Source organism: Lolium perenne, chromosome 4, assembly GCF_019359855.2.
Source record: "Lolium perenne isolate Kyuss_39 chromosome 4, Kyuss_2.0, whole genome shotgun sequence".
In the NCBI taxonomy this organism is placed as follows: domain Eukaryota; kingdom Viridiplantae; phylum Streptophyta; class Magnoliopsida; order Poales; family Poaceae; genus Lolium; species Lolium perenne.
Window position 1 is genome coordinate 8,777,960 of NC_067247.2, and position 144,179 is coordinate 8,922,138.

Genomic DNA, 144,179 nt, shown 5'->3' on the forward strand with positions numbered 1-144,179 from the left:
AGACTTCAGGTTTTGGAACTTTTTCTCCGCCATGTTGATTATTCCCTTTATATTGGACGAGAATCCTGACGGGACCTTCATACTGCTCAGGCATTCAAAAAAGATGACCTTCTCTTCTTTGGTCGAGCGTAGGCCGGCACGACCTTGAAACCGTTCCGGATGCCGGTCATCAGGGTCTTTCAAACTTTGCTGGTCCTGCCGTGCTTCCTTTGTATCATTTGACTTCCCATACACGCCCAAGAAGCTTAGGATGTTCACGCAAATATTCTTCGTAACGTGCATCACGTCGATTGCAGAGCGGACTTCTAGGACTTTCCAATATTCTAGCTCCCAGAATATAGATTTCTTCTTCCACATGGCTACGTGCCCGTCGGCTCCCTTCGAACCGATTGTCCGCCAGACCCTTTCCAAAGATGACTCTCAAATCCTTGACCATATCAAATACCTCAGCACCGGTGTGTTCCGCAGTTTCGGTCGGTGATCTGCCTTGCCGTTGTAATGCTTGCCTTTCTTTCTTCTTGGATGACCTTTCGGAAGAAATCGACGATGCCCAAGGTACACGTTCTTCTTACAATTTGGCAAATGTACACTTTCAGTCTCATGTAAGCAGTGCGTGCATGCATTGTATCCCTTATTTGACAGTCCCGAAAGGTTACTAAGAGCAGGCCAATCGTTGATGGTTACGAAAAGCAACGCTCGTAGGTCAAATTCCTCTTCTTTGTGCTCATCCCACACACGGACACCTAGTCTGCCCCACAGCTGTAAAAGTTCATCAACTAATGGCCTTAGGTACACATCGATGTCGTTGCCGGGTTGCTTCGGACCTTGGATGAGCACGGCATCATAATGAACTTCCGCTTCATGCACAACCAAGGAGGAAGGTTGTAGATGCATAGAGTCACGGGCCAGTGCTATGGCTGGAGCTCTGCTCGCCAAAAGGATTCATGCCATCCGTACTTAGACCAAATCTTATGTTCCTTGCGTCAGCTGCAAAATCTTTGAACTCTCTGTCGATCTTTCTCCATTGCGTTCCATCTGCGGGGTGTCTCAACTCCCCGTCCGACTTACGGTCCTCTTTGTGCCATCGCAACAACTTGGCATGCTCTTTGTTCCCGAACGGACGTTTCAACCGTGGTATTATAGGAGCATACCACATCACCTTGGCGGGAACCCTCTTCCTGGGTTTCGGCCCTCAACATCGTCACCGGGGTCATCGCCTCGATCTTATAACGCAATGCGGTGCATACCGGCATTCATTCAAATTCTCGTATTCACCGCGGTAGAGGATGCGGTCGTTGATGCATGCATGTATCTTCGTAACCTCTAAACCTAGAGGGCAGACAACCTTCTTTGCTTCGTACGTAGTGGCGGGCAACTCGTTATTCTTTGGAAACATATTCTTCAACATTTTCAGCAAGTTTTCAAATGCCGAGTCAGCTACACCTGCTGTGCCTTCCATCTCAGCAAATCCAGTGTGCAGCCCAGCTTTTTCAGACCATCATCGCATCCGGGGTACGGCGCCTTCCTGTGATCCTCTAACATGCGATCCAAATTCTCCCTCTCTTTTTCAGTTTCGCAGGCGTCTCCGTGCATCGGCAATGGTCCGACCAAGATCATCAACGGGATCATCACGTGCCTCTTCTTCACCTTCCCCTTCACCTTCCCCTTCACCTTCGATCCTCCATGAAAGTATCACCGAAATGAGCAAGATAGCTTTCATCGATGAAATCATCCCCTTCTTCATCTTCTTCCATTATAACCCCTCTTTCTCCATGCTTGGTCCAACAATTATAGCTTGGCATGAAACCGTGCCGAAGCTGGTGCATGTGAACATCTCTTGAGGAAGAGTAACCCTTCTGATTCTTACATTTAACACATGGACAGATAACAAAACCCCCCTGCTTGTTCGCATTAGCCACTACGAGGAAATCTTTCAAACCCGCACTGAACTCGCCGGAGAGTCGGTTACCGTACATCCATTGTCGATTCATCTGCATTATTATAATATAAAATATATAATTAACCATCATGCATTTGTTAAACTAACTAGCTACAAACAATATAAATTAAACAATGAACTACACACACATGCACATTTTATCAACGACACATCAAAGGTTCAAGTTGCTAACCGCGATCGAGGAGGAAAAAATAAATGAGAAAGCTCAAGTGTGGCTCCAACACTTCATATCATGTTTGTTTCATGCTCTTGGGGCATTTCATCAAACACCTTATGTGCATAAGAGGAACCAAAAGCAAACCTAACACCCACTTGTGAAGCTTGTGAAGAGAATGGCACCAAATGGCTAAGTGTTGGCTGCTGGATGGGTATATATAGGGGAGGGGCTTTAGTCCCGGTTGGCCTGGCCAACCGCGACTAAAGGCCTTCGGGCACCTTTAGTCGCGGTTGGCCTGGCCAACCGCGACTAAAGACCCCCCACGTGCACCGGCTGGCCACCGAGCGCCCTGGGCCCAGGCCTTTGGTCGCGGTTCTCCTCCCGAACCGCGACTAAAGGTACCATTAGTCGCGGTTCCTGCAGCATCGCGACTTATGGGGCTCACCCGAAGCCTGTTTTTCCACCAGTGTATTAAACTGAGAATTTTACGGATTTTACGAAATATTTTTGGGTTAATATGAAGGTTTGGAACTAATTCACTAATTAATAACCATAGTAGACTGAAAAGAAAAAAAAAATCACCGGCCAGGCCAACTCGAACGAGTCAGTCCAGCCATGCAAGGCACGCACATGCTCGCGGCGCGAGCATCGCAGCAAGCCGGCCAGGGGACGCGCCTCAGTTCATTCTTCCTTTCTTTTTTCCTTCTGACGCATGGGCCCCACAGCACACCTACCTCCAGCGGGAGACCATCCCTTTGACGAGTTCGTTACAGAACTCGAACTGGCCCAGAAAATCGCCGATTCGGCACAGATTTATGCCCCCTCGCCAAGAAAAATTATCCTATAAATACCCCATATTCTTCTCTGTTTTTGCCCCTTAAAAACCCTAGATTTCCAGCCGCCAGGCCGCCAAAATTTTCTCGCCGGAGTTCCGCCGAAGCATCGCCGGAGTTGAGCACGACCAGCCACTCATCGCTGTCCTTCGGGGAAGGAAACACGGTCTCCAACGATACAGCCGGGACCATCGTGACGCGCTGCTTCTCGTCGACCATCCCGCGGTAACTGCTGACCATCGCCCTCGAAACATTAGCAGCGTGTTTGGCAGCTTGAGGGAAGGGGCATGGGAATTCACAGATGAGAGTTAATCGAGGGATTAGGTTTGGGAAATTGATTAGCAGTCTCATTCCCACGTTTGGTATGCTGTGAGATGTGCTACTGGGAATTTCCCTGCCTTACGTGCGCATCTAGCGGAAGCAGTTCCGATTCTCTTTCGCGGGCCCACTACCTTCGATGGATGTTACAGAGTTACACAATGAACGGAAGATTTCTTGTTTCAATTCCCTTTCCCTACTCTAATTCCCAGGCCCCCCATGGGAAGAGATTCGTGGGAGTTAACCTCATTAATTCCCTGTCCCATTACCTAATCAAGTCCCATTCCCTCCAGCCAAACGTGGGAGGGCAAGTCACCGACCCCTGAAACTCCCATTCCCTGCGACCCATTCCCATGAAACAAACACGCTGTAGAGGCTGTTGTCATCGTCTTCCTACAGCCGCCGGTACGAGCCTTAAGACACCCTCACTTTGTTTGGCTCCATTAGTAACATACAGCCATCAGTACTGAATCTCCTTCACCGCGTCGGGCTGTACCTCGTCGACCACCTCAGGGTCGCCGGTGATCATCGGAGCAGCCAGCACCACGACGATCTACGCCCGTGGCAACTTGCTGAGAGCTATACTCGGTACCTGACTACAACTCCCACGCCTTTAGCGTTAGACTATCATCCTGTGGTCCAGATTATTAACATTCTTACGCGCATGGTCTGTGACTGATCGAACCAATTCAGTTCGTGAATGTGCTAGCTGATACTAACTTTAAAATTTTCATATCTTGTGATCTATAACTCCGTTTTGGATAATTTTTCTGATGTTGAATTCATAATTAAATTTTCTACAACTTCCATGTACAAAGTTTTTCCATTCGGAGCAACTTTTTCTGACAACTTTTCGGACGAACTTATTAAAAGATCGCGAAATGTTTAATCTTTTAAAAATATTAGAAACATAAGTACACCTCCAAAAGTAGGAAATAATACACCCCTGCATTCCTAAAAATGAGAAGAACACCATGGTACTGTTAGGTTGTATTTTTACGAAAGTTGCAGATTTTAAATTTATAACTAGTACTATAGTATTTTCAATGTATTATAAATTTGGTAAACGCTTTTATTTTGATTCCAACGCCAAATTAAAGATAAGGAGATTTCCTATAAATTAGTACATGTTTATAAACTTTGTGAAACTTTTTATATAGAAGGATATTGTCCGTGTTCAAATGCCTATTTGAAATTCCTATTGAATAAACAACTTTGTTATAAAGTGTTTTCGAATCTAAATTATTCCTAGAGCATGCATTCATTACTTTGTTATGTAAACTAGCAATGACCGGCGCGGCGGCACGCCGCGCCCGGAATGTGGCTTTGAGTTGAAGAATAAACGATGGTATTTTTTAAGAATGCATTGCATAGTTTTGCAAAACAGCTAATTTGTCACTTTCACTAATATTCAGAAGGGTCATGAGAGAAATCAACCATAGAGCAGACATATAGATGCACACCGTACACACAATACATGATGGATGTATTAATGTGCAGATTAGCTGATATGTTTGTATATCGTCATAATTTTCATTACACCATTGAGCATAGATGGAACAATACAATTAAATATAAAACATGACACACATTTGATAATAGCCAGAGCCTAAAAACACAGTAGAACACCATGCCGGGATGATTATTTGATTCTTTCTACTTGCAAAACCATGAGTACTTGTCAAGTTGTCCTTGCAATCAAGGGATAGGACGATGATTTCCATGCATTTGCCTATTATGTTAAGGAACATCACCACATGTGACCTCCTTGAGGAAGGCTCGGCTTCGGCATCATTTGGGCAGCTGACATCTATCCAGTCGAGACGACGCTCTCCTTCCTTCCGTGTCTACTTCTTTCTGGTAGGAAGCATAGACGGCTTGCATGGCTTTGGTATCTAAGTTTAAACTGGACCGACTCCTCAGGGGTATGCCTGATATGTGCTTTTTTTCTTTGGTCTCTAGCATGAGCTCGCCTATTCAAATCAAGGCCCCAACCATTTCATGGAAATAGGGTATCTAGAAACAATGTAGAAATACAATTCGGAAGTGTAGTGCGGAGGCATATGACGTTATTAACTTGGCCTCTGTTTGGACATGGATAGAGCGTTGCATGCCTATAATAAAATGAGGATAAAGTTAGCTTATTTTATTATGATAGCATGGCACAGAAAGTAGGATGCATAAAGCTGAATTATTATAAATAACCAAGTGAAGATGTAGATGGTTACATATTGTTTTTGACAGTAAACAAGCCAAGTGTCTAGTTTTCAGAAGATGCCTCTTGGTCATCGACAATAATATCTAGCTCGTATGGCTGTTGTTGAGTTGTTTGAACCATGTATTCATGCAAACAACACATTATTGGTATCATGGAGCTGAGAAATCTTTCAGCATGGACGTTTGCATGATTATTCTTCCAACAGTTTTAGCATCGATACTCATAAATCAAAATCACAAGCTAGACAATGCGGTGAGAAGATGTATCTTGCTTAATCTAAATGAAAGTCAAGAACTGAAACAACTTGATTTGATAAATAAATAGAGAAGAGGAAAAGTATGAAGAAAGGAGAAACAAAAGAGAAAATATACATAACCAAGGTGATAAAGGATCAAGTCGTGCAATGCCTCACCTACAACTGAAACAATGACATTCACACTATTGTTTTACCGTTAGGGAAAGAAGTGTCTTGTACCATGCCAAATCATGTTAGAAAATGATAATGCATGAAAACAATTCAGTGGCATCCAGCAGGAGATTGTATAGACGCAATGCATAACTTATATGTGATATAATGATGCACAAAGGGAACCCTCCACTGGAATTAATACCCACGGTGACTGAATCATTTTCGTGGAAACCTAAGCTAGCTAGATGTGCTTCCAAGCTCTCTAATTGCTTAAGAGAACAAAATAGGCCAGATTGGGTTACCATCAGTACTAAAACTTTTGCAAACTGGCATGTACAAAATTTACTGCATGTGTTTCCTTTATACTTTTGCAAACCGGCATGTACAAAATTTACTTTATGTGTTTAGTACTAAGCTCAACTGATGCATGATTCGTTTGCAAATCGGCATGATTCTTTTCTTCCTGATTGGGTTACCTCTCTCTACCTGTTGGTGCTTAGTACCAAGGTCAACTGATGCATGATTCTTTTCTTCCGCATACTGCATTGGTCCTTGGATTTGATATAACACAGTTAGATTTCAAATTTCATAGCATGTAAGAATAATTAATTGTGAAATCTGATCAAGACTATGAACTACAAACATCCAACGCTACACATATAATAAACCACACATAGATTGCAGTCTGCTCTAATTCTGGATCCACTTACATGCCAGACTAAAACATAAGAATAGCATACGGGCACTATATATACCTACTAATTTTTTTGAGAGGATCTTCACTTGAACATATATGGATTTTTTGAGAGCAACTGCACTTAAACATATATGGCGCTCCCTGCCAACGCTAAATGATGATGCCTTACCGGTAGGTAATGTTGAAGTCTGGTACCTGAATGGAGTGTGGCCTGGAGTAATCAATAGTTGACACAACAATACCTAGAGTGCAATATATCTTCAAGCAATCATTTTTAAGGAAGTAAGATGTCCCGAGAGCAGTTCGCTGAATGATCTGTTTGTAACCCCTGAAATGAGGAACTAATATTAGAATCCAGAGTGTATTACAAAACTTAACTAAAGAATGAACACCTCACTTCAGTTTAAAATATTATGGTTTGGTAGTTGCATCATAAGTAAGTTTAATATTCTATCTTGAAAATAAGAAACTGTAGTACACTTTTTTCTCCAACACCGCTGTCAACCTGACTGGTCGGAAAGTTTCATCCAAATCTTGACTCAAAATTAGATTTTGGGGGTGGATAAACTGAAAAGCTACAAATTATTGCAGTTGTTACTTAAGAGCATTCAAACCATACCTGTAGCCTTCCTAGGGCGGTACCTTATCACGCCTAGAAGTTCAGCTTTGTGGTGAAATCATGACCATTGCTCGGCAGGGAAATCTAGGAAGAGAAGCACTCTTCACTGGACTCTAAAAATATATGAGTTGCTTAGATATCAGTTCTATCCTTCTACAAAAGGGCTCTCTGAAATACATTATCACCAAAATCTATATTAAAAAGGCTATGCTATCACAAATATTAAAAAATCTATATTAAAAAGGCTATGCTGTCACAAATATTAAGAGACTGCCTACTAAGCTCTACCCACAGATCATACTGCATGCTAGGATTGAAATAGTAAAATTCTGCAACAAAATGGTTGACATAACATGTAGATCTGTTTGGCACATGGTTTTTGAGTGGCGACTCAAAAGTGAGTTGCCCGAGGCTGCGACTCATGTATAGTCGACCAGAAAAGTTGTATAGTTGCCATAAGTCGATGTATAGTCGCGAGACGCCGTGATTTTTGGAAAACGACTCGGCGACTATTCAGCGACTATACAATCTCCTGCTGGGGTCACAATTCCGGAGGCACATGAGTCTATATGAGCAATATGTGCATTGGAAAATATTGATGTTAATATTATACCTATATGAGCAATATCCATGAGGAAATAAGGTAAAAAAAATTCAAATAATGTCCTCTTGGATAATCTATTGCTGCCAATTCAGAAAATTGGTGTAGAACAGATAATGCATAGGAATTTTTGGTGATCTCATATTTTAGTCAAAATGGTCTTTATAGGGATGATTAATGGCTTTTTACAGGGAAATACTGCTATGGTTTTGGTGGTCTCATCTCTCAATCTGACGGACCTCTATAGAGATGATTAAGTAACTTTGTCACACAGTAAAATCTATGGTAATTAGCAGTTCTAGTACACAAATATATGAATAAGAATATGGCGGTGCCACAGAAGCAATTCGTTAGCATCTCCAGCTTTGGTGCACGGACCTACAGGAACGAAATCTCCTCATATGGATTTTTTTTTTGGAGCAATTCACTTCAACAACTATGTCCTATGCTAGAAGAGGTGTGCTATAGAAGCGAAGAAAAACATACACATATACTACTTTTGATGACTGTGAAAAGATATCTTCAGTGATATAATCTTTCGCTGTTGGGAGATTGCAGAACCTATCATATGATCTATCATCAGAAGCTCCATCTGTGATAATCAATACAGAAATAGATAACAGACCCGACAAAAAATGGGGAAAAGCCTCTTATAGTGAAGATGGTTGCAACGCTTCCAACATCGGAATCAGGAATAGAGAGCACAACTTGAAAGCATTAGAACAAATCTCTGTTCTCCAAAATTATTATGAACCAATCTACAACATGGATAGTTGTACATAGTCAATCTGCACTGTCAGATGATTATCTGACCATTACCATGTACTAACATCAGGAATATGTTCTAGGTTGAATCTCAACACAATAGATGCATACACAACGACTGCAAGACTAAATCATGAGAAATTCATGGACCATAGGAAAAATGGAAAGGCCTAACGCAGGTACCTTTCTTGTCTCCAGCTTGTTGAAGACATCCTAGAGAACCTTGTAGTTACGGACCATATTGTTCTCTGTCTTTGCATCAAGACCACGTACAGAACACCCCAGAAATAGGCATCATGGTGATCTAAGGCACTGAACTCTAAACCCAACGTGAGACATCAAAACTCTCTTAATAACCTGTGTATCTGCACCACTCGAGGGTGAACCATATCCAGCAGCTGGAACTACATGGCAGCACCTACAGCGAGATAAAAGTCACCAAATCGAAATCAAAATAAAATCTTGAACCAGATGTACTTGCAGTGTCCTGTCAATTTTGTATTGTTGTAGCTCTCAAAATCACACAAAGAAACTTGAAGAAATTAGTTCTTAGTTCTTATGAGCATAACATCAAACATGTAGATGCAATAAACTCACAAAGAAGTAGCCACAAAAATTTGAGAATCTGTACGGGCTCATCCAGTAACAGAGAGAGAAAGGACCAAGACATTGGTAGGGAGGAGTAATAGTAGAGAGAGTAGCTAGTAGCAGGGGATGCTCAAGACAACAGCTAGTAGTAGGCAACTTACAATTTTTTGCATGGACGCGGAGGTAGAGCCCGGAGACGGCGGCGGTGCATCCGCGCGCAGATGGCGTCAAACGAGTGGAGAAGGGGCTGAGCGGTGTGCTGGTGAGGCTCCCGCCTGCGAGAAGTGGCCGGAGACAGGAGCAAGGCATACTCGTACTTGGGGAGCCGCGCCGGCCAGAGGCGGCGGGGAGCATGGCGGCAGCTGTTCGTCGGAAGGATGAGTTGCTGCATCGAGGAGGGAACTCGAGCATGGAGCGGGAGGGGCGGCCAAGTCCGGGATGAACATGGCTGGACGACTCATCGCCGGCGACCTCCACTCAAGTTCTAGAAATTGTGTGGAGATATTCATTGGAAGATACAAGACATGGTGGAGATTGGGGAGAGAAGAATAGGATGGGCCATCTCGATTATTCCACGGGAGGAGCCACCGTTTTGACCAATTCTCATGGAACCGACAGCTACTGCCCACGGTTGGCCCAGCACCGCTCCACCCATCTTTTGGCTACCTCCACCCAAGTGATTTACCAGCACAGCCGACCACCAAAGCACCGGAAAGAAAAACACATTAGTCTAAATAGCTACGCAGCGCCCTGCTGCACACGGAAGAACCACCGCGGGAACCAGACCATATAAAAGGTGTACGTGTTACCACCACAGTAATTCGAAAGAAGCCTCAAAATTATGAGAGAAATGATGTTGGTTCCCCTATAATATAGTAGTTATTCTCTGTTTGTGCTCTCTCGATATTTATTGTGATTATTGTATCATCTAGATCGTGCGGAGTGTAATACATGTTGTTGCAAGAAGAGTGTGAACGCCAACGACAAATAAGGCAAGTTGAACTTTTGATCATAACATATCCATTGTTTTCTATACGTGTAGCATGATTTTTAGTACAAGTACATGTGTAGGATTGTTATTGATGAGTTGTGTGATATTGCTATGAAACCTAGCGTAGGATACCCATATGTTTATTATGATTGGATTCATTTGTAGTCAACCTATGTTTGATTGCTTGGATATGCTTACTTTATAAGTGTGTAGAATATCATATCATGGGTATGTATTAGTGGAAATGTTAGTTTTGAGTTGACAAAACAATAATTGGATAAATTGGGGCGGATATGAATATTACTTGAGAAGGTTGTAGGTCGACCGACATGGTAAGGGCTTTGATCCTGACTTACTAACATGTATAGGTCGAGTGGCATGGTAAGGGCATGGAGCTTAACTTACTGATATGTACACTAGTTGAAGGGAGAGTGGCATGGTAAGGGCATGGAGCTTGACTTACTGACATGTACACTAGTTGAAGGGAGGGTGGCATGGTAAGGGCGTTGAGCCTGACTTACTGACATGTACACTGGTAGTGAGTGGCATGGTAAGGGCGTTGAGCCTGACTTACTGACATGTACACTGGTGGTGGCATGATAAGGGTATTGAGCCTGACTTACTGACATGTGTAATGGAGAAAAGGAGATTAGCATGGTAGGGGCCCTGAGCTTGACCTACTCGCATGTGCACTATAGGAGTTCGGAGATTAAAATTGCTGGAATAAAACTAGTACGAGACTATGATTGCTTTGTGCAAAACAAAAGTTTGAACCCTCACCTTGAAAATTTACTTGATAGGTTTGTTATAAGTCTCTAGTGATACTCGCCAATACATTCAATGTATTGACCCTGCGTGGCTGCAACGTTTCATGTTGCAGGTAACTTTGAGGACAGAGTGAAATTCCATATTTAGGTCGCGAGCTTCCACTCAGCATGTTCGCCTGTGGCGTGATGGACCTCTTTGCTTTTATTTGTTTTCCGCTTTGAACTCTTTTATTTGAGCTAGCCATGAGCTATGCAAGTTGTAATAAATACATTCTGGATCATACGTTGTAATAATGACGCATTTGCTATTCTGCTTATTCATCGAACTGTGTGTGCTAGCGAGTCGATCCAGGGACTAGCACAATATGCACAGAGATCCAATCCTTACCGGGTTGAATCGCTTCAGATGGTATCAGAGATAAGCTTAGCTGAACCCAAGACTTAAGACTACCTACAAAATTTTCTTTTAAGGGTGGTAGCCCACCCCAACATATCCCAAACTCATCTTTCTTGCTAGCTTTTCTCGAATCTCGAAGACGAGATTCCTTTTAAGGGTGGTAGTCTGCAACATCCCAAAATTTTCAAAATTTTGGAATGTAAAAATAAATAAATTTAGTGATTGAATTGTTTGTCTTTGTTGAAATTTCACATGGAATTAAAACTTTTTGAGTTTTATCTAAAAGCCTTTTTCCAAAATAAGTTTTCACAAAGTATTGTTTTCAAAGTATTTTCAAACCAAACCTATTTTTATTTTATGGTTTTGAAATCGTATAAGATTTTATTTTGAGACGAAAGATCCAAACCTTATTTTGAAATATCAATGCCCAAGTAGCCATATAAAGTGTTATATGCATAATAACATTTTTGTCAATTGGTTTTGACCAAAATTAATTTTATAAAGTCAATTTAGACATTTTGACTTCAATATCAAAATCCATGTTGAAATAAAACCTACGAAAGGTTTCATTTTCGGGACATATTTTAGTTACCCGATTTAATAAAATCCAAAGTATGTTTCCAGTTTTCCTAATATGTCATTAGGCCAAATGCATAAAAATATATCTCTGTATTTTTTTATTTTGGACTGAAAGAGTAATCCTTTGTGTTCCAAAATCATACTGGCACATTATAAATTTTACAAGGTTTATGTGAGTTATTTTGCTGACCTAAATCGATTTATACAAAAGATACCAGAGAAGAATTAAGAAGGAAAAGAAAACAGAACGACCGGCCGGGCCGGCCAAGCCGGAACCGCGCACGCGCGTACGCGCAAAGCTGAGCGGCCGACCGGCCAGGCAATAGCAGCTCCACTTCTATTCTCGTTCTTTTTTTTTTCTGCTGACGGTGGGACCCATCAAGCATCTTCAACCTCTGGCCGGGTTCCATCTCGCGTACGGAAACCATAGTGAACCAAAATCCACGAAAATCGCAACGAATTCGTGCCCCTTTTCCACGCATAATCGCCCTATAAATAACAATACATATCCTCTATATTTTGCCCTTAAAAAACCCTAATTTTAGCGCCGTCAGGCTGCCAAATTTGCTCGCCGGAGTTCCAAGCCGCCGCCACCATTGGAGCTCGATTCTGAGGCCTCCAAGAGTTCCTGCCTCCTCCTATTTCTTCTAATATGCACATCCTGCTTCGACGCCTCGTCTTGACGCTTTCCCCTCGACTGCAGACCACCGGAGATGCCACCCAACACCACCGGAGTTCGCCGGAGTTCCGACACCGTCCGCCGCCTTCAGCCGCCCATAACCACCACGTGGAACCTGGCTGAACTACGCCGAGAATTCGAACGTGACGGAAAGCGTCTGCTGCTTCACGTCCACGCCTTGACTGTGCCGGAGAACCACCAGAACGTCGTCGTCGTCCACCGCCCGAGCACACCACCACCAGCGCGATCGACATCCTCGAATGCTGCCACCGCTGTAAGGCCAGTATATACACTTTATTAGATTAGATTCAGTTTCATCCTAGGCTGTTAGACTAAATCTGGTGGTCCATGTTAAACTAATTCACTTAACCGGTTCACGCAGTACGATCAATCAGTTCGTGTTATCATCGTGAATGTACTAGCTCATCTCTAACTTTAAAATTCCATATTAAATGATCCATAACTTGGTTTTAGATGATTCTTCTTGCATTGAGTTTATAATTAAATTCTCTATGACTTTCCTGTAGAGAGATTTTCCATCCAATAAACTTTTCCGGACAACTTTTCGTACAACATCAAAATTTAATCGCGACATGTTTAATCTTGTAAAATTCATAACTAATGTTTGGAAACTCGGATTCTAACAAATAATATGTCGTTGAACTCACAAAAATGAGGATAACACAGTGGTGCAATAAAATTTGACTTTTAAACTGTTCTCGAATATTCAAATTTAAATATGTAAGTTTGAGTATTTTCTGCATGGTTCAAATTCTACAAATTTAAATCAAATGATTCCTCTTGCAAATGAAACTTATTGATGTCCCCTGTCCATTAACATCAGTGCCTAAAACTTGTAAAACAATTTGCAAGTATTCAAGTCTAAATATGAGAACTTGAGTAGTTTCGACATAACTTAAATTCTATAAATCCCTTTAAGATGATTCCTTTTGCAAACGAATTATATTAAAACTCTTCATCCAGTAGCACACATGCTTAGTTTGGTTGATTGTATTCACTTCACATGGTTTTAGATTTGAAGTCATATCCTTCTATGTGTCATACGACACAATCCATAAACCCTACTTGATCATATCCTTTCTTTTGAATATGTGTTACTCATCAATATCCATGGAAACCATTATCATAATTTATTTTTGTAAACATTGGTTTGAAGCTTAAACTCATAATTCATTTTTGCCAAAGTGAACCATATGATCATACCCATCTACCAAAATCTTTTAGATATTTTCATCATGTCCGAGATCATATCTATCCTAATTATATTTTGTAGTTCACCATATTCAAACTACACATGAGTTATTTGAGTAAATTGTGAAAAATCTTATTTATAGATTTTCCGTGTGCAAATGTTGTGGAGACACTCTACACATGTGTTCAAACCTTGACATCCTTTAGAATCTTTGATCCACAACTTAAATACCATTCATGTCTATCCAATCTTATACCATTCTATCATATTTATTAAGCTTGGGCTATTCAAATTACAAGTGAGTCATTTGAATAATTAAATATACCATTAGTTCATACCCAAGTCTATGTGTGAATTTGTGCTACTTTGATAAGTGTTTTCGCACTATGTCAAGTTGCATTTTGAATTGCACTTGCGATGCTTGTGAGAGTTTCTAAAACACAAGCATCATTATAATTATCCATCCTTGAGTAGCAAACAACCATTGACCATAGGTTCTTATCAATCATTTTCCTTCTGAGAACTTGACTTAGATAATGATTTCCTTTTTAAGTGTTTGACTCATCCATTCAATGTCTCAAGTTCATATCTTGCAAGCCATACCCTGCCATACCTTCAATTTCCTAATTAACCATAAATTTAATGAAAACTAAAATACAATGAATGACAAATCTTTCTAATTTGTTGCCTTGCTTGATTTTGTTGTTGTTTGAATGTGTGTTTATGTTCTGTTACTTTTATGTAGAGTTGTACGGAGAGATACACGTTTGATTGAGAGAAGAGCAGAATTCTTCAGATACCAACAAGGCAAGTGTCACACACCGTTCTGTCCTATTATTTTTCTATGCACTTTGTAGTTATTTTCAGTAGCTATGTATGTGTAGGAGTTGTTTCAAAAAAAATATATTGCAATACCAATAAACCTATCTAGGATATCCATATGATTCCATGCCTTATTCCTTGTCGCCACCGTACTGTAGTATGCTTAGCGTTGCTATTGTAGATGTGTGGTTGGGATTTCATGATGTGATATGTAGTATTAGGAAAGTATGGTTTTATGTAATAAAACAACCTAAAATAATGAATCATCTGGGTGGAAGTGGTAATGCTTGGTTTATGTTGAGTGGTTGCACCGGGGTCATTTCTATGGCAGCACCATGTGCATCACACTTGAGATTGGCCACCCAGGAACAAAGAGATTAGCCCGGTTCTCCTGTTTTAGTAGCTTCCAGTACAACCACATGCTATATGGGCTCTGGCTAGATTGAGTAGGTTGCGAGAACTCGACCCAATGTACAGAGGGTGGTAGGTGTTGGTAGGACGGAGCGCGTCCATTGTGGTTGAGGTATTGCTTCTGAAAGGTCTTGTCCTAGTCGATATCTGTCCATTGAGCAAATTGCGCATCATGGAAGAAGAATAGACTAGGTCATGTGGGGAATGTGTACAGCCTCTCGAGAGTGTCAAACTAAGTACTTAGCCGTGTCCCCGGTTATGGACATTATGAGCAACTAGAGTCTGGAACTGTTTGGAGGATCTCATCATTCCAATTTCTTAATAAAACTTGATGGGACAAACAATGGGTTAGGAGCATGCAGAGCTAGGTTGTCTTGTGTTTACATGGGCCTATGCTAGCATGTCCTTAGATCTTTAGGAGCATATGAAGCTAACTGTCTTGCGACGGCATGGGTTATGCTAATATGTTCCTAGACGATGATTTTTAAAGAATAAAATTGTTTATAAAAGATAGGGAAACTATTGCTTTTCGTAAAAAATGCTAAACTCCACCTGCCAAATGAGCTCGTAGTTGATAGGCGCCATTTATATATCCACCAAATAGTGACATTTGCCAATACAATTCCAAATGTATTGACCCTGCGTGGCTGCAACGTTTTTATGTTGCAGATATTTTGATGAACGAGTGAGGTTCGATGGTTAGGGTTACGAGTCTATACTCGACATGCTCGCCTGTGGCACATGAAGACGAAGGACTCCATGCTATTATGGTTCGTTGTGAACTCTGATATTGAGCTAGCTTTGTGCTATGCAATTTGTAAGTTATTATGTAATTTTGGATCATGTGATGTAATAAAGACCTTTGTTTCTTGGTATTACATCTTAAACTGTGTGTGCTAGCGATTGATCCAGGGACTAGCACTATTAAGCACAGAGATTCAACCCGTACCGGGTCGGATCGTTACAGGTTTACCGGGTACCACCGGAAAAAAATTAATACGTGACGACATTTGCCGATATTCACATAATTAGCTCAATTTTTAAGAAAATATCAAATTTTGGATGTATTCATAAATTAGTTTGACAAATACTGGGCTAAAATTTGGCTGGTATTTCCGGTATTTTTCGAAAAGCGGATTTATCGTAAGGTTTTCCGAATAAATTGTACCAATTTATTAATTTCTTTGACAAATATCGGATGGTATTTCCAAAATCCGGATTTACCCATGCCCGCTTGTATTTTTTTGCTACCGAGAAAGAAATATGATGCATATGTATCACAAACTTTTTTCCCACGGATGGTGAGAATACTTCCATACTTGGATGTTAATAAACCTTCAAGCAAAAAAAAAAATCTCGAGCTCATTTATTATAGACCCATATAATATTCATGGGTTCCTTACATTATCGTTGCAAGGATGGACTACCGGACTTTCTAAGAGGCAAAATATTATGCGGTTGGAAAGAAAAGTCAAATTTCAATTGTTACCTTAGTGCGTGAACAATCGAGGGAGCTGAGCCTCCAGCGTGGCGACGCCTCAATGTTTCTTTGCATATTCACTATCGTAACGTATTTAGATTCTCTAGGGTCGCGTTTGTAGTTGTCACCTATCGTGCACTGCACGGGCTCTATAGGTGCGTGCGCATCTTTCTTATATAATTGTTACGGAAATATGGCCTAGTAGGGCAGTTTTGTTTCATAATTAATCGTGTCAACTCAACTGCTTTTCAGTTACGTAATTATTAATATTTCATTAAATCCTGACCACAAGTTTTAGATCTAACTATTAAAAATAATTTAAATGATGTGGATTGACGTGGTGTCTCTATTTAAGTTCCGTATTTTGCTTTTAGTATATAATATAATATAATAGATAGACTTGTACTAGTTTGCTTAGACTAGTTCCAATGGAAGTATCATAAGTAGTATTGTCATGCATGGTATATTGGCAAAAATCTGATGTGTCACAATTAATGAGGTGAGAGATGAGAGTAGTATCATAATATGATACCGTATCATGACACATAAACCTAAAAAGCTTCATTACAGTACATACATTTGCATTGAGATTATACAAAACATTAAATATGGCATAAATATGATACCATGATACTATGCATTGTCAAAGTGGTATCACAATCTAATATCATGTACATGATACTAGTATATGATACTTCTCATTATGACTAGTGTTACAGAAAAAGTAGCCCCTCGTGCACATGTCATCCATCGTTAGGTGAGGCAAAGAAAAGGTTGAAACTAGCGAGCACCTAGCCCGCAGTTGCCTGGTGCTTTCCCACTACAAGCCAACAAACACAAACGTACAAGAGATGTTGTTTTTAATTCTCTTAACACATTGTTCCACTTTGCTTACTAGGTATTCTAACCAACTGCTCCTCTAGAATAACATTACTGAGCCTCTTGATGAGTCAGCAACGGCTTTCAGCTTGCTCGTACCCACTTACCCAATTGAATACTTGGTCATCTTCCTCCACTGCTCTTGACTCCCCAACACACAAACGCAGACACAAACAAAAAATCCATCGAGAGAGAAGACACAGAACAGGGAGGCTGATGGAGTGATTGATGGCGCCAACGGTGGTGAGCGCCTCAATTGGTGTGCTGGGTCCGCTGGTGGTGAAGCTCGGCAGTCTGCTCAACGGCCAATATGGTCGCCTCAAAGGGGTACGAAAAGAGATTCTTGCCCTCAACCTTGAGCTATCCACCATAAACGCAGCCGTACAGAAGTATGCGATGCTAGAAGATCCGGATATCCAAGTGAAGCAATGGATTTCCATGGTCAGGGAGTTGGCCTATGATATTGAGGATCACATTGACAAGTTCATTCGCCGGCTCGGCAACAGTGGGCGTCACGGCGGCTTCAAAGAGTCCTTCCGTAGGATTGCTCGTAGCCTGAAGACGCTTGGATCTCGGCATGGGATCTCCGGGCAGATCGAAGAATTAAAGGCTCGAATCAAGCATGTGAAAGATCTCAAGAACAGCTACAGGTTGGATGATGTTAGTTGTAGCACATCTAACCATAAATCTGTTGATCCACGGTTGTCTGCTCTTTTTGCCGAGAAGGCACACCTTGTGGGAATTGATGGTCCAAGAGATGATCTTGTCAAATGGATGGTGGAAGAAGGAAAAAACACTACCAGGAAGCATCGCTGTGTGTTGTCTATTGTGGGGTTCGGTGGATTGGGAAAGACAACATTGGCTAACCAGGTCTATCAAAAGATTGAAGGGGATTTTGATTGCCGAGCTTTTGTATCCGTCTCACAGAAGCCAGATATAAAGAGAATTATGAAGGATGTGATATCTCAAATGTCATGCAAAGATGGATGCATAGAAGGTACAACCGACAATTGGGATGAAAGGAGATCTATTACAAAGCTGAGAGAATTGCTAAAAGATAAAAGGTACATCGCATTAACACTTATCGTATCATTGTTAGTTAAAACATACCACATGAATATACGATTTGCATTGTTTCAATTACTGTGATATTATTTGTAGAATACTATTTTGTTTAACGCCAAAAGGTTGTGCTTTACCTAGGCTGGTTAGCGTAATTCAAAGCTTTTGACAACCCATTGAACATTATGTACCTGGGCAACATGGAACGTTTGTTACTATACATGAGTGAAAACATTTGTAGACATGCTACACAATATTGGCATGATTGATCCCAAGATGAGAAATCAACTGGATAGTGTTGTTTATAAACATTCTACAAATATCTATATAGATTATTGAGATAGTTAAACTGCTCAAAATAAGTGTTCTCCTCATTGTTGAAGAGCACATGTTTTTTCGATGAAAGAGCATAGCCCCAGCCTCTGCATCCAAAGGATGCACACAATTTTCTTCTTATTAAATTATTCGCAATGCCTTACAAGGGGATTACAAAGATCAATCTCGAAGCCTCCTTCCTAGCGACAACTCGCTATACCTACGATGAAGGGGGGACCATGAACAAGACCATACTCCCTGACGGTACACCAACACACATCATCCAAAAAGCAAAATCCTGAGGGTGTGTCATTGCACACGTCGCAGAGTTCGCAACCGCCATCTATCTCGAACCCATCTCCAAGCCAGATCAACGTATTAACCGTGCCAGGCCTGCCGTCGATGTCACCATAACACCAAACAGCTCCACCATCATGCCCGCGTCCAGCAATCCTCGCCCGTCTTCGATACCCCGCAGCTTCACGCCGCTGAGAATCATCGACGACAACGTGGTAGATGAACACCACTCCACCAAAAACCACCTCCATCCATCCGCTGCTCAAAAAACGATGCCCCAAGAGGTAAGACGATGCAGGAAGCGCCATCATCGTCTGATCCTGGCTAGATCTAGGGTTTCCCCCCCGAGCAGCACGAGTGAGTTCCCGCGGACTGCGACGACGATGCCTTCAAGAAGAAAGGGACGCTTAACGCCGCCATCTCCCGCCAATCTTGACACGGTTTTCACCGACAGCCGCGAGTCCCCAACTCGGTGAGAGCAAACGGAGAGGCCAGCAAAGATGATGTCGTCGCAGGGGAACGACGCCAAAAGCCGCCGCCATCATCCGCCAAGAACGAAGTCAAGGCTCGGTGTTCACCGGTGGCCCCTTCGCCGCTCGCTCGTCGTCGACTAGATCTTCATCGCCGGGGTAGAGGTATCTCGTGATCCGCCACCACAGCAACCAGCCGACCTCCTCCGGCGAAGAAGAAGGTCGCGTCCACCGTCGAACCCAAGGCCGCTGCCCCGAGTGACATGGGTATACCCTTCGGGTACCCATTATTGGTATACCTGGATCGGCTCGGCCCAATATGGAGAGAAGGCCCAACAAGGCAACCCGAAGAAGTAGTCGACTAGGACTCTTGTAAAACCCTAGGCTGGTTGCATATATAAAGCTAGCCAGGGCACCCAAAATAAGGAGGCCAACAGATAGACAAAATATAGACAACATAGCTCCGCTACGGCGGCACCCTGTAAAGATACTTGTGTTCATATACTAGATTGCCAGCAGCACGTAGGTATCCTCCACCGAGGGGACCCGAAGCTGGGTACGTCGTGTGCCTAATCTCGTCCCCGGAATCTCCATCGTCGCTCTCCCGAAACCCTAGCCTACAATACGTAGGCATTGCTGAGGTGTTCCCTCGTCATCGGGCGACCTCGTACCGCGGGAGAAGCCCAAGATCATCGCCCCTCACCGGCGAGAGGCAGGGGGAATGGCGCTGTCCGCCACCACCAGCCACCACTGGCGTGCCGCCGATGGGAGGCAAGGACGCCGCAGCACAGTCTCTGGCCAGCGTCCCCGTCCATCCATGCGGGAGGCGCGAGGGCCGCCGTCGCCCCTCCATCCTCGTCAGACCGCCGCCGCCGCGCGTGAGAAACCTCATGGCCACCGTCCCCGTCGCGTCACGAGGGAAGGCCCCCGCCACGCCCCGAGGTCTTTGCCCTGGCGGCGGCGGGAGGCGGCTAGGGTTGGGGGTGCGGGAGGGTTGGGGGTGATGCTGTTGAAGAGCACATGTAACGAATGCAATATGAGTATATCATTTCAACACATTTTCTATCCCTTAGTCGTTTGTGTAAAATGGTTGGTCAATGTTATATATGACTACATACAACTCAGTTAGCTTCAAGACCAATTCAGCTTGGTGATTGTTCTATCTGAATATGTATTGTCTACGTAGCCTTTCGGGTGAACTCATTGGTGCATGTAACAAAATTGTAACACTACAATTACTATATGTACTGTTTTTTATAATAAAATAATCATTGTAAATAGTATCCCCATTTCATAGAGAAAACTGAGAAAGAGTAAATATGTTTGAGTTATAGGTAGAGTTAAAATTCCACTGAATTTGATATGTTGTGTATGTATATTGAACTACACATGGAACAAATGTAATAAAGGTTATATAAACTTAGTTAAGTTAAATATGAAAACGTTGGAATATCATATTTCTATTGTTAATTTTATATATACTCAAATAAACGTTGTGAAAGAGTGTCCTAGTCGACATGAAGAAAATCTAATCAACTAACTAGTAGAGTTGACTTGCATTTATAGTTTAATTCTCCATTAATTAGGCATGATAGAATGTACAATAAATCAGATGTGGAAACAAAATCAAGAATTGTCATAAACCTGTGACTTTCTAGTTGACTAAATGAAGGACATATTGTTATGTGGCTGCTAGGGTTTGGGAGGGAGAGAGAGGGCTGCGAGGGCGCGAGGAGGCCAGCCGGGGGCCTTTTGCCCACAGCCGGGCAAGAGGAAAGGGATTTCCTTCTTAATTGTTGCTGCTGCAGCGTCCCGGTGGGGAAGAAGGCGGCCGGCTGCTGGAGAAGAGGGACCCCCGGCGCCGAGGTAGGGCCCGGACCGAAGATGGTGGACAGCGGCAGTGGGGACTGCAGCAGCCCGGCGTCGGGTGGCGGCGACGACAGCAGCAGCGTCGGCTGCAGCTGTCCGGCGATCGCGACGGAGGCCGCCTGGTGCGTCGGCTGCCACGGCAGCAGCGCCGCCGGCGGCGGTGGCCCGTAGGGACCGGCCAGGAAGAGGCGGATCTCCTGGACAGCAGTGGTGAGATCGCGGATTGCTCCGGCGATCTCCTCCGGGGTGAGGGCGACGGGAAGCGGCGGCGCGGTGGAGGCCATCAGGCCAGTGGTGATGGGAAGGCTGGACATGATCGAACCCGGAAAGCTGATACCAAGTGTTATGGTGCCCACGGCCGGGCAAGAGGGAAGGGATTTCCTTCTTAATTCTTGCTTGATTAGATTGATACGTCTCCTCTCCTTATATATAGAGGTTTACTTGACCCCTAAGCAAGCGACCCTTATCTCTAATTAACCCTAAGACTAATGGGCTATAGCGCCAGCCCAAGCCCATTACGTACTCTAACACATATATTGTTGGAGTTTCACGGTATGTCAATGACATTTTGTTGAATTTTTAATCATATAAGCTGACATCATATACAATATGTTAGGTACCTCATCATAATTGATGATATATGGTCTACCCAAGCATGGAACAATGTCCAGTGTGCATTTCCAGAGAACAATTATTCCAGCAGAATTATAATTACTACACGCATCAGTGATGTAGCAAAGTCATGTTGTTCATGTACTACTGACCGCACATATAATATTAAAGCCCTGTCTGATCTTCATGCTAGAGAGTTATTTTTCAAAAGAATATTTGGCTCCGCTGATGGCTGCCCTGATATGCTGAAAGAAGTTTCAGATAAAATTCTAAATAAGTGTGGAGGCCTACCATTGGCAATTATTAGTATATCTGCTTTGTTGGCAAACAAATGTACTGTCAAGGAGGAATGGGAGAAGGTAAAAAGGTCAATCGGTCATGCACTAGAAAAACACCAGACTCTAGAGGGAGTGAGTACCATACTATCCCTTAGCTATAATGATCTTCCGCCTAATCTGAAGACATGTTTGTTGTATTTAAGTGTATTCCCTGAGGATTGTGTGATTTCGAGGAATAGTTTATTGCGGAGATGGATAGCAGAAGGGTTTGTTTCTGAAGAGCGTGGGCGAAGCCAATATGAGGTTGCTGAGAGCTACTTTTACGAGCTTATCAACAAAAGTATGGTACAACCAGTGGGCGAGGTTAGCTATGATGGTAAGGTTCGTGCATGTAAGGTCCATGACATGATGCTTGAAATTATTATTTCAAAATCTGCTGAAGATAATTTTGTTACCGTGGTAGGCGAAGGTCGAACAAGTTTGTCAAATCGTCATCGTGTTATTCGGCGATTGTCAGTCCAATACAGTGACAACGAGCTTGCGTTGGCTTTAGAAAATGAGGATCTAAGCCATGTCCGATCTCTAATAGTAACCGCACCAGGTTGCATCAAACATTTGCCTAACCTTGCTAAATTTGAAGCTTTGCGTGTACTAGATTTTCAAGGTCTTGACGGTTTGGAGCAGTATGATATGAACAGTGTGGAGAAGTTATTCCAACTAAAGTACCTCAGCCTAATGAACACAAACATATCAAGGCTACCGTTGGGTATTGTGATGCTAAGTGACTTGGAGACCCTAGATTTTCGGGGTACGTTTGTGGAAGAGTTGCCAGCTGGATTTGGCCAGCTAACTAAACTACAACACTTATTGGCTGAAAAGAGAACAAAGATACCAAGTGGGATTGGGAATATGAGCAACTTACGGGTAATCTCTAATATTAATGCTACCATGAGTCCAGCTGATGCTTTGGAGGATCTCGGGAACCTAACCTATTTAAGTGAACTCAGTGTATATTTGAATTATGGAGGATATGATTTTGGATCCAAATGTGGAGGACTGGACGCATATAGGATGCATGAGGAGAAGCTATTATCCTCACTACACAAGCTAATTGGCAGCTGCAAACTCCGTTCTTTATCGATATATAGTTCTGATAGTTATTCCCTCAAGTTCTTGGAATCTTGGTCTATGCCATCTGCCCTTCAAATGTTTCATATGAGCACTGACTACTATTTCCCGAATATTCCAAAGTGGATTTCACCAGCACTCACCAGCCTTTCTAGCCTGAACATCAACTTAATTGAATTAACAGAGGATGGTCTGCGCACTCTTGGGGAGCTCCCAGCCTTACTTGATCTGATCCTGACGTTAGAAACAGGAGCAAATAAGTTTACAGTCCAAGGCATTGGTTTCCCAAGTCTGAAGCATTTGAAAATCTGTTCAGGCCAAGGGACATATTTTGTGAAAGGGGCTATGCCCAAGCTTGAGTACCTTGGGCTAGTTTTCCTGCCAGTGGGAAGAAATTGCGGCTTTTATATAGGCCTTGCGCATCTCCCATGCCTCAAAGTAGTAAAGATAGGGTTTCCACCTGGGTGCGGTACAAAGCCTGAATTCATCTCCGCAACGGCTGCAATCAAGGAAGAAGTACATGCCCATACCAACCATCCCAGATTTGGTATATTTTATAACTGGTTTAATGATATGGAAATGAGCAAGAGAGCAACAAGGTAATATGGACCTTATCACCAACTTCAAGGTGGTAATAATACTATTCAGTAATCCTGTAACCTTTTGAAGCAGTGCTTGCTTGGACTCAGTGTGGTATTGGAAGAGAAGATGACAAAGTGAAGGTGAAACAGGGTCACCTCCTAGAAGAGTGGTCACATTTATTACACACATTGTGTTTGGGATATTTTCCATTGTTTACTTTTGATGATTCAGACGTACCTAAGATATGCTTCCATTTGGGATTGTGGATGATTGTTTGTGTTGAACCCTTGTATTATGTTTCGGTTGTTACTTTTGTGATTAGGACCTATGCTCAGTTTGTGCATTTTGAGGGTGAATAAAATATGTATTTTCAGATGGAAGATGATGCTGATTCCAGGTTGGTTAATTGCGTTGTCTGTTATGTGTCTCTAGAGGTTAATTATAGGCCGCCGTTCCTTGTGTTTTTATACAATATATATGAATGAAAAGTGGTGCTCAGTTTCTCTATTTTGTCACAGGAAGAATGTTAGTATGCACAATTTTTATGCTGGAACTGGCAGTGCCAAAAGCATCGCGTTGCCTTGCTGCCGAATCAAATATGATGGATCGATCCACATCCTACGTACGGTCGTTGGCAAGTCAGAGACACCACCTGGCATCCAATGAGAATCTCGGCCGATGGCCGCGGTGGTGGATACGGTAGAGTAACCTCTAAGAAGTGTTGTGTGAGTTGCTACTCGGTACATGACACTTTTACATTGTCTCTGCTGCTTACCTTCGACGATTCCAACTTCAGCTCTGTTTACATTCGATCGGTTGTTCATTTTGTAAGATCTGGTCACCTTAGGGACTTAGGGATTATCGATTTGTGCTGAATATATATTTAGTGGTGCCTGGTGGAAATGTAAAATTATTCTCGATCGGTTGGTAACCTGTGTGGCACTTTTTTTTTCTTTCGAAAGAAATGGTGGATGGCATATACCCGGGACCTGTGTGGCATTCCAGGTCCCGTGCCTGAGCAAGCACATCACCGTCTAATGGGCCTCATAGCATGATCGCCTTCTGCATCGTCCTCTCCGTCCACCTCGACCCTCCACCGGCGATGAAATTCCGACGGAACAAACCGGCCACCTCTCCCCTTCCACCGGCGATGAACCTCCGGCTAAACGGCGGAATCTCCCGTGGGGGCACAGCTCCACCCCCACCCCATCGCTCGCGACGCGCCACCGGGGACGCGCCCTCTGCCCCCCGCCGGTCTCCCCCTTCTGCCGCCTCCACGGTGCGGCGGCGGGACACGGCGCCTCCGATCATGGCCGCAGCAAGGAATCAGGTATGGCGTGGTAAATTCCCTCTCACATTCTTTGCTAGCCCTAGGACGCGGAGTGGATCTCTGCTTTTTGCTCTCTGAAACTCTAGTATTGCTGAATGGTAGCAGTGAATAGCAACAGAATCTGCCCTAAGCGGAACATAACACAACATTTTTTTTCATTTCAGTTAAAATACAGCCAGGATTTTTTTTAAAGCTATGTATGTATTCAGCAAAGCACATGGAACTCATGCACACCCATAAATTGATGGAGCTTAACTGAACATTTCCAGTTCAATGAAAATGTTCAAACATCAGCTGCTTCCCATCATCCCATGGTCTACCATAGGGTAAGACAGAGAAGAACTTTTATTCTGGTTTCCCATCATTTATAGATAACTCCAGTTTTCCTTTCTACAACTACAGACCCCCCAACAAAAAAATGCAGTAGGAATTTTCTACTTTTTTTTTCCTAAAAAAACGAATCCAAAAATACCATACATGGTGAACCAGGACACAAAGTTCCTGTCTCCTTCGAAGGGAGCAACATGCATACATAGTTTTTTTTTTTGAGGTAACATGCATACATAGTTGTCATTACTAACGCAATGTCACACTCTGTCACTCGTGGTTGTAGTGTATAATGAAATGTCAAAACATTGTCTAGACTTAGCAGTTCAGACAATACAACTTGTGCAGAATACAGAGCAGTTTCATAAAACACAGTATATGCTAATATAACGGGCTCAGGAGCAGCCCATCTCTCACATGAAAATACTGTACAACCTTACTTATCACCTTGCTCCAGAAAGACCTGGTTGTGGCTGCTTCCACAGATGGGCTTGACATGATATGTTGATCAAAACCTTCATCCCTATTGTTAAGGCTAGAAAACCGTGGCAGTGAATCTCTCACATGAACTGCATGCATGGCCTAGCACTGCGCACAGCAGGCCAAGCTTTAGTACCAGCTCACCTCCTCGCTGATGTAATATTCCGATTTTGGGTCTGCTGTTGAGAGCAGTGAGCCACATTCCCATGCATGGAGTGCCCAAATCTGTCAGCAGTGCTGGCTCACCAAAATCTATTGGACGCCTCCCACAAGCAACCTCCAACAATGACACACCGAGTGCAAATACATCAATCTTCTTTTTTTAGAGGTAAGGCTGTAGCTCTGCGTTAAATTAATAACGCCTTAACGACAAAGTTACACAGTGCTGAAAGACAGCTTACAGACATCGAAAACAAGAAAAGATGAAAAGAAGCACAGCTTGTTCATCAAGGCCTTCGTCCAGCGCCGCGATCCGACCGGAGAAGCAGAGTCGGTGAAGAAGCACGCCAATGAGGAACTAGCTAGCAAGCCTAGCTAGCACAGGAGCAATTTTAACTCCGCATTACCCTTTTTTTAAATACACGGATATACGTTGTAGAGAAACCTATTGTACGGCTTCAAAATGATAGAAGACATCAACAAGGAAAACTGGTCAGCGTGTTGTGCTATGTGATGTCGTTGCTGGCTGTTTGGTATACTCATCTTTTATTTTTGTCAATGTCACAACCACATCGCACATTGTCATCCTCTCGTTAGGCGAGTCATTGGAGCAGAGCAAGCCTACTTCAAGCACTGACGCAAGGAAGCCATTATCCAAGCTACCCGTAGAAAGAGAGGAGCCATGCAATAGTTTGCCATCAACGACTTGGGCAAGTTCTGTAGGAAATGCCCGATGAACCCACTGTCTCAGGGTTAATTGTGCACCAAATAAAGCATCAGTTGGTCTCCTTCCAGTGAAGACTTCAAGGAGCATGATCCCGTAACTGAACACATCGCTCTTCCGCGATGCTTTTCCAAGTGATCCGTACTCTATTTCACATAAACCATAAACAAAAATCAACGCGTTGTTTCTCAACCATAATGTAGCCATTGATTATATAAAATAACATGAGCTAGCTGATTAAGTACCTGGTGCCATGTAGCCAACTGTACCAGGCACGCTCCTACATACCATGGAGTTGTCATTCGTAAGCAACCATGCAATACCAAAGTCCGCCACATGCGCCGTCATCTCATCATCAAACAACACGTTGCTAGGCTTCAAGTCACAGTGCAAGATCAGCTCGTAGTTCTCATGGTGCAGATACTTCATTGCCATCGATATGTCGAGCATGATACTCAGTCTCTTAAGGAAACCCAAGTTTCTTGTACTCTGAGTACGGTGTAGAAGCGTCTCTAGACTGCCGTTTGGCATGTACTCGAGCACTAGTGCTCTGAAGTCAAGGTTGGAACATGTGTTGAGTATCTTTATCAAATTCCGGTGTCGCACCATGCGAAGCACTCGACATTCGACATCGAAGCTTTGGACTGCTTGCTCCAATTGCATGTCAAGAACTTTTATTGCGACCACCAAACCACTACTCATTTGGCCTCGGAAGACTTTTCCAAAGCTTCCGGATCCCAAGATGTTATCTTCACTGAAGTTATTGGTGGCACGAATGAGCTCATAATAGGAAACTCTCCCATAGCCTATGGCATTGATTGGATCAGCATAAGCTTTGGGCTCACCCTTCTTAAATTTGTTCCCGATCCATCGGTATATGCAAAAGGCAATGGCGGCAAAAGCTAATGTAAGTGTTGGGAGTAGAAATTTTAGTAATTTTCTATTGCTTGAGCGATGTCTTTCAAGGCATGGCGTAAGATGTAGGCGCGGATCGCCGCATAGCCCAATATTCCCAATCAGAGATTGCAATGTGATGTTTGAGAAAACACCTCCCTCAGGTATTTGGCCTTCTAGACTATTGAATGACAGGTTCAAGGTAGTCAAGTGGCTGAAGTTAGCAAAGAACATAGGAATGGTACCAGAGAGATTGTTAGATGAGAGGTCTAATGATTCTAAGCTTTTTAATTCTTTGAGTCCACCTGCAATTGAGCCTTTGAAGGAGTTATGTGACAGGTTTAGGTAGGTTAGCATATTGAATTGCCCAAATGATATTGGGATGCTTCCTTTCAAGAAGTTGGATGAAAGGTCCAATCGATTTGTTTGTCGTAGACCTGAGCCTTCGATTGGTAGTGCCCCAACAATGGAATTATGAGAAATATCTAGGTTGACAATTTTATCGAGGTTGAAAAGACTAGCTGGTACTATTGAACTTAATTGGTTCTTGGACAAATCTATTGCTTCTAACAAACTAAGGTTACCAATGCTGCTTGGTATAGAGCCTGACAAACTGTTTTCTTGGAGAAACAAACGTTCTAGATTCCCAAGCGTACCCATTTGTGTTGGGATAGGACCTAAAATGGCATTGCTTGAGATATCAAGCCACGTGAGTTTTTTCATTGTAGCAATGGATTCTGGGATTGGACCGGTGAGTAGGTTATGTAAAATACTTAACCGTTCAAGGCTGCTTATGTTTGAAATTGCCGCTGGAACTCCACCTATTAAGTTGTTGTAACCCACAGCGAAAGTAATCAGTTGCGAAGAGAGGTTTCCTAAATGGCTAGGCAGGACGCCTGTGAAATAATTAGCCTCTAGCCCAAGGATTTGGAGATGCCTGCACTTTGAAAGAGCTGACAAGAAGTCTAGATTCCCCTCTAAATTGTTAACTCTCAAATCAAGCCAGTACAAGGCTTCATTGTTTCCTAGTGTCGTTGGTACTTGTCCAGACATCTGATTATACTGCAATGCTAGGTAAGATAATTTGGATAAGTTGCCGAGGGAAGCTGGAATCTTACCAGTCAATTGATTGGTTCCAAGGTACATATGTGAGAGTTCCGACATAAGACCTAATTCTGGTGGGATCTCCCCAGTGAGGTTGCCGTAGGCGAGTTCTAGTGTATTAAGACTGGTCAGATTGCTAAGAGAAGCTGGGATCGAGCCAATAAGGTTATTAAAACCTAAGAAAAGTTTTTTAAGGTGTGACAATTTGGATAACCATGTTGGCACAACATCTACGAAATAATTGCCGGACAAAGAGAGTACTTGTAGGTACTGGCATGATGCAAGCCCCGTCGGAAACTGACCAGAAAAATGGTTATCACCTAGGTTGAACTCTTGCAACATTGGGAGGCTGGTACTTTGATTGCTTGGCACTGTTCCAGAAAGGGTATTGCTTCCAATGTACATGAATTGCACCCTAGACATGTTGAACATGGCTTCTAGCACTGGTCCAGAGAGTTCATTCATCTCTAGGTTCAAGTACTCAAGCATGGATAGAGATGCAATGGAGTGTGGTATAAGACCTGACAATTTGTTATTTCCAAATATGATTTTTGTCAAGGAAGGCGTGTTGTTGAATAAATCTGATGGCATTTGCCCACTCAAGTCGTTCCCGTACAAACTAATTTTCCTAAGGTTGGGCATACCTAGCAGCATCTCAGGTGGGATATGGCCTGAGATTTGGTTCAAAGCTAGATCAAGGGTATCGAGCCTCGTAAGATTCCCCAGGGAAATAGGCAAAACGTTTGACAACCTATTTCCTCTAAGACCGAGATACCTAAGACGGTGTAGTCTACCAAGTTCAGTGGGAATGGAGCCCGTGAGATTGGTGTTGGTGAGGTTGAGTACGGAGAGGAAAGAGAGGTTACCGACTTGAGATGCCATGGATCCAATGAGAGGCATGCCTGCCAACGAAAGAGTAGTGACACGTCTGCGCCGGCTGCACGACACACCAACCCAGTGGCAGAAAGACATGCCGGTGGTCCAGTTGTCAGCAAGGATGCCGAGAGGGTCGGCAAGCTGGGCTTTGAAAGCCAACAAGGCGGCGAGATCCGTATCATTGCTGTTACCGTTGGTTGGACTAGAGGAAGCCACAAGAAAGAGTAGTATGAGTATGAAGATGGGAATACAGCTAGGCGACGACGGAGCGGCCATTGAGTTGGGCGGCTAGTTGTTTGCAGTAGATGGATCAGCTTCTCTATTGCTGGAGCGGAGGTGGAGACAATGGATGTTACGAGCTTTTATAGCAAACTGATTGAGAATAATGTACTGCTTCAGAACACGATCGAGTTCAAACATGGAGTGAGACCTAGCTCTAGCATGTTCCTGCTCCGGTCCTTAAATTAAGAATGTTGAGCCATCGTGATTAGGTGAGTCATCAGCATCCTTAACTAATAACTCCTCGTAAACTAAGATTGTTGAGCCATCTTGATTAGGCGAGTCATGAAACAGAAAAAGTTTTCAGTGATGGGCCAAAGTAGTCATGGAATCGTCAGTGATGCAACCATTACCACTAACCGCCACTGGCTACCTACACTTTATTTGATATTTAAGGCTTAAGCTTTGTTGATTGATGGGCTGCTGCAGATTATTGAACAGTGTATATATTTTATATATCTTACTGTATTCTTTAGAAAATGATCGAATTCAAAGTTTCGAACATGGAGGGACCTAGCTCCAGCTGCTCAATTAAATGCATCTTGCCAGCAAGTTGTGACTTGTACATTTAGTCAGTTAATTATTAGACATGTACAAACAGAAGCAACAACAGTTAGCCATCCACTTACTTTCTCCGAAGCACACAAATGTGCAAGAGATGGGGCCAAAAGTCTGTAATGTGTTGTGCTTAATTCTGTTATTGGGACGTGTCTCAGTTTGCTTAATTAACTACGTACTCCTCTTAAATAACAGTAGTTACCGAGCCATCGTCATTACGTGAGACAACGAAAGCTTTCAACTAGTTAGAGTAGCCTCATACACACACACATATCTTTCGGCACAACACCCAGTACCATTCCGGCTTCAGGCTGTAGTGCGTGCGTTAGTCAGCGCTGTCATATTTGCAAGAAATTCAAACGCAACACGTAAGTATGGACAAGTCTAATTAAATGCATAAGTTTTCTTGGCTCCCTACACCCACTTGTTCTTTGATCCACACCATTTAATCTGAAACTTGTTCTTATTATGTGACAGGTGAATTGGATTCCCATACCTGGAGAAGTTTGACCTCTTCTGTATGGAGAACAGAGCATATGTAATGTTCACGAAAGGGGTTACACCGAAGTTTGTGCTGTCATTTGATGTTCCACTTGCAAAAACTTATCGTTTCTATTTTGGCATCAAGCATCTGCCTTGTCTCAAGGTAATACAGGGAATGAACTGGAACAGGCGTGCCACACCTTCGCAGGTCAAGAACGAAGCAGGTGCCCATCCCAACTGTCTTGATGTTCTTCTTAGTATATAAAGTACCGCATGGAGGAGTGAAATTAAAATGGTCAACCTTTGTGGATGAAAAGGTCCTCAACTGCAAAAGGCACTATAAACATAAACCTGTTGAATGTTTGTCAAATTCGCATGTATAACCATTGCTGTTTTACCAATCCAATAGATATAGCTTCGTAGGAATTGGTATCATACCAAAAGAGGCTGAAGATGCTTGCTTCTTGCACTTCCTCTCAAGATGGAAAACGGAAGCTGAACCAGGGCACCTCAAGGCAGAGTGTGCCTTCAGTTGCTACATACATTGTGTTTGCTTGTCTCCGTTGTGTAATTACCTTTGGTCACTCGCACTCAAGCTTTTTTTGCAGTGTGAATGTGTGATACAGTGGATGATAGTTTCGTTAAAAAACATGTGCTGTCTTTTAATAGTTTACTCTTGCAATATATGTTTCCGTCTCAGATTATTTCTGCTGAATATTTCCTGATGGCATTGTTGCTTCTACTTGTACATATGAAATTGGAGTTGGGGTTCCCTCTTTTTTTTTTAAGAAAAACTGTCTGAGTAGTCATACTGCAATCAGCGATATCTGTCGTGTAAGAGTTAGGGACAAAAGCATGTTGCTGCTGCTGCATCATCATACAGTATACGAAACTGAAGATGGAACTTCTATTTTGTTGACGGCCTCCATAGCGCAGCAGGTGTCGCCTGCAGCGCTGCCGGATGACCTTTCACTGGCCATGCATCCCCGGCGATGGCATAAATGTCCAGCTGCACGGTGCTGTCGGCATCTTAGATTGTCTATCTTTGAATGCCTGTACTAGGAGGCAGTGGCGCGGCGACACGCCGCGCCTGTGGCTGTCAGCTGTCGATTTTCATAAGTGTTATTAAGTTTGAATTAGCGCAAGATTTTCAGAAATGTTATTAAGTTTGAATTAGCGTAATTCGTTGAGCAGAAGTTAGGTGGGCTGCAGAGCATGCCCGACCCACATGGAGTAGTTGATTCGGCAGCAGTATCTATCTAGATGATTTGGGAACATAAACGTGTTAAAAAAAATAGTGGATCTAGGAACACTGAGCAGAAGAGCGGTGTGAGCTCTCCGTGCGGCAGCTCAAAAAAAAAGGAGGGGTGCGGAGGCGATAGGGACGGCGGCGAACAGCATGCTCTCTCCCTGCCCCCGCCTGCTGCTGGACGATTCGGTCGCCGGGATATCTAGCTCGCAAGCGCGGAGGTCAATTGCTGTGAGCACGGACAGCTTGCATCGTTGGGTCCGACGGTGGAGTGGAGGAAGCTTCGTGTGATGGGACGCCAAAGGCCGGCCGCTTGCGTCGGCGAGCCCCCCTTCCACCTCGCATGTAGGTCTCAGCGCGGGTCGAGATGGCCCACTTGGGCTCCGTGCTAGCGTGGGGCATGGCGGCTTCGGTGGCAGTGTGGAGGCTTCCTGGCGCGTCCGTGGTGGCGGCGGCCAAGGCACGGAGGCCGCGCGGATGGGCCGGAGACCTCCTCCGGTTGGCGTCGGGTCTGTGACCCGTACGACTGCTCCGTGCTGGTGGTGGCGAGGACGGAGCTGGCGTGCTCCTTGGACGACGACGGATGGAGCTGGCCAGGACAGCAGGGGCGCCGTATTTCCCACGGGAGCGCGCGGCGAGGAGGGAGGAGTGGGGGAACGCATGCGACTGGCAGTGAGCTTGAGCAACTATATGGGTTAAGGCATCAATAATCGGTATGTCACTTTTCTCATTACTGGCTCAATAGGGGCAATTTTATTTGTTACAGCAGCTGCGTGCGCCTGAAAGGAAATCTTTATGAGAAAAAGGCTTAAATGAAAGAACAAAGAGTATGAATTGCTCACAACGTAGATTGTTGTCAGAAAGAGATAATAAAAACACAATACACTTTAGTTCAGTTCTCCATTGAATCGGATGCCAGCATAAGAAAAGGGAGCACAAAAGCTTCAGTGTCTTGTGCATCTGTTTATGTCAGACACGCACTAACATATACCATAGAGTAAATAGTGGGTAAAGGCAATTGATAACAAAACTGAGCTCTAGCCATACGCCCTTGTTATGCAGATTAAGCGAGTACATGGCGGGGATTTGAGGGTGTTGTACATGTAAAGTCAGAAATCACCTCCATTAGCTTCAGTGTCTTTACACTAAACACGGTTATACCTGCTGAACCTGCAATTAGTACCATGCAGAGAGAGTTGAACCCTTAGACTGTAACATAAATAGACAAATAAAGAAAACTGAGAAATCACCATGTATATCGAAAGGGAGTACAACAATACGGAAGAGAACAGAGATAACCTGACACATGATCTATCAACGATGAGAGAGTTGCGGCAGCTGCAAAAAATCGATGGTTGTCCACTCTAAACCCATACCACATACCACAACACCAAAAGGAACAGAAGATTCAGTAATCCTGCCAAGAAGTAGCTGGGAAGAAGACACAATGAGCAAGAATATCGATCACGCAAAACTATGGAAAATAAATTAGGTATATGCAAACAAATTATATAGCATGTAGGAAGGAACACTTATAGATAGCCAAGGACCTCCCGGTACACTATGTTTGTTAGTTGCCTTGCCAGATTCATCAAGCGCTAGCACAAGCCCTTTCCCTTGATATTACCCTTGAGAGCGCAACATAAACCTCGACCTTCTGAAGTGTCTGACCTTCTAAAGTGTCTGACCCCGACCTTCTGAAGTGTCTGACCCCGACCTTCTGAAGTGTCTGACATTCTAAAGTGTCTGACCCCGACCTTCTGCAGTTCTGGCCTTCTAAAGTGTCTGACCCCGACCTTCTGAAGTGTCTGACCCCGACCTTCTGCAGTGTCTGACCTTCTAAAGTGTCTGACCCCGACCTTCTGAAGTGTCTGACCCCAACCTTCTGAAGTGTCTGACCTTCTAAAGTGTCTGACCCCAACCTTCTGAAGTGTCTGACCCCGACCTTCTGAAGTGTCTGACCTTGGCACTTGTTGATAGTCGTTGCATAGCATATCCCAACTGTATACTAACGGCGCTGCAACGTGAAAGGCCACTTGGTGGCTGGTGCATGCAAAACAGTTATTGGTATGCACACGGGTTCGCCAATTTTGGTCCCCTGGCTTCCAGAACCCACTCGCTAACACGTGTGCCCATTAAATGGGCACTCTAGAACCAGGCATTTCAAATTTACCGGCTCGAGAAACTTAACATATAGCAGCTGCGTGTAGTAGTAGAATAGGTAGAAGCTTCATTGTCTTGCGTATAGAGCTGATTCTGAGAACTGATCCTAGAAAGCAGAACAGCAAAAGACCATATTAATCAACAGGTATGCATTGCAGGTACATAGTCTCAATAGACATTATACTCAGAAAAATGAAGCGATGGAAGGCAATGTGCAAACAAAAGAAATTGCAGGAGAGCTCAGCAAGGATGATCGGCAGTATTTGCACTTCAGTATCAGATATCGGAAGGTTGGCACTTGGCACTATATGGTGAGTGGTGAGCATAGTACCCTGCCCTTCAAAACGAATCATTTCCTTCTATCCTATTAAGTTCACATGCACAATTACTTAATTCGAAATTCTTCAGTGCTCTTTTGAGTATCACTGAGCTTATCTTCGGCGAATGATTTCAAGCTGGACTCCCATGGAACTCCAGAACTTGACATATTCCTATGAGGAAGGGTGGTATGAATCACTCTAAGTGTCGGCCCAGTTACAAACCTGGCATAGCAGACAAATTGGATAAGCGAACACAAGACCAAACATGGGAAAGATTAATCGCCATGTTCCACCCTTTCTCTCTGCATGTAAGACATACCATAATCAGGAGAATCATAATTTAGATTTTCGATTAATGTCTGATACACAGTATCAGGAAAAGCAAGAGAAAATTACTAAACTGTAATTCATCATCTTGAATATATGTATGCTCCGCACAATCTTAGCATAATAACAAAATCGTTTATTTGAAGGCAAATAGTTTATAAGGTTTGAACTCTTTCATCTCTCGGTCAAATTGTAACAGTGTAGTTTAGTCTCTCGGTCAAATTGTAATAGTTTCACATATCCTGTAAAACCGCTGCTTGAGCAACACAGTGATAATAGTTGAATATTGAACAATTTGAAAATTGCAGCCATGAAGGTAGTCGAGGAAAAGAAAGTCATAAGAGGCATTGTACACTAATACTTCTAATTGTCTCATGTTGGACAGATCAAATATAATATATTGTAATTAAAGGGGAGAAAATAGGATACCACCAAAAGAAAAAAGCATGTTAATATGCCAAGGAATAAATCCTCGCCACATACAGTCCACCAATTGATATTTAGAAGTATGGGCATTATGTTGCTGCAAGCTTGTTGAGAATAAAAGAGGAACCCAACTCACCAGGTAATAATTATAATCATGCACCCTTTGCTTGGCTGTCTATGGACCAACCAAGATAGTCTCACTTTTAATCCGAACTATAGTGTAGGCCTCCGAACAACATATATGATCATGCTCCCAATCATTTACTATAAGACACCTTGGGAAACCATATAAAATTTGCAATACCAATAAAAATCCCCAAATCTAACAATTACAACAAAAATGAAGCCAATCTCTCTCACCACCAATGTCATCTGATGTATCAAGCCCTCTGGATATATACATCTGAAAACCTGATAGTTGTGTAGTGTCAATTGAAGAAAGATCTAACCAGTAGATTAAATTGCAAATTGGCAAGTCACTGCACATCTTATCCATCTACATATTTTGTAGCAATGCCTGAAAAAAATAGGGAGAATACAGACTTAATCAGAAGTATTCGAAGTAGAGTCTATATGACTTTTAACTGAGACTTAACTAAAACATATACATTGACAATCAGTAGAAGAAAGCAGAAACTATATGCATTCAACCAATAATTAACATTGGTCTGACGGATGCTCCTCAATACAGAAATTCATGTCTACGCCCATCTTTTGTGAAATACAACTGGATCAACCATGGATATTTCTCATTGTATCTCCAACCACTGCTTGGTTTAGATTACTGAAAGAACTTTAATAGTTCATATTCGCTCCTCCATGCACAGAAAGAAACAAAGAGTAGTCTTACCATCTTGTGCAGATGCAAAATGCCCTAGACGTCACAGCGTCCTGCAGAGAGAGATACAGGTTCCCGACGTGACCGGCGATGCACCTGTCCGTAGATGCATCCGGAAGGGAGCATATGCACCTGTCCGTAGATGCAACCGGAAGGGAGCATCGGCTGCGTCGTATCCTCCGACGACCATGTTGCATCAGGAGGGAGAGGAGGGCGCTCATATCCTCCGCACAAATAATCACCTTGGGAAGGAGAAGGGGCACCGAACTCCTCCCATCGGCTCCCCCATGGCCCTGCGTGCTGCTCGGGAGGGAGAGGAGGGCGCCGAATCGGGATGGAGAGAAAGGCGCAAGCGCAACGCCTCAGAAGGGGAGGAGGGCGCCTGATGGCTGCTTGCCAGGGGAGAGTGGTGGCATGATGGCCGCCTCTGCCTCGTCGGCCGGCCAGGCAGGGAGAGGAAGATGCTCTCCACCGGGGGTGGGGATATGGGCAGTTCCTGTGTTTGTTTGGTAGAGCAAATCCTGGAGCTGCTGGATCGTTCGGTGGTGGGGCCGTACCGCTTTGACCGCTGATTGTGGGAGGCAAACTGAAAGTCACCTATTCACGTGGATATGAAGGAAATGAACGCTCAGCCGGTAACCGGTCACCCCACCCTCCGAAAAAAAAGGAAACAAAATTAACAGTGGAAGGTAGAGAAAAATAAGGATGTACGTGTCACTCAATGGATGGAAGTAAACGATCAGAAATTGCCCATCTACAGTAGCCAAAGAATGTAAACTGAACAACTTTTATATAGGGTATATATAAGATAGAGGAGCTAATGCTGAAAGCCTACTAGTTCAGCTCAGCTGTAAGTTTTTTTTTTTTTTGGCAATCAGCTAAACTTTATTGATCAATAAAAGCGTTTACAGGAATTGTTACAGAGTATGGGACTTCCAGCCACAAATGGCGCCCTATTCCATGTGATAACATATGTCTAGCTAGATTGTGTGCTTCATAGTTTGAAACTCTAGTTTCGAAACTGAAACTACACTCCTAGAATTGTGTAGCCCGGGATCTGATCTCAGCTATAATCGATCCATACCTTAGTTTACTACCGACCCGTCCTTGATCTCTGAAACCATCGTTTTACAGTTAGAAACGATGAACACACGAGCCAAGTCAAGATCCTCGGATAATGCTAAAGCTTCACGGCATGCTAGAGCCTCCAGAATCACAGAGTAATACCCGCAAAGATCATAGCCGATGCACCTAGATACACTTCATTGCTATCTCGACAAAAAGCAGCTGCTACTCTTCTTCCTACCGTTTTGCTAACAGCTGCATCAACATTGAGTAACAGTAAAATGGAACCATCAGGCCCTCCTCACAGCGATTTGACATCCGTAGCCGTCCGATCGAAGAATCTAATGGTCCAAATCTAATCACCGTTCCGAACGGGCGTTATCTGCGCGTTAACTGCATACGTCGCGAAAAGAAACGCCCTTCTCATTCTAGGGCTGCTACTCCCTCGGTTGAGTAAGCCCGCACGACATTACCTGGGCCCCGAAACAGTAAATTGGGCCTGTATTTTTGCTTGGGCTTACTCGACTCAGCCAGCGTCGCCGATTCAATTGACAGAAAAGAAAATACAGAATTAGGGATTAGGGTCGGGAGGAGAAGGGGCAGGGAGGCGATGCGGCGAGCGGCATGGGAGTGGCATGGCGCAGCCATTCCCTCGCCTGTGCTCATCCAGAAGGTGCCTCCCGCAGATACATTGTTTGGCGGTTTAGTCAGTAAACTCAACTCCTCAACATATGAATTCAGAAAGCCATGCGTGGACAATATACTTTGAAAAATATTTTCATGTATAGACTTATACCTTGCTGTCTAGATAGCCCATAATGTGACCGTTACTCGCCAAAACTGAGCATGTGACAAGGTCTTCATTTTTTTTTTTGCGGGGAAAGATATTTTATTAAATAGAGACATGGTTACATTCAGATACAATCTCAGCTATTTCTGGCAGGGGTGCACCCAGACACACCTCTGTTTTACCCAACTTTGCAAGTTCATGACTCGCATTGTTTGCATCCCTAGTTCCCTACTAATTTTAACTAGCTTACTGTCTCTTTCCCGTAACCAGGACTGGAACTTAGCCTTCCCAAACTCCTCCCTCATGTCGCACCCCGCCCCACAACCGATCACTTCCCCCTTGTTGTCACCGCCGCCACCTCCATCCCCTCGCCCGTCGTCTTTCGTTTTGAAAACTTGTTGTGGGTATACTTCATGGGTGTACCATCGACAGTGCCTAGATCCGGCAAGCCCGGGTGGCCCACAGACGGTGATGAGGCATGTGGCCCATCGGGCGGCCCAGTTGCTGTTGATCATGAAGGAAGAAGTCCAGCCCAGGATCAGCAGGCCGGATCCGTACCGACCTTAGGAGTAACCCGGATCCATGGAGGCCCATGAGGAACCCGGATCCAGTACGACGTGTATGGAAGGCGGATCCGTGACGTGCACGGCAAGATATTGTACCGTAGCTAGGCTATCTGTAATCCGGCTAGGACTCTCCATGTAAACCCTAGATCCGTGCGTCTTTATAAGCCGGATCCCGGGACCCCTAGAGGGACAACCACAACTCATTGTAACAACGCGAAAGCGCCCAGATAATTCCAGACAAGCAGCAGTAGGCCCTGTCTTCGTGCAGGTGTTCCGAAGCTGGGTAACTCGCGTACCACCGTCCCGTGTGCACTCCGCCCTATGGCCCCTACTTCTTCTCCCCCTCGTGAGGATCCCTCCTCCGAGGTACCGTCGATTAGACAACGACAGTTGGCGCCCACCGTGGGGCCTGTGGCGTCTGGAGGCCGGAACCGGGAGGGTTCCGCCATGGGAAGCTACGACGACACCATCGCTGTGGGACGCGTCCTTTACGCCGGGAATCTGCCGATCGTCCCTCCGGATGAGTGCTGGATTCCGGCTAGGACAAACCCCGTCAAGCTCTCCATCGTCCCAATTGGCGGCATACACATCTTCATCGGGGAAACCGTCGATTCCGACGGAAACCCACTGGTGAGTAACGCAGACGCGACCGCCGCAGAGCTGGACGCTGTCGCGAAGATCCGATCTAAGACGCAGGAGCTTCCCAAGGAAGATTCCGCCTTGGATCTGGAAATTTCAAAGCCCACCCAATCCGCCCCTGAGCAGGAAACAAAGGTGGAAGACCAATGCAGATCCGCCTGGGTCTCCCAGGTGTTAGAAAAGCAGAGGTGCCACTTCGTACACTTCTTGGCCCATACCGCCGGAACCGCCCCTCAAGGAGACGGAGCTGGTCCTGAGCAGGAAGAGGCACCGGAACACAACGCGGATCCGGATCAGGCTGAGCTTGTCGGAGAGAGCGAGACTCCGGTTGAAGAGTCGATTTTGGGCAACCTGAGCCCAATTTCCGGAGATACCCCCTCCATGGAGTCTGATGACTTCGTTCGCAAGATAAGGGAATACGGATACAGTGATCAGCCTGAAGTCGACTCCGCCCAGCCTAAGCAGGTTCTCGCAACGATAGCAGCGCGAGGGACAAACCGGATCTCAAGAACCAACCAGCCAATCGACCCTCAACCATCCCAACAAGGATCTCCAATGTCTCGGTACGACCCCAAAGGGATTCTTCCTCGGAGGAAGTCCCGTCGGCGAGAGGAGGTGGCCGCGCGAGCAGTTCTTAACACACCTATAACCCCGGCGACGCCGCAGATCCGGGAGGCTCTAGAAACCACCGAAAGGAGATGCTAGCCACAGCCAAGAAGCTCGCCGATACCGAAGCTGCGTTAAAGGTAGGGAGGGCAGATCATGCGGCACTGGGCGGAAAACTTCGACGAGACAGACCGCGAGATTGCTGCCACACTCGAGCAAGTCAAGAGCATGAGGGCTGAGTGGGAAGTAAAGATGATCTATGCGCAGCGGAGGCCGATCGAATCGTTAGAGAAGCAATTCCGCCTCGCAGATACCCTTCAACACGCCCGCAGAGCACCAGGCCGGAAACCCCAAAGGACAACATGCTAAAAGCTGCGGAACTACTGCAGAAGAAGGACGAAGAGGTCGATATCAACTATCTTCGCACACTCGTCGCTTCAAAGCAATGCAAGAAGAAAGCAAGGCGGATACTTCGCGCAGGTTGGAATCCAATCCGGATATCTCGTATATCTACCGCGCGAAGGACGCCCGCGCTGATCGGCGACCCGATGACGAATCACACACCGGATCCTCGGAGCGCGAAGGAAAGCCAGGGAACACCCAAATCCAATCCCCGTACCATCAAAGACGCCACCGTCGATCCAAGAAAGGGAAAGGATGCGATGTACTGACGAGACAAATACCGCAACCCCTCTCCTCCGCCCAACGGTTACCCGCGACCCCCTCGCCGCCGTAGTCCAGCCGGAAACACCAGGCCCCCGGGGCATGGTGGGGTTGTTATCCGCGACAACGTGCTGCCAAGAAACAGAACAGGGAGCGCTCGCCGGAACCTCGCCGGAACCGTAACATTGTTCATGAGCCCGAGCCAGTGAGGAGTCGGAATGAGGACCGCGGTCCGTAACCTCGCCGGAGCCGGGACCCGCAGCCTCGCCGGAGCCGTGATCCGAGCCTCGCCGGAACGACCGGGGCAGCCAGCGCCAAGGCGAAGGCAGCCACAGAGCCGGAGCCAGCACCGGGAAGGCCGAGGAGATTCGGATGGCGGAAGCAAGAGGTCGACCGCCCACCTCGCAGGTCTCCCTCACCACCACCTAGCGGTGGCGGCGGAGGTGGAGGCGGAGGCAATGGCCGGAGATCTCGCTCTCGCTCAAAATCTCCTCGCCACGGCTCGCGCGACGCGCGGGACCGCCTTAACGAGTACAGAACCGACTACATTGGTCCGAAGTGCTTTGGCAGGATGATTCGAGAGGAACCAAAGCCAAGGATGAACCTCAAGCTACCCGGAAATCTGAAGCATTATGATGGCACCGAAAGGCCGGATACCTGGATTGAGGATTACTATAATGTCAGTAACCTTCACGGAGGAACCCCTAACATCGCCCGCCGCATGCTTCGCTTGTACCTTGTAGGTCCAGCCCGGATCCGGCTCGGCGACCTTGAGAAGAACTCCATCTTTTGCCGGTTCGACACGAAGAACGCTTTTGAGAAACACTTCAGGGGCACCTACAAGAGACCTGCCACAACAAGCGACCTGCAGGCATGCATCCAGAAGAAGGGCGAAACATCGAGGAACTTCCTCACCCGATGGTTGGCATGCAGAAACGAGTGCGAGAACGTCGACAACCGCACAGCAATGCACGTTTTCATTGGGGGCTTGCAGCGAGGAGGATTGCTGCGACACAAGCTAACTTGCATGGTCAATGCAAATCAACTAACGTTGGACGACATGATCACCATCGCCAGCGACCACACTGCCGCCGATGACGACGCAGGCGGTGACCTCGCAGCCCACAAAGAATCCCCCTGCATCAACAAAAGAAGAACCGTGACAACGGCGGCAGCAGCAGCCATAAGCGCAAGAACCCTGATGACCAGAAGAGTGGCGGATCCGAGATGGTCGCCATGGCGTTTCAACGTGGAGGTCCAGGAGGCGGAAGAGGGCGCGGACGCGGAGGCGGAGCCGGCAGGGGTCAGCAGCATACCTCCGAGGTCACTGCTGCCGGATCCCGCGCCCCGCAAACCTATGAGGAGTACAGAGACATGCCCTGCCTGGCCCATCTGGATCCGGTTACAGGGAAGTCCACTCATACCAACCGCAACTGCAAGTGGGTCAATGATCTAAAGAACGACCCGGAGGCCGGATACAAGCGCGCCCGGAAGCACCGCCCTCGCGGAAAAGGTGGCAAGGGCAAGAACAAAGACAAGGAGGACGATAGTTCCGAGGTGATGGATGAGGATGATAACTCGCCGGATCCCAAGGCAGGAGCCGCAGGTAAATCCAATCCATTCGACAAAAAGAGCGTGGGGGCTTACCACACTTTCCTCGGAACCCCAACAGTACGCACCTCCAAGTCAGCTACCCGGATCCTTAACGCCATAGTTCCGGCTGTGCCGCAGTACGTTAGGTGGTCGGAAATTCCGTGCACATTTGATCGGAAGGATCATCCCGCAATTGTGCCAAAGGAATACTACGCCTTGGTTGTAAGTCCCCGCATAGACGGGTATGACTTCTCCAAGTGCCTCATGGATGGCGGAGCCAGCTTGAACATCATGTACCTGGAGACTCTAGAGCGGATGAACCTCACCAAGGAACAGCTCAAACACAGACCACCGAGTTTCATGGTGTGGTTCCGGGTAAGAAGGCAAACTCCCTCGGCAGCATCACACTTCCCGTGGCTTTTGGCGATGTTCATAATTTCCGCGAAGAGAAGATCACGTTTGAAGTTGTGCCCTTCAAGAGCTCCTACCACGTCATCTTCGGCAGGCCCACCTACCACAAGTTCCACGCAAGAGCGTGCTACATCTACAACAAGCTCAAGATTCCGGGTCCTAAAGGTATGATTACCGTATCCGGAGACTACAAAAAGGCTCATGAGTGCGAGTTAGGCGAAGCCGCCTTCGCAGAGTCTGTGATATCCGGAGAAGAGCTGAAAGGCTACAGAGCCGCGGTGGATCCGATCGAGATGCGAGACCACCAAGAAGCAGATCTCCGAGCGTAAAACCTCCTTCAAGCCCGCGATAGAAACCAAGAAGCATGACCTCATTCCAGGTGACTCTTCCAAGCAGGTTTCGATCGGAGCCAACATGGACCCCAAATAGGAAAGCGCTCGTCGAGTTCCTCCGCGCTAACATGGATATCTTCGCATGGCAACCTTCGACATGTCCGAGTACCTAGGGAACTCGCCGAGCACTACCTCAACATAAATCCGGGGCCAAACCAGTGAAGCAAGCTATGCGACGCTTTGGAGATAAGAAGCGCCGCGCCATAGGAATGGAACTAGCAAAGTTACTAGAAGCAGGTTTTGTAATGGAAGTTATCCATACCGATTGGGTCGCGAATCCCGTCCTTGTACCCAAAAAGAACACCGAAATACTAAGAATGTGCATCGATTACTGGCTTGAACAAACATTGCCCGAAGGATCCGTTCCCCTTGCCGCGCATTGACCAAGTCATTGATTCGACGGCGGGGCGGAACTTCTGTGTTTTCTTGATGCGTATTCCGGTATCATCGTATCCGATGAAGGAATCCGACCAAAAGGCGACTTCATTCATTACCCCGTTCGGTACTTACTGCTATGTTACTATGCCCTTTGGTTTGAAAAATGCAGGTGCTACCTACCAACGTACGATGCGGCGGTGCTGAAGGACCAAATTGGCCGAACGTGCACGCTTACGTCGACGACATCGCGGTCATGACCCGGAAAGGATCCGACTTGATCAGCGACCTCACGTAAAACCTTTGACAACCTCCGTAGGTACAAGATGATGTTGAATCCGCTGAAGTGCGTCTTTGGCGTGCCAGGAAAACTCCTTGGCTTCATAGCCTCTCACAGAGCCAAGGAGGTGACCCCCGAAAAGCTCCACCCAATCCTGTGCATCACAAGGCCAACTTGTCTCAACGATGTGCAACGACTAACGGGTTGTGGTGCAGCAATCGCAGGTTTGTTAGCCGTCTTGGCGAGAAGGCGCTACCTCTCGTACAAGTTGCTGAAGAAAACAGACAAATTTGTCCTGGGACGACGCAGCCGACGCAGCTCTTCGAGGGTTGAAGGAAATTCTCACCTCCCCACCTATCTTGGCAGCTCCAGCAGAGTCGAGCCAATGCTCCTTTATCCGGCAGCTACCAACAAAGTCATCACCTCGTCATCGTGGTGGAGCGAAAGGAAGAAGGTCATGAATATGACGTCCAAAGACCTGTCTACTACATTAGCGAGGTGCTGACGGAGTCAAAACAAAGGTACCCTCACTTTCAGAAGCTAGCCTATGGAGTGTTCCTGGGTAGCCGGAAGTTGAGGCACTACTTCCAAGAGCATCCAGTAACAGTCGTGAGCAAGGCTCCGCAGTCTACAATTCTCAACAACGCCGACGCAACAGACGTACGGCTAAATGGGGCATCGAATTATCCGCCTTCGACATCGCTTACAAGCCCAGATCGCGGTTAAATCCCAAGTCTTGGCAGATTTCGTCGCAGATTGGACAGAAGCTCCGGATGCAAGTCCTGGAGCCGGAACCGTAAACATGGGTCATGCACTTCGACGGATCCAAGCAAGATCAAGGCTCGGGAGCCGGAGTCACCCCGAAGTCCCCTACCGGAGAAGAACTGCAGTATGTTCTGCGAGATCCACTTCGAAGCTACTAACAACATGGCGGAATATGAGGCTCTACTACACGGTCTGCGCATCGCTAAGGAAATTGGGATCAAGCACATCATATGTCGTGGAGATTCCGACCTGGTGGCACAACAAGTAGCCGGAACACTGAACGCCAGAAATTCCGTCATGGCGGCCTACAGAGACGAAGTTGATGAGCTCGCCAAGTGCTTCCTCGGATACAAAGTCAAGTACGTCAGAAGAGACGACAACACAGCGGCAGACATGCTATCCAAACTCGGATCCGGCAGGAAACAAATTCCGCCTGGCATTTTCCTGGAGCATCTCCGGATACCCTCAGTTAAGGGCGCTAACCCGGAAAACCCGTAGGTGGCGGTGTCTCCGGCTAGGGAAGTGATGGCTATCATTCCGGCTTGGACACAGCCTTTCCTGGACTACCTCATCGATCAAAAGTTGCCGGAGGACGAGGTCCTCGCACGACGAATCGTCGACGAGCAAGAACCTACACAATAGTTGATGGACAGCTCTACAAACGAAGTGCGCAGCGAGGTATTTCTTAAATGCGTCTCCAATCAAGATGGCATTGAAATCCTCGGAGAGATCCACGCGAGGGATTGCGGGCATCATGCCGCTCCCGGATCACTCGTTGCAAAAGCTTTTCGGTTAGGTTTCTATTGGCTTACGGCTAAAGAAGACGCCGATAAAATAGTCAAGACCTGCCGAGGTTGTCGGTACTACGCTACTCAACCAAACGCTCCAGCCCAAGAGCTGAAGACCATACCTATCACCTGGCCGTTTGCGGTCCGGGGCTCGATATGGTTGGTAAGTTAAAAAGATCATCTCCTGGCGATTTTGAGTACCTCCTGGTCGCCGTTGACAAGTTCGACAAATGGATCGAGGCTAAGCCGGTGAGAAAAGCGGACGGTGCTACGGCACGCCCATTCGTCTGCAGCCTCGTGAGGCGATTCGGCCTCCCACACGGCATAATCACGTATAATGGCACAAACTTCGCTCGGGGAGAGTTAAGGGATTATTGTGACACAATGGGGATCCGATCGGACCTTGCATCGGTGGCTCATCCACAATCTAACGGTCAGGTTGAACGGGCTAACGGTCTAATATTATCAGGAATTAAGCCGCGCCTTGAAGAACCGTCGCGACGAGCAAATGAGCTTGGGCTGACGAGTTGGAAGCTGTTTTGTGGAGTTTACGAACTACCCCTAACAGATCAACAGGGTTTACCCCATTTTTCCTGGTATACGGATCCGAAGCCGTGCTTCCCTCCGATATCATCCACGACTCACCGCGAGTTTCCGCCTACAATGAAGAAACAGCTGACGAGGCCAGACAGCTATCTGTGGACCTGATCGAGGAAGCTCGGAACTTAGCTGACCAGCGTTCCGCCATCTACCAGCAGAAGCTCCGACGCTATCACAGTCGTCGAGTTCGGAAACGCTCCTTTATGGCAGAGACACGGTCCTCCGCCTTCGACAGGTGAAAGACCATAAGCTGCAATCTCCATGGGAAGGACCCTTCGTCGTTAGCAAAGTGCTTCATAACGGGTCGTACTACCTTGTTGATTTCCGCGAGCTAAGAGATAGACCTGCTAACTGGCACCGGAAACGCAAGCGTGAGGATCCGGATGACATCTACGATGAAACAGATCGCCCTTGGAATATCGCACAGCTACGTCCTTTCTACACTTAGCATATTTTTTCCGAGTTATAAACTCTGTAATATTTCCGCCTTATGGTTCACTCTTTGAGTCTTTTACCTCTTTCATTTTAGATCGTGTATGTTTTTCCGACTAAAACCGCAGAGCTGGATATTTCCGCCTAGGCGTGTATGAAAGTTGTGATTTTCAAAATCGTCCTTTAGGACGTAAGCTTAAGTTTTCTGATTAAGTTGTTATCTGTTGCGAACTCGTGGATTCCTAGTAGCGATTTCCGGCACCTATGCTTGGGGGCTTGTTTCCGCGGTTATGGACGGACTGCCATTGGGCTTCGTCGCCGCTGGCGAGCGTTTCCGGCTAAGGTTTTCCGGCTCGTGGAAGGTCAAGCGGGCAAGCCGGAAAATAACGAAGTCAGCACTTGCTTTCCGACATAAAACGAAACATGCACATAATATTTAACGGATAGCAGGATAAGTGTTTCCGCCCCATGCATAATCGTTTCGTTCCTAGCTACTTAAGAATTTAAAGTCTTATTACAAACCCTCGCTGGGGCCAAAAATGATGCATTGTTTTTCCCGCAGGAATAAAAGTTTTCACTCCCCCTTAGCCGGAGAAGTCTTGCCCTCTGGATCCTGTTCCTTGGCGCCTTCGGCCGGAGAAGACACGTCTTCTTCACTTTCTTTCTCTTCAGAAGCAGCGGTGCTGGTCTTGGGTTCCTCTTGGGGAGCATCCTTGGAGCTGGTCCAGGTAAACTGGGTTCCGGATTCCGCAGGTCGCGCCTTGGCCTCGAGTTCCTCTTGAAGTTCCGCTTCTAAGGGCTCGTCCGCAGGGAGGACGACCTTGTCGTAGAATTCCTCGTGCCGGATCCTGCGCGTGATACGGGTGTCGTAGCCGCTCACTGCATCAAGCAGCGCGCCGACATCCGCATCCGGAGGAACGCCCGTGGTCACTTCATCAAGTTCAAGACCCGGAATATGTGCTAGGCACATGGTCAAGGCCATTGCAGCTGCGCCTCGGGCTGAAGATGCTTGCAGATCTGTCACTAGCTCTGGCAGAACATCCATCTTACCAATAAGCTTGCGCACGTCGCAAGTGCGGCTCCTCTTGATGTTCAAGTTATAGCATATCTTGCGGGAGGCGGAGATGAGATCTTTGCAGTCATCGCCCGCGAGTTGCAGAAGGTCGTTCCGCGGGAACAAATTCCGGCGCTGCTCCGGGTACCCAAGCGGCTCTGCATAAAAGATAATCAGGATATAAGCATGCAATTTGAGCGCAAAGTAAAAAAAAATCGGAGCAAATATCTTGACAAGGTTCCGATATCATACCCAAGATGTTCTCATTGAGCAAGTCCCAGTCTTTGCTCCGCCGTCTCCATATATTTCCGGAGTCCATTGAGCTCTTTTTGCTGCCTCCCGATGGTCTCGCTATCAGCATTCTTTTTCAGCTCTAGCTCGCCCTTTTCCCTGATATGCTCGGAGTTTCTCTCCGCCAGCTGCTTTTCGGCCTGCTCCCTTTTAAGTTCCGCCTCCTTTAGTTTCGTCTCCAGCTCTTGGTACGAGGAGCGCAGGTTCTCAAGTTCAGACGAAGCTGTTGCAAGGGAGGAGGATGCGCCTATAATAACATAAGTTAGCAGCAAATCTAAAGTCGGAATTTGGTTAATGACGAAGAAGACGGAAACCAACCTTGGGCGTCCGCGCTTGTTTAGCCGATTCTGCATTTTCATCCTTCGTGGTCCGGATATTTTCCGCCCGACTCGTAGTAACGCGGCGCTGAGGCAATGTTCTTGTGCAGCTCGTAGTGTAGCGCCCGCTGTTCTGTAAAATTTAAACAAAGGCAGAGTAAAAATTCCGCCTGTAGCAGTGGTTTCTTTTAAAGCATCATTGCCGGAAATTTTCCGCCATAATGCTTGGGGGCTACTGGTCCATTCTAAAAAACTTTCCCGGAAGTAATTTTTCTCTAAGCATCTAAGCGCTAACTACTTTTTGAGTTTCCGCCTACATGCTTGGGGGCTACTGGGGAGTACCTTTTGCTTGCAGATAAGTTGATCGCAGAACTGGCCAACGTTTTTCTTGAAGTCCTGGATTTCCGATGTCCTGGAATCGAGGCTTCCCCGTGCGTTGTTCAGCATGGCGTTGAGCAGGTCTTGTTCAAGCTCCCACTTCTCCGCTTCATCGGCTTGTTGAAAAACTTAGTGGCATACGCCTTGGGGGTGGAAGTGGTGTCACCGGATCTCCAAAGTTCTTCGGAAAAATGACCATGTCGCCGCCGCCTCTCCAGCTTTCTCGGAAGAAGTTACTTCAACCTCTCCTTGGCCTTGTTTTTCCGCCTCTTCTTGGGCAGGGCCTTTGGCCTTAGGATCTTCTTCGCCCGCATGCCCGCTGCTAACCGGAATTATTTCCGGTGGAGTGTTTGCGGCAGGTGGGGGAGATGGATCAGCCTGAGGGGGCGACGGTTGGGGAGTTGGGTGGGAGACGCTTGGTGGAACTGGAGTAGAGGGACCAACAGCCGGAGATTTCTTCATGTATTTTGTGATGGGCTCCTGGCTGGTGGTCCGCGTGGCAGCGGTTTTCGGATTCCTGCAAACAAGTGAAAGGGTTTAGACAAGAGATAATTTCGCTAAGTTAAAATTGCATCATGCTCGAAAACTTACGGGCGCCGGGGATGATGGGCGTGTGCCCTGGCCAGTGTCGAGAGCATTCTTAGATCGCGCACGCTCCGCTTTCCTTGAGTCTAGCGGAGGTGGTTTTGTCGTCTTCGGCTTCTTGGCGAGGCCTCGCCGCTAGCTCCGGCTTCAGAGCCGGAAGCTTTGGCGCGGGGACGCTTTGTAGGTCGAGGGCCGCCTTGCGGGGTGCCCGGTCCTCTTCCTCCTCGTCGTCTTCCGGAGCCTCCTCCGCCGTGTCGCCGGTGACGGGGACGCGAATGATGGTGCGGAAGTTTTCCTCCGCCAAAGTGTTGAGCTGGAAGGAAAATGAACAAGAGTTAGAGTTAAACATCAAAAAACTTGGGAAGTTTGAAGCAACGGAAAGAACAAAGCTTACCGGAGGACACTGATCGTTCGTGTAAATATCCTTGAACAGTTCCGGGACCTGTTGGCCCCTCGGAATCTTCACCAGCATCTTGAACCTTCTCTTCAGAGAGTCGGCCGGAAGATCGTGGCGGGTAACCCGGAGAAGATCATCCGCCCCAGTCTAAGCGCACATCGTGCGCGCGTTGTAGCGTAGAGGCTGGATTCTCCGGGAAAACCAGCTAAGTGTGAGCTGGGCTCCGGTCGGTCCGTCGTGGACTAGCCAGGAGATTCTCCGCGCGGCCTTTTCCAAGATCGGAGTCGTGGCGAGTGAAGGGACGAAGCTCCAGCTTGCAAGTTCTTCCGGAGGTTCGTTGACGAACCGAGGCAGGCCTTCGTGGACTTCCGGATCAAGCATTCTTCTCATAGAACCATCCGGCATTCCAAGACGGGACGGATTCATGCGAGTCGTGGGGAGGATACATGCGGTTAGGGCGGAGCATAAATGTCATGCTTCCGCAGTTCACCATTGCTTTGTCCTTGGTTTCTTTCTTCACCCGGAAAAAGAATTGCCACAACTTGACATCTGGCCGGATCCCAAGATGTCCTTCACAGAGAGTCACGAAGTTGGACAAGAGAAGGTATGAATTTGGGCAAATGTTGTGGGGCTGGAGCCCGTAGGTGTTGAGGATGGAGAGAAAAAATTCCGAACAAGGGAGTGAAAGTCCGCGTTCCACCCAAGCCTTGGTCATGACAATTTCTCCGGCTTCTGGTTTGGGGACGTCGGAGTCACGAGTGAAACTCCAGTGTGTGGAGATCATGCCCTCGTTACGGAGCTCTCTAAGCTCCACGTCGGTGGTCGCGCAAGGCCACCATTGACCCCGTTCTCCTTCGCGGATCCGGGCCTTGGACGCCCTCTTGTTTTCCGCCTCCTGCACCTTTGCTGCCATCCGAGCTTGTCCCTCGAGTTCTTCTTGGAGCTCTTGGAGGGTAGGGATCCGGCCTGGAGCGGTGCTGGAAGATGCGGAAAAAGGTTGAGCTAGTCTGATGTCGGAAACATACGGTGGCAGGAATGATATGGGATCCGGGCATATGGGTTCTATTTGGTTGGGATCCGGGCTACTCGAAGAGCTACCAGTACAAAGTGACGATTCGAGTGGCATGCTTCCGGCTGCACCCATACAAAGTGTTTGAGTACCCGGATCACTAAGTCTATCTTCTACACTAGGTTGTCTTCTACAAGGCCGGCGTACTTACCGCTAATGGCGCGGTGGCTCGACGGAACTCCGGCGAAGATGAGGTCGCCGAACTTGAAGGAAATCGTCCCGCGTGACCACGAATCGGCGGCGGAGCGAATTTCTCGTTCAAACGTGGGAATCTTGGCGCGAGGGGAGCCTTGGTTCGGCGGCGCGCGAAGTTCACCGTGGCGAAGCTCGCCGGAATCGAGATCTGGCGGGCGGAGCGGCGCGAGGAGGAAGACGATGTGGTGAGAGGGGGTGAAAAGAATGGATTTTTACCGGGCCGCGGAGTATTTATAGGCCGCGCTGGAGATTCGAGATCCGGATCCAACGGTGGAAACTGAACGGTCACGCCGTTGGATGGATGACACGTGTTTAGGTCAACTGCGGTAAAACGACGTGGAGGTAACTTAACCTGCACTCCCGAAAATTCCGGTGAAGATTTGCATCTGCGAAAATTTAGCGCGGGACATGAGGAAGTTGTGCGCGGGAAATGTGGAACTTCCGTTGTGAAGTATGATCTGAAGATGAAGGATTTCCGGAACCGTTTGAGTCTTTTAAGATTCCGGGTAATTCCGTGAAGATAAGTTGTCTCTCATTCGAGCAGGGAGTAACCCGGAAATGTTCTTTGGAACGTCGATGGATGAAGTCCCGCGGGATGGGAGCATTTTCCGGCTATAAGTTGGAAAAAGAAGAAAATGCAAAATTGGAGCTCTTCAAGTTTCTCCGCGTTACCAACGTTTGCCGAAGATCATGATGGACCAGCAAGGCGGAAACTGCAGGCGAAACTCGGAGAACTCTGGGGGCCTCTTGTTGTGGGTATACTTCATGGGTGTACCATCGACAAGGCCTAGATCCGGCAAGCCCGGGTGGCCCACAGACGGTGATGAGGCATGTGGCCCATCGGGCGGCCCAGCTTGTCGTTGATCATGAAGGAAGAAGTCCAGCCAGATCGGCGAGGCCGGATCCGTACCGACCTTAGGAGTAACCCGGATCCATGGAGGCCCATGAGGAACCCGGATCCAGTACGACGTGTATGGAAGGCGGATCCGTGACGTGCACGGCAAGATATTGTACCGTAGCTAGGCTATCTGTAATCCGGCTAGGACTCTCCATGTAAACCCTAGATCCGTGCGCCTTTATAAGCCGGATCCCGGGACCCCTAGAGGGACAACCACAACTCATTGTAACAACGCGAAAGCGCCCAGATAATTCCAGACAAGCAGCAGTAGGCCCTGTCTTCGTGCAGGTGTTCCGAAGCTGGGTAACTCGCGTACCACCGTCCCGTGTGCACTCCGCCCTATGGCCCCTACTTCTTCTCCCCCTCGTGAGGATCCCTCCTCCGAGGTACCGTCGATTAGGCAACGACAAAACTCTTGGCTGCTGGACGCTGCCTTCCTTCCCACCACAATCCCCGCCTGGTCCCAGGCTGTGCCTGCTCGCAATGCTGTTGCCGCGATCGCTGCAAAGGTAAAGGGGTTCAGGTTCGCCGCAAAGGTTCGGAAACGGTCGCATCGTTACATCCCACTTAGAGAGAATAACACCAAGTTCCTGCTTACCATGCTTGATTTCTTTGTGGAGTCCCGTCTTCTTTCAGGTGCCGAGTTGTTGCTGCGTTGGGTTACCCGTGACACCCTCACCCTCGCCATCAAGCAATGGGCCGCTTTCTGGAAGCAGCGCGGCAAGCACCGCGCCATAAGGGAAGGGGACGAGAACATGAAGTTCTTCCACGCCCGCGCTTCGCAGCACTACCGCCACAGCTTCATCAGGCCCTGGACGTTGGCGGCACTCACGTCGTCGACCACGAGGGCAAGGCGGCCGCCCTCCTCGGCTTCTACTCCAACCGGTTGGGCCAGGCTCGCCCCACGAGCTGGGCTTTCGACCTCGACAACCTCTATGCTGGTGCCGCCCGTGTCAATGGGTCGACACTGGTGGAGCCTTTCGAGCTCAACGAGATCAAGGCCGCCATATGGGGATGGAGCGGAACAATGCCCCTGGCCCGGACGGCCTTGGCCTCAGCTTCTACCGTGCACCTTGGGACCATGTTGGCGCGGATCTCCTCGAGCTGTTCCGGGCGTTCCATGCTGGCGCTGCTGACCTTGGCTGCATCAACAGGGCGCATATTGCCCTCCTGCCCAAGGCCAACGGCGTGCTCGCCCCCAACTCTTACCGCCATGTGTCCCTGCAAAACTGTTCGATGAAGGCGATCTGCAAAACCCTCACCTCAAGGCTGCAGCAACAAATCAGCGGTCATTAATTGATGATAACCAATCCGGGTTCATGGTCGGGAGAAGCATCTCGGAAAACTTCGTTTATGCCACAGAAATGGTGCAATGCTGCCACAAAAGGAAATTGCCATCGGTGGTGTTAAAGTTAGATTTCACCAAAGCTTTCGACTCTATCGATTGGGGCAGCCTGAGGCGAGTCATGGAAGCTAGGGGGTGACTGGATGGATGCCATTTTCATGCCATTTTCTCTACCTCTATGTCAGGGGTGCTTCTCAATGGCATTGCAGCCACAGATTGAAACCACAAACCCTCGCCGCTGCTCCTCTACCATCCCCGTCCCTCCTGTTCGTCCACCAGGCTATCATATCACACCGCCGTTGGGCCAATTAAAACTCAAATCTAAGAAAAATGGAAGATGGGGCAAAATCATCTCACGAGAATGTAGTCTGTGAAGCCGTGCAGTCGTCGTGGGCTTCGTTCTCGTGGAGACAGACAATTGCGTGGAGATGGGGCAAAAGCGGAGTGAAGAGTTTTTGTAGCAACAACCTCTAGTTCTCTGAAATTAGTAATTGGCACTGGTGTAGTCTGTGAAGCCGTGCAGTCGTCGTGGGCTTCGTTCTCGTGGAGACGGACAATTGCGTTGTCGTAGTGCATAATCATATCAACAATTGTCATTTCCCCATCTAGGTGCAGGTGCAGACAAGAGTTTAAACTTTCATTCCGCTGGTTGCTTTTCATACCGAGCCAGAATCCTTTAGAGAGATACGCTGCAGCCCAAAGTCTCCTCTTGTTGTACATCGTCTTCATCCATGTTCTGGTTTTTGGGGATTGCCATTTTCTGTAAAATGCATGCCATCGCTCCTCAAATACTTGCTCTGAGGTGGTGTAATACAAAAGAGTCCTGAACTTATTCAGTGACTTGTTAGGTAGATGCATCTCCATATTTTTTTCAATGTGGAAGCTGCAGATGCGACACACCAGGAAATACTTTGCCGATTGTGCCGATCATAGCGGCATCTGCATCCGTGATTACTGCCTTTGGCTTCTGTTGACACATCACTTTGAGGAAAGTCTTTAGAAACCAAACATATGTTTGTTCATTCTCGCTTGAAAAGATGGCACACCCAAAAACCGTTGTCCTACGGTGGTTGTTCAAGCCCACAAAAGGAACAAATGGCATCTTATATTTATTCATCTTGTATGTGCTATCAAACACCAGCACATCTCCGTAGTCCTGGTAATCCCTACGTGACTGGGAATCGCACCAGAACATGTGCTTCAGACGGCCTTTGTCATCAAGGTCATATTCATAGAAAAATTCAGGGTCCCTCTTTTTTCTCTTTGCCATAATGCGGATGGCTGTGGTAGCGTCACCATCGAAAAGCAGCCTCCTCCTCTCCCTAGAGAACATGTTGTACATATCCTTTCTTGTGAATCCAACACCGGCAAATGAACCGGAGCCTGCAATGAATTTTCTCATAATGATGTGCTTCCTGACCCCCATGGATCCCAGTGATAATATCTCAGGTCTCTGCGCGTCGTTGATCGTCCTATGGAACCGAAGAAACGGAGTCTGACATGGTTCAGCTGGGTCATGGTTATGTTTGTCTCGAAAATCTTCAACAACCCAGAAACTAGTTCTTCCATCAAATTTCACCACCAAACGTGCCTTGCAGCCGCCGCGAGACTCAGGTCTGAGCCTATATACGCGGCCTTCCGTGGTCAGTTGGTTTTTGGGACGTCTGCCTTGTCTGGAACACACAAAACGCCTTAACCGAATTACTCCATCATCAAACCGCCTAACCTGGTCCAGCCGGACGCTGAACCCATAATCTTTAGCATATCCGTTGTAGAAAGAATATGCTGCTGCTTCAGAAATAAAAGTGATCTCTTTTATCATCCAGTATAAATCCCGATTATTATCAGGATATTCATTGCCATTGCTACCTTTCTGTGTTTTCTCAGGCTGACTAGCGCTTGGCGTCGCCTGCAAGTAGAAAATGTAGGCATTAATTAAAACTATAAATTTATGTGTTCCAGCTATATGAGACTGATAAAAAAGGGATAACAACCTGGCTCATGTCAACAGAATCCTCAGAAACTGATGCACCTTCTACATCATAAGTATGGCCCGTGTCCAAGTCAGATTCACCGTAATAGTCATACTCAAGCTGCGTATCAAATTGTGCCTGAAATTTATTAATGCATCACGAAATTTAGTAACCGTAAATTTAACAGTTGCCATCATTTTATGCATCATTTTATGTCATTTAATGAGTCACTACGCATACCTCACTAGTATTTAGATTGTCTGTGTGTCCACCATGGTTCTCATCATTTTGATCGTCTGTGTGTTCACCATGGTTGTCATCATTATCAAATTCATCGTACGCAATCTGCATAAATTATGACAGGAGGAACCATATATTATTTCATGATGCTGGACTGCTGGTAATCGAAATGAAAAATAGTGCACCAAGAATATATAGTAATGTGGCTCACATCAAACTCGTCTTCGCTCCAGCCGGCTTCATGCTGCAAATTTTCCTCCATTTCAGAGTCATCGGAATTAGAGCCGACGTACTAGTTTTGTTCCTTAATCATACCAAATATAGAGTTCTCCATATTCTGTAGTATTGGACCATAATTAGAATTGAAAAACCGGCAGAATTGCATCCTCTTACTATGCTAGAAGATGAAGTCATTGGTACCTATAATTTTAAACCCTAGCGGGGAAGATGCCGAGCCGGTGGCGCGCCTTTCCAAGGTCGTCGATCTGCGGGGGGGCTTCGCGCGCAGTCGGCAGCTTCGAGATGCGAAACAACCACCGGCGGCGACGGACGTGCCGGCAACAACCGCCGACGGCCGGGCCGACAACAACCGCTTGCGTTTAACCTAGCGACGGCGTGGAACAGCTCGATCAGATCTCCAGTGCCGATGAAAACGATGCATGCAATGGGAGCTAATCACGGTGATTAGCTTAGCACGTGGGACCCACCCACGTGGGGTCGTCTGTATAGATACGCCTAGGCCCTGTATACCCATACGAGCCTTGTACTGGGCTTGGATATGGGTTTCGGCGGGCAGCACAAAAAAAACAAATTCGGGACCACCGTACCCCTTCGGCGATGAGTGGCGAGTTTGGAGAGGGTGTGCACCGAAGCACACCTCAAAAGTTAATGCTAAACAAATCTTGTACACACATTTACATTGAGATTCTAAAAAATAATAAATATAGCATGACTATGATACTACTCACTATAAAAATAGTATTATGTAGTAGTATCATATGCATGATAGTACTACATGATATTACCACTATGACCATCCTTAGCATTTTTATGGAATCAATATGTATGATACTAGTTATGATACTAGCACTATGGCTAGCCAACAACCAATCTGGAAAGATTGGAAAAACACGGCACCCAAGAGAGCCACACACATACTATAATAAGTAGAACGCGTTACCCTGCCATTTTAATTAGGATAAAAAAGGACCACCTTAAATAGTGCATACTAACTTTCCTCCAGAATTTAATAACAGTCGGCGACCGCACGGCGAGCAAGCCAGCGAAGCAGCGTACCAATCGAGCTCTTGCATACATGAAGCCTAACATGGGTCGGCCCAAGAGGATCAATCGATCCTAGCTGATCGTGTGCTTTTGCTCACGCATGTTCTAGAATGTTACTACCATTGTTAGAAAATCAACATAAACCCACAAGTAATCACCAGAGAAGAAATTGGTCTCAAATAGTCCGAGAGAAAAATGCTTAGTTGGCAATCAATAGACCCGCAAATTATGGATGGAAAATTACATACCCCCGAAAAAGTATAGAAGTATAATTGTCAAAGAATAGGAAAGTACCATTAGGAAATTACTGCCAAGAAAATAATCACCAGCGAAAAATTACCATAGGCTAACTACTATCAGGAAAACAATGGCCGAAAAGTTGTGTTGAAGAATTACCATTGAAGCATAAAATAAGGGAAGTAAAATACTGATGCGGACGTTAGGGTAACTACCATAGGAAAAGTATGGCCAAAAAGGTGTGTCAGAGGAGAAATACTACTGCCAACTAATGAAAAATTATGGGTGAAAAATTACATACCCTCGCCGGAAAGGTATGGTCGGAAAGTTGGTTGGACCAACGCCGTCGAAGGATTAAAAAAAGAAATGTAAAATAAGTGTTCTCGTGCGCACAGAACAGTTACGGTGGGAAATTACGGTGCAAAAATTGTGTTGAGAAATCGCGCGCCATCCAAGGATAAAACAGGGCATTTTAAAAATTGACTGTTTTAGGAGTAAATCAGGGTAAATACCATTGAAAATAAAGGCCAAAAAGTTGCGGGACGAATTATTAATGTCAAAAGATAGAAGATAAAAAAATAGTAGAAGAAAAATAATAAAAAAGAAAATGCAAGGGCCTATGTGGCACGCTATGTTTGGAAAAAATTGGCGCTCTACGGTGCAGATGCGTGGAGATTTTTTTTTCTTGGCAAAACTTTGGTTGAACGAGGGAGGACTTGACGAATAGCCAATAAATAGGCGTCATCGTCTCCGCCCCCTCTCCCTCCACACTCACAAGTCACACCTCGCCAGCAGCAGCATGGCAGCTCGCAAGCCAGCCCTCGCCCTCCTCCTTCTAGCCGCTGCCATGGCATTTCTCTGCGCGCACGCTAGAGCACGCCACGTCACCCCGACCGTCTTCGACGTCGAAGGCGGAGTACACGCGGCCGGCGCCTCCGTCCGGCGCACGCTTCCGCCGCGACGGCGGCAAGGAGGTGTTCGTGGCCGACAGCCCACCTGATCCTCGCTTCTCGCCGGATGAACGATCGGGTGCGGCCTGGTGGTGGGGACTGGTGGCGTTCGGCGCAGCCATATTCATGATTGGGCTATTCTTCCTCGTCAGGTTCTTCGTCCTCCGGCGTCTACTCCACGCCGCCGCCGCCTCTACTACACGCCACCACGTCTATGTGTGTTATCCACGATGAAGCTGATGTGGGAGTATCGAGGCCGGGGGGCGCATGCCCCCTCCCCCAAACAGTTAGCATAAATTATACTAGTTCAAAATTTTGAAATATTTCATTTAGTCTCATCTAACATGTTAGCAAATAACATACGCAATGTTGTGGTTTCATGCCAAGTTTTCAAGCTGAATTTTTATTGTAATTGATTCAAAAATATCTTCTAATTCGTAGATATCTCATCATCATTGATGATATATGGTCTACACAAGCATGGAGCATTATCAAGTGTGCTTTTCCAGAGAATAATTGTTCTAGCCGAATTATAGCTACTACACGCATTATTGATGTAGCAAAGTCATGTTGTCCGAGTTTTGAGGACCGCCTGTATGAAATGGAAGCCCTGGGTGATCTTCACTCTAGGAAGTTGTTTTTCAAGAGAATATTTGGCTCTGATGACCATTGTGCTGATATTCTGAACGAAATTTCAAGTGAAATCCTAAAAAAATGTAGAGGCATACCATTGGCAATTATCAGTATATCTAGTTTATGGCGAACAAATCAATTGTCAAGGACGAGTGGGAGAAGGTTAAAAGGTCTATTGGTTATGCACTGGAAAATAACCGGAGTCTAGATGGAATGAATAGCATACTATCCCTTAGCTACAACTAGGAAGTTTGCGGCGCGGCGCACACCGCGCCCTTTTTGTATACGGTGTGGGAGATGTAGTTTACCATGTAGGGAGGCACGTATTTTGGTCTTGTCACACAGAAACTAAACAGCAAGGTTCATCTTAAACCTACAACTGCAGGAAGAAAGAGGTGGAAAGCAACTTTTTCTTTAGGTTAGCGTCGCACGCCGCGCCTTGCTGTATACGGTGCGGCAGATGTAGTTTACCGTGCAGGGAGGCACGATATTTTGGTCTTGTCACACATAAACGAAACAACAAGGTTCATCTTAAACCTACAACCGCAGGAAGAAAGAGGTGGAAAGCAACTTTTTCTTTAGGTTATGAAACCCGACGTGCTTGCTCTTGTGACCCAAACCTAATGTGACCGACTAATAAGAAAGTGATAGAAGCAGCTCGGTTTTCTTTCTTTTTTTTGCCAACTGGACATATACTTAATGTATATTTATCTAGTATTTGTGGAGGTAAAATGTAGAAAATTTGAAAAAGGATACACTGCAAAATGATCTAGAAAAGGAAGACCCAGCTGCGCACCACCTAATGAAAGTAAGTTAATCAGTCGAATAAATTACGTTAGTCCTTACAGATCAATCAAGAAATCTGAAAAATACACTGATTTGGTTCTTCTAGGCATAACAACAAACACTCCTTAAGCACCAAAATCACAATCAGAGTACCTAAGATTTGTGAAGTTTTTGCGCCAATCATTCAGAACCAGCAATGATGTCTTCCATCTACTGAACAATAGAGACTTTAAAACATACAGAAATTAATTGGTGAAGAGGAAATTGACTTGCAGCTTGAGGTTGTCTGGCCGAACCGCGCAAGTTAGCAGTCCAGGAGGGTGAACTGTATGGCCGGTCATGGGATGAAATAGCCGCACTTCACCTCTGTTGTCGTGTTGTCGACGGCGAGGTGACTTCAAGGCGATGAACCCAAGAAACAATTTGATGGTATCAAAGTCCTATCATAGATAAAACTACACATAATTTTGATGACCATAGGTCAATAGGAGATTACCAAAACAATTTTAGGTAGTCATTAGTTGTCACATTGTCTGATGGCTACCTGAAGAAAATTCCAACTGTCCTTTGCACCTCAACAATGAAGATTCGACCGTAAGCAATTGAAAAACATATACACTCTTTGTAACAAACCATGCTAATATTTGATTTGATATTGAGTCATTAGCTTCTATGAAAATATTGCAGAATTTTGTCAGTTTATCGCCATCTTCGTAAGTCTTGATATTTCATTCCTAGCAAAGTCTAGTTAGTAGGCAGTAGCACTCTCCATATACACAACTAAATAGTTCCCTTAACGACAACTAAAAAATATTCCCAGTGACATTGAAAACTCAAGTTTTAGATCAAGCAAGACCATTGTGATTAAAGAGAAGAGATGTTCTACTCCCTTCAACAGTAGCAAAACCTTGATTTAATTTGCACGAACTAACTTATAGATCTAAGTTCTTTTATACAAATTTCATATACTAAAAGACCATGTCCTTCTTGTCAAACATAAAACAATGGAAGTGGAAGGTTCTCAGATTAATTTTTCAACTCATTAAACATTTCTTGTATATAACAACATCAGCCAGTAAGAAACACATTGCCACTGTGTTTAGTAAAGAATGAATGTCTCAGAATTGAGAATAAGAAATGGAGCGGTTATGTATCATTTATCTATGTATATGAAAACATTAGCCACTAAGAAACATATCACCATGGCGTGAAGTAAAGGAATAAATTTAACAGAAGTCAGAATAAAGAATAGAGCAATGCTCTATTCTTTATCCCTTATCTAAGAACAAAGAATACATAATGTGGAGTAGACCTGACTACATTTATACTCCAGTTCATGCTCCCAAGCTAATATAACAATTTTTAGATCTTGGAATTAAAAAATAACCACTCAATGGCGTTTTAACTTTCTTTCATCCAAAAAGAGGGGAAATATTTCCACCACTAAAAATAGCCCCTTATCTACTTAAGGGAAGCAAACAAAAATGTCACTTCTTTAACTGAAGAAAGCAAGAAAAGATACAAATCACTTACCGGTTATGTAGTTGATGCAGAAAATGGTGTGGAAGAATTTTTTTTTGGCAATCCAAGATGTTTTAGAGCAAATTACATACATGTACTATTCACTGAAAACCTGACAGAACGGTAGTGTCCACTACGCATGACTGCAGAGCATCAAACAGAAGATAGTTTTCAGGCTGAGGAATCGATTCGATAACCTCTGCGTTGGGTAATTTCAATTCTATATGTATGATCTGTTGCCCTGTATTTGCTCCACACGGCGGCAACAATAAATGACTCGAAACTGTTTATCGAACCTTCCTTTTCTGTATGTCTGAACTGGTCAATTCGATTGGCTGGGATGCAGCCTTCCATTTTATTGCCCTGAAACATCAGTTAATTTTTTATGTATTATCATCTAAAGAAATTAAATTTCGATACTAAATGATCATACAACGGATGAAAAATTAGCATCCCTTTACTATACTACAGAAAGCCATTCACCTGAAATATAAGGCCAGTAGGTGCATGTACAGGGCATGCTTGACGGAAGAAACACAAAAGTGTCTACTGACTCAAACATAGTGCCTCAATATTTAGAAGGTAACTCTTGGTCAATAACAGTGAAGTCTAGCTCAAACAAATTTTGCCAGTTCGCTTAATCCCTATGTTGCCCGATTCAAGCGACACACACAATGACCTTCAATTGAAATTCTGGAGGTGACAGATCCTGCACCAAGGTTGTCTGCATGGCTGCTTTCTAGTGTCCCTGTAAGAAAATACGTTCAGTAACGGTGGACATGAACAGTGGCACAAACGCAGCTCCAATAACGCAAAAACTAAATTGGCCAAGTAAAATGGATGCTAGCATAAGGGACAATCTAAGCCAACGAATAAATAAATAAAAAATTAATTGATGCCAAATGATAGTTATTCTTTGCATTCAAATATAAATAATATTATCCATGATTTTGAAAATCAGATAATTTGTGAGCAGACCTGGTGATTCAGAAATACCAAAGTAATACGAACTGAAATTTACAAATAAGTCGTAATGTGTTTTTTCGCATACATGTATTGCCCATTGGTATGCTTATGTATCATCAATGCAGAACACACACGTATTGCTTGCCACTATATGCTTATGTAGTATCGAATATCCAGCTATATTCTATAAAAGCTAAATGAACCAAAGGGCAATTAGTTTACCTGTACTAATTAGAGATTGGGTGGGGCTCATCAAGATGAGACACAAATTGAGAGCCAACAATGCACCGGTGTTGAGAATCTTGCTGGCCTGGAAGAAAAAAAATCATGAATTCTTCTTTACATCTAAACATAGAGCTAGCTTAATTATTCATCTAGAGCAGTTTTAAACATCTAGAGCAGTTTTAAATTCAGACACCAGATTTACAAACAAACGATTGTACACTCTATTGCCAGCTGAAGAAATCTAGCAAGCTGATATATGCTGAAATGACAAATGTACAAATTATTCAGACCTAGGCATCAATGCGATTAGTTAATGATGATGATAACTGAGATTTAGCGTGTATGAAGAAACCACAGACGCAAAATGCAAATCCTCTCCATGAGGAACATCGTCCAACTTCATCAGCTGACACTCCAGTTAGTAGATGTTAGACTGAGCAAAGGTGATATGGAAAAACATCTACAAAGCCTAGTGTAAAGATCAAAGCGGCATTTGACCTGCATTGAACGTGGCTACTGCTAACATTTTGTAGTGCCGTTTGTGGCAGACCAAACCTCCATCCCTTCATTCAGCTCAATCCGATAGGGCTAAAATACTTACCTTTTCCATCTACATCAGACGTAAGCGGATTCGTCAGGTTTTCTTGATGAATTCGGCGTGCTGGGAATTTATCAGGGAGTGTAGCAAGGGCAGCTATATAGTTGGTCCACTCTGCCGCCTTGCTGACCGTTACGTCTGCTGACTCTGCCTCAAATTACCGGTCGTACACATCGCCTCGCTGACCATTACGTCTGCTGACTCTGCCTCAAATTACCGGTCGTACACATCTTCCTCTGGTGCACCATCATAATTGCTATTGATTCACTCAAATTTTGTGAAGCTGTGGGGATTTGAAGGAATGGACATGAAGGGGTCATGGTAGGCTGGTTAGATTAGATTGAATCTCTTACCTTTCAAAAAAATTGGGAATGTCACAGAGAGAGGACATTGGCTGCCGATGCATCTGGGATGGAGAGATCTTCCCTTTGTCCTCGCCAAGGGCTGCAGCTGTGCTCATCCTGGTCCTGACTGCAGGAACGTAGCGCTCCACAGTGGTGGTCGCCGCGGATCCCCGCCGCTCCAGAGACACGCCGGCTGGTGGATAACGCCGCTACTGGTAGCAGCGGAGGACGTGGCGGCGAAGATCGAGATCCTCGTGAGGGCAAGCACTGCGCTCGTTGCCATCTTAAACGGCACTCCTCTCTTCACATCCACCTAGAACAACAGAGGGAAACCCAAAATCAACATAAAACAAACTGTTGAGCCTCAAGATCTCAGCAATGGTTATAGCCTTATAGGGAGGTGAGAATCAGGCAACATCGCCGCCATGGCTGCCTAGTGGACACGCACCAGGCCAGGTGCGGGGAAAGCGCATCCCGGGCAAGGAGGAGGAAAAACGCCCGCCCCTGCACTGGAGCCCATTGCTGTCCCTAAATGGCATCTGTAGATCTTGACGGGGGGCACCAAGTCAGCCGGCCACGCCGGCCAGCCTCAACAAAGCCGACCACAGCATCTCCGACTCCGGTTTCCCGCACAACCCCCAGCCTCCACCGTAAACCGCCAGACACGACCGCTTGGCCACATTCACGACCGCCGCCACAGCCATGGGCACCACCTCCACGGAACATCCACGTCGAGAATGAACGCACACAACCAGTGCGCACCGCCGCGCTGCTGCAGCGCTCGTCGCCGAGCCGCCGCGAGACCACGCCATACACCAGCGCAACACCGCCGCTCGATGGGGCGTCCAGCGTCGTGCACCATGGAGCGGGGAGAGGGAGAAGGGCCCATCGACGTCGATCGCGCTTCGCCCGTAAACGCGGCACGACGGCGGCGAGCAGAGGGAGGAGCGGAGGGAATTAACCCGGTGGGCGGTGGCATCTCGGCCAGGGCCGAAGGCGGCGCAAATTGGGATGGAGTGGAGACTGAGAGATACAGGAAGAGGCTTCAAGAGAAGTCGCTCCACGCGCAGACGTAAAATCTTATCCCTTCGATGTTTCTGGAATCAGTCAAAGCGGTGTTAAGTGGATGTGAGGATCCACATTACAAATTGTCCATCTACAATGGAAAATGGTATCGTGTCAAATTTTGGTTGGATGAAAATATACCATGAACAGTGGCCAAAAAATTATGGTAAAGGCAAAGAGGGTCAGCTTTAATATAGAGTATAATAATGATCTTCCACCTGATCTCAGCACATGTTTGTTATATTTAAGTGTATTCCCCGATGATTATGTGATTAAGAGAGAGAGGTTAGTGAGACGATGGATAGCAGAAGGCTTTATCTCAGAAGAGCCTGCTGGTTAGACCATGCTTTTATTAAAAGTCCACTTGAACTCGGGTGACTGGGTTGTACATCTACTTCCCTAACCAAATGAGTTAGGCTCACTTTCTTTATGGTTATGGTGTTTTGATGGTCATTCCCTCGAGTTCTTAGAGCATCTCACTACGGGAGAGACGCCGTGTGCCGACGGCCAGCCCATGTGCCGACGGCCAAATGTCGGGGCCGTCGGCACAGAAGCGCTCGTCGACCGGCGACGGAGCTGACCGTCGGCACAAAGTCACCGTCGGCACACTGCACGCTACACCGACGGCCACCGTCGGCGCCAAACGTACCGTCGACACACGAAGCTGGCGCCCGAAGGTCACCGTCGGCACTATAGCGGCCGTCGGTACATGCGCTGATAGGCGGGCCCAGCCGTTAACCTGTTACGGCGCCGTCTGCACTGTGCCGACGGTAGCCGTCGGTGCAACCGTGGCCGTCGGCACATAGACTGACTGCTGGGTCCCTCTACTGCTGTGCCGACGGTGACCCACGGTGCAACTAAGGCCGTCGGCACAGACCAATATGCACATTTTTGTTTTTTCATTTTTTTGCATCAAAGAGATAATTATTACCCATATAATTATTAATCCCAATCTTTTTTTGTTTATTTATTTCTCACTGCTATTTTGGCGAACCCCTTTGCGGGAAACCTATATATATGTATAAGGGCGGTACAGATCCCCCGTCGGGACCCCGGTCTAGGTTTTCTCAGAAATCGAGGATCAGAGAGTGATTTGAGATGGTTTGTTTATCCAATGCAACCCCCCAGGTGTGTCCGGCTTCTCGGACATGGGGTTCTACCCTTAGGCAGATTCTGGATGTATTGGGGGAACTCGCTCGGAGGTGAACCGGAGAGAACCTTGAGATCATATGGGACGATTCTTGTTACCACATGTACCTATGACCTAACCAAGCTCAAATGGAGGCATACGCCCACCGAGGGACCCCCGATGGGATGCAGTCAAAGGGGTAGACGGCGCGGTCTACAGAACTAGGGTTTCGTCAGAAATCGAGCATCGGATGGGGTGAATGGCCCCAAAACTTGTGTGTGTACACATGGCATGCACAAAAGTGATACATTTAATAACTTAAGACCCATACACGATACAAAACACTTAAATAACTAGACCCACACACGTACCAAAGCGCTTAAAGAACTAGACCCACACACTAACCGAAACACTTAAAGAACTACACCCACACAGGAACCAAAGAACTAGACCCATACACAAACCAAAACATTTAAAGAACTACACCCACACACGAACAAAGCACTTAACACTGGGTCGACACATGACCCGCTAGACACACGGACTCGACACACACACATATTAATCAGAAGTCGAAATCTTCGCCCTCGCTGGGGGTGTCCTCTGAAGCGGTACTTGAGAGGTGCCACAACCACCGTTCATCATTCTCCCCCCATGTCGACGCCTCTCCTTTGGCGTACTCTGCTTCATATTCGGCCCTCCTCTGCCGCTTTCCCGCCCTCCTCTCCCTCCTGTACGTCTGCTTCTCCTTCCAGAATGCGCGCTCTGCCTCGACGGCTCCGGGATGGTCTCTGCGCCACTGTGCCATGAACTGCTCGTCCGCCTCGGTGGTATTAATCCGCCGCTGGCCAGACCTGTACCGACGCGCTTCACCCTGTGAGCGAAGTAGCGGCTCAGTAGAGAGACTCTGAGCTTCCGTCAGAGACCTGACCTCCGGGAAGTTCATTTCGTGGCGTGGCCGGCCAAACCTCCAAGCCGCAACATCGTATGCGCGGGCAGCAGCCTCCTTCGTGTAGAAGGTGCCGAGCCACACACGCGTACCACCGGTGGTGATTTCAGCCGCGAAATGTCCCGCAGGCCGCAGGCGTACGCCACTGAAGCCCGTGTTGCTACGGCGACGAGGAGCCATCTCAGCGGCAGCTCAGCTCAGAGGATTTTGTGGTTCTGTTGGATGAGAGAAGCGATGAAGGGAGAAATGTTGCTGGTGCTGTTAGTGGAGAAGACATGGCTACATATAGGCCGGCAAGGGGCTGAAACGGCGGGAAAACTTGGCGGGAGGGAATGGGCGGGAAAGGGTGGGCGGGAAAACTTGGCGGGAAATCATGGTGGGAAAAAAAAGGCGGGAGAGAAGGAGCGGGAAAGGGTGGGCGGGAAAAAAGGGCGGGAGAGAAGCAGCGTGAAAGGGTGGGCAGAAAAAAAGGCGGGAGAGAAGGAGCGGGAAAGGGTGGGCGGGAAAAAAGGGCGGGAGAGAAGCAGCGTGAAAGGGTGGGCGGTAAAAAAGGGCAGGAGAGATCCTTGTTTCCACATGTACCTATGACCTAACCAAGCTCAAATGGAGGCACACGCCCACCCGGGGACCCCCGATGGGATGCAGTCAAAGGGGTAAACGGCGCGGTCAACAGAACTAGGGTTTCTTCAGAAATCGAGCATCGGATCTAGGGAATGGCCCCAAAACTTGTGTGTGTCCACATGGCATGCACAAAAGTGATTTGTGATGGTTCTACATCCAATGCTACCCCCCCCCGGGTGTGTCCGGCTTCTCGGACAGGGGGTTCCTACACTTAGGCAGATTCTGCATGTATAGGGGGGAACTCCCTCGGAGGTGAACCGGAGAGAACCTTGGGATCATATGGGATGATCCTTGTTTCCACATGTACCTATGACCTAACCAAGCTCAAATGGAGGCACACGTCCACCGGGGGACCCCCGATGGGATGCAGTCAAAGGGGTAGACGGCGCGGTCAACAGAACTAGGGTTTCGTCAGAAATCGAGCATCAGATCTAGGGAATGGCCCCAAAACTTGTGTGTGTCCACATGGCATGCACAAAAGTGATTTGTGATGGTTCTACATCCAATGCTACCCCCCCGGGTGTGTCCGGCTTCTCGGACAGGGGGTTCGTACACTTAGGCGGTTACGCATGTATAGGGGAACTCCCTGAGGTGAACCGGAGAGAACCTTGGGATCATATGGGATGATCCTTGTTTCCACATGTACCTATGACCTAACCAAGCTCAAATGGAGGCACACGCCCACCGGGGACCCCGATGGGATGCGATCAAAGGGGTAGACGGCGCGGTCAACGTAACTAGGGTTTCGTCGTAAATCGAGCATCGAGATCTAGGGAATGGCCCCAAAACTTGTGTGTGTCCACATGGCATGCACAAAAGTGATTTGTGATGGTTCTACATCCAATGCTACCCCCCCGGGTGTGTCCGGCTTCTCGGACAGGGGGTTCGTACACTTAGGCAGATTCTGCATGTATAGGGGGGAACTCCCTCGGAGGTGAACCGGAGAGAACCTTGGGATCATATGGGATGATCCTTGTTTCCACATGTACCTATGACCTAACCAAGCTCAAATGGAGGCACACACCCACCGGGGGACCCCCGATGGGATGCAGTCAAAGGGGTAGACGGCGCGGTCAACAGAACTAGGGTTTCGTCAGAAATCGAGCATCGGATCTAGGGAATGGCCCCAAAACTTGTGTGTGTCCACATGGCATGCAAAAAAGTGATTTGTGATGGTTCTACAAACAATGCTACCCCCCCGGGTGTGTCCGGCTTCTCGGACAGGGGGTTCCTACACTTAGGCAGATTCTGCATGTATATGGGGGAACTCCCTCGGAGGTGAACCGGAGAGAACCTTGGGATCATATGGGATGATCCTTGTTTCCACATTTACCTATGACCTAACCAAGCTCAAATGGAGGCACACGCCCACCGGGGGACCCCCGATGGGATGCAGTCAAAGGGGTAGACGGCGCGGTCAACAGAACTAGGGTTTCGTCAGAAATCGAGCATCGGATCTAGGGAATGGCCCCAAAACTTGTGTGTGTCCACATGGCATGCACAAAAGTGATTTGGGATGGTTCTACATCCAATGCTACCCCCCCCCCCCGGGTGTGTCCGGCTTCTCGGACAGGGGGTTCCTACACTTAGGTAGATTCTGCATGTATAGGGGGGAACTCCCTCGGAGGTGAACCGGAGAGAACCTTGGGATCATATGGGATGATCCTTGTTTCCACATGTACCTATGACCTAACCAAGCTCAAATGGAGGCACACGCCCACCGGGGGACCCCCGATGGGATGCAGTCAAAGGGGTAGACGGCGCGGTCAACAGAACTAGGGTTTCTTCAGAAATCGAGCATCGGATCTAGGGAATGGCCCCAAAACTTGTGTGTGTCCACATGGCATGCACAAAAGTGATTTTTGTTGGTTCTACATCCAATGCTACCCCCCCCCCCCGGGTGTGTCCGGCTTCTCGGACAGGGGGTTCCTACACTTAGGCAGATTCTGCATGTATAGGGGGGAACTCCCTCGGAGGTGAACCGGAGAGAACCTTGGGATCATATGGGATTATCCTTGTTTCCACATGTACCTATGACCTAACCAAGCTCAAATGGAGGCACACGCCCACCGGGGGACCCCTGATGGGATGCAGTCAAAGGGGTAGACGGCGCGGTCAACAGAACTAGGGTTTCGTCAGAAATCGAGCATCGGATCTAGGGAATGGCCCCAAAACTTGTGTGTGTCCACATGGCATGCACAAAAGTGATTTGTGATGGTTCTACATCCAATGCTACCTCTGCCGTGTCCGGCTTCTCGGACAGGGGGTTCGTACACTTAGGCATTACGCATGTATAGGGGGAACTCCCTCGGAGGTGAACCGGAGAGAACCTTGGGATCATATGGGATGATCCTTGTTTCCACATGTACCTATGACCTAACCAAGCTCAAATGGAGGCACACGCCCACCGGGGACCCCGATGGGATGCGATCAAAGGGGTAGACGGCGCGGTCAACCGAACTAGGGTTTCGTCAGAAATCGAGCATCGGATCTAGGGAATGGCCCCAAAACTTGTGTGTGTCCACATGGCATGCACAAAAGTGATTTGTGATGGTTCTACATCCAATGCTACCCCCCGGGTGTGTCCGGCTTCTCGGACAGGGGGTTCCTACACTTAGGCAGATTCTGCATGTATAGGGGGAACTCCCTGAGGTGAACCGGAGAGAACCTTGGGATCATATGGGATGATCCTTGTTTCCACATGTACCTATGACCTAACCAAGCTCAAATGGAGGCACACGCCCACCGGGGACCCCGATGGGATGCGATCAAAGGGGTAGACGGCGCGGTCAACGTAACTAGGGTTTCGTCGTAAATCGAGCATCGGATCTAGGGAATGGCCCCAAAACTTGTGTGTGTCCACATGGCATGCACAAAAGTGATTTGTGATGGTTCTACATCCAATGCTACCCCCGGTGTGTCCGGCTTCTCGGACAGGGGTTCCTACACTTAGGCGGTCTGCATGTATAGGGGAACTCCCTCGGAGGTGAACCGGAGAGAACCTTGGGATCATATGGGATGATCCTTGTTTCCACATGTACCTATGACCTAACCAAGCTCAAATGGAGGCACACGCCCACCGGGGGACCCCCGATGGGATGCAGTCAAACGGGTAGACGGCGCGGTCAACAGAACTAGGGTTTCGTCAGAAATAGAGCATCGGATCTAGGGAATGGCCCCAAAACTTGTGTGTGTCCACATGGCATGCACAAAAGTGATTTGTGATGGTTCTACATCCAATGCTACCCCCCCGGGTGTGTCCGGCTTCTCGGACAGGGGGTTCCTACACTTAGGCAGATTCTGCATGTATAGGGGGGAACTCCCTCGGAGGTGAACCGGAGAGAACCTTGGGATCATATGGGATGATCCTTGTTTCCACATGTACCTATGACCTAACCAAGCTCAAATGGAGGCACACGCCCACCGGGGGACCCCCGATGGGATGCAGTGAAAGGGGTAGACGGCACGGTCAACAGAAATAGGGTTTCTTTAGAAATCGAGCATCGGATCTAGGGAATGGCCCCAAAACTTGTGTGTGTCCACATGGCATGCACAAAAGTGATTTGTGATGGTTCTACATCCAATGCTACCCCCCAGGTGTGTCCGGCTTCTCGGACAGGCGAGAGAGATGGAGGCGGGAAAGGGTGGGCGAGAGAGAAGTAGCGGGAAAGGTTGAGCGGGAAAGGTCGGAAATATAAAACTTAAAAAAATATTTCCATGTGTGATAATCTGTTCTTATTATTAGACTTCGTCAATCTCAAGACCCGCCGGATCAGTTATTCAACGCAGTCTCTTAGAGGTGCTCATAGGGGTAGGGTGTGCGTGTGTGCGTTCATAGGGGTGAGTGTGTACGCGTATGTATGAGCGTCTTTGATTGTATTGTGTTTCGCAAAAAAAAAACAGTATTTATTTAAAAAAAATAAAAAATAAACCTAACTGTGCCGACGGTGGCCGTCGGCACAGCCGTAACCGTCGGCACAGCTAGGGCGCCATAACGGCCACACCGCGACACGGTCGGGGCCAGCCACACACACACGCCCCACACACACACACCCCCCACCCACCGCGCCGCCGCTGTCCCCTTGCCGTCGTCCGCCGCGCCGCCACCACCCGCCTCCACCCGCCGCCGCCGCCAGATCCCCACGCCACCCGGCCGCCATATCCCGCGGCAGCCCACCGCCGCCGCGCCCCAACCCGCAGCAGCCGGCGCCCGCAGCCCACCGCCGCGCCGCCCCAACCCGCAGCAGCCGGCGCCGCCCGGCCGGCCTCCTCACCCGCCCCGATCAGCCGGCGCCGCCCGGCCTCCCCGACCCGCCCCCACCGCAGCAGGCCCGGCCTCCCCGACCCGCCCCGACCCCCAGCAGCAGCCGGCACCGGCCAAGCCTCCCTCACCCGCCCCGGCCCGCAGCAGCTCCGGCCTCCTCACCGGCCGGCCCCCTCGCCCTCGGCCCGCCCTTCCACTGCCGCCATGGTAAGCGCCGCACCCCTTGCATATATGGATTATGTAAATATTTTTTAGCATTTTAGTTGTAGGAATTAGGTATATGGATTTGTAAATAGAAATTGAAATGGTAATTGAAATTGAAATGAAATAAATTAGAATTAGGTATATGGATTTGTAAATAGAAATAGAAATGTTTAATGGAATGGAAATTGAAATTGAAATTGAAATGGTAATTGAAATTGAAATGAAATAAATTAGAATTTTGTAGAAATGCATTTGTTTTATCAATTGATGAATTTGCATTGACAAATTTTTATTATTTTAACTAGGTCCCTTAGTGAGCACCCCGCGTGACGACCCCGGATCTTGCGGCGCATCTCTACGGCCGTCGACATCGCCGGTTGTTCGACTACTTCCTCTACAGCCGAGGGTGAGCTGAATTGCCGACTCCCCCTCCGCATTTTTTATGTCATTAGATTTAATTTCTCCGTCAAGTCGCGTAACCTAGGTGTCAATTCCCGTCTGCAAGCGTTACGCTGATAAATATGCATTAGTGGTCAGCATATTTTGAACCGTAACGCTTGTGGCATTTACGGGACAGTCGCCGGACCCGTAGTTGGGTACGTTTTCCACGTTCTGCTCGGGTGCGAGACAGGATTTCGTCAGCGCCTCCCTGTTGTTCTCCGGATGCACATCCTCTCGGCTTTTTGCCGAGACGTGTATCGGGAGAGCAGCGGGAGGTGCCGCTCGAAATTCTGTCTCGCACCCGAGCAGAACGTGGAGAACGTACCCAACTACGGGTCCGGGGGCTGCTAGGAGCCCACCTAGTAGAGATGTAGGTTGATGCACGCGTTTTCGCCGGTAGAAAAATAAAAATATGATGCATTCAATTTCATGCTACTATTTGTTGTTTGTCACGCAATAAAGCAGGATGGCTGATAATGAGTGGATGTACAGTGGCCGTGTTAGTTCGACTCAAGTGACAGATGAATGGAAATGGAAGACCGATTTGTTAGTGAAGGAGTTAGCTCGTGGTTCGAAGGGGGTCGTTCGTCCCCGTTGCCCTTGCAGTGTCTGCAGGAGGCGTCATCCTAAGGATATTCTAGAGATGACTAAACACCTTTGGTGGAATGGATATATGCGTGACTACGATCCGCCGGTCGACTTTTCTCGGCACGAACGTGATAGAGGTGAGGTGATGCGGCAGCGGATCGATGGCAATGAGAACGATAGCATCTTAAACTTGCTAGATGATCTTCGGGATGCTGACATGCCAGAGTTACCATGGGACGAACAGTCTGAACCAGAGGAACCGCCTGAACAGGAGGAACCGCCTGAACCGGAGGAACTTCCAGAGGAGGAACCTGAGCCAACCGCGAGGGCCTTCATTGATATGATGGCCTCAGCTAGGAGGCCTCTATACCCGGGTGCAAAAATGTCTCAACTTGATGGCATCACGCAGTTGCTAGCCGACAAGTGCATGTTTGAGAGTACTCGAGCATCCTTTGAAAAGACTCTGAACACAGTAGGTAACATGTTGCCTGAAGGTCATTGCTTGCCCAAGACCATGTACGAAACGAAGAAAATCTTGAAAGCATTGAAAATGGATTATGTAACATATGATGTCTGTCCAAAACTTTGCCTTTTGTTTTGGAAAGACTATGCGGATGACAAGTACTGTGCCAAGTGTGGTCACTCTAGGTATCATGAGGTAGATGTAGGCAATGGTCAGAAGAGGCAGACAAAAGTAGCCATAAAGATTCTTCGTTATCTCCCATTCATCAAAAGAATCCAGCGGCTTTACATGTTCGAGGAGACTGCCAAGCAGATGACATGGCATAAGACCGGGATAAGATTGCAGGACGAGAAGAAACGGGTACCCATGGTACATCCATCTGATGGTCAATCATGGAAGCACTTCGATGAAAAGCACCCAAATGAGGCAAGTGAGGCTCGGAATGTTAGAATTGCGATAGCAACCGATGGATTCAACCCATATGGTATGTCGACTGCCGCGTACAGCTACTGGCCCGTGTTTGTTATTCCGCTCAATCTCCCTCCTGGAGTCGTAATGCAAAGGAAGAACATATTCTTGTCGATGATCCTTCCAGGGCCTGAATATCCAGGGAAGAAATTGAGTGTCTTAATGCAACCACTTGTGGATGATTTGCACCACTCGTGGCATCACGGTACATTGGCATACGACCGAGCATCAAAGAGAAACTTCATCATGAAAGTTTGGTTCCACTATTCGATGCATGACCTACCCGGGTACGCCCTATTCTCAGGCATAGTACAGCTGGTAAGTTTCCATGCCCAGTGTGCAGGCACGAACTAGAATTCAGGCACCTAAAAGCTGGACACAAATATGTTGCCTTTGACAAACACCGCAAGTTCCTCAGTCCAGGGCATCAGTTCAGATCTGACAAGAAGAACTTCACGAAAGGCGTAGTTGTGCTTGAACATAAAGAAATACCAAAGTTCGATGGTGCAACTATTGATGCTGAGCTACGTGCTCTCCAGCCTAGTAAGGAACCCGGCCACCAATTTGAGGGATATGGTAAAACGCACAACTGGACTCACATAGCAGGCATAACAGAGCTCGAGTATTACAAGGACCTTGAACTTCCCCATAATATCGATATGATGCACACCGAAAAGAATTGCGGGGAGGCATTTCTTAACACCTGCTGCAACATACCAGGCAAGTCAAGGGATAATGTTTCAGCTAGAGTCGATATTGAGGAGATATGCGACAGGGTGGCTCTACACATGCAGCCTCCTGAGGGCAATCGAAAAGGTTGGTTAAAGCCGCATGCCAAGTACTGTCTTGATAGCGCCGACAAGAAGGAGGCATTTACGTGGCTCAAATATGACGTGATGTTCCCTGATGGTTATTGTTCGAATATGAGTAAGGGAGTCAATCTTGCTACAGGAAAAATAAATGGGCTCAAGAGTCACGACTATCATATATGGATTGAGCGGCTGATGCCGGTGATGCTTCGAGGGTATCTCCCCGATCATGTCTGGCGAGTGCTTGTGGAGGTGAGCCATTTTTTTCGCACGGTCTGTGCTAAGCAGATATGTACCGAGGTGATTGAGAAGCTGCAGAAGCAAGTGCCGGACATGCTATGCAAGTTAGAGATGATATTCCCCCCAGGCTTCTTTACTCCGATGTTACATCTCATCGTGCATCTCGCCAACGAGGCACTCTTGGGGGGACCGGTGCAGTATCGTTGGCAGTTTTGTATTGAGAGGGAGTTCAAGTATATTCGGTACAAATGTGGAAACAAAAATAAGATTGAAGCATGCATAGCTGAGGCAACTCTCCTCCATGAGATGGCAGACGCCACGACAATGTACTATGCCAATGATGTGCCCACTAAGCATAACCCGGTCGCTCGGTACAATTCCGACGAGCCCAAGCGTGACCCAAAGCTCTTGCTCTTCCAATATCCCGGTGGCAAGGCCGGTGCCTCAAAAGTGGAGAACATTTCGCCAGAAGAGAAGGATTGCATAATGCTTTACGTGCTTATGAACATGGAGGAAGTGGTCGATTTCATGAGGTAAAATGATGAACCAATTACTTTGCAACCAGTAACTTGGTTTTGGTCTAATACGTATTTTCTCCTTTCAGCCAATTCCATGATGAAATGTGGTCAGGAAGAAATGGTCCCACTCCCACGCAGTGGTACACTCTTCTGAAAGAGGGTGCCCTGCCCTTAAATAAAAGCTTCGTGAACTGGTTCTATGAAAAAGTAATTTATCAAATGTTCCTCTTACTTTGCAATCCGTGACTTGTCTTATTACACGTAACTAATGCACAAAATAATCTGAACTGAACTTGTAGGGAGCTGATCCCAACGTTGAGATGACAGACGAGTTGAGATGCGTTTCCCAGGGTTTTAACCGTAGAGTCCATACGCATGAGAAGTATGATGTAAATGGGTATCGCTTCCATACGGAGTTTCACCAGAAGAACCGGCCTAATGCAAAAACAATAAATACTGGGGTCTACACCCGCGGAGCCGATGATCTTGATTACTATGGAAGGTTACAAAAGGTATACGAGTTGACGTTCAACAACGCAAACATAGAACTCAAGCTCTTTGTGTTCAAATGCCACTGGTTTGACCCACACGGTGGAATGAGAATCACACCCTACATTGTTTTAGTTGAAGTTAGTCCTAAAACAACCTACAGCGGATCCGACGTCTATGTTGTGGCTCACCAAACCAAGCAAGTTTATTATTTGTCCTACCCATGTCAGAATGAGGAACTCATGGGCTGGGAAGTCGTGTTCCAGGTATCGCCACATGGTAAGCTACCCATCCCCTCCGAGGACGATTACAACAACATTGACCCGGTAACATATGAGGGAATTTTCTATCAAGAGGAAGAGCAGTTCGGGGACCTTCAAATAGACATAGGTCTTCAGGAGCTCCACAACGATGTACAAATGCGTGGTGAGACCGTGGTGGACCTGAAGGACATAGCTATGCTCACCAAGCGCAATGCGAACAAAGACAACATTGTCGAGACTCAACCGGAACCCAATGCCGACCATGAATACTCATATGATACTGATTTTGATAGTGAGGCTGACAAGGTATCAACTTGTCAATGCCTATGGATTGTAGGCTAGGGTTTAGTTAGAAGTAGAGGGCAAGTAGATCTCGAAGGTTTCAGCCGGAAAGTACTCGATGATTATGAAAACTAGGGTTTGTAACAATGATTCGATTCCTTCTCCGTCCCTCGACTCCCCCTTTATATAGGAGGCGGAGCCGAGGGTTTCGTTTTGTACAAGTTACAGAGTTCGGGACGGTTTCTAACTCATCCCGCCAGATTTACAAATAACACTTCCTATTACAACTCTAACTTTCCTTAATACATCTTGAGCTCCCGAATCTTCTTATTCTTCGGGTATTGGGCCTTCAGTAAACCCCGAGTACTATCTTCGGCAGGCCCATTTGGGATGCCTATGTCAGTAGCCCCCGAGATTTTGCTTGAATCGTAGAGTCAGGGAAAATCTCCACTGTTTATTTTTATTCGAGAGCTTTAACTTTTTTATATTTCTTCACATAAAATTCTATATTGTACAGGGATACTGGTAGTTGGGGCTAGTTCATCCGACGGATCGTGTACTAGTTAACCGCTCTAGTGGCAATCCGCAAAAACCTACTTCAAGATCACGTCCCTGGACATGATCTCGGGATCCGGGTGTACACGGCGACAGGTGCCGCTTAAGGTCTTACCATTCTGTCGAGTCCCAGTCAAATTTATCGAGTACCTAACGCGTCCGTTAGGATTTTTCTTCGTATCTGTTGATACGGAAAAAAGTAGCAGAACGCAGTCTTCGGCGATGCCACGCCCAGCAGAACGGATCTGGGGTCTTACCTTCGCAAACTTGCGGCATTCAGAAATTGATCGCAACTTTGGCGTTCTGAGAATATATTGTCGAGTGCTTTTCCGGCTGTTGGAATGGCACATTTTATCGAGTCAAATATGACTTATATTGCTCTCCCGATGGGAGTATATGTAGAGTTAATTATAACTCGAAATATACTCTCTTGCTTTTCTATCTTTTCTTTTTTTAATTTCATCGGGCACGCGAACAGCGTTCCCGATGGGAGTAGCCCCCGAGGCTACAGCCAAGAACTTGTGCTTGGTTGTAGGCTCAACATTTTAGTCCACCTTGTCGCTATATTGTCATTATTTCCCAATATGATCTTTTTTCATCTCTCGGGTGCGCGAACAGCGCTCCCGATGGGAGTAGCCCCCGAGGCTACAGCCAAGGACTTGTGCTTGGTTGTAGGCTCCCGCAATTTCTATACTGCCATACTCGAAATTTTACTTTTTGTCGAAGTAGCCCCCGAGCATTTGGGCAAAAACTTGTATTTGATCAAAGGCTCCCGAAGTATTTAATAACTTCTCCTGTCGCCAATCTTCTTTTATTTTTCTTGTCGGCATGCTTCCCTTAATCAAATTTACTTCATCTCTGTTAATAGTCGTGATTTTTCTGCCTTGTGGGTCCATTGCTTCCACCACGTTGACACGTCGTGCAAGTGGGGGACACACGTCCTCCGCTTTTCCTGGCGCACGTACGGTAACGCCTATCTCAGTAAAAATACCTTTTTACCCTTTTATCTAGAAGATCTTTTTTCACCACACGATTTCTTCATCCAACGGTGCATTGCTTCGCCCGATTCTTATATAAACCTTTCTTCAACCTCCGTTCACTCCTTCGCTTGCGCCGCACATCTGTTCCTCTTTGCAAAAACTTCCCCTGCGCCCAACTCTCTTTGATCTTCCGCATGAACATTGCTTTTCCAGTGCCATTGATGCCACCACGCACGCGACTCACGCGCCACAGCACTCCGTAGTCCAAGATGGCCGCCGAAGACCTTGAGTGGGAGAGATCTAAAATCTCCAACCAATACGTCAACACGCTCGAAGAGGCTTGGCCCGATGAAGAAAGAGGACGCCATCCGCTTTCCCAGCGAAGAAAGCTACCCAAACCCTCCAATGGAGTACCGGGTTAGTTTCGTTGATCACCTCATCCGCGGCCTTTCTCGCCCCAATTCACGATTTCCTCCGCGGCCTTCTTTTTGTTTATGGGATTCAGCCGCACCCGCTTGACCCCCAATTCCATCCTCCATATTTCCATTTTTATCACGCCGTGCGAATGCTTCCTTGGAATCCCTCCTAATCGGGCTCGTGGAAACGTATTTTCTGCCTCCGCCGCAATGGCTCCCACAACGCCACTTATAACATAGGCGGCGTTGTTATCTCGTGTCCGAACTAACGTTGATTACTTCGACGTCAAATTTCCCGATTCTCGTCCAAGGGTGGCGCAAAGGTGGCTCTACATACACGAAGAAAGTGCCAACTCGTGGAACACAACATAGTCCCTTTCGACGGAAGTGCCAAAATTCAGCGCCGCCGCTCCCGGGATGCCGAAGCTTCCGAAGAAGAGAAAAAGGCGACAGAAGCACTTATGTCTCGTATTCATCGCCTTCAAAATACTCGAGGCAAAGAACTGTCTCGGTGTTCAAATCACCGCCTACTTCCTTAGGATTAGAGTGCAGCCTCTTCGTGCTCGCAAAAATCCCCTTTGGACGTATTCGGTGAAAACGACGCCAATAGACTCTCCAAAGATCTTTACGCAAAGGACTTGGAGAAGCTGATTCGAAGAATTTCCCGCTTGGCCAAGAAGGATCCTATTCCCTCCTCCTGCCGCGTGGAACCATACAGCTCCGCCAATCCTCTCCCTGAGGTATTTTGTCTTCTCGAATTTTTGACTTGTTCCGAACTTTCCCTGCATCTCATTAATTTTTCTGTTGTCGCTATTTTCCTGAACCATCCTACTATGGCTTCCCTTCCTCCTCTTCCTGAGGATGGAGAAGTCGAAGAACAGGCTATCGTTGCCGAAGACAACCAAGGTTCTTCTCTTCCTGAAAGTGAAGTCGCAGGTTCTCACAAATCTGCGGCTTCCCATGAAAAAGAAGTTGAATCTGACGCCAGCGAGTCGACGCAATCCCTTCCTCCTGCTGTTTCCCCAAGGAACAAAAGGAAAAGGAATGACGCCGAGGGTTCTGGCACTTCTAAAGCCGAAAAAGTTGTTCCTTCTCATCCGAAGGCAGCTTATGATCCTTATATTGAATCCCTCGTCAGCTCGTAAGTCATTTTTATTTCTCCTTACTTCTGTACTCGAAATGTTTATCTTGTCTTGCTTTTTATACTGTCGATGTTTAATCAACAGTGATGACGAGGAAGAAGTACCAACTGTTGACGTGGCTCCTCGGACAAGCACGTCACATACTGTACTTGCCTCAGACACGCTAGTTGAAGGAGAAGAATCCTCACCTCCTCAACGAAACGTCGTCACCACAACTCCGCCAGCAAGCCCCCTTGCTCCTTCACCAAAAAGGACAAGGATTGAAACGATTGTTGAACCTGCCCCTCAATTGGGCAGTTCTTCGACTCTGCTCTTAGACGATGTAAGTTTGTCGATATCTATATTTCCTCTATTTTGCTTTTTCACGCCTTCACTCTTTTTTTCATGCCGATGTTTCTCTTGCTGTGTTCTTCTTTGACAGCCCATGATCAAAGAGCTTCTCCGCATCGGATCCCAATTCATTGGGTACCGTGAGTATGCGAGCAGAACCGAAGGTAACAATTTTTATACTTACCGTTTTTTCTTGACTTTTTGCTCCTGTTGTTTGTCGCGGTTTTTGATCTTTCTTCTTTTTATTTTTATCTCGACAGAGAAACTTGCAGAGGCCAACAAACGTGCCGACGCACTTGCTCAAAAACTTGAGCAAAGTGAGGCGGCTCGCAAGAAAGCCGAACTTGTTGCTAGCGAAGCTAAAGCCGAGGCTGATGAAGCCAAAGCAAAAGCTGCTAGTGTCGAGGAACTGCAGAAAAAACTTGAGGATGCTGAATCTGCTTTAACCGAGCATATAGCTGCACAAGCTGCTCGTGAACAAGGGATCCTCAAGCGCCTGAAATCACAAAGTCGACGCACGCACAGTAATACCATTGATCTCTTCTATTTTTATGAGAACCGCTGTTTCTTGTTGTTGACCAATGTTTTGTTTCCTATGGCAGACCAAACAAACCAAGATTTTGATCTGGAGAATCCCGTCAATGACCCTCTCCTTGATGCACTTTCTTATCTAGAGCTTCATGGGTCCGAAATTCGTGAAGGCGTGGCAAATGCTAATGCAGGATTGTCGGCGCTGTTCCCCTACTTCTTCCCGAAGAAAGAGGAGCCCCCGACTTTCCTTACCCTTGCCAAGAGCTTCAATTCATCAGAAGACCTTGGACTGAAGATGCGTCAAGAAAACATGAAGATTGCTGTCGAAAGCACTGTTGCCCTGGTTGCTGACAGCCAACAGACTGTTGATTGGACGAAAGTTGGCGATACCGATCAAATAGAGAAATCGAGATGGAGGTCACTGATCAAGGCAGCCAAGTCCAACACGAAGAAAATCTTGGCATATCTCGGGATCAAACCAGCTTCGACTCCTAGCTCATCAAGGCCGGAGGTCTAGTTGCATGCCTCTTTGTTTTTCTTTCTCTGTTTCTTTTGCTCTTGTCGCCAAAGTAGTTATTTGGCGACACGTACTTCGTTAGCTCCACTTTAAGGCCTTTGTAATTATTCTGAAAGATTAATGAAAACTCTATCTTTTGCTTGTCGATTGATGTTGTCTTTTAAATTTCAGTTGGTATTTGATAACTACACTCCATCTTCCACTCCTTCCAATGTTTCGCCTTCTTCTTCTCGCTCAAAGAGAACTCTTGCTGATGCTACACCTGTCGAAGATTCCTTGCCGCGAGAATTGAATGAACTTCGGCAGCAACTTCAGTATGCAAAGAAGCAAATACTTGTGATGATGGAAAAATCTCGTAAGTCATCTGAAGCCGAAAAAATTGCACTTCAGCAAGCTCACGAGGCCGTGGCTGCTAAGGAAATCGCTGCTTCCGAGGCTGAAAAGGCGACTACTCGAGAAAATTTCATGCTCGAGTTGATGAATGAAGCCAGTGCGGATATGTCGGGTATGCTTGTTTCATCCTCAATATCTTCCGTCTTCATGCTACGTCTCTTAAAATTTTTCTGTTTCGTTGTTTTAATAGGTTCCTTTACTGATGCTGTTGCCGAAGAAGAGAGGGTAAATACTAGGACGAACCTCCTTGTTAACCTTTCCCTTGATCATGGTTCTCTGTTTTGGGCTACCCCAGAGAGGACCCGCGTTGTCGTATTTCAGGATCGCGCCTCTCAAACTCGCGACTTCCTTGACTTCTGTACCAAGACCCTGTCTATGGTTTATAACTCCATGTTTCCTCGGAACGTTCAACCAAAAACTCTTCCCGAGTTAATGGAGAAATTCAAGGATGCCCACAGGATCCATGATTTTGTCAAAGCTCAGCTGGTAGCTGGCGCGCATTTGCTCTTATCATGCTTCAGATCTGCCACTCAAATCTTGACCTGACCCAAGTTGTTGCGAAAGTTCATCAGAAGGTAAAGCGCCGAAGAGTTGGTGTCGACCGAATTAACACGAAGGTTTCGCCTATAGCCGAAGAAATGATTGAAGACCTTCTTCGGATGGATGCCGACTTTTTTGCCGATGGTCATTATGCTGATTTTCTTGGCGCTGCTCCTGAAGAAAACAGAATTACCCTTGATGACATATTGAACCATGACTAATTAATTTCCTTTGGTAGATAACTCTTCTTTGTTACCCATGATTGTGATTATATTGTGAATCAATCATCATGTTTCTATATTTATCTAGCCCCCGAGTCTTTCGGTGGCTATTTACTGTATTTGTATATTGCGAGGTTTTGAACCAAGGCATTTATTTAATATGTAGTTTTGGCGAATATCAGCCCCCGAGCTTCTTTGTTGAGTACTATTTTGTATTTTTATTGACTCACGAGGTATTGTAATACCAAAGCAAGGCTTTTCTTTTTTCGAGGAACTATATTGAAATTCGTCGGGTCAGAGACTTTGAGCATGTCGATAAAGAAAAAGTTATATTGACACTATCTTTATTATATTGCAGCACCGCGAGCCCGCCTCATTAAAAACCTTTCCCGGCCCCACTCGGTGCCCCGAAAAAGGAAAAGAGTGCGTTTGAAAACTCGCGGGCGCTTCAGTACATTGAAGTTTTACAAGGACTATATTTCAACTCTAGGCATAGAACCGCCCGAGTTGCGCCACGTTCCAGGGGTTTTGCTCCTCCACCCCTGTCTTCTTGTCTTTTATCCTGTATGCTCCTCCTCCGATTACTTCCGTGACAATGTAAGGGCCTAGCCATGGTGACTCGAGTTTTTCATGACTTTTTTGCGTGAGCCGAAGAACTAGGTCTCCCACCTGAAAGGATCTTGGCCGCAAACATCGACTGTGATAATTCTTCAAGTCCTGTTGGTATTTGGTTACCCGAGACAGTACTTCATCTCTAGCTTCATCAAGTGCATCGACGTCATCTTCTAGCGCTTTTCTCGACACCTCTTCGTCATATTCGACGACACGTGGAGAGTTGTGCTCTATCTCGATTGGTAATACTGCTTCTGCTCCATGAACCAAGAAGAACGGAGTTTCCTGTGTTGCTGTGTTTGGTGTTGTTCGTATGCTCCATAATACACTGGGCAGCTCCTCTGGCCAGGTGTGTCGAGCTTTTTCCAGTGGCGCTAATAAGCGTTTCTTAATGCCGTTGCAGATGATTCCATTAGCTTTCTCGACTTGTCCGTTGGTCTGCGGGTGCGCAACTGACGCAAAGTGTAATTTGATACCCACTTCTTCGCAATAATCTTTGAATTCGTGGGATGTGAAGTTGCTGCCATTGTCTGTGACGATGCTATGGGGCACTCCAAATCTGAAGACGAGGCCTTTTATGAATTTTACTGCAGATGCTCCGTCTGGTGAATTTATCGGCTTTGCTTCTATCCACTTTGTAAATTTGTCAACAGCTACTAGCATGTACTCTTTTCCTCCTGGCCAGGATTTGTGTAACTTACCCACCATATCAAGTCCCTATTGGGCAAAGGGCCATGACAATGGTATTGGTGTTAATTCTGCTGCTGGAGAGTGAGGTTTTGCGGCAAACCTTTGACACGCGTCACAAGTTCTTACTATTTCCTTGGCGTCCTCGATTGCTGTCAACCAGTAGAATCCTGCCCGAAAAACCTTGGCTGCAATAGCTCGACTACTTGCGTGGTGGCCACATATTCCTTCGTGTACATCCTTCAGAATTATTCTTCCTTCTTCGGATGTGACACACCTTTGCAGGACGCCTGAAATAGTTCGCTTGTACAATTCTTCTTTGATCACCGTGAAAGCTTTGGAGCGTCGAATTACTCGCCTTGCCTCAACTGGATCATCGGGTATTTCCTTCCTGAGGATGTACAATATGTAAGTCTGCATCCATGGTATCTGTATCATCATGACCAGGTCCTGATCTTCTTCTTCCTTTTGTTCTTCCTTGGTAGCCCCCGAGGGTTTCTTCTCCTTCTTTTTTGATTTTGTTGATTTTGTAGATCTCTCTGTTATCTCTTCCCAAAATACACCTGGCGGAACTGCAAGGCATTGCGACCCGATGTTTGCAAGAACGTCGGCTTCGTCGTTGCTCAATCTGCTAATATGATTTACTTCGCATCCATCAAACAACTTTTCGAGCTCGTTGTACACCTCCTTGTATGCCATCATGCTATCATTGACTGCGTCACATTGGTTCATGACTTGCTGAGCTACCAATTGTGAGTCGCCAAAGATTTTTAATCGAGTTGCACCGCAAGCTTTCGCCATCTTCATCCCGTGTATGAGAGCTTCATATTCTGCTTCATTGTTAGATGCGTTAGGGAACGTTATCCGAAGGATGTACTTCAACTTGTCGCCTTCAGGTGATATGAGTACTACTCCTGCGCCAGCTCCTTCTAGTCTTTTGGACCCATCAAAGTTCATGGTCCAGGTTCTCGACAAGTCTGGAGGTCCTGTGTTTTGCAACTCCATCCACTCTGCGATGAAGTCCGGCAGAACTTGCGACTTGATTGCTTTTCTTTTTTCATACGTGATGTCCCGAGGGGAAAGTTCTATTCCCCAAAGGGAGACACGACCCGTGGCTTCTGGATTGTTTAGTATATTTGACAAGGGAGCTTCATTGACCACTATGATCGGATGAGCCGAAAAATAGTGGCGCAATTTTCGTGCTGTTGTGAGCACTCCATATGCTAGCTTTTGGTATTGAGGGTACCTTTGTTTTGATGGCGATAAAACTTCGCTGACGAAGTATACTGGCCTCTGTACTCCGTGGAGTTTTCCTTCTTCTTCTCTTTCGACAACTAGCACCGTGCTCACCACTTGGGGCGTGGCTGCAATATACAGCAGGAGAGGTTCCTTTTCCTTCGGCGCCACCAGGATTGGTGGTGTCGAGATTGTGCGCTTCAAATCCTCGAAAGCTCTGTCGGCCTCTTCGTTCCACTGGAATTTATCTCCTTGCTTTATTAGAGCGTAAAATGGTAACGCTTTTTCTCCCAACCTGACGACGAATCTGCTCAAAGTCGCGACTCGCCCGATTAGTCGCTGTATTTCTTTCAACTTTGTTGGCTTCCTCATTGTTATGATAGCTTGTATTTTGTCGGGATTTGCTTCAATCCCTCTTGCCGAGACTAGAAATCCCGTAAGTTCTCTATTTGGGACGCCAAAGGAACACTTCGTCGGGTTCAGCTTGAGGCAGAATTTGTTGAGGTTTTCGAAGGTTTCCTTGAGATCCTCGATCAGTGTTGCCCCCTCTTTTGACGTTATGACGACATCGTCGATGTATACTTGCACGTTTTTCCCGATCTGTGTCGCCAAACACTTCTGCATCATTCTCTGATATGTTGCTCCCGCGTTTTTTAAACCGAAAGGCATTGTTCTGTAACAAAACACGCCGTAAGGTGTTATGAACGCTGTTTTGGCCTCGTCTTCTTCTTTCAATCTGATCTGGTTATAACCAGAATACGCGTCCAAGAAGGAAAGACGTTCACATCCAGCCGTGGAGTCGATAATTTGATCGATCCTCGAGAGGGGAAAGTGATCCTTTGGACAATGTTTATTGAGACACGTAAAGTCGACGCACATGCGAAGGACTGTCGTGTGTTTCTTCGGCACCATCACTGGGTTAGCTACCCATGTGGCTTCTGTAGATATCTCTTTGATAAAACCAGCTTCTTTAAGTCGATTTACTTCTGATAGCATAGCTTTGCGGTTTGGTTCCGAAAAACGCCGCAAAGGTTGTTTGATTGGTCTCACTAATGGATCCAAGTTTAGGTGGTGCTCGGCAAGTTCCCTGGGTACTCCTGGCATGTCAGCTGGACACCATGCGAAGATTTTCCAGTTCTCACGGAGGAACTCGACGAGCGCGCTTTCCTATGCGATATCCATGTCGTTTGCGATAGATGTCGTCTTTTTCGGGTCTGTCGGATGAATCTGCACCTCCTTAGAATTTTTCTCGGTATTGAAAGTTGATTCCTTATTTGGCCTTCCAACGTCTGGCAGTACGTCGTAATCAGTCATGCTTTTTGACGCCAAATACTCAGCTTGCATCCCGAAAGTTTCTGATAGCCGATGAAAATCCTTGTCGCATTTATCGGCTAAGGCAAAGCTTCCTTTAACTGTGATTGGTCCCTTTGGTCCAGGCAATCTCCACAACAGGTATGTATAGTGTGGCACCGCCATAAATCTAGCATATGCTGGTCATCCCAACAAAGCGTGATACTGCGACGGAAAATCCACGACTTCAAATTCCAGCCTCTCGATTCTATAATTTTCTCGGGTCCCAAACTGAACGTCGAGATTGATCTTCCCCAATGGATAACTTGGTTTCTCCGGTGTGATGCCGTGGAACCTTGTGTCTGTTGGCTTCAAGTTTGCTAAGGATATGTTCATCTTCCTCAATGTATCTGCATACATAAGGTTTAGGCTGCTGCCGCCGTCTATGAATACTCGAGAAACATCAAATCCGGCGATAACTGCTGGCAGAATAAGTGCTGACTGCCCTGGTCGAGGGACTTGCTGCGGACGATCTGCTATTGTGAAGCCAATATCTTGTCCTGACGAATTAAGATACTCAACTGTTGGTGGAGGCATTTTTTCTGCCATAAACACCTGTCGTGAGATTACTTTCTGAGCTCTATTGGACGGCCTTCCCTTCTGAATCATTGACACCGCTCCATTGGAGTTAGGATCAACATAAGGTGGTGGTGGAGGTGCTGCCGCTATTCTGAGCTGATGCCGATTGTCGTCTGTAATCGCGGGAGGAGGCGGCAAGTGAATCTCGCTTCTGGGTTCTCGAGGATTTCTCTGTGTTGCCCGCGCGTTAGCATTCTCTGCATATCTTAGCATTGCCTGAAAATTTCGACAGTCTTTCTGCAGTGCCCCGACCGTCTTTTACCGTTGCTGTTGAGGAAAAAATGCATTTGACACGGCCCATTCATCATCTCTTCAGGGGACACGAAAGGCCTTGGGAACCTAGGCCCGCTATTTTGTCTGTTGTTGCGAGAATCATCCCTGTTATCGCCTCACTGTTCATTGCTTCTCTGATAATCATCTCTGTTGCTTCCTCCTGTGTTTGCCCGAAAACCTGCCGAAATTTGCCCTGGAGCGTCATAGTTCGGGTACTGCCGAGGAAATCGTCGCCTCGGTTGATAATTTCGACCACGGTCCTCCTCTGGCGACCTGTGCCGTTTGTTGTGGACAGCGTCTTCTCCATCTGCCCATCTGTTTGCTATCTCCATTAACGCAGATACTGTCTTTGGGTTGGTCCTTCCTAAGTCCTCGACAAAATCTCCACGCCTGATTCCTGCGACAAACGCATCTATTGCTCTCTCGTCAGATATATTTTCTGCCGAGTTTTTGATGATATTCCACCTCTGGATGTACTTTCTCATTGGCTCATCTGGCTTTTGTCGACATGCTCTTAACTCCTCTAACGACGCAAGTTTTTTGCACGTGGATCTGAAGTTCTTGACGAACACATCCTCGAAACTTTCCCAGCTGTCGATAGATTCTGGAGTGAGTTTCTTTATCCAAGATCGTGCGGCTCCACTCAAATGCACCTGGATGCTTTGCATAGCTGTTGCCCTGGTTCCTCCTGTGAGCTTCACTGTCTCGAGATAATCAACTAGCCAATCCTCTGGATCTTGAAGGCCGCCGAACTTCTTGAAATTATCGGGTAACTTGAATCCTGAGGGGACTCGAGTTTTTCGGACTCTCCTCGTGAAGCATGGTAAGCCGCACATATCTTCGTCGTTAAGCTCCGGAGATTGCCGATGATCCCTTCTGCTTTGCCGCGCTCTGTCGACCCTTGCTTGTGCTGGTGTGGCTCTTGCTCCTCTTGGTCCTTCGAGTCTTTGCCGGCTGTTGCTTCTGCAGTCGTGGACTATTTTGCCTTGCCGCTCCTTCGGGAGGCGTTGATACAAACGCTGTCCCCATAGCTCCAACTCCTGCTACCGCCATATTGTATAGTGTCTCCCTTGGATCACCTGGAGGTGGTTTAGATGCGAGGATAAAAGCATGTGTCGCCATATACCCAGCCTCTGGTGTCTTAGGGATGATGTTTCCTCTTGTATCTATCGACATGAAGGACATGTCGAGGTTTTGGACCAAGTGCTCTCTTTCTGCTTCGGGTATATGTTGCAACCTTGATCTTGCTCTGTTCCGCGCCTCTCTGTGGCTATCACCCGAAGTTCTAGATTGTCGACTTAGATCTGCCCTCCTTCTGCTAGATGCAGAAGCTGCTTCCTTTCTTCTGTTTAACTCAGCTGTCTGTTTTTCCAATTCTCTTGCAGCTCGTGCGAGTCTATATTGATATGCTTGCAATTCCTCTGGTGTGGCTGTGGTGGCCATTGGTTCTGAACCGTTCATAGCTCTCGTGGCTCTATCCCACGCTGCTTGCGAAAGCTGAACTCTGTCTCGCGGCTGCGGCCCGACGTATTTATTGCCCAAGCCTTGTCGCAGATTGGAGGGATCGACGTATGGATTTCCCAGATCGTCGAAAGCCTCAGATGTTTCCTCTTGATCTTCAATGGCATAAATCTGATGATACTTTGTACTCAGATCTATGTTGGGTTTGGTGACATCATCGTTGAGATTGATGAAGACCTTGCCCACTGTGATAGATTTGTCGATGAAGTCTTAACTGTCGACATCGCTTGAGCCATCGCTTATATATGAGTCCGCAGATGACTCAAACGACATGTCGTTGAAGATCTTGGCGAGTTTCTCTCTTGCTCTGGTGTTGACGTAGCGTGTCGACGAAGTTTCTTCTTCTCCTGACTCGGTTGACGATGTATAGCTTGAAAAATCGGAATCGACCGCCGACGATCCCGACGAAATCGGAATTTCGACACGATACGATCCTTCCTTCTCGACGCGAAAGTGAAACCTTCCGAACGTCATCTCCATGGGCTCCGCCAGATACGCATATGCATCCAAACGGGAGGGTGGGTGAGGAACAAAATCGACAGGACCAGCAGCGATCTGTTTACCTCGATCCATTGCGTTGCTTGCGGTTGACGATGTCGAAGATCTTGAACGTGCCATCGAGATCAGATCCTTACGCCTCTAGTTCCCACAGACGGCGCCAATTGACAAGGTATCAACTTGTCAATGCCTATGGATTGTAGGCTAGGGTTTAGTTAGAAGTAGAGGGCAAGTAGATCTCGAAGGTTTCAGCCGGAAAGTACTCGATGATTATGAAAACTAGGGTTTGTAACAATGATTCGATTCCTTCTCCGTCCCTCGACTCCCCCTTTATATAGGAGGCGGAGCCGAGGGTTTCGTTTTGTACAAGTTACAGAGTTCGGGACGGTTTCTAACTCATCCCGCCAGATTTACAAATAACACTTCCTATTACAACTCTAACTTTCCTTAATACATCTTGAGCTCCCGAATCTTCTTATTCTTCGGGTATTGGGCCTTCAGTAAACCCCGAATACTATCTTCGGCAGGCCCATTTGGGATGCCTATGTCAGAGGCTGAGAACCCAATGCCTAGAGATGAGAGTGGTGATGAATGGTGAGGGTCTTTTATGCTTAGTACCTACATTATCATTATGCTTAATACATACATTTGTCATTATGCTTAGTACCTACATTATCATTATGCTTAATACATACATTTGTCATTATGCTTAGTACCTACATTGTCATTATGCTTAATACCTACATTTTTCATTATGCTTAGTACCTACATTTGTCATTATGCTTAGTGTTTACTCATTTTCAACATGCTTATTAATTATTTTCTCTTTTCTTATGCAGGTAATTGCCCAATATGAGCGGACGGAAGGCATCATCGAGCTCCTTGCTTGATCAGATGCATCAGCGGAAGCTAGGGCCGGGTGCTTCCAGACGGAGTGGAAGACCCATTGTTCCCACCCGGCGTTACGAAGACGCAGACGGAGGACGGGGAGGACGAGGGGGTGGACGAGGGGGTGGACGAGCTGGAGGACGAGGGGGAGGACGAGCTGGAGGACGAGGGGGAGGACGAGCTGGAGGACGAGGGGGGATGCACAGATCCTTCTAGCTGACATTCCCTGCGCACGGCTCAGTGGCTTCACAGTCTATGGACGAGGAGGAGGACACTAGGGAGGAGGAGGAGGACACTAGGGAGGAGGAGGAGGAGTCTAGGGACGAGGAGGCTTCGACGGAGATGGCTCCGAAGAAGTTGCGGATTCGTGGGGAAGCGCAGGTTCCCGATGAGAGTAAGGAACCTGCTACGGAGGATGACAAGTGGCTCCTTGTCCCAGGAAAGATAGAGTAAGTAGTAAGGTGATTTCATTTTTGTTATGACACTTAGCATTTTCTAATGTTTGATAATTGTGCAGAAATTTCACATATATGGGGAAGAATGTCCGCGTGCCAGGGAGTCTGATTGGAGCTGCTATTAGGAAGTACTGGCCGGGGATGTACACTCCGGTCCTTGGAGGCGAGTCCAAGCTAGCCTACACTTGGGAAGACTTTGAGATAGCGCCTTACCCTGGCTTTACTTCCGCCGCCGACGCCGTGATCAAGAAGTTTTGGGTACGTAATGCATACTCTTTGGGTTTCGTTCATATGTAGTTGATAACCCCACCGTGATAACTCATGCCTCTCACACTTTCTGTTATGCTTGATTGCAGCGCAATTATAGGGTGGCGACTGAGCATAAGGAGAGGGCGAACGTGATCCTCCGTAACATGTGTCGGAAGTTGACACGGCAGCAGTGGTACAACCAGAGGATCACGTGCATCGGCCACTTCTATGCTGAGCAGGGCGTAAGGTACACAAAGCCTGAGATTGTGCAGGGACTCGCCCCGGCTATGACGATAGAGGACTTCATGTTGGTAAGTAATTGTCAATGCGATTCTATGTACTGCGGCTAACTTGCAACTATATTGTTTGTTCTTCAAATGAGTTTTGATTTTGCAGGTTGTACCACATTGGGCTGATAATAAGAGGGCCGCCTTCATGGAGTTGGTCAAGAATTGGGTCGGCGAAAACCCCGATTTCAAGGCCGTGAGCGACCGGAACAAGGCCAACCGTGGGCATCAGGGAACACACAGTGCGGGGAGCAGCAACACCGATCGCTATCGGGACCGTCTGGTACATATAAAAATGGAACAAGCTGCATTTTTTTGATTTTCGATGATATGCATAACATTTGTTTTGTGATGCAGGGGAAGAAGCTCGGGAGGGAAGTTGGTCAGATGGAAGCGTGGACGCACATGAAGCTGGTGACGCCCGGTCCAAACGAGCCTCGGCCCGCGCCTGAGATGTACTACGGCAAGGCCAAAGAGAGCAAGGAAAAATACTGCGAGGAGTACGCCAAGCTCCATCCAGAGGTGGAGGACCCTATGACCGAGCCGGTCGACGAGGTGGCGATGATGCTGGCGGGGTCCGGCCAGCCGCATGGACGTCCCGCCTGCCTTGTCGGGGGTTTCAAGCCTCGTGAGGAACTTCACGCAGATCAAGGCTACCCTCCCCTCCGGCAGCTACGCTACCTCCTCGCGGACTACATGCCGTTCTCGGGTAGAGGTAGATGTAAGTCATCCACACTTTCATCCTCTATTTTGACTCTTGTTCCTGAATGGCTATGTTGATGAGAAGCATTATTTCTGAAATTGTAGACTCAGCTCGAGGAGGCCTATGCAGTAGCTTACGAGGAGTATCTCGAGAAGATTAAGGAGCATGACCTTGTGAAAGATGCCTATGTCCAGTGGACGAGCAACCAGATGGCGGTAAGTTTCAATCTCTATGGTTGCAAAACATCATAAGTCCCCATGTTTGAATCTGAGCTATCTCTCCCGTTTCTTGCAGAGTTTCACTCGGTTCATGATGACTGGAGTGCGAGAGGAACCACTCCCGCAGCCACCTCATCCGGGGCCGACGCCCGGTGTTCCCGTCCAAGGAGGAGTTCTATTGCATGTACAAGCGTCAGCGTCAGTTGACCCCGGTAAGTTGCTAACTTGGCTAAGTTGCTAACTTGGTGTGACATGGCTAAGTTGCTAACTCCCTCCAACATGTAGGGATTGGGAGAATCCGGGAACGACACTCCTTGTGGTACGCCGATGCACCCCGGTCGCCATTCTCCTGGTGCTTCTGCCGAACCTCGGCATGGTTCTGCTTCCGGTGGCTCTCGTCGTGGTTCTACCTCCCCGAGCACCGTCGAAGTAGTGCGGCCTCGCTTCACCCAGTCGGAGCTAGATCAGTACTCGGGTCCGCCGGGTGGTGCACCACCATAGTTTCTACATTGTACTAGCACATGATGACACGCTCCATCTTTGTAGTGGATCCCGTGTATGTACCATGGTCTTGTATGCTATATTTGTGCTATTTGTGAGATTTGATGCTATATTTGTGAGATTTGGTGCTATACGGTGATATCTTTGTGCTCTATGGTGCTATATATGTTACTGGATATTCATTGTTATAATATGTGCATTTTGTGCGATTTTCTGAGCAAATTGAGCCAAAATGGCAAAAATCTGAAAAAAAAACTGGGCCGGCTGTGCCGACGGTGTCACCGTCGGCACAGGCCCATAGCTGTGCCAAATGGCAGGGTCTGTGCCGACGGTGACACCGTCGGCACAGCTGGCTCAGCGCGCGTTTTTTTCGCAGTTTCAAATTTTTTCTGTTTTCGCGCCGTTCGTTTACGGGAAAATAAGACTCAGACCGACGGTTTCACCGTCGGCACAGCCTAACGGCCTTCGCCAGCGCCGTCACGCCGTGGCGGACGAGCAACGTCCCGTGCCGACGGTGACATGGCCGACGGCCACCGCCCCAGCCGTCGGTGCAGAGTGTGCCGACGGTGATGGCAGCTACCCCGACCGGAGATGTGCCGACTGGCCTGTGCCGACGGTGACAGCCGGTACCGACGGTTGAAGTAGTTGTGCCGACGGTACGGGGCCGTCGACATATGAAGTTGTTCCCGTAGTGTCTCTAGCAGAGCCCGTAAAAGTGCAAACTGAAAAACTTGAGTTCAGTCTTCCGAAAACGTGTTTACGGATCGCAAAACGACTGACACAGAACAGACCCTGTAAACTAAAACTGAAAAACAGAATATTCAAAAAGTAGTCATCTTCTTGGCAAGAAATGTCTGCGCCCTGCCCAGATCTTTCGGCGCCGCCGCCTTCCAAGCAGCAAAGCAGCTAATAACCAGGCGCGCGCAAGCAGCTAGTACATGCGCCTTAGCAGCAAAGCATCTAGCACGCACGAGCAAGCAGCAAAGCCAGATTCGTTCAGCTTGGCCTCGTCCACGCAGCTCGCTCCGCCGCGCACAAGCAAGCAGCAAAGCAAAGCAAAGCAGTACATGCGGCCACGCACCTTCCAGCTTACTGATTCGTTGGGATTCGTCCGGAATTCGTGCCACGCATCGTTCCAGCGAACCACTCCGTCGATCTCCTCAAGAACACCACCTAGCTAGCAAGATTCGTCGAGAATTGACATAGACATGGTTGGAATTGAGCGGAACTGACAGGATGTTTGATCAGCAATGCATAATTTTAGCAAAGCAGCCAGAAATCGGCAGCTGGAGGCGATTGTACGGACGGCGGCGCTGGAGAAGTCCGTTCAGTTTTCAGCCTGTAAACCACCCTTTGGTCTGTATTAGTAGGGGTCGAGTCTAAAATTTTTCGGGCCCCTGAAAAAGTTTTTCGGGCCGAACGGCGAGTTCAGTCTCTGTTCTGCGCCACTTTTAACCCGAACCCGTAAATCGGCCGGAAAACTACGGTTCCGGCGTGGTTTACGGGCTCTGTTAGAGATGCTCTTAGAATGTTGGTCCCCTATGCCATCTACCCTTCAAATGTTTTGTATGTCCACCTACTACGATTTGCCGAATATCCCAAAGTGGATTTCACCAGCACTCACCTGCCTTTCTAGCCTGAACATCAACTTAACTGAATTAACAGAGGATGGTGTGCACACTCTTGGGGAGCTCCCAGCCTTACTTCATCTGCACCTGACGTTAGAAACAGGAGAACATAAGTTTACAGTCAAAGTTAACAAAGTTTGATTTTGACCAAACCTGGACCGCGACTAATTCTGAAGGAAGGTAGAATTTTTTGTGCTGAAACTATTAGTGTCGATTGCATCATGCTGGCTTTGCTGCTGAACCAAATAGGATGGATGGATGTGGCCGTACGTTCTGAATCTGATGCATGTACAGCGACAATGGCATAGCTCGAATAGCACGATTATAGGATGAAATATGAGACATGGTGCATGCCCTGTATATGATTGCGTGATACAGACACCAACTGGCGACGGAGGAGTCACGGGAGCTACTGGCCAATGGGTGTGCGACCATGCCTTTCATCCCATACTCCAATGAATTTCAGAAAGAACAAGTATATGAAGACTTTACTTGACTTGAGTTCTTTCTCCACAAAATAGACCTCTTTGATCCAAATCTGCTGAATGTTTCTTAGAATTTGTGTGTTGTTCCATTTAGGTTTTACCGATACAGCTGGACGATCTGCGTTTCTCAGATGAGGACCGGAAAAACGGAAGTGAAAACAGAGTGACTTAACACAAGTGTGGTCTTAGTTGCTACGCGATACATAACACTCTCTTAGATTGCATGTCGCCTCCAGGAGCAACTTGACTTCTGTTCTGACCTATCGACTGGATCCACGTAATTAGTTGGTGTAACGGAGCAAAAACAGACTTGTGTTGCTATTCTCTCTTGGCATTCTGCATTCAGCAGTCCTAGAGTTTAGAGAGACATTCAGCTACTGCGAGCGAAAAAGAAGAGTGGGATCTTAACAAGCCATACCTGATACGGAGTACCTAGCTGTGAGATGTGAAGGCCTGAAGGGAGGTTCATCGCCGCTGGAGCCTGGACGGGGCGGAGGTGGACGAAGGGCGCGATTTGCTCGCGTGGGTCCTTTTTTGTGGTTTGGCTACAAGGCCCATTGGACGGGATAGAGATCAGGTGACATGCACCTTTTGCATGTCACCGTGTGACATGCAGCCTAAATCCAAATTTAAATATTAAAAAAAATCTGAAAAAATCATGCATATTCACAGCACATATTAAGATAACCCCTAAAAATTTCAGATCAAAATTTGAAACATACATCGAGAAACAAAAAAGAGAAATCTGTCATGATGGATGATGTGCTCCTTCAGGCAGGAGGCAAAATTGGGGCATCCTGTCTGCCGACCAGTGCGGTGCCCGTACGGCACCGCACACCTCACACACGCCCGACGTGGCTTACTTGGCCCGGCCCAACAGCATCAGGTAAACGATTTTCTTTTTTCGTTTCTTTTCTATCGGTTAATTTTTTACAATTTAAATATTTTTGAAAAATAATTTTTTTTCAAAATCTAAATACTTTTAAATTTTAAAATTGAGCATCTCTGATTTGAATAATTTATAATTTTTTTTTCGCTTTTTCATAAAAAAATTGAACAATTTTTTAATTTGAACAATTTTAAGTTTCAACAATTTTCTAATCTGAACAATTTTAAGTTTAAACTATTTTCTAATTTGAACAATTTTCTACTTTGAATAATTTTCAATGTGAACAATTTTATATTTGAACAAATTTTATATTTGAACATTTTTAAATTTTAAATAATTTTTAATTTAATCTTTTTTTGAATTTGAAAAATAAAATAATAAAATAAAAAGAAACAGAAAAGAAAACAGAAAAAAGAAAGAAAACGAATAAACAGAAAACAAAAACAAAATGAAAAAACGAAAATGGGCCCTATATCCGACCAGGGTGTGCGGTGCTTGGTAAGCACCGACCTGGTCGCTGTATAGGATTCGACGGCAAAATTTTGTATACCGCTCTCCTCGTCTCCGTCTAATGGGCCTACTAGCCGAACTACAACAGGCCCGGTCGAGAGCACCTCCCGTCGTCTCTCCTCTCAGTCCAGCCCTTCGTTTTCTAAATTCTAAAGAAAAAACTCTCTCCTTCCACCGGCGATGAATCAATCTTCGGCCACCTCTCCCCTTCCACCGCCGATGAACCTCCGGCCAAGCGGAAGCATCTTGCAGCGTTCCACCGCCCTCCTCTCCACCATCGCCCGTGACGCGCCTCCATAGATGCGTCCGCTGCCCCTCGCCGGGTTCCTCCACGGCGCGGCGCCAGCCTGCGCCTCTTGGTATGGAGATAAGATCACTCTCCCGTACGATTCTACTAGGATGCTAAGTGGACCTCTACTTGTGCTCACTGAAACTCTAGGATTGCTGAACGGTAACATCGACTACCAACAGAATCTACCCTCTACTGCTCTACAAGTTCAGGAACTAATGCCATGGATTCAGTCGACAAGTCAGAATGGAATTCACATTGGTCCTGGAGGTAACAAATTTTTCATTATTCCTTGGTTATTTTATACTAGAAATTCTTCCCATAATTCATCATACAATGATTTTGATTTTAGTAAACTGCAAACTACTAGTCGGAAATTTTGAGCCTGTCTTCAGCAGCCTATCACATAGAATTCAGGAATTCTGCAAGCCGGAAATTTAATGGAGCTCAACCAAAAAAAAAATTTAAAATGAATGAAAAATGTTCAAACATGAGCTTCCCATGGCTGACCGTAAAGTGAGGGCTTTTGCGGTTCTTCTATAGCTTGGGACAATGCTGAGTAATTAAGTGGTTGGGCCTCCCTGGCCGTATTAAAACCCCAGCCAAAGTGCTACTCCAACTAACACCCTCCCGCTGCCTCCCCCAACCCTAGCCTCAACACCCTCCTCCTCCCGCCGGCGCCGCCACCGGGCAAAGCCCCGGTGGCGTGGAGGCGGCGAGGGACCCTCTCCGGCTACGACGGGCAGCGGCTCGGCCTGGTTATCGTCTAGGTTCTCGGGAGACATTGTCGTGATGGTGGAGTCGGCGTCGCGTCGGAATAAGAGGGCTGGAGCTCGACCCCCATCTCGGCAAGGCCACTTGTGTCGGCGCCGGCGAGCTGCTGGCCAGGTATCCTCCCAGATATGTGGATCTAGGCAGGGTGGTCTCCCCGGATGCGATCGATCTTCGACCCCGCCGTGGGGTTTGTGAAGTCTATTTGGGAGTCGGAGGAGTGTTGTTGCTGTTGTCTTCCCCTTGGCCGTCCGTGGTGGCGAGGGAGAGGGAGAGGATGGCACCACCGTCCTCCTTTTTAGGGTCGTGTGTGCTCTTCTGGTGGTCTGCGACTGCAGCGTCTTGCAGCTCCCTCCGGCCGGCCTTGGTGGCGAGGGTTGGAGGCGGCTTTACGTGTCGACGCCCGAACCTGCCAAATGGTGGAGCGTTCTACTGGTGGCTTGGGTCTACTGCTCGGGATCTTCGTCTGGAGGTACTGCTGGCTCTTCCCCATCTCCTGCATGCCCGATGGTCTGGAAAAGATTATTAGCTCTCACCCTCCGGGGTGGGCACTCCTTCGGTGTTCAAAGCCCAATGTGGCGACCATGGCGGCGGTGATTCGATGGTGTTGGAAGATGCGCTGCCTCTGGCTCCGGTCTCTGTATTTGTTTGGTGACGACGAGGACGATGATTGTGATCTGGAAGTATGGTGTGAGGTCATTCTGGGAAAAGTCTGGGATCATATTGTATTTTCCTTTATTTTTGGAGTCCTTTGTAATCGGTTTCGCCAATGAATTCCATCAGTTATTATCTCAAAAAAAACCCAGCCAATAATGTAGTGGAAGCATAGAAACGCTGCAGTCTTTGATAATGCACGTCCTTCGGTGGCTTCCCTATTCGATGACATTTGGGCCGAGGAGCGACAATGGGCGGACGCCGGGGGCTCGGGATCTTCGCCAACTTCTCCCCTAGATTAGGTTTTTTGGGTTGAGTTGTATGGCGCGTTGTTGGTCCTTCTTTGAACTTGTACATATAACTCTCATTTTTATCAATGCGTCGATGCGCATGGCTTTTGCGTTTTCGCAAGAAAAAAAATAATGTAGTGCCTGCTCACACATGTATGATTGGCAGTGTGCTTGTTAGCAGTGGACGTCGAGGCTTAATCTGTTAATAAGGTGCTAAACTGCAGGCCAGGTAGTGTGAGTTACCATCATAGTCCACCCATACTCGTATTGGTTCAGCACTATCAAACCTTGAAGCCTCAAGGGAGCAAACATGCCATTTGCAGTGTAGTAACGTGGTAGACACCATGTTGTTTACATTGATTCTAACATGGTTATCATCAACATCCTCAAATTCATGATTTTGAATGGTATCAAGCTCAATGGTAATTAGATGATTTGTGACATTACTGTTGTTGTTTTGGTTGAGCAGGCCCAAGAACCGACCTGGGAGGGGATTTAACTTAAAATACATTCTGGATGAAAGCGTAAAGGGAAGCACATGCTCATATGCCCTCAAAGCTAAACGATGGGTTTCCTAGCTTATTCCAAAAGCAAATATCGTTGTACTGTGATCAATTGTATTTGTGCGACAACTGTTTGAACGCTGCCGGATGGGCCTTTCTGCACGCTGAAGACAACTAGTATCACCTAACTGCCACCTGAACAAGACATTTAGTGGTGCCGTCTAAGGATTTTCAGTTCAGCTATGATTCTTAAAAATGGGTACCTAGACAAATAATGGTCTGAAATTCGCATCATATTTGAAAACGGGCTGCTGCATTTCCTTGTAAACGTGGGCAAGCAAGATACACTTTTGCCGGCAAAGATTCAGACTATACACTATGTGGCGATGGAACCCCGGTCGCCCCGCCCGAGTGCTCCAGCGAATCCATCGATATGCTCCTCTCACTATTTCCACGCCAGAGACATAGAGCAGGGCAAAATCATCGAAGTGCAAAGTAAAATGTCAGATATGATTAAATTCACCAATCTTGAACTAATAATCCTGCCGTTAGTGCATCCAGTGAATAAAGGGGATGGAGTGAGGAGATGGTTGGATAAATAGCTATTGAATATTATTAGCTTCACCAGATACATGAGTATGTAAATATCAAGACATTGATCTTGTAGGATGAGTTCCACACAAATAACTTATCAGACTAACACTATTGTTACAACATTTATTAAACCATAAGACCCGGGGAAAACATCCACATCGACTGCCGGTGATGAATATCCCTCTGCGATGGGCTCATAGTCTGGGATTTGATGCTGAACATCTCGCCCGTGTCAACAAATTGAATAGTATCCGACTCCAAGTCTCCATAAGCAGAAATAGACTTGCTAAAGAGCCTGCTAATGAAAAGCGCTTGGCCACCTAGTCCATGTGAAACCGGTGCCCACGCATCTTTGCTGGCACATGCTTCAAAAACCTCAACCTTGCGAGTGTACTTCCTGATATTTATATCCAAGGGCCACTGTAGTAGTCTTTTCACCATGAGTAATTTTCCACGGGACTCGACCAAGTGCCAAATGAGAGAAATTGTTTCATATGGTGCCTCATTATCTTTCAAGTAGGTTGTACAATCGAGAATCATGTCGTCACCAGTTTCCTGTCTAAGTACATCTAAGTCACAATCCTTCTTATATTCTTCTTCTGTTTGTTCCTCCATACTGTACTCAAAACCATACTCACCCACGTCATAGTTTTCAGTCTCAAAGTTGTCACCGTCGTCATCATCATCATCATCCCTCCATACATTCAAATGATAAGAGCGTGGTGGGTGCTTGATGAGGCGCTCAATACTAGTGATTTTGGGAATGCCATCATTGTCAAAATCGATAGTGAGAGAGACAAGGTCCTCAGCCTGAGTGATCCCGTAGAGTTTGTCGCCAACAAATGCGATGTCAATGATATAGATGAAAGGACCTGTTTTCGGCTCAGGCAACCACACACCCTTTCCTGGCCGGACTAAGATGATCGGATAATTATGGTTATTGGTCAAGAGAGCGACAATGTCAAGAGGGGTTGATCGCATGAGCACCTTGCGAATCTGGAAAAGCTTGGAGACATTGCCGATGGCCTCGGTCAGCTCCGGAAGCGGCACCGTCGTGTCCGAGAAAGGATTGTGCATGAAGTAGGTATGCATATCCTCGGCGTCGGTGCAGTCGAGGGCAAGCCAATCATCCGTGGAGCCAATGCATCTCGCCTTCTCCGGGAATGTAGGAAGACGGGCGGCGGGAGTAAGAAAGGAGCCATCCGATAAGATAACGGATTTGCTAATCCTCGGGCGACTGAGAATTCGGTAAGTCTCAGTCGACCAGCATGACCGTTCGATTTACTTCAAGATTGGTGCATGCTTGACAGAGTGGAGCGTAGAAAAATAGAAAGAAAAATGGGGGTTGTGGGGTTCGATCTTTGGAGCGAGCAGTACCAGTTGGACACGAACAACCACAAACTCAGAGAATGTTTCACGTTAGGTACTGTTTGTGAGTGCGTTCTATACTAGACTTCATTCTGTACACATTTCCATTTCCATTTCCATTTTTATTTTTTCTTTTATTTGTTTTCTGCATTCTTTATTTATTTTTAGTCTATTATATGGAGTATGTAAAATTGTATTCTTTTTTTTGTAACAATTAACTTTTTGATACATTTGAGTTTCGTGCAACTTGTATGTTTTTATCCTCATTATCTTCGACACAAGTCACACTTTTCTCAAGAAATATGCAATTAGCAAATGTTTTTCGAAACAAGTTGCACTTTCATCAAAAAAGCATTCAAGTAGCAAGATGATTTTGATACGGGTCGCACTTTTCTCAAGATATGTGTAACTCTATTCTTTTTCGGTACGAGTTGCACTATTCTCAAGAAATATGCAACTCTCTTAGACTAGTCACAATGCATAGTATCATATAGAAGTATCATGCGTATATATAGAAGTATCATGCGTATGATACTACTATATGGTATCATATACTAGTATCATAGTTTTTATATATTAATTGTTTGTAGAATCTCAATGCAAATATATGTACAAGATTTACCTGATATTAATTTTTCTAGTAGTATGTGCTATGATACAATATCTACCTATGATACTAGTACTCCCTCTCTCATCCTTAATTGCACTGCCACATCAGCTTTTTGCATGCATGGAATGCATGATACTACTTATGATACTCCCATTGTGGGTAGTCTTAACAAATATGCAACTCAAAATGGTTCCCAATACAAGTACACTTTTATAAAGAAACATGCAATTAGTAAACATTTACGAAACAAGTTGCAAAATATGCAACTCTCCTAAGAAATGTGCAACTCCAACCAGTTTTCGCTATGAGTTACACTTTTCTCAAGAAACGTGCAACCGGTCTTGAAATAGTTACACTTTTATCAAGAAATATGCAAGTAGAAATATGGTTTTCATAAGAGTCACACTTTTTCATAACATATGTGCAACTCCAACCAGTTTTCACTATGAGTTACACTTTTCTCAAGAAACATGCAACCGGTCTTGAAATAGTTGTAATTTTATCAAGAAATATGCAAGTAGCAACATTGTTCTGATACGAGTTACACTTTTCATTAAGATATGTGCAACCCCATCCGGTTTCCGCTATGAGTTGCACGTTTCTCGTAGTTGCACTTTTATCAAGAAACATGCAAGTAGCAATAGGGTTTTCATACGAGTTACACTTTTTATCAAGATATGTGCAACTCCAACCGGTTTCTCCTATGAGTTGCATGTTTCTCGAGAAACGTGCAACCAGTCTTGAACTAGTTACACTTTTATTAAAAAATATACAAGCATCAACATTGTTTTGGTACGAGTTACACTTTTCATCAAGATATGCGTGCAACTCCAACCAATTTCCGCTATGAGATACACTTTCCTCGAGAAACGTGCAACCAGTCTTGAACTAGTTGTGCTTTTATCATGAAATATGCAAGTAGCAACAATGCTTTGATATGAGTTACATTTTTAAGAAATTTTGGACATAAGATTTAGAAGTTACATTTTTAAGAACTTTTCTCTTTTCCAAAGTCACATGTACAAGCTAAGTACATTTATGTTAGAGAAACAAGCTAAGTACAACCTCATTTTACTTTGCTAATGATTAATCGTGTGGAGGACCATGTCAAGCCGAGCGCTCTGTGCTGCACCAAATCGGTTCGAAGGAAAACAAAAACATACTGTAACAAGCTACATGACCAGACCAGTGGCTAGATGCTACACGGTGGACACAAAACAGATCGACTGAGACATTACAAAATCTCAGTCGCCTGAGACGCAGCCACTCCCATAAGATAATCCATGGCAGCAGCCGCGGAGCCATGTGTTGACGCATAGCCGAACACCATGAACGGCACACGGCGCGGAAGCGAGCGCAGTCGGCGGAGAGGGCGGACTGCCGAGCACGGCAGACATCTTGGAAGCCACGGTGGTGGTAGTCTTTGCTGGCGGCGAAAGGAATGAGCCCAAAGATTTTCGACCAAACGGCGAAGAAGCGCCGAGTCGTCCGATGGTCAAGGCCAGAGCCGGAGCTGAGGCGGTCGATGACGAGGCCTAAGATCTCTCGTGGGATCTCAGACCATGGGGGGAGCAGAACCGACGACGCCATAGATCTTCTAGATCGGAAGCAGAAAGTGCAGATCACCGCCTATGATAAAATAGAGTGCTGATGATCACAGTCATGGTACATAGAGAGCTGGGGCGGAAATACGAGAAGGATTCCAGGTCCGGCTACTGTAGGTGCGTCTGCCTATATGCCGATCGATTCAACTTTTGTTTTCTTTCTCAGAAAAGGAACTGAACTCCCTGTCGATTTCCTCAACTCGTTGTTGGTTCTTAACACGTACGGAAGCGAGCCGGGTCCAAGTCACGTCCAAGAACATTTATTTCCTTCCTATTGATCTGCCAAATTTGAGGGAATCGTTTCCTGAACTCGTTGGTTCTTAAATCTTAATACGTACGGAAACCAGCCGGGTCCGAGTCACGTCCGACAACATTTATTTTCTTTTTCTGTGAAAAAAGGGTTCACGGATTTGGACTCCCTGTTGACTTCGGACCCAACCTACCTAGTATATACAGTATGCTGGTATCCAGCAGTATTACATTACACAAGTCGGACGATCCAGATCTTGATCAAGCACTGAGACTACTCATAGTGGGAGTAACTTCACTAGTAATTAAGTGTCCAATTCAGCAAATTTGCTTATGTGACAGTGAGTTAATGAGGAGAGAGGAGGATTGAGTAACATAGCTAGTTACTGTAACATCACACTTCCCAAGATACAATGAGTCTATAAGCTAATTAATGAAGATATATATGTACTTTGATGTTACTAACCACTATCAAGGGGAGTGGTGTTTTGGAACATGGGTGCATATGCTCCCTATATTTTAAAATGCATCTTATGAACATTTTAAATTTTTAAAAAATTGAAACAAAAAAATTGTACGTACATCTTCACGTGCTACACGCTCACAAAGTCGTTTCATAAAAAATCGACTTATCATGTGATGTGTGTAAAAAAGACAAAATTCAGTGCTAAAAATAATGCTTTTCACAAGATAAAGTTTCTCCTTTTTACATAGATCATAAAAAATATTAGTTTTTCGTGAAACTTAGCGAATGCACATACATTATGGAGATGTACATGTAGAATTTTTTATCCAAATTTTTTGACATTTCAAAATATGTTTTTTGGTAGAGGGAGCATACGCACCCGGGAGCCAAATTGAATTTCCGCTATCAAGGTAGTAACATAGAGTAGTAACATGTGCATGTTACTACTCTATGTTACTTCCCACTATGACTAGTCTGATCGATCGATCAATGGCATTGTTGTTGTCAGTTCCACCATGGTCTGACATCCTAGCCCTCGTCATCGACCGCCTAGGCTGCACCACCCCAGCTGACCACCGCCGGAGACGCCGCCGCGCGCTTCACCTTCTCAATGGTGTGGTCTCAGATCCTACACTGGGATATCCCTTTCGACAATGACGGCCTCGAGGCCATGCGCCACGCCCGGCAGCAAGGGTGCTCTCTTCGCCGGCCGCGCGGTGTGCCGTTCGTGGCTTCAGGCTATGCGTCACCACGGCGCAGCGGCGCACCGGCTGCTGCCGTGGGTCGTCTTCTCCCATGGCTCCTTCTTGGTACCCTTCGACGACGACGAGGTGCATCGGCTCCACGATGACTGGCTCGCCCTTGACTGCACAAAAGAAGGCACATACTTACTTCCCGCACGATCCTTTCTCCGACACCACGGTGCCGCTGCCGGAGCTGAACGCCGTCACCGACAACGTTTCCGAACTCTTCGAGGTCCGCAAAGTGCTCATGCGTTCAGGCCCACATGATGTCGCCGCCGTCCTGAAGAACAACTGGAATCATCCCCTCATCTTGGTCAAGCCAGGGAAGGGTGTGTGGCTGCCTGAGCCACAAAAGACGCCTTTCATTTACATCATGGACGTTGCATTTCGTGGAGGCAAACTCTACGGGATCACCCACACCAAGGACCTCGTCTACCTCGGTATTGGTTTCGATGGCGATGGCGTGCCCAACGTTACCAACATCGAGCGCCTCATCAAGTGCCCACCCTCCCGCAGATACCGTCTCCATGTATGGAGGGATGATGACAACGACAACTCCGAGGTCAACAACAATAACGATGGCGATACAGATGAGGACGACATGGACTACATCGACGAGGAACAAACACAAGAGGAGAATGAAGAGGAATGTGCATTAGATGAACTTAGGGATGCACTACAAGAGATCTGATATACTGTGACGAAAATCCTCATGACGGTGGCCCGTAACGTCATAGAATATCATAATGTGTGACGTTTTACCTCTAGCGTCATGGATTCCAAAAGTCCGTGACGACCGCACAATCATCGTCACACATTAGCCTATTCTGTGACTATCTCGACAGCTTCCATGACGAGCATGGACGGGTCACAAAAAAGTTACAATTGGTATACTAGCTAGCGAGAGAGAACCGTCAAGGCAGGATCCACGTGCCAAGGAGGAATTCAGGGACATCAACAATGTATACAACTAGACCAACATGGGATCCTTCGTATGGAACCCATAAATTTTGTTTTATTTTCATTTTTATATCGTAGTACATGTCACTTGCTCTCCTCGCACACCTATTTTAAGCACAACTCCCCCCATATACTATGCGTCGAAGGAAACATATAACATTTTTTCCCAATTGGATACTAGAAGAAAAAAGACTATATGTTAAAACATACACTGAGTGAAGTCTTATGTGAGATGGAGGCGGCCTCGCAATGCTATTGGTTTCAAGATTCTTCCTTTCATCTAAATATCATCTTTTAGAGAAAATACACAAATATGATGACCGTTTCTCCCAAGAGCTATCTTATGTGACAGTGTGACACCTACATGGCCTCTTTACTTTTACAACAATTGCCAAGCACTAAAACTGTAGGGTCAATTATAAGATTTTAATCGTGCTATTTAAACCATCGCCAAATAAATGTACTTTCAACATCAATTTGCATATGGATTCGGATCAAGATGATGCAAATTTAACTTCATTTATCTTAATGAAATGAAAAAAAAATTGGGACCATGCAAATACTTTACGCCTTTCGGGTTTACTGGTTGGACCTTTGGACTTTCATTTTTTATACAAATTAGTTATTTCCTGCTTTAAATTAAATGCAATGAACAAAAAAAATTCAGTCTACCGAAATATCGATTCCCTCCTGTTTTCTCCAAACAAAAATCTTCCAATTTCCCCCCAAAACATCATTTTCCCTCCAACAAACACATACGTATTTCCCTCCATTTTTTTCATTTTTTCGGCCGTAGCTAGCGGAAAAAAATTATATGGGGCAGGGCCCCATTGTCTCTCCCGTGAGGCCCCTCCTCAGATTTTGCCACCTAACCCCGTAGCACACATCTTAAAGTAATCCAGGACAAGGATACAACCCCGTAGGCCGTAGCAATTTGCACTACTGTATATACAGTCTCTTCGTATTGTAGTATCACTCATCCGTGATTTCCATTGAATTGAGTTGTAAACTATCATCCCAAATATCATGGACATGGCCTCGCCGTTGTTCTCGTCAGCGCCCGTCATGAGCTCCTGACGAGCATCAATTGAGTCTACTTCTGCAGGCCCGATGATGATCCAGCGATCGACATCTACTGCCATTCCACAACACTATCCATAAATCATTCATCATAGTAGCAGTACGACCGGACATCTAGACACCATTTATTTACAGACTCGAACTGTTTGGATATTGAACACAGATGTGACGACGAATTAGGCTTGGAATTGTACTTATGGATTTGCCTCTCTGCCGAGGTAGGCACTTCCATGATTCCATCGCTTCACCCTATATGCTCGATTGAACGGAGGAGGAGGTGAACAGGTGACTCGTCGGTGTGGCTCGTTGCCGCCGCTTGCCGGAGAGATGTCAAAAAATTCAAAGGGGATTCCGAGTAGCGGGGGAAGAGAAGAGAATGGCACGACGAGATCTTCATTCTTGAATCGCTGTCACCGGAGATCGGGCCAGTGAAAGGTCGCTACGGCGGCGGAGATTGAAGGCGAAGCCAGGCCGTCGTCTCGCCAGTGCGTGGTCGTTGCTGCAACAACAACAGATCGATACACTAGGAAGCAATACTATACGTACGTATCAAGTGGGTTATGAATAGGGAACAACGTACTTTAAGATGTGTGCTACGGGGTTAGGTGGCAAAATCTGAGAAGGGGCCTCACGGGAGAGACTATGGGGCCCTGCCCCATAGAATTTTTTTCCGTAGCTAGCCTAGAGGCCCATCGGTCAGTTCCATTCCCCACAATCTTATCCTGCACGGAGTCATCCACTCTCCATTTTCCAGATCGGTGGAGCCCTCCGATTCAACCGCTCCAACCTGCTGCATCGCAGCGGCCGCCGGCCTCCCCTCCCATAATCAAATATACAGAGGCAAAATGCTCTATGACGTATCATTGTAGAGTAGCTAATTCCTTTTATTCAGAAACCTGTATTGGTACTCGAGTAGATTGGAGAAACCATTTGCAGGCACGAAGTCTGTAGGAAAAAACAAGACTTTCTTTTAGCAGGTATTCTGCTCCGTTGAGGCACACATACTAGAATACATCGTCACCAGGTACTTTCCTTAGCTAATTCCTTCTCAGTCAATCCATTATTTTTTGTTTGTCTTACCTTCGAATAGCAATATTGAGATGTCCGTTAGTTATAGGAATTATGCAGAGAAGTAGAACAAGGGGAGTGATGTTTTGGCACATGGGAGCGTATGCTCCCTTTATTTCAAAATACATGTTAGACACATTTTAAAATGTTAAAAAAATTGAAACAAAAATTTCGCACGTACATCTTCATGTGCTACGCGCTCACAAAGTCGTTTCATGAAAAATCGACATGTCATGTGGCGTGTGTTAAAAAGACAAAATTCGGTGCTGAAACAAAGACTTGTCACAAGATAAATTTTCTCTTTTTCGCTTAGACTACAAAAAATATCATCTTTTCATGAAACTTGACGAATACACATATATTATGGAGATGTACATGTAAATTTTTTTATCAAAATTTTTTAACACTTGGAAATATGTTTTTATGGTATAGGGATCATACGCACCCGGGAGCCGAATTGAGTTTCTCGTAGAACAAGCATCTACCTTATTACCTAATATCAACGTGACTTCTATTAGATTACCTACAGTATGTTCTTTTACAGAGAGTAGCTCATATTTTAACTGAGAATTGCGTCTGTAATTCCATGCTCTCTGTATTTTAAGTAGTTCGGTTCAGAGTTTATTCAAATCAACGTAGAGTCAAGCATGCTATCATATAAATCTAATCGCTATACGGTCAGAATGCAAATGACAAACAAATGTGCAAAGGTTAGGATGGTGGGAGTGCCTCCGAATATGAGCCCAATGATGATGGGGAGGCTGATGATGCCGATGAGGTATCTGGGGAGAATAGAAGCAGGAGCCAGCTCTACATATGTCGAATAAAAAGTACTATGTCTTAATGTCATACGTAGTAGATAATGCCTTTCTTTCAAACATGTTCATGAATATTTTAGATAATGTCATATACATAGTAGATAATGCAGATGAGATTTTCCGATTAATGGTTTCCTTTCTTTTGGGTGGGCGTTGCTGAGTTCATTAACATTTTAAAGAAAAAAGAGAGCAGGAATAGTCATTTTTAAGTCTATCAAAACAGAGTATCTATGGACTAATTATTCTTGACAGGTTTGTAAGCACACAAAAGTTATGCATTGTTTCTCAAATCTTATAATCATATTTAGCTAACTAAAAGCAAGTGAATCATCTGCATACGTGTTGCACACAAGACTGTAGTATACATATGTTAACTAGCTGAATAGAGACACACATCTCGGAAAAGTCGAGATTGAACCGGCGGGCATATGAACCTGGAAAGAGCCAGACTATGATTGGTCCACGTAGAGGTGGGTTCTACAACAGCAGCATGCCTTTTTCCTATACAACTAGAGATACCGGTTGAATACATCAGGCACGAGGTCCGCACTTAAAGCATGTCAGATGGTCTGCCTTCTCCACTCTCCGTCCTCTCGATGAATTTAATTAATGGCCGGTGGTGGGCTGGGTCAAAAGTGGTTGGCAAGAAGGGCTGCACCAGCGTCGCACGTTGAGATTTTTTTCGGCCGCCAAGATCTGCCGGCGGCGTTCAGGTGTTCAGGCGGCGTTCATGCGAGTTCACTGCAAAGCAACAAAGCAAAAGAAGAGCAACGGAGCATCTCACAGACACAGAGAAAGCAAACCCAAGAAGTTTCGGCCGCCTGAACGCGGCCACCTCTGGCCACAGGCAAGCAGCAGCGGAAGGCTGCCGCGGCCGAAGATGACTTCGAGGCGGCGTTCCGGATGTTCGACGACGACTCCGAGGAGGACGTGATGGTGGTACAGGATCAGGTGGAGCCGACGCAGTACAGGGGCGTGCGGCGCTGGCCGTGGGGCAAGTGGGCCGTCGAGATCCGTGACCCCGTCAAGGGCGTCCGCGTCTGGCTCGGCACCTTCCACTCCGGCACTCCGCCGATCGAGGCCGCCGCGCTCGCCTACGACGACGCCGCACGTGGTGCTTGGATTCCTGCAAACAAGTGAAAGGGATTAGACAAAAGATAATTTCGCCAAGTTAAAGTTGCATCATGTTCGGAAACTTACGGGGCGCCGGGGATGATGGGCCGCGTGCGCTGGCCAGCTGTTGAGAGCATCCTTAGGCGCGCACGCTCCGCTTTCCTTGAGTCCAGCGGAGGTGGTTTTGACGTCTTGGGCTTCTTGGCGGAGGCCTCGCCGCTAGTCCCGGCCCGGTCTGGGAAACCTTGGCGCGGGGACGCTTTGTAGGTCGAGGGGCCGCCTTGCGGGGTGCTTGCTCCTCTTCCTCCTCGTCGTCGTCCGGAGCCTCCTCCGCCGCGTCGCCGCTAACGGGAACACGAAGAATGGTGCGGAAGTTTTCCTCCGCCAAAGTGTTGAGCTGGAAGAAATAAAACAAGAATTAAAGATAACATCAAAAAACTTGCGAAGTTTGAATCAACGAAAAGAACAAAGCTTACCGGAGGACATTGGTCGTTCGTGTATATATCCTTGATCGCTCCGGACCCGTTGGCCCTCTAATCTTCACCAGCGTCTTGAACCTCCTCTTCGTAGAGTCGGCCGGAAGATCGTGGCGGGTAACCCGGAGAAGATCATCCGCCCGTATAAGCGCACATCAAGCGCGTTGTAGCGTAGAGGCTGGATTCTCCGGGAGAACCAGCTAAGTGTGAGCTGGGCTCCGGCCAGCCCGTCGTGGACTAACCAGAGATTCTCCGCGCAGCCTTTTCCAAGATCGGGTCCGGGCAAGCGAAGGGACGAAGCTCCAGCTTGCAAGCTCTTCCGGAGGTTCGTTGATAACCGGGGCAGGCCTTCGTGGACATCCGGAATCGAGGCGTTTTCTCATAGAACCATCCGGCGTTCCCAAGACGGGACGGATTCATGCGAGTCATGGGGAGGATACATGCGACTAGGGCGGAGCATAAATGTCATGCTTCCGCAGTTCACCATTGCTTTGTCCTTGGTTTCTTTCTTCACCCGGAAAAAGAACTGCCATAACTTGACGTCTGGCCGGATCCCAAGGTGTCCTTCGCAGAGAGTCACGAAGTTGGACAGGAGAAGGTAAGAGTTTGGGCAGATGTTGTGGGGCTGGAGCCCATATGTGTTGAGGACGGAGAGGAAGAATTCCGAACAGGGAGGTGAAAGTCCGCGTTCCACCCAAGCTTTGGTCATGACAATTTCTCCGGCTTCAGGCTTGGGGGCATCGGAGTCGCGCGTGAAACTCCAATGTGAGGAGATCATGCCCTCGTTCTGGAGCTCTCTAAGCTCCACATCGGTAGTTGCGCAAGGCCACCACTGACCCCGCTCTCCTTCGCGGATCCGGGCTTTGGACGCCCTCTTGTTTTCCGCCTCCTGCACCTTTGCTGCCATCCGAGCTTGTCCTTCGAGTTCTTCTTGGAGCTCTTGAAGGGAAGGGATCCTACTGGAGCGGCCGAAGATGCGGAAAAAGGTTGAGCTAGTCTGATGTCGGAAACATATGGTGGCAGGAATGATATGGGATCCGGGCATATGGGTTCCATTTGATTGGGATCAGGGCTACTCGGAGAGCTACCAGTGCAATGCGACGTTTCGAGTGGCATGCTTCCGGCTGCGCCCATACGAAGTATTTGAGTACCCGGATCACTAAGTCTATCTTCTACACTAGGTTATCTTCTACAAGACCGGCGCACTTACCGCTAATGGCGCGGTGGCTCGACGGAGCTCCGGCGAAGATGAGGTCGCCGAACTTGAAGGAAATCGTCTTGCGTGACCACGAATCGGCGGCGGAGCGAAATTCTCGTTCAACCGCGGGAATCTTGGCGCGAGGGGAGCCTTGGTTTGGCGGCGCGCGGAGTTCACCGTGGCAAAAGCTCGCCGGAGTCGAGATCTGGTGGGCGGCGCGGCGCGAGGAGGAAGACGAGGTGGTGAAAAGGGGTGAAAGAATGAGATTTTACCGAACCGCGGGGTATTTATAGACCGCACGCTGAGATTCGGGATCCAGATCCGATGGTGGGAACGGAACGGTCGCACCGTTGGATGGATGACACGTGTTTTAGGTCAAGCGCGGTAAAATGACGTGAAGGTAACTTAACCACGCACTCCCGGAAATTCCGGCTAAAGATTTGCATCTGCGAAAATTTAGCGCGGGAAATGAGGAAGTTGTGCGCTGGGAGAGTGGACTTTCCGTTGTTGGCATGATCTGAAGATGGAGAATTTCCGGCGAAGTGAACCCGGAATCAAGTAAGAAGTTTTGAAGCTCTTCAAGATTCTCTTCGTTTCCGAGCTGAATGAAGTCGGAGGAATGATGAATCTCGGAGAACTTCGGGGGCTACTGTTGTGGGTATACTTTATGGGTATATCAACGGCGTGGCCTAGATCCGGCAAGCCCGGGTGGCCCATAGTTGGTGGTGAGGCATGTGGCCCATCGGGCGGCCCAGTTGCTGTAGATCATGAAGGATGAAGTCCAGCCCAGGAACGAGGAGCCGGATCCTAACCGACCTACGAAGGAGGCCGGATCCGTGAAGGCCCATGAAGTATCCGGATCCAGCGTGTCCTAGAAGGAAGGCGGATCCTTGACGTACACGGCAAGGCTTTGTACCGTAGTTAGGCAACTTGTATTCCGGCTAGGACTCTCCGTGTAAACCCTAGATCCGAGCGTCTATATAAGCCGGATCCCGGGAGCCCTAGAGGGACAACCACAACTCATTGTAACAACGCGAAAGCGCCCAGATAATTCCAGACAAGCAGCAGTAGGCCCTGTCATCGTGCAGGTGTTCCGAAGCTGGGTAACTCGCGTACCACCGTCCCGAGAGCACTCCGCCCTATGGCCCCTACTTCTTCTCCCCCTCGTGAGGATCCCTCCTCCGGGGTACCGTCGATTAGGCAACGACAAGCATCAACACCGGTCGTCGTCCTCGTGGACGAGGAGGAAGAGGTCGCCGCGGCGCACGCGTCGTCCGTCGTCAAGCACGATGCTGAATCAAGCAAGAGCTCCCAGTCCAGCGACGCCTTTGACATGGCCGCGGCGCACCCCACCATCCCCGTCCCAGAGCTCGAGACCGAGCAGCCTGGCAGCGCCCCGAAGCGGCCAACGACGCGGACGTGGCGGGCGTGTCGGAAGCGCGCGGACGTGGCAGCGTTGTAGTCGCGTCAGGGCCGCCACGTCGTCGTCGTCGTTGAGCGGGTGGGGCGCGCATGCGGCCAGCAAGCTACTGCAGCTACCGAGCCTCGCACGCGCAGCCGAGGCGAGCGGCAGCTCATCGCTTTGTGTGCCACCGAGGCGAGAAGGGGCACCACCGCGTCCACCGCCGCTCGACTGGCCATGCTCGAAGAAAAAGGACGCGGACCCGGCGTTCCTTGCCGCCGCTGGTGCGTGACAGTTGTGAGGAGGCCGTCGTTTCACTGTCTCAGGGAGAGAGATGGTCCCCTGACCTTGTGCAGGACCACATGGGGGGGCCACGGAATGGTAGAAGTAGTATGTACTGTACAAACTGAGTTAATGGAAAAAAATAAATACGAGCTGGTGTACCAAACCCCACATCGCGTTGGACCAATAGAATCTCGAGTTGGTCCGGGAGCACATGTCGCCCGGTTCTATAAATCCACTCTCCACACATCTCTGTTTTGGGTGTACACTATTGTACTTATTTTTTTGCTAGCATAGAATCAGTGTGACTATGTTAATGAGTGTTGTGTGCACACGATTGTCTAAAAGAATTTTGGAGTTCAGAATTGAAGCGAACTATGCGATCTCTGAAAATTTTAGTGCAATCTAAAAGTTAGAACTGCTATAGCAGTGCTCTGTTTATGATCATCTTGTTGTGTGCTTGAGTCATGCTGTTATTGGAGTAGAAAGTTAAGGAGTTAACTTGTTTAGTACAAGTGCAGATCTGTACATAGTAGTCAAATAGTTTCAGATTTAAGTTCGCCAACGCGCCTCGACTTGGCCCCAAACTGAACAGCCTTGCCAGTACAGCACAGAACGCCTTCATATTAGGGAGAACACTTCACGACAACTTTGTTCTAGTCAAGAATTCTGCACGCTTGCTACACCAGCTCGGGGATCCGCGGATTCTGCTCAAGATTGACTTGGCGCCTGCGTTTGTCTCCCTCTCTTGGCCCTTCCTCTTCGAGGTGCTGCGGCAATATGGTTTCAGCGAGAAGTTCCTTGGATGGCTTGCTATCTTGCTGGTTGTTGCTGTGTTGGGGCTGCTTGCTATGCGGCTGGTTGATTTCGTGCTTCTGGCTGCTTGTTGTACTGCCTGGCTGTTTATGTGCTAGTGGAGCTACTTGATGACTTGTTGTTGGTTATTTGCTCCATGAAAGTCAATTACATATTTTGTAAGTTTTTATGGCTCGTACTATGCTTTTGTAAGTTTAATTGAATGTATCGCCTTTATCTAACTTGACCAACGATGCTTTTTCTTCTACAGACTTGCTAGGAAACTGCAAGCACAACCTGAAGATGAGCACCTTGGTATCTGGTACACACAGATTGTGGCTGAAGTTCCATAGGAGCACATTTCCTCAAGCACCATCCTTTCTAACATGGGGTACCAATAAGACCTAGGAGGTCTAGGACACCAACTATTGCAGAACGCATCCAGAGTTGGAAGAAAAAGTTGAACAACAGAAGAGCGGCAATAGAGACAAATGTGATGTACCAACAACTGAGAGAGTTAAAATGCAATAGGATGCACTTGAATAGATGTAAAGGAAGCGATAAGAACTGTCGGATATGAAGAAGAGCTAAGAAGCATATGAAAAGAAGCAAGATGAACACCACAACCTTATCAGCTTCCTCGCAGGGAAACATGCAACTCAAAACTACGCACCATACTTGATGGTGCTATTCTAACATGAACTTAGTTTGCTTGTTTCCAGTGATGTCAATTTTCTAGTGCAACCTATTCAGTTATGTACCATGATATTTGGTGACTAAGATATATATTGAGATTTTAATGGTAATTGATTATATTTGTCATATGTATTTAAAATTAATTTTAATTCACAATCTAATGTATATTATATTCAAAAATTATTAATTAATATTACATACAAAAGCAACTCTAGGAATAATACTTATTTATTGCAAAAATAATTATGAAATTATATAAGGAATAAAAATTTATTTTCGGGAAAAATAAAAAAAATGCATAAATACCAATATTTTCTAATTTAAATAAATAGCATAATTCACATCTGTGACGCTCATCAATGACGTTTCCAGCCATTGGATGCCATCCTAAGTGCTAACATCACACATGACATCATCTATATTCGGTGACGTTTTTTCGCGCGCCGCGTCACGAGAGAGTAATCTGTGACGGGGATTCCGTGACGATACTTGTGACGCTCAAACTACGTCACAGAGGGGTCTTCCATGACGTTTATTGCTATTGCATGGCGTTTTGAGCTCGTCACAGTATATCATATCTCTTGTAGACCACAAGGTTCTTGAGGGTATAGCCTACCTGAAAGATACTGACGTGTCACATGAATCACATGATTTCATTATGGTCATTTGGTACTTGGTCCAGTCACGTGGAAAGTTACTCATGATGAGAAGGCACTTACAGGTGCCTAAAGAAGAAGGCATCAACCGCACTCGCAAGATAGAGGTTTTTGAAGCTTCTGTTCGCAAAGGTGTGTGGGTGCCGGTTTTAGATGGACTTGGTGGTCAAGTGCTTTTCATCAGCAAACGCTATTGCAAGTCAATTTCCGCCTATACTGATGAGGGAAAGGATACTATCTATTTCGCCAACACTTGTGAGATATTCAATATCAAATCGCGAACTATGAGCAAACCACAGATGGCACTGGTGGAAAAAAGGGCTTTGGTCGCGGTTGGCAACTGCCATTAGTCGCGGTGGCGCAACCGCGACCAAAGCTGCGCGACTAAAGGCCCCCCCCTTTAGTCGCGGTTCCTTACGAACCGCGACTAAAGGCCCGTCCACGTGGGCCGCAGGCGAGCGCCAGGGCGGAGGACCTTTAGTCGCGGTTCTTCTGGCCAGCCGCGACTAAAGGCCTCCGCAGGGTTTAGGGTTTTAGCCCCCCTCCCCCTAAATCTGGTTTCTTTTTAATTTGTATTATTTTATTTCTTTTGGGTTTTAATTCTGAAGGAGTTTCACATATTTAGGCCAACCGCGACTAAAGGCCTCCGCAGGGTTTAGGGTTTTAGCCCCCCTCCCCCTAAATCTGGTTTCTTTTTAATTTGTATTATTTTATTTCTTTTGGGTTTTAATTTTGAAGGAGTTTCACATATTCTACTAAGATCAGTATACATACATGCATATGAATGTACAATTTCAAACAAATTTGAAATTAGAACCAAAAAGAATTCAAGAGGAATATACAATATATATTCAATATCGGATGACCATATACAATATATATTCAATATCGGATGACCATATACAATTTTGAACAAGTTAGTTACAAATTCTGGTGCATATAAAGTTCTACGTCATCGTAATAGTGTTCTCCTTTAGGATCGATGACTTCCCTCGCCAACCATCCAGCTAGTTCCTCATGAAGTGGTCGGAAGCGAGCTTACGGACTAAGCGTCTTCCGGAGGTTATTCCTCGTGATGTTGTTCTCACACGTACCGGTCCCGCTCATTGCAAAGATCTCCGGATCCTCTCACAAACATAGTATCCACATAGGTTGGTCCCCGGTGGCTGAGTATCCCCAGTCCGCACCGCCATTTTAAAATGTAGCTCTTTTTTGAATTCACCGACCTTGGTATCTACGAACCGTCTCCAAACCCTACGAGGCAAAGAAAATTAAATAAACAAGAGAGTTATTAATTAGTTACTTGATATTAGGAAATGATGAACGAAATAGGCCGATCGATATAGAGCGCAAATGAATGAAAATAATTACTTTTGCATCATTTTTCTCATGTCGCCCAAAGCGCCGGATCCATATTCAGAGAGTCGTGGACGAGAACCGAGGAGGTCTGAACTTTAATTACCATAAGAATCCGGTGGAACCTGCGGACACGATACATGCACAAATCATGCATAACTCATCGATTAGCCACATACCATGCATGGAGTAAACAAAAGAGAATGTGCTCAAGACAGAAACACTCACCCAAAATGGTAAGGAAATAGAATATCACTTTTCTCGTTGTCGTTTTCTAATAAACCGCCACAGTCATCCTCCACGTCGGCGGGTGGTGTTCTAACACATGTGAATTAACGATGTGTGGGTCAATGAACCCAACATCATGGATGTTCCTTATTCGCATTTCCCGCTTCTTCATTCTCGCATAATAGCGTACACAACAAGATAGTTAGGACAGCAGTGCAATGAACGAGATGGGGTAGAAATTAATAAATCACTTACGTAACGTAGCAACCGATGATAGATTTGTCGAGGTCGCGCAGATTGAACAGTGGAACAATTCACTCAGAGGAATTTGTACCCGGTAATGTTTGAAGTGATGCTCATATCTAACTTCCGCATAGATATAGTCTTTGGCGTTTTTATGTTTTATGTAACCCTTGTACCAATTTAGCAGACCTAGCATTTGTCGAGGTAGATCCCCTTCCTGCGCAGCTCGACGAGAGGGCCATTCTTCACATATGTAAATACTACGTCCTTCATTGGCGCCTCATCAAGGCCTAGCAAAGGCACGAAGAGTGATACCTAACTCGGCCGCTTGTTCTCTCGGCACTCGTTACGGTCAATCCATGTCTTGCCGCAGCTGCTATGATATCGGGGCATCCGGATCGGCGGCTTGCACTATGAGCGGGGCGATCGATTGTTTACTTTGTTCCCCGAGCTGGGCAACTTCTTTCCCCCTTTCTAATTTTGACTCGGCCTCGTCCTTCACGGCTTTCTTCTCCGCCAACTCTTTCTCGTTCTTGAACGCGAGTGCTTGCCTACGAAGTTCACGTAAATAGTCGTCGTGCGATTCTTCGCGGCTTGGGACGGTGTGTTCAAAAATGACTTAGCCTTTGCTTTTCCTTGTCGAATATACCGGCTTGGGCTCGCCCTCTATTTTCCTCTTGACGCTCGCCTTCCATTTCTCTAAATCAGCAGCCGCGCCGCCTCGACTTCCTCGGCACTACTTTCCCAAGGCCTCGTGGGGAGAGGCTTCGGTGATACCTCCGGTACCTTTGTTTTCTTAGGTACGTAAGGGTCCGGGTTAATAACCCAGGACTGCTTCGCTTCTTCGCCGGAGGTGGATTGGGGGCGGTACCGGTGTCCGATCACCCGCCGGACGAGGACCGGGGCGGCGGCGTGGGCTGACGTGAATGAGGTGTATTAGGTGAAGCACCACCGCCACCGTCACCGCCACCGCCACCGTCACCGCCACCGCCACCGCCACCGTCACCGCCACCGCCACCACCACCACCGTACGGGGGTGGACTTGTTGGCGCCTCGCCCGGAAACTTGATAAATTTCTTCGCCATAGAATGAACTCGGCGCTTGACATCTCCAAGTCTTTTCACCCCTTCAGGTGTAGCAATGTCAATGTCCAGGTCCTCAAACCCTTGGACTATCTCCTCCACCGTCACACGAGCATAGCCATCTTGAATGGGGTTGTTGTGGTGGAGTGCTCCAGGTGGTAAAGCACTGCCGATGGCTACCTTCATGGACATGTTCCCGATAGGATAATACAGATGACATGCTTTCATCTCCTTTATATCGTCCACGGGGTAGCGAGGAGGCTCCGGTGCGGTAATTTCGACCACCGCAGGCTCCTGGTGCGATAATTTCTATCGTGCACCGGTGCACCGGTGAGGCCTCCGTGGAAGCCACGCTGCTTCTTCTCTCGCTGGCTTCCGAGATCCATTGGATGATCTTCGGCATGTCGCGCCAGAGCCGCATCTCTTTCGGCGACTAGTACACTCACGGTTTTCTTCATCACATCCATTTCCGTTACCAACTTCGCCACAACATCTGCATCCCGATCCATCTTTCTCTTACGGCTTCTGTAACCGTACGGGTCATCGTTCCGGGGGAACCCTATTTTCCACGGAATGGGCCCCATGCCTCGTATACGTCCTCCGTGTTCAGGATTCCCGAGGGCTTTTGTCAGGGCGTCGTTCTCTCTGTTGAACCTGATCCTCCCCTCTTGAGCCTCCCTCATTGCCTCAATAAGCTTTTGGGTGGGTGTAATTATTTTGCCCTGATAAACACACTCCCCTGTCTCATTTCAATTCAATTCAAAATATTAAAAATATTAAAAATACAAATTATATATCAAAAAATTAAGAAAAATAAAACTAATTCATTTCAAAATATTAAAAATACATATAATATATCAAAAAATTCATAAAAATAAAACTAATTCAATTCAAAATTTTAAAAATACATATAATATATCAAAAAATTCATAAAAATAAAACTAATTCAATTCAAAATTTTAAAAATACATATAATATATCAATAAATTCAGAAAAATAAAACTAATTCAATTCAAAATGTTAAAAATACAAATAATATATCAATAAATTCAGAAAAATAAAACTAATTCAAATAAAACTAATTCATTTCAATATGTTAAAAATACAAATAATATATCAAAAAACTAAGAAAAATAAAACTAATTCAATTCAAAATGTTTAAAATACATATAATATATCAAAAAATTCATAAAAATAAAACTAATTCAATTCAAAATCTTAAAAATACAAATAATATATCAAAAAATTCATAAAAATAAAACTAATTCAATTCAAAATCTTAAAATACAAATAATATATCAAAAAATTCAGAAAAATAAAACTAATTCAATTCAAAATTTTAAAACCCCCTCTTCCCGCCTCTTTCCGCCGACCCCCTCTTCCCTCCTCGTCTTCCCGCCATTTCTTCCCTGTCTTCCCGCCTCTTTCTTCCCGCCAATTGTTTCCCGCCAATTTCTTTCGGCCTCTTTCTTCCCGCCAATTTTTTCCCGCCAATTTCTTCCCGCCACTTTCTCCCCGCCTCTTTCTTCCCGCGTCCTGTCTTCCCGCTCCCATTTTTTCCCGCCATTTGTCGGTACATATAGGTAGCCCGCCTTGGCCAAAGATCACATCTCTACAATCTCTCATCACTCTCTCATGGCTTCCACCGCACCCACTCTAACCTACCGGCGGGTGGAGGAGCTTTGCGCCTCGAACTACCCTTGCCCTCGGGGCTACCGCGTCCCTCGCTGCCGGAGTTTGGAGCCTAAGCGCCGGCGGCGTGCCGGTCCCTCCCGTCCCTCGTGGTACCGCGCGCCGGCGGCCATTACGAACCACTACTACCTCGACCTCACGCCGAGCAGCGGATGAATCCTCGTTGGCATCCCGATAACCAAAGCATACTTGGGACGCCTTCTTCATCAATCGGCGTGAGAGGGCGCTCGCCGGGTATGAGGAGGACGGTCGCCTCCCGGAAACTTCCACGAGGCCGGCCGTCGGCTATGGTGGTACGGCCGGACTCGCAGAGCGTCATGGACTACATCACGGCCGGCGATATCCCCCGCCCGCGCTACCCTCGCTTTGAGCCACGAGCGCCGCCCGACGACGCCGACGACGAGCGACGACGATGCCGGCAACTTAGAAGGCGACGACTACCGGTCACAACGGCGGCGGCTATGAAGACTACGAGTATGCATATTATACGCCTAGGCAGGAGTATGACTAAATCACTCCAAATTTCATGTATGCAGGAGTATGACTTAGTCACTCCAAATTTCTCAGCCATGAAGGAGTATGACTTAGTCACTCCAAATTTCATGTATGCATGCGTGAGTATGACTTAGTCACTCCAAATTTCATGTATCATCGGTGCTATCTCGAGTCAATTGAATCATTCGAAAATGGACACCAAACACATCACGGGTAATATAATTCACATGATTCATTCAACAAAGTTTGGTACAATAAATTATTACACATCATTTCTTCCCTTGTGTCCCCGCTTGCTTACGATTGTGCCGTATCCATGGAGCATCCTCATCATTTAACTTAATGCTTGGGTCGGTGTTCACTTTGAAGGGCGGAATTTCAGCAAACATATTATAATCTTCGACATGTCTGTCTTGTCCTCCACTCCCACGATGTTTCTTTTCCCCGAAAGAACAATGTGGCGCTTTGAATCATCGCATGATGTACCGATCGTTTTCTTATCTTTCCGTTTCCTCGATTTGCTACTCATGTCCTTCACATAGAAAACCCGAGCGACATCTTTCGCTAGGACGAATGGTTCGTCAAGATAACCAAGATTGTTGAAATCCACCATTGTCATTCCGTATTGCTGGTCCACCTTTACCCCACCTCCCGTTAGCTTGAACCATTTGCACCGGAACAAAGGGACCCTAAAGGAGGGTCCATAGTCAAGTTCCCATATCTCCTCTATGTAACCATAATATGTGACCTTTTGCCCATTCTCGGTTGTTGCATCAAAGCGGACACCACTGTTTTGGTTGGTGCTCTTTTTATCTTGGGCGATCGTGTAAAATGTATTCCCATTTATCTCGTACCCTTGGAAAGTCGTTATAGTCGAAGATGGTGTCTTGGCCAACATGTACAGCTGATCTACAACCTTATTGTCACTCATTAAATGTTTTCTCAACCAACTCGAAAGTCTCCATGTGGGCCTTCCTAATCCAGGATTCGAGGCTTCCCGGGGTTGTCCGAGCGTAAAATATTCTTGTGTTTCTCAAAGTACGGAGCAACCAAGCTGGAATTGGTCGAATCGTGTGGTGTGCTTCAGAGAATGGCCGTCCATACATATCATTGATTTCCTTCCGATCGTGCCTTTTCCACTTAGTCTCCCCTCGTGCCGCGATTGAGGAAGACCAATCGGCTTAAGGTCGGGAACAAAGTCAACACAAAACTCAATTACCTCCTCATTTCCATAGCCCTTGGCGATGCTTCCTTCTCGGCCTAGCACGGTTACGAACATATTTCTTTAATACTCCCATGAACCTCTCGAAGGGGAACATATTGTGTAGAAATACAGGACCGAGAATGGAAATCTCATCGACTAGGTGAACCAGGAGGTGCGTCATAATATTGAAGAAGGATGGCGGGAACACCAACTCGAAACTGACAAGACATTGGATCACATCGTTCAGAATCGTGGTAGAACTTCTGGATTGATTACCTTCGAGAGATTGCATTGAGGAATGCACATAGCTTCACAATGGGCGATCGAACATTTTCCGGCGAGCCCCTCAAAGCAATCGGAAGCAATTGCGTCATAATCACGTGGCGGTCGTGAGACTTCAGGTTTTGGAACTTTTTCTCCGCCATGTTTATTATTCCCTTTATATTGGACGAGAATCCTGACGGGACCTTCATACTTGCTCGGGCATTCAAAAAAGATGACCTTCTCTTCTTTGGTCGAGCGTAGCCGGCACGACCTTGAAACCGTTCCGGATGCCGGTCATCGTGGTCTTTCAAACTTTGCTGGTCCTGCCGTGCTTCCTTTGTATCATTTGACTTCCCATACACGCCCAAGAAGCTTAGGATGTTCACGCAAATATTCTTCGTAACGTGCATCACGTCGATTGCAGAGCGGACTTCTAGGACTTTCCAATATTCTAGCTCCCGAATATAGATTTCTTCTTCCACATGGCTACGTGCCCGTCACCTCCCTTCGAACTGATTGTCCGCCAGACCCTTTCCAAAGATGACTTTCAAACCCTTGACCATATCAAATACCTCAAGACTGGTGTGTTCCGTGTGCTTCGGCCGGTGATCTGCCTTGCCGTTGTAATGCTTGCCTTTCTTTCTTCTTTGGATGACCTTTCGGAAGAAATCGACGATGCCCAAGGTACACGTTCTTCTTACAATTTGGCAAATGTACACTTTCAGTCTCATGTAAGCGGTGCGTGCATGCATTGTATCCCTTATTTGACAGTCCCGAAAGGTTACTAAGAGCAGGCCAATCGTTGATGGTTACGAAAAGCAACGCTCGTAGGTCAAATTCCTCTTCTTTGTGCTCATCCCACACACGGACACCAGGTCTGCCCCACATCTGTAAAAGTTCATCAACTAATGGCCTTAGGTACACATCGATGTCGTTGCCGGGTTGCTTCGGACCTTGGATGAGCACCGGCATCATAATGAACTTCCGCTTCATGCACAACCAAGGAGGAAGGTTGTAGATGCATAGAGTCACGGGCCAGGTACTATGGCTGGAGCTCGCTCGCCAAAAGGATTCATGCCATCCGTACTTAGACCAAATCTTATGTTCCTTGCGTCACTGCAAAATCTTTGAACTCTCTCGTCGATCTTTCTCCATTGCGTTCCATCTGCGGGGTGTCTCAACTCCCCGTCCGACTTACGGTCCTCTTTGTGCCATCGCAACAACTTGGCATGCTCTTTGTTCCCGAACAGACGTTTCAACCGTGGTATTATAGGAGCATACCACATCACCTTGGCGGGAACCCTCTTCCTGGGTTTACGGCCCTCAACATCGTCACCAGGGTCATCGCCTCGATCTTATAACGCAATGCGTGCATACTTGGGCATTCATTCAAATTCTCGTATTCACCGCGGTAGAGGATGCGATCGTTGATGCATGCATGTATCTTCGTAACCTCTAAACCTAGAGGGCAGACAACCTTCTTTGCTTCGTACGTAGTGGCGGGCAACTCGTTATTCTTTGGAAACATATTCTTCAACATTTTCAGCAAGTTTTCAAATGCCGAGTCAGCTACACCTGCCTGTGCCTTCCATCTCAGCAAATCCAGTGTGCAGCCCAGCTTTTTCAGACCATCATCGCATCCGGGGTACGAGCGCCTTCCCGTGATCCTCTAACATGCGATCCAAATTCTCCCTCTCTTTTTCAGTTTCGCAGCGTCTCCGTGCATCGGCAATGGTCCGACCAAGATCATCAACGGGATCATCACGTGCCTCTTCTTCACCTTCCCCTTCACCTTCCCCTTCACCTTCAAAGATCCTCCATGAAAGTATCACCGAAATGAGCAAGATAGCTTTCATCGATGAAATCATCCCCTTCTTCATCTTCTTCCATTATAACCCCTCTTTCTCCATGCTTGGTCCAACAATTATAGCTTGGCATGAAACCGTGCCGAAGCAGGTGCATGTGAACATCTCTTGAGGAAGAGTAACCCTTCCGATTCTTACATTTATCACATGGTCAGATAACAATACCCGCCTGCTTGTTCGCATTAGCCACTACGAGGAAATCTTTCAAACCCGCACTGAACTCGCCGGAGAGTCGGTTACCGTACATCCATTGTCGATTCATCTGCATTATTATAATATAAAATATATAATTAACCATCATGCATTTGTTAAACTAACTAGCTACAAACAATATAAATTAAACAATGAACTACACACACATGCACATTTTATCAACGACACATCAAAGGTTCAAGTTGCTAACCGCGATCGAGGAGGAAAAAATAAATGAGAAAGCTCAAGTGTGGCTCCAACACTTCATATCATGTTTGTTTCATGCTCTTGGGGCATTTCATCAAACACCTTATGTGCATAAGAGGAACCAAAAGCAAACCTAACACCCACTTGTGAGCTTGTGAAGAGAATGGCACCAAATGGCTAAGTGTTGGCTGCTGGATGGGTATATATAGGGGAGGGGCTTTAGTCCCGGTTGGCCTGGCCAACCGCGACTAAAGGCCTTCGGGCACCTTTAGTCGCGGTTGGCCTGGCCAACCGCGACTAAAGACCCCCCACGTGCACCGGCTGGCCACCGAGCGCCCTGGGCCCAGGCCTTTGGTCGCGGTTCTCCTCCCGAACCGCGACTAAAGGTACCATTTGTCGCGGATCCTGCAGCATCGCGACTTATGGGGCTCACCCGAAGCCTGTTTTTCCACCAGTGTGGGTGTCGATCACTGGCAGTCAACGTGGATGTTTTCCCCTGATCTTGTGGTGTAGTAATCATGTAGCAATGTAGCATGAGAGAGAGAAGTAGCGGCGAACACCCGGTTCAATTCTCGCCTAGGTGGAGTCATTTGTGTGTTTTATCTCTCACACAGTTTCAACAAATGTCTAACGAATTATTCATCCTAAGCCGGTCATGATTTATATATGGCAGAGCTGAACTCTATGAATGACGACATACTCTTTCTATAAACTAGATAAAATACACTCCATTTTACACATATTCTTTCATGGTCTGTGTTAAATATATAGCCTAGCCCTTTCCAACAGTTCGGACTTTTGGAAAACTTGGCTAGTGCATCAATCTAATATGGTATCAGAGCCAGGAGGTCTCAAGTTCAAACCCCGGCTTACGCACTATTTAATCTAAAAATAGTTGCAGCCTCCCGTTTATCCCACGTCTAGTGTCTTCCCGTTTGTCCAGCCTAGACGTGAGGGGGAGTGTTAAATATATAGTCTAGCCCTTTCCAACAGTTCAGACTTTTGGAAAACTTGGCTAGTGCATCAATCTAATAGTCTGTTCATTTCAAAAGAAAAGATGCTCTGCTTTTCACGCTGTGTTTCGTCAGTTCAAGCTTTGTTTTTCAACTGAGCAAAAACTCTTCAGGCTCAGTTAACTCCACGATGGAGGATGCAGCTCGCCCCGTATATGAGGATCGGGGGAACATGATTCGAGCCGACAAGAAGGAAACACATACCTGTGTCGACGAATAGAAAGCGCGTGAAGAAGAATAATCCATGGCCATGCCGGCGCTTCCGTCTGGACCGAGAGAGATGGTGAGTTAAGCGTAGAGGGATCAGGAACAGGGAGACACGAGCTAGCTACCATGACGACGATCATGAACAGAGATCTGACGTCACCCTGGTGTGCGTGTCCTTATTCCCGGCGCACGTATATATGCACATGCAAGCATTGATTAAAGCAAAAAAAGATCGAACCAAACACAGCCGGACAATGCAAATTGCTACCAACATCGGTCTCCGAGGTCGACTCCAGCCATACAATCGATCCATATGGCTATATATTCTTCCGTCCCTGCGGTGATCAACGAATCTTGCAGCACAGCAATTGCACCTTTGGACGATAACACAATGGAGTACAACACCTGGTCAGATCTCCCCGACGACCTCCTCCGCCTCGTCTACGCCAAGGTCGTCGGCTTGCCCCAACGCGTCCGCTTCGCAGCCGTCTGCGCATCGTGGCGAGATGCGGCGACCGGGACATGCCATGAGGCGCCGCCGGCCCTACCATGGCACATCTCATCCTCTGACGACAGGATAGTGCGCATGTTCTGCCCAGAGGACTGCGAGGAGCTCCACGCCCGGCTCCCGCGCGCAGCGCTGCTCAAGCGGTTTGTGAGAGCTCACGACGGCGGCTGGATCGCCACGCTCACCCGCATCCGCAAGCACCTGACGCTAGTTGTCATCAACCTCCTCTCCGGCGTCGAGGTGCCACTATCTATGAAGCAGGGAAAGTTTGTCCCTTCAGGCGACCGCGAGGGACGACCAGGCGACATCCAAAAGATAGTCTTCTCCAAAGCACCCACGTCGGACGGTTGCATCCTCGTCGCTCTCACATATTCATCCGGTATCGCGCTCTGCCGTGTTGACTGCCCGGAGGAAGAGGGGTGGATCATGACACAAGAACAATCGAGGTTAGCAGATATCACTCTCTGCAATGGAGAACTCTATGGCCTCACCATCATGAAGAAATTGAAGGAATTGGTCAGGTTCGACATCACCGAAAAGATGGTGCCACACCTCTGTCTGTGGTGGTCACCCGGTTGCTATCCGTGCAGGAGCGTGAACCCTCGGTTTACAGAAACCGCTACGGCTACACAGCCCCTGCACCTAAAAACCACATGTTCGATATGGGTGGAAAGCTTGCAATGGCGAAAACATGGTGGTCACGGGGATGCAACGACAAGGCCATGCTTTCGGTCGAGGTCCTTGAGCTCGCCTACGACGGCCAAGAAAACACGCCAAAGTGGGTAGAGGTGACAACCTTAGGTGAGCACGCCTTGTTCTTAGGGAAAACATGCTCCAAAGCAGTGAGAGTATATCTGGCCATGGGCAGCCCGGCCCGACGGCCCGGCCCGAGCCCGGCCCGAAAAACTCGGGCCTGGGCCAGAAATGTTGGCCCGACTGCCGGGCCTGGGTAGCCCGAAAATGCACTTTAACACTGCGGCCCGGCCCGCGGCCCGACGGCCCGACGGGCTTGGTGGGATTTTGGTCGGGCCGGGCCGGGCTTGGGCCGGATTTTTTTTGCATCGGGCCTACCTCGGGCCGGCCCGAGGCCCGGCCCGGCCCGACACATGCCCAGGTATAAGTGAGAGTGCCCACTGGTGGGCGTGGCCGGGTGGAGAAAAACTGTATCTTCAGCGGCAATGCTTTCAGTCAACCACTATACCATGGGCACGAGAACGAGAGGTGCACTGAGGATGTGAGGAGCATGAAGCTGCAGGTAGGATACTATTCGCCGCATCAATCTCAAGCTGGCATGTGGCTTATTCCTCCTAGTGTGTAGCCAATTATAACACTTCTGTTAAAAATTTGAGCTTCTGTTAAGACAATATCATTGCGTGTAATTCCTAGGAGTAATAACTCTGAGACATCAACGAGTTCATTTCATGTAGCTCTAAATTTTCCAGGAGAAGTCCAACAGTATACTAGATGGCAAATCTTACTACGTCACCAATAGACTATCCTTGTAATTTTAGAAAAATCAAGTGTCAGGCCAGCTGAGCCTCCGAATCGCCTCGCTGCTAGTCTATGTATTCCTTTTTTTTTTTTAGAAATGGGAGCATCGCCCCAACCTCTGCATCAATAGATGCACACAGCTGTTTTATTGCATTGTTTAATATTCGGAAGTTATACAACTCAAGAGACACATAAGGTGTACGTAAAACTTAACCAACGGAAAATAAAAAGGAAATATAATTATGCAAGTTGCAATCTCTTAATAAGTTGCCAGCCACCCTGGTTGTAGATATCCCGAGCAACCGTCTCCAAACGGCTGCATCCAGAATCCATATGCGCACGCTGAGCCTCCGGTAGTAGGTACGACCATTCGTGGATCCAGTGTGTAACCATTCGGATAACCTGTAAAAATTTAGCATTTGAGCTTCTGTTAAAGACAATATCATTGCGGCAATTTCATATAGCCCACATCAAAGCACAAATACCCGTTCGAATCTATGCTTTAGATATTTTATCAACACCATTTAGTCAATTTCCAAACATATTTGTAACATTGGCCGGTGGAGGGATATTAAAAGTATACTGGATTGTTCTCCAGATTACCTTTGCGAAGGGACAATCGAAAAATAAGTGGTTTATGGTTTCATTAGATCCACAAAAAACACAATTCTTACACCCATTCCAATTTCTTTTTGCGAGATTATCTTTTGTGAGAATTACTTTTTTATAAAGGAACCACATGAAAATCTTAATCTTCAGCGGTACCTTTATTTTTCAAAGATATTTGTTCAAGAAAACCGTATGACCATTCATCATGTCTGTGTACATCGATTTGACCGAAAAACACCATTGGTAGTTAATTTCCAGACAAAAACATCCGGGTGTTCCGTCAAGTTAACCCTGATTAGGCGCTGAAGTAGTAGTAACCAAACCTCCCATTTATCAGTAGATAAAGTTCTCCTGAATTCGATATTCAGAGGATTACTCGTTAGAACATCTGAAACCAGAACGTTTCTCCGGCGGACAATGTTATACAACGAAGGGTATTGCTTAGCTAGCGGTTGGTCACCTAACCATATGTCCTCCCAAAAGCGTGTATTTTGACCATTACCAACTGAAAGAGCCGCGAGAGAAAAAATCATCCTTAACTCCCATGAGCCCCTTCCAAAAAGGAGAATCGGTGGGTTTTGTTGTCACTTGTGACAGCGTTTTAGTCCGGAGATATTTATTATGCAGCAACTCCTGCCATACTCCATCCTCATTTAAGAGTTTAAACAACCACTTACTGAGTAGGCATTTGTTTTTTAGATCTAACAACTCCACCCCGAGACCCCCTTGATCTTTAGGTCGGCAAATAATGTTCCACCTAGTCAGTCGATATTTACGCCTATGCTCATCATTTTGCCAAAAAAACCTTGACCTGTAGAAGTCTAATCTTTTCTTTACCCCTTTAGGTATTTCAAGAAAAGATAAGATAAACATCGGTAGGCTGGTTAGGACGGAATTAATAAGTACAAGTCTATCTCCGTATGAGAGTAGCTTGCCTTGCCAGCAACCCAACTTTCGTTCAAAGCGGTTCTCTACTGGATTCCATTCCCTATTGAGAAGTTTTCTATAATGGACCGGGATCCCCAGGTAACGAAAGGGGAGAGAACCAGCTTCACAACCAAGGATTTGCTTATATTGGTTCTCCACATCCTTCGCCTTTCCAAAACAGAAAATCTCACTCTTATGAAAATTGATCTTAAGTCCAGACAATTGCTCAAAGATGCAAAGGATTAACTTCATGTTAACAGCCTTCTGAAGGTCATGTTCCTTGAAGAGAATAGTATCGTCTGCATATTGTAGAATGGATACTCCCCCCTCAACTAAGTGTGGGATAAGACCACCTACCTGACCATCCTCTTTTGCTCTTGCAATTAGGATTGCCAGCATATCAGCAACTATATTGAATAGGATAGGTGATAGAGGATCGCCTTGCCTCAACCCCTTCCTAGTCTAGAAGTAATGGCCAATGTCGTCATTAACCTTTACCCCCACTGATCCTCCCTGAACAAAATTAGCCACTAACTTACACCAAATAGGCGAAAATCCTTTCATACGCATAGTTTGTTGAAGGAAGGGCCAATTAACTTTAACATAGGCCTTTTCAAAATCAATTTTGAAAAGGACCCCATCCATTTTCTTCCTGTGTAGATCATGAATGGTCTCGTGAAGGACAACTACTCCTTCAAGTATATGTCGTCCCGGCATAAAAGCAGATTGTGTAGGCTTAATAACCTTGTGGGCTATCCCGGTTATTCTGTTTGTACCTACCTTGGTGAAAATCTTGAAACTCACATTTAGTAAGCATATAGGTCTATACTGTTGGATCTGGACAGCGTCTTCTTTCTTAGGTATTAAAGTAATAACCCCAAAGTTAAGCTTATATAACTCGAGATCACCTTGTTGTAATTGCGAAAAAAGGTTCATGAGATCGTGCTTAATAGTTTCCCAGAAGTGCTTGTAAAACTCGGCTGGAAACCCGTCTGGTCCAGGAGCTTTGTTTTGTTCCATTTGAGAAATAGCTTCAAATACTTCTTCCTCAGTGAACTTATATGTGAGGAAAGAGTTTTCCTCAGGGGAGATCTGGGGTATATCCGCAAAAATATCTTCTCTCATATAAAAATTGTTTTTTGTTGGTTCCCCAAATAGTTTCTTATAGTACTCAGTGATGAAAACTTTAAGATTTTCCTCACCAACGATTGTCCCTTCGTCTTGCTCTAACTGAAAAATAGGTGTGTAATGCTTCGGCATGTTATATCGAACTACGATTGAAGATCAGCTACTGGAGTCTTCTCTTCCACAAAATCGTCGTTTTCTACCCGACTTTGGAAAGTTACTTTTATCTTTCAGTTAAACTAGGTGTAGCCATTAGATTAGCCACAATGGAAGTACTACCTCCATACCGGATTATAGGCCTATTACGCATTTCGAGAAAAACTTCAACTACAAATTTAGTCAACAAAATATGAGATATATGATAAAAAATTATACCATTGGATTCATATTCAAAAGAAGTTTCCAATAGTATAATTTTTGTGATACATATTTCATATTTTGTTGACTAAATTAGTAGTTGAAGTTTTTCTCGAAATGCGTAATAGGCCTATAATCCGGTATGGAGGTAGTATTATAAGTAGTATCATGCATGCCATGTTGGTAAAAAATCTGATGTGACGCACCAATTAATGAGGTGAGAGATGGAAGTGAATCATAATATGATACCGTATCATAGCACGTAAAACTAGAAAAATTAATGGCAAACACATTATATTATGATACTATGCATTATGGGGTAATATCATAAACTAGTATCATGTGAATGATACTAGTGTATGATATTTCCCATTATGACTAGTCTTAGACCGTCAAGTAAGTGATAACTAATGCGCGGTTGGTAATTACTATAGCGTACTAGCAGACCTAGGTTATCAGGAGAATTCATCTGAAGTGCAGTAGCTCACACTAGTAGAAAAACGGTGGCGGTTCTGGCCCCCAACAAAAAAGGCTGCAAACGGTGCCGCCGACAGCTTTTTAGAAATAGCAACCTCTAAAGAAATAACAGCCTTCAAACAAATATTTTTGGAGGCGGCCAAAATTAAAAACTGGCCCCAATAATTGGGATTATGAGCAGCCTGTGGGTGATCTCTCGTATTAATCCTAACATTAGTTTATCTGATGCATTGGAGGAGCTCGGGAACCTAACTGCTTTGAATGAACTCTGTGCATTTGGATTGTAGAGGATTTAAATGTGGAAGACCTGACGCGTATAGGGCACATGAAGTCATGAAGTAAAGTTAGTATCCTCACTACACAAGATAACTGTACTCCGGTCGTTACATATATACAGCGGTGACGGTCATTTCCTCGATTTCTTGGAACTTTGGTCCCCTATGTCATATGCCCTTGAAAAGTTCAAATGTTTCGTATGTCGATCAACTATTATTTCACGACTGATGGATTGCACCAGCACTTACCAGCCTTGCTAGCCTCAACATCAATTTAACTAAATTAATAGGTGATGGTCTGCATACTCAGGGCCGGCCCATAGGGCGGGGCAGAGAGGCGCTCGCCCCGGGTCCTCAACAATTAGGGCACTAGTCTAAAATTTATTTGTATGCTTACTACACTTATATTTATACGCTTTAGGCGATAGAGTTTGGAATAATTCTAGAAAATATAGAAGGTTGAAATTGTAGCTTAACGTGCCTATACTCTGACTCCTTCTCGAATGTACAGAACAACACCGACCCTCATAGCTATTAGTAGAAATAATAATCATGGTATATAGTTCATACGATCAATAGAAATAAATAGTTTCAAACATCTTCACCAATACTCTGAACACCATGCATGGATCTTTCAAACAAAAATATTATTTAGTTTGTTATTGCATTAGCCTAATATTTATCTTGCTGAATAATAATAAAAATTAGTTTTTTTGTGTGTGACCAAATGGTGAAGCTTAACTGAGATTGTTATGGGGCCTAGAAAACTAATCATGCTTAAACTTTAAGTAAGATATATAAATTTAACATAAATGGAGATCTTGAAGGAATTTTTCAGAGCAGGGGGGCATCGCCCCCTGCCCTAGAAAAGCTTAGCCACAATGAACGAGGGGTCATTGGTGTTGGTTCGCCCTAGGGCTCCGAAATCTATGGACCAGCCCTGGCACCGCCCTGGCTCCGGCGCCCATGGCGATGAGCGCGGCGAGGACAACGGGAACCATCCACCATTTAATGAAAATGTTCTCGTACGGAGAGAACACTGGAGGCAGCCCGTCCGCGACAATTGACTCAGTGGATGTTTCCGAGGGGAGGTGGGTGCCGTGGTCCGAGAGTGCGGGGACGTCACCGGAAGGGTAAGGCAGTGCAGAGGAGGAGGCGGCGGTAAGGGAGTTGGCGACGTGGTCTGCCGACTGCGGGTACGAGTTTCCCGTGCCGCCGTAGGCTACCATCACCTGCGGGAGGTTGTTGACGATGGCCGCCGTGCCGCATTGCAGCACGCAAACCTCTGCACACACATTCAAAGAAAACATTATCAATCAATCAATTGCGACGCACGCGCATAGTATCGAGGGCCGCGCATATGCATGCCTGCATTACCTGAGCAGAGATGGACACAGAGGAGCACAGAGAGCAGCAGGGTCGTCGACGTCGCCGATGTCCCAAACGGCGCCATTGCTACCTTACCTGCTGCGACGCTCGATCAATGGATCGATGGGATGGATGAGCAGAGCGAGGAGGGAATGTAGGGGAGAGGTGGAGGGAGGTCAGCAGGCGTATATATATAGATGGGAGATCCGGAGATGGTGCACCGTGTGCCGCCGGTAGGTGCGGTGTGGGGGTGGGGCTAAGCTAATTGGCCGGGCAATCATTCTTTAACTGTACTTTACTTGGGTGTCAGTGTGATCGGTGGATGAAGAAGCGTCCGGCGGCGGCGGCGATGGGGATCTTGGAGAGATGGAGAAGCGAGGGGAGGGAAAGGGTAGGGATGGAATATGAATTTTCTTTTTATTAGCTTCTAAATAGTGTTTTTGGTGAAATGGCTACCAAACACTATGTGCCATTGGCGGCCCTGGGGGTATGCACACCTGTATTCAAGTGAATACCCAAGATTTTGTGCAAAAATAAACATCATACATGTTCCTATCTGGCTGATAGCACCATAGTTCGTTAATTAGTCCCTCGGCTACGAAAATGCTGAACGGAACCCGGGTACGGGTGAGGATGAAAACGTATCCAATTAGATAGCGACGCGTGTGTGACAGCATATGTATTCATATAACGTATATGTCTGTATTTGCAATATGTGAGATTAGGCATCACATTAATGGCCATTAACTCCCTATCCCCGCATCTCTCCTTTCCCGTTTCTTCCTTTTCGCCATCCTCCACCACCACCGCATCCCCTCTTCCTCCTCACATTCCTTCCACACCGGCCCGGGCGCTCTCGAGATCCCCCTCCCCCGCGCGTGGGGTTCTCCTTCAGATGCCCATGGCCGGGGAAGGGCGCCAACCCGGCAGTGCTTGAGGTCGCCGACGACGCCGACGGCCGCCTTGAGGGCTGCGAAGGCGTTGTCGTAGGCCGCCGGGATGGGGAGCTCCGTGGCGAGGCGACAGTCCACGAAGACGACGACAGCGAGGACCGCGGCGGCGAGGGTGGCGGCGTACCTGTGGTTCATCGGAGAGTGGTAGCCAAGATTTCCCAATCAAGATCCCACCGGGGAGTGGTGCCACGGCCGCGTACTGTGGCGAGGCGCCTCCAAGAGCTCCAGCAGCCGATTCGCTGGTGGCGCGGCCCTCAACGTCGCTCCATCCTGAGAATCATACGGAGCAGACCAGCACCTCCGCAGTGTTTGGCCTGCCTCCTGTGAGCATTTCCTCGAGCAAGTAGTAGGCGGTGCTCATGAACCAGGTGCGCATGAACAGGTTGGATCTTGTTCACTGAGTCATAGCCTCATAGGTCAAGTGGATGCATGAAGTGTTGAATTTCCTCTATGTAGGATCTGGGTCTCTATTTTTTGTGTGTTTGATCTTAACCACTTCTCCTGATTGGACTTTTTTTCTTGATCTCTCTGTATTACCTGTTGATTTGTGCACATTGTCCTTCATCTTATTCAGATACGGTACAAATGATGCGTAACCTTTTCTTCCAATCCAAATGGTTCAGCCATAACATATGTACATTCTTTTTTATTGTGTTCTTGAAATTGTCCAGATCTCACCGATTAATTGGTGAACTAAGCGTGTTTTTTTCGTATTCAGCGTATGGAGAAGATTTGACAGAGATTTTGCCAATGTCCATGAATTCCATACACTCTAAATCAGAAGCAGCAATTTGTTGAAGCACCAAATTGTTAACTGATGTTAATCCATGAAAAATGTACTGTTCTGTTCACATGGTCCAAGAAAAAATAATGTTATTTTCTTCACAAGAGAATTATCTTACTTTTCATGACCATCTTACTATTCGATAAGGTTATTAGTCGATGTTTAGTGCATGCCTGCAAAATTTATTGCTCTATTTATATGGTCTAAGAAAACATATAAAAATTCTTAACATGAAAGTATTCTTAGTGTCCATGACCTTCTTACTGTTTCATAATCTCTGAACTGGATCCATCAATATGGAGAAGCATATGTATGAAAAGTGGACTGTTATGTTCATAGTCTAAGAAAAAAAATTGTTCGATAAGCTCTAAAATTAGAAGCATCAACCTGTTAATTTATGTTAATCCATGCATTAAAACTGCATTTCTTCTTTTCATATTGGTTCAAAAAAATAATCCTACAGTCTTATGAAAGAGCAATCTTACTATTCATGACCATGTTGTTGTTGGATCAGTAGTAAGCTCCCTGCAAACGTACAACTATTAAATTCTGCAGACTCGTATAACAATTAAAGCACTGACAATGGACAGCGTCTATACTTTGTATTTCCTTTTGTATTCAACTAGTATAGAAAAGGTAATGTGAAGGTATTAATTAGGTGCTATATTAGGTCCAAATCACAAAGCAGACTTCAATGCTCGGGATATCAACCTCGCGCGTTGCCAGGTCCCAATCGTGCGGGTCGCCCTCGGCTACCCCTAATTAATCGCTACTTGTTCTGTTACCCAGCACCAGATATCAAAGCAGATTTCATTTGGTGCAGGGACAGCTCATGGCGGCGATGCAGTCATGGGCGCATGGCCAATCAATAGCGCTGGACCTGAGAGATAATTCTAAGACTGCTCATAGTGGGAGTAACTTAGGTAGTAACATCACACATTTCAAGATATTTTGGTGACATGACATAGCAATAAATGAAGAAAGAGAAGGAGATGGTAACTAGCTATGTTACCATAACATCACACACCCCAAGATAAAATGAGTCTACTAACAAATAAATGAGACTTTACATGATACCATCTCTAAGTTACTTTCCACTATGAAGGTAGTAACATAGACTAGTAACTTATGCATGACACCACCTTATGTTACTCCCCACTATGAGCAGCCTCTGCAAAAACGCACCACCCTAATGGCACTACGGATGCATACAGCCAGAAAAAGAAAAGAAAACTAAGAAACAAAAGTCCCGCTACAGTATCTCGGGCCTAACAACAGCAATACATTCACCGCCAAGACAACACCTGAAAAACAGACTCTCCAAAAACGACGCCTCCAAGAAGGGAACAGTGCTCTAACACCATCGTCGCCCGATCAAAGATCTTAGATTTTCACCTTGAAGATAGTCCCACAAAATGTTGACTCTAACTAAGAACTGACCAAATGGCCAAAAATAGGCGTTTTGTTGGTGAATGTAGTTAAAATGGTGTGGCAGGCTTTTAAATCATGGACCCCAATGCAATCTACATACTACGACCACTTCACTTTTGATAGGTGGAGGACATGTTAGGATGTGCAAATCCAAGATATGAGGAATTATCTCCGTATAGAGTATGACTTATGTGCCTGCCACATCATGCTATGGTAGTTATTGAAATTATTGTATCCGGAGCTTTACTGAAATTAATTATTGTAGTAGCATAACTCTCTAGTTGGCATGGTGGTTAGTAAGTACTCCATGGTCAAGGTAGCGTGTTCAATTCTTAGTGGCTGCAATTGGTTTTATTTTCATTAATTGCATCTTCAGCCTAGAGAACACTCCAAATAATGTTGTTCTTTGGAATTTAGCAGAAAACGTTGAGTAGACTAGTGGTTCTCGATCACGTGCAAGGATGAATCGATCCCCATGCTCCAGTTTTCCCTTCCCTGCTTTTAAACAAGTCCAGCGTCAGCACACTTCAAATAAGATAGTATTTCGATTAAGGGCATGCCCAATGCATAGCCCCAAGGGTGCTGCCTCGCAGCTTTATTTTGGTTCGGGTGGTCCAAACTAGGTTCGGATAAGGAGGCAGCCTCTTCATCAGGAGGCAACCTATTCAGCCATAAAGTGAAAACTGGGTGAAAATGTGAGAGAGAAAGAGAAAAGCTAAATCACCTTTTGAGAGAAAGACATATTAATGAAACCATAACATGGCATGCATATGTCAAAAGTTTTATCCAAGCCTAGTTGGACAGCTGCCTCCATTGCTCATGCCAAGTACGCATGCTTTAGTGGTTCGGACGGACTTCACATCAATCCTCGTTGGAGGACACGGGTTCCAGCCCTTCCATTTGCAGATTTTTTTTTTCATTTTTTCGCGCTTGCATTCTTGGACCTAGCTACAGCGGATTCCAAATAATCACTACGGGAGAGCTGGAGTCTGCCGACGGCCGCCAGCCGTCGGCACAACACGGAAGGCCGTTGGCACAGGCTATGACCGTCAGCAGCATCGTCGGCATAGTTCTGGTCGGGACTACTCAATCACCGCGGTTTTACCGTCGGCACACTATTTCAAACTTTTCAAATTTATTTTTGAAAAAAATATTTAAATTATGTTGTTTTAAAAAACATTTTTTACTTTTCTTCTTTTACTTGTTAATCTTTCACAATCACACTTAGTACACCTAATCTTAGGTTAAATTGCACTTGTGGTTAAACTTTCTAATTGGTCACCCATCCTCATACTACTCCCGCCCCAGCATGTTTAACTTCTTGGTTCTCTTCGGATGAGCTTCCATGAAAGAAATGACACCTTGTTGTTAATACTACCATATCAATCATATTAACCCTTTGATCGTGATGCCACACCTCTATATTTTTGAATTTTAAATAATTAATTAAGTAAATAACAATGAATATATAAATAAATAATAATAATGTATAGTTTGAAAAAGAATTAAATTAAATTATTTTTATTATTTTATTTTTTTGGAGCAACCGACTGGAGCACTGCCTTTTTATTATGCAAGAGTGAAAAACGAACCAAATTGTACATAGAAGGGCATATTTAGATTATAGTGGGAATATGCCCCAGAAAACCACCCTAGAAAACCGACAAAAAGAGAAAACTAGTCTGGCTCGGCCGGGATAGCCGGCCTGAAGCCGTTGATGGCCCGGTCCTGCTGAAGAATGTCTTCCCTCGTGATATCAGCCACCTCCAGATAGGTGAGGAGACGCACAGTGAAGATGCGCCTATTTCGTTCCTTCCAAGCATTCCAAAGAACATAGAGGAAACAACCGCTGATGTGTTTCTATTCCTTATTAGTCTTTCCGATGATCATAGCGTCCCACCACTCCGAGATCGAGTGGTAGTCATGGCGAATGTCAGTGTTGTCATCGTTGTCCCAGGACTTCATTCGATTCCAAATGGCCATGGTGAAGGGGCAGTCCTTGCAAAGATGTTCGGCTGTCCCAGGAGCTCGGAGGCATAGAGGGCAAAGTGGATCATGGGGCCATCCCCTAATGGCCAGCATATCCGCAGTGAGTAGCTTTCCGTGAAGAGCAAGCCATCCAAAAAGTTTGCATTTCGGCTCGGCGTGGGCTTCCCAGATTTGCATGGCGGCGAATCTGGCATGTCCACCGAAGAACTGAGCATTGTAAGCAGAGCTGGCTGTGTAAGTCCCGTCGGTAGTGAGAGTCCAGGAGATGGAGTTCTTTTGCTCAGGGGAAAGGGTGACGGTGTGGATGATGTCCCAAAGCTCCAAGTATTGTGCCAGTTGGGTCACTAGTAGGAAAAGCCTCATCAGTGGCGCACCAAAAACACATTCTGTGGCGCATGGGTGGTGCGCCACAGAATTCTCGCCACAAAAATAAGGATTCTGTGGCGCACCAGCCAATGCGCCACATAAAGCTTATTTCTGTGGCGCACCGGGCGGTGGTGCGCCACAGAAACAGGAAGTCTTATTTCTGTGGCGCACCACCGCCGGTGCGCCACAGAATTTTTTTTAAAATTTCAAAAAAAGTGGCGGCCAGATCTAGATCTAGATCTAGATCTGGGGCCGCCGATTTTTTTTTTTAAATTTTTCTGGAAGGTCGCCGGAGGTGGGTGATTGGTTGCGTGGGTGGGGTGGGTGGAGGATGAGGCCGGCCGGAGGAGGTGGTGGTGGTGGAATAGGAGGAGGTGGAGGTGGAGGTGGAGGTGGTGGTGGTGGTAGAGGTAGAGGAGGAGGAGGAGGAGGTGGTGGTGGTGGTGGTGGTGGTGGTAGAGGAGGTGGTGGTGGTGGTTGTTGTTGTCGCCGGAGGAGGAGGAGGAGGTGGTTGTTGTGGAGGAGGTGGTCGCCGGAGGAGGTGTTGGTCGTGGTCGCCGTAGTAGGTCGCCGGAGTTGTTGGTCGCCGGAGTAGGTCGCCGGAGTTGGTCGCCGGTGTAGGAGAGGAGAGAGGAGAAGTGGAGAAGTGGAGGAGAGGAAGAGAAGAGGAGAGGAGGAGAAGGGGAGAAGTGGAGAAGTGGAGGAGAGGAAGAGAAGAGGAGAGGAGGAGAAGGGGAGAAGTGGAGAATGGGAGAAGGGGAGAAGTGGAGAAATGGAGGAGAGAAGGAGAAGTGGGCGCCAGAAATTTCAAATTTCGAACGTTATTTCTGTGGCGCATGGGCACTTGGTGCGCCACAGATTTTTTTTCTTTTTTTTTGTATTTTGCAGCAAAAAATCTTTAACTGCCCGTAACTTTTTACTCTTTTCGAATTTGTAGATTCTAAAAATTGTCCAACCGGGCAAGCCCGGGTGAATTCGGATGTAGATTTTTCGTGGGAACATTTTGATATATTATGCGTTTTTTTTCGAGTTCGTATGCAACCAGAAATCCACTTTGATGATTTTCCCACGTAATTTTGCAAAAAAAGTCGAAATTATTGTTTGTTAATTCTCAGTGGTAAAAGATGACATAATACATAGGCATCTTGAAGGGATTTATTTTTTGAAATTTTTATCTATTTTTTATATTTTTTACAGAGGTTAAAAAGGCGATCCACAGGGGGGGGGGGGGGTGGAGTTGCATGGAACTCATGTGCGCCACAGAAATAAGGCTTTCTGTGGCGCACCATCCCACGTGCGCCACAGAAAGTCTTAATTCAGTGGCGCACCAGGACCAGTGCGCCACAGAAAGTCTTAATTCAGTGGCGCACCAGGCCAGTGCGCCACATAATGTCTTATTTCTGTGGCGCACGTGATCCTGTGCGCCACAGAAATAGTGAAACCAATGATTGGGGCTGGCCCCACCAAATTTCTGTGGCGCATGGATCCCTAGTGCGTCACAAAATTAAGCTATTTCTGTGGCGCACCGTGTCTGGTGCGCCACAAAATAACTTTCTGTGGCGCATTTTTGGTGGTGCGCCACAGAAATAAGCTCCGCCTATAAGGGTTTTCCTACTAGTGGGTAGGTGTGCTAATGGTGATGACGGAGCGGATCCAATCTTGAAGAGGTCAGGTGCCCAAAGAGATAGGGGGCCCGCCCACACCAGTTGTAATGCCAGAAGGATGTCAGCTTCCCATTGCCAACGGTGATCTTGGTGGAAGCCCTAAAAAGTGCCATGTCGGCATCATCACAGGGAAGCTTCGACCCAGCCCACGTGCGTTCAGGGTCGGTCCGTAGCAGCCAAGGCCAACGCAGCCTTAGAGCGCGTCCAGATCGCTCAATGACCGGCATTCCAAGGCCCCCAAGGGTCTTCGGTCTGCACACTGTTTTCCAGTTAAAGAGGGCTTTCCCCTGGGCTGCGTGCTCACCCTCCTCCCCCGCCCAAACGAAGGTCCTAGCAATCTTGTTAATCCTATCCCGAGCCCATTTAGGCAGCGGAATGATCGTGGCGTGGTAGATACTGGTAGCCATGAGCACCGTTTTAGCGCGGATGACCCATCTAGGCCGCGCAAGGTTCTTCCCAATCCATCCCGGCAGGTTTCCGGTAATCATGTCGATGAGGGGCTGCAGATCTACCTTCCGAAGGCGTCGAAAGTGGAGAGGTAGACCCAGGTACTTGCCAGGGAAGCTGGCAAGCTTTGCCGGAAAGTGAGCGAGAATGTCCACAAGGTCAGTATCATCACATCGCACCGGGAAGATCTCCGTCTTTGTCATGTTGGTGACAAGCCCACTAGCTTTTCTGAAGCAGTCAAGGATGGAAGAAATGGCTCTGAGGTCTTCCTTGCGGGGGTTCACGAAGATCCCAGCGTCGACAGCATAAAGCGAGATCCGGCATCTAGTGGTCCTAGAACGAATGGGAGTCAGGATGCCCTGTTGCGTGGCAAGGGAAAGGATGCGCTGAAGAGGGTCAGTTGCCAGGATGAAGAGCATGGGGGAGATCGGTCCCGCTGTCGAAGACCGCGGGCGTGCCAAAAGGGGGTGCCCGACTCACCATTGAGAAACACCCTGGATGTGGCAGATGACAAGGACAGGCATATCCAATCCCTCCATATTTGGCCGAATCCCAGAGCCGCAAGGACCTCGAGGAGATAAGCCCAGCCCACAGAGTCAAAGGCCTTCGAGATATCCAACTTTAGGAAAAGGCTCGGGGTCTTGGTAGAATGAAGCTCCCTGATGAGGTTCTGGACGTGGCGGAAGGTATCGTGGATGCGTCGCCTCTTCAGAAAGGCGCTCTGGCATTTGGAGACAATGTCCGGGAGACACGGCGCAAGGCGATTGGCCAGCAGCTTGGAGAAGATCTTGGCGAGGCTATTGATGTCTACGCACGCTTCTATTCCTGTAGACAGTGTTGGGCCTCCAAGAGCAGAGGTTTGTAGAATAGCAGCAAGTTTCCCTTAAGTGAATCACCCAAGGTTTATCGAACTCAGGGAGGTAGAGGTCAGAGATATCCCTCTCAAGCAACCCTCCAATTGAGATACAAGAAGTCTCTTGTGTCCCCAACACACCTAATACACTTGTCAGATGTATAGGTGCACTAGTTCGGCGAAGAGATAGTGAAATACAAGTAATATGGATGATTATAAGTAGTAATTGCAATCTGAAATAAAAATGGCAGCAAGCAAACATGTAGCAGAACTTGTTGGAAACGGTGTTTCAATGCTTAGAAACAAGGCCTAGGGATCATACTTTCACTAGTGGACACTCCCAACATTGATCACATAACTGAATAAATAAATGCTACTTCCTACACTCTCTTGTTGGATAACAAACACCATTCATTGTGTAGGGCTACAAAAGCACACCTCAAGCCGGAGTAAACAAGCTCCACAACATCCGGAGTTCATATTAAAGTAACCTCTAGAGTGCATAATAGACCGTTGCAATTTAGACCGAGTACTAACATAGCATACACACTGTCAACAATAGCTATGAAAGGGGGAATAGATCACATCAATACTATCATAGTAATAGTTAACTTCATAATCTACAAGAGATTACAATCATAACCTATGCCAAGTACTACATGATGCACACACTGTTGATACGTCTCAAACGTATCCATAATTTCTTATGTTCCATGCTACTTTTATGATGATACTCACATGTTTTATACACATTATATGTCATTATTATGCATTTTCCGGCACTAACCTATTGACGAGATGCCGAAGAGCCAGTTGCTGTTTTCTGCTATTTTTGGTTTCAGAAATCCTACAAAGGAAATATTCGCGGAATTGGACGAAATGAACGCCTAGGGTCTTATTTTTCCACGAAGCTTCCAGAAGACCGAAAGGGAAACAAAGTGGGGCGACGAGGCGCCGCCACACTAGGGCCGCGCGGCCAGGGCTGGGCCCGCGCCGCCCTAGCGTGTGGGGCCACTATCAGCCCTCCGACTACGCCCTTCCGCCTACTTGAAGCCTTTGTCGTGAAACCCCCAGTACCGAGAGCCACGATACGGAAAACCTTCCAGAGACGCCGCCGCCGCCAATCCCATCTCGGGGTATTCAGGAGATCGCCTCCGGCACCCTGCCGGAGAGGGGAATCATCTCCCGGAGGGCTCTTCATCGCCATGATCGCCTCCGGATCGATGTGTGAGTAGTTCACCCCTGGACTATGGGTCCATAGCAGTAGCTAGATGGTTGTCTTCTCCTCATTGTGCTACCATGTTAGATCTTGTGAGCTGCCTATCATGATCAAGATCATCTATTTGTAATGCTACATGTTGTGTTTGTTGGGATCCGATGAATATTGAATACAATGTCAAGTTGATTATCAATCTATCATATATGTTGTTTATGTTCTTGCATGCTCTCCGTTGCTAGTAGAGGCTCTGGCCAAGTTGATACTTGTAACTCCAAGAGGGAGTATTTATGCTCGATAGTGGGTTCATGCCTCCATTGAATCTGGGACAGTGACAGAAAGTTCTAAGGTTGTGGATGTGTTGTTGCCACTAGGGATAAAACATCAATGCTTTGTCTAAGGATATTTGTGTTGATTACATTACGCACCATACTTAATGCAATTGTCTGTTCTTTGCAACTTAATACCGGAAGGGGTTCGGATGATAACCTGAAATTGGACTTTTTAGGCATAGATGCATGCTGGATAGCGGTCTATGTACTTTGTCATAATGCCCTGATTAAATCTCATAGTACTCATCATGATATATGTATGTGCATTGTTATGCCTTCTTTATTTGTCAATTGCCCAACTGTAATTTGTTCACCCAACATGCTATTTATCTTATGGGAGAGACACCACTAGTGAACTGTGGACCCCGGTCCATTCTTTACACCTGAAATACAATCTACTGCAATTGTTCTTTACTGTTCTTCGCAAACAAACATCATCTTCCACACTATATAATTAATCCTTTGTTTACAGCAAGCCGGTGAGATTGACAACCTCACTGTTACGTTGGGGCAAAGTATTTTGATTGTGTTGTGCAGGTTCCATGTTGGCGCTGGAATCTCTGGTGTTGCGCCGCACTACACTCCGTCACCAACGACCTTCACGTGATCCTTGACTCCTACTGGTTCGATAAACCTTGGTTTCTTACTGAGGGAAAACTTGCTACTGTACGCATCACACCTTCCTCTTGGGGTTCCCAACGGACGTGTGTTAACTGCACGCATCAAGCACTTTTTCTGGCGCCGTTGCCGGGGAGATCAAGACACGCTGCAAGGGGAGTGTCCCACATCCAATCTCTTTACTTTGTTTTTGTCTTGCTTTACTATATTTTATTTACTGCTTTGTTTGCTTTTATATCAAAAACACAAAAAAATTAGTTGCTAGTTTTACTTTATTTACTGTCTTGATCTCCATATTAAAAACACACACAAAATTAGCTACTTGCATTTACTTTATTTAGTTTGCTTTATTTACTACTGCTAAAATGGGAACTGTTGAGAATACTAAGTTGTGTGACTTCACTAGCACAAATAATAATGATTTCCTATGCACACCTATTGCTCCACCTGCTACTACAGCAGAATTTTTTGAAATTAAACACCTTTCTTGAATCTTGTTATGAGAGAGCAATTTTTTGGTGTTAGTTCTGATGATGCTGCTGCCCATCTTAATAATTTTGTTGAACTTTGTGAAATGCAAAAGTATAAGGATGTAGATGGTGATATTATAAAATTGAAATTGTTTCCTTTCTCCTTAAGAGGAAGAGCTAAAGATTGGTTGCTATCTTTGCCTAAGAATAGTATTGATTCATGGACTAAATGTAAGGATGCTTTCATTGGTAGATATTATCCTCCTGCTAAAATTATATCTTTGAGAAGTAGCATAATGAATTTTAAGCAATTAGATAATGAACATGTTGCTCAAGCATGGGAGAGAATGAAATCTTTGGTAAAGAATTGCCCAACCCATGGACTAACTACTTGGATGATCATCCAAACCTTCTATGCATGATTGAATTTTTCTTCGCGGAACCTATTGGATTCAGCTGCTGGAGGTACCTTTATGTCCATTACTTTGGGGGCGGCAACAAAGCTTCTTGATGATATGATGATAAATTACTCTGAATGGCACACTGAAAGAGCTCCACAAGGTAAGAAGGTAAATTCTGTTGAAGAAACCTCCTCCTTGAGTGATAAGATTGATGCTATTATGTCTATGCTTGTGAATGGTAGATCTAATGTTGATCCAAATAATGTTCCTTTAGCTTCATTGCTTGCCCAAGAAGAACATGTTGATGTGAACTTCATTAAAATTAATAATTTCAACAACAATGCTTATAGAAATAATTCTGGTAACAACTATAGGCCATATCCTTCTGCTAATAGTAATGGTTATGGTAATTCTTATGGGAATTCTTACAATAATAATAGGAGTGTACCCCCTGGTCTTGAAGCCATGCTTAAAGAATTTATTAGTAGACAAACTGCTTTTAACAAATCTGTTGAGTAAAAGCTTGATAAAATTGATATTCTTGCTTCTAAGGTTGATAAACTTGCCTCTGATGTTGATCTTTTAAAATTGAAAGTTATGCCTAATAAGGATTATGATAATAAAATTGTTACTACAGCAAATGCCATCCAAGTTCGAATTAATGAAAATATTAGATTGATGGCTGAATTGCATGCTAGGTGGGAAAGAGAAGAAAACGAAAAACTTGCTAAAGAGAATAATGTAGCTAAAGTTTGGACTATTACCACCACTAGTAATGATAATGATTCACATGTTGCTAAACCTCCTACTATCAATGGTAAAATAATTGGTGTTGGCAATGTTTCTACTCCTAGTGCAAAGCGTGCAAAATTGCCTGAAACTGCTAAAACTGTTGAAACTGTTTGTGATAAAACTGCTGAAATTTTTCAAAATATTGGGGACAATGATCCCATTGCTGTAGATCATAATTGTTTAGATTTTGATGATTGTCATATCTCTAAAGTTATAAAGTTCTTGCAAAAACTTGCTAAAAGTCCCAATGCTAGTGCTATAAATTTGGCCTTTACAAAACATATCACAAATGCTCTCATAAAAGCTAGAGAAGATAAACTAAAACTTGAACTTCTATTCCTAGGAAGTTAGAAGATGGTTGGGAGCCCATCATTAAGATGAGGGTCAATGATTTTGATTGTAATGCTTTATGTGATCTTGTTGCAAGTATTTCTGTTATGCCTAAGAAAATCTATGATATGCTTGACTTGCCACCATTGAAAAATTGTTATTTGGATGTTAATCTTGCTGATAATGCTATAAAGAAACCTTTGGGGAGGATTGATAATGTTCGTATTGTGGTTAACAATAACCTTGTCCCCGTTGATTTTGTTGTCTTGGATATTGAATGCAATGCATCTTGTCCCATTATATTGGGAAGACCTTTTCTTCGAACTGTTGGTGCTACCATTGATATGAAGGAAGGTAATATTAAATATCAATTTCCTCTCAAGAAAGGTATGGAACACTTCCCTAGAAAGAGAATGAAGTTACCTTATGATTCTATTATTAGAACAAATTATGATGTCAATGCTTCATCTCTTGATAACACTTGATTCACACTTTTTGCGCCTAGCTGAAAGGCGTTAAAGAAAAGCGCTTATGGGAGACAACCCATCATTTTACTACAGCACTTTTGTTTTATATTTGAGTCTTGGAAGTTGTTACTACTGTACCAACCTCTCCTTATCTTTATTTTATTGCATTGTTGTGCCAAGTAAAGTCTTTGATAGTAAAGTCAATACTAGATTTGGATTACTGCGCAGAAACAGATTTCTTGCTGTCACGAATTTGAGTAGAATTCTCTGTAGGTAACTCAGAAAAATCTGCCAATTTATGTGCGTGATCCTCAGATATGTACGCAACTTTCATTCAATTTGAGCATTTTCATCTGAGCAAGTTAAGTGCCCCAGAAAAATTCGTCTTTTACGGACTGTTCTGTTTTGATAGATTCTGCCTTTTA

The 144,179-nt window shown here is 46.3% G+C and overlaps 5 protein-coding genes and 3 long non-coding RNA genes across 9 annotated transcripts; 3 read left to right on the top strand and 5 right to left on the bottom strand.

Moving 5' to 3' along the window:
* Positions 1-4,761: 4,761 nt before the first annotated feature.
* Positions 4,762-9,983, bottom strand: LOC127291722 (uncharacterized). 2 transcript variants are annotated; one of them, XR_007844683.2, is made up of 4 exons: positions 9,327-9,983; positions 8,761-8,995; positions 7,212-7,324; positions 4,762-6,920 (listed from the first exon to the last, which is right to left on the bottom strand). It is a non-coding gene; the product is annotated as an uncharacterized lncRNA (long non-coding RNA). The 2 variants fall into 2 exon arrangements; XR_007844682.2 differs by having other exon boundaries at positions 7,212-8,995.
* Positions 9,984-17,611: 7,628 nt separating this feature from the next.
* On the top strand, positions 17,612-24,266 carry LOC127348094 (disease resistance protein PIK6-NP-like). Its single transcript, XM_051374195.2, has 3 exons — positions 17,612-18,447; positions 22,013-23,210; positions 23,259-24,266. The coding sequence occupies exons 1-3, from the start codon at positions 17,612-17,614 to the stop codon at positions 24,015-24,017; spliced, it is 2,793 nt and encodes a 930-aa protein (XP_051230155.1). The 3' UTR covers positions 24,018-24,266.
* A 2,302-nt stretch (positions 24,267-26,568) lies between these two features.
* On the bottom strand, positions 26,569-30,166 carry LOC127348093 (uncharacterized). The gene is made up of 2 exons (XM_071818448.1): positions 27,262-30,166; positions 26,569-27,162 (listed from the first exon to the last, which is right to left on the bottom strand). Exons 1-2 carry the CDS (start codon positions 30,164-30,166, stop codon positions 26,786-26,788), a joined length of 3,282 nt encoding a protein of 1,093 aa, XP_071674549.1. The 3' UTR covers positions 26,569-26,785.
* A 23,732-nt stretch (positions 30,167-53,898) lies between these two features.
* On the bottom strand, positions 53,899-55,502 carry LOC127346540 (protein FAR1-RELATED SEQUENCE 5-like). Its single transcript, XM_051372832.1, has 4 exons — positions 55,452-55,502; positions 55,241-55,345; positions 55,022-55,138; positions 53,899-54,936 (listed from the first exon to the last, which is right to left on the bottom strand). Exons 1-4 carry the CDS (start codon positions 55,500-55,502, stop codon positions 53,899-53,901), a joined length of 1,311 nt encoding a protein of 436 aa, XP_051228792.1.
* A 3,628-nt stretch (positions 55,503-59,130) lies between these two features.
* On the bottom strand, positions 59,131-63,842 carry LOC127348095 (uncharacterized). The gene is made up of 4 exons (XR_007879675.2): positions 63,233-63,842; positions 61,840-63,097; positions 61,135-61,399; positions 59,131-61,014 (listed from the first exon to the last, which is right to left on the bottom strand). It is a non-coding gene; the product is annotated as an uncharacterized lncRNA (long non-coding RNA).
* A 42,652-nt stretch (positions 63,843-106,494) lies between these two features.
* On the top strand, positions 106,495-112,956 carry LOC127291724 (uncharacterized). Its single transcript, XR_007844688.2, has 2 exons — positions 106,495-106,850; positions 112,376-112,956. It is a non-coding gene; the product is annotated as an uncharacterized lncRNA (long non-coding RNA).
* Positions 112,957-123,895: 10,939 nt separating this feature from the next.
* LOC127346541 (uncharacterized) lies at positions 123,896-129,340 on the top strand. The gene is made up of 3 exons (XM_051372833.1): positions 123,896-124,555; positions 124,603-124,790; positions 129,286-129,340. Exons 1-3 carry the CDS (start codon positions 123,896-123,898, stop codon positions 129,338-129,340), a joined length of 903 nt encoding a protein of 300 aa, XP_051228793.1.
* An 8,454-nt stretch (positions 129,341-137,794) lies between these two features.
* LOC139838824 (uncharacterized) lies at positions 137,795-138,694 on the bottom strand. The gene has a single exon (XM_071828846.1). It carries the CDS (start codon positions 138,692-138,694, stop codon positions 137,795-137,797), a length of 900 nt encoding a protein of 299 aa, XP_071684947.1.
* Positions 138,695-144,179: the final 5,485 nt, after the last annotated feature.

Bases quoted from the DNA above. Each gene is read 5' to 3' on its own strand.
- LOC127346541 (XM_051372833.1), top strand. From the start codon at position 123,896: ATGGAGTACAACACCTGGTCAGATCTCCCCGACGACCTCCTCCGCCTC. The intron at 124,556-124,602 runs GTGCCACACCTC...CTATCCGTGCAG, and splicing joins TCGACATCACCGAAAAGATG to GAGCGTGAACCCTCGGTTTA. The intron at 124,791-129,285 runs GTGGGTAGAGGT...TTTGGATTGTAG, and splicing joins GGCCAAGAAAACACGCCAAA to AGGATTTAAATGTGGAAGAC.
- LOC127346540 (XM_051372832.1), bottom strand. From the start codon at position 55,502: ATGGAGGAAAATTTGCAGCATGAAGCCGGCTGGAGCGAAGACGAGTTT. The intron at 55,346-55,451 runs GTGAGCCACATT...TAATTTATGCAG, and splicing joins GGAGCGAAGACGAGTTTGAT to ATTGCGTACGATGAATTTGA. The intron at 55,139-55,240 runs GTATGCGTAGTG...AATAAATTTCAG, and splicing joins ACAATCTAAATACTAGTGAG to GCACAATTTGATACGCAGCT.
- LOC139838824 (XM_071828846.1), bottom strand. From the start codon at position 138,694: ATGCTCTTCATCCTGGCAACTGACCCTCTTCAGCGCATCCTTTCCCTT.
- LOC127348094 (XM_051374195.2), top strand. From the start codon at position 17,612: ATGGCGCCAACGGTGGTGAGCGCCTCAATTGGTGTGCTGGGTCCGCTG. The intron at 18,448-22,012 runs GTACATCGCATT...ACAATATGTTAG, and splicing joins GAATTGCTAAAAGATAAAAG to GTACCTCATCATAATTGATG. The intron at 23,211-23,258 runs GTAATCTCTAAT...GATGCTTTGGAG, and splicing joins GGAATATGAGCAACTTACGG to GATCTCGGGAACCTAACCTA.
- LOC127348093 (XM_071818448.1), bottom strand. From the start codon at position 30,166: ATGGCCGCTCCGTCGTCGCCTAGCTGTATTCCCATCTTCATACTCATA. The intron at 27,163-27,261 runs GTACTTAATCAG...TATGTGAAATAG, and splicing joins AGTTGGCTACATGGCACCAG to AGTACGGATCACTTGGAAAA.